The sequence below is a fragment of the Punica granatum genome, chromosome 2 (assembly GCF_007655135.1).
Source record: "Punica granatum isolate Tunisia-2019 chromosome 2, ASM765513v2, whole genome shotgun sequence".
Taxonomy (NCBI): Eukaryota; Viridiplantae; Streptophyta; class Magnoliopsida; order Myrtales; family Lythraceae; genus Punica; species Punica granatum.
The window spans coordinates 34,177,900-34,318,205 of record NC_045128.1 but is presented as its reverse complement, the minus strand read 5'-3'; the positions used below and the strand labels follow the sequence as shown (position 1 = coordinate 34,318,205).

The following is a 140,306-nucleotide window of genomic DNA, read 5'->3' as shown; positions in this document are numbered from 1 at the left end:
CGGTCCCAATTAGAAATCCTTCAAATGAGCACCCGCTTCGCCTCCCAAGGATCTCAGGCCTCTTCCATTAAATATTGGGTCCATTCCTAAGTCCCCTATTCCCTAAGCCAAAGCCACGAAGAGAATTAACAATGGCCGAATCCCGGAAATGGCGTTGGTGACTTTCGGAATGCATATACAAATGAAATTAGAAAGTTACTGAAATTGTCCACCGAAAAGGAAAGTTACTGAACTTATAATTGACAGATCTGTTATGGACAAATTTTCTTGTTTGAAAAAAAAAAAAAAAGACCAAGGATGAAGGGACCCTTTTTGTATGTCAGTGTGCTGAATGAATGCTTACATATAAAAATCCATGTCTATTTTAGATATCTGTGGTGACATCTCTGTGGGTTATACACACATATTGATCAAAATGAAGTCGATTAGGAATTGGAGACTCTCAGTCATGTGAATGTCGCCTAACGCCAATAGCCAAAAGCGACATCACCAGACAATATCCTGTCTCTCTGCACGAACTGATGAATAGAAAATTATACAGCTCCCTCTCGAACGGTTTTGCTTTTTACTTTTCTTTTTTCCCCTATGAGAACACGGATATATTTTCAAATTTAAGACATCAACTTGATTCTGATCATGATTCTCTGAATATTTCAAGGTCATCGGATTTGAGCTAGAGGGTGGGGGGCTAGCGTAGATATGACAGTCTCGAGGTACGAGCTAGGATCAGTTCGGGCATGCAGTATCATAAAATTTTATCCAATGAATAAAATTCAATAGATATGACATTTGAGTCATGCAACGTGACTCAAATGTGCTATGAGAGCATGACTTCCCCCTTCCCCCTCCCCCCCGCGTCCTTTTTTTTGGGTGAATTATGAGACCAAGACTTTGGAACGGCTATTTCAAATTTTCCATACGAAAAGCCTCTTTTGTTTCACAAAATTACTTTTCCTAGTATGTCCAAATTTTCTTTGAAGGAAAAAAAGAAAAGAAAAAGTCGCCCCCTGTTGTATGTACTATATTATTAACTCTGAAGCCCTTCGACTTAAAATCAAATTAGGTGACTTGTGAGCTTCATTAGCTCTGTCGAGGCCACTTGGCCATTCAAATCGGGCGTATACTGTTAATTAATTCGCTCCCCGTCCTGCTTAGCTTCAGCATGAATCACGTATAGATATACTATCAGGACATTTGATCCTTCTTAATTCCCTATGAACATTAATAGGTGCATGAACATATGCATAATGAGAGGCATGGCAACATTTGTAAATTAAAAATGGGAATAAACGTGCGCTCTGGGGATGCTAAAGTCATGAAAAATGGTCAGTATGGACATCGGACATACTCTCGTTGACGTTTATATATTATTATAATATAATAATTACCACTAATTAAGGGATTGGGGGTATAGTATAGTGCATATATATCTGGGCTCATAGTTTGCTATAAGAAGTTTTCGATTGGAGTCCATCACGAATACGGACAAACACAGAATAAGAGAAAAACAAACTATATATAATTGCTGAGATCAACTTTGAACATTGCTATTACGTTCACACGGGATTAATTCAACCCTCCACTAGCCGACTTGAATGAGCCAATGAGTCATGACGGACAATATGTGAAGTAATTAATAGCTAATAATCACAAATCAAATCCAAAACATATTGATTGATAGGTGAGGATGTGCGCAATGACGCTACACCATCTTTTTTATATGTGAAGAAATTAAGGTTGCTCAATGTTGTGTCAATTCCCCTATTTTTCTCTCTTTTTTTGGTGAATACCATTGTGTCACTTTCTCATATTGATTTAGCACGTCCATATTTTTCGTTCATTTCTGCCATGCCAACATCTAAGCAACCACCCGCTTTGTACATCTACAATAATCGCGTATGTTAATTAAGTTTTGTACGGATTAAAGCCAGATGCAGATATTTCTTTAGCTATATCCTTCGCTAATTCTTTTAACTTGCTCTAGTTTGTTTGAACGTGTAGTCATTCACACATGAGATAAATTAGACCAGTAGTGGTTGTATAATTTAATAAGCTAATGTAGTGAAGAGAGTTAAGGGGAAGCTATGTGTTGGGTATCCCTCTAATTTGAAGGAAGTTGGACTCAAATCATGTTAGGCTTTTATCGGGCTTTAATAGGCCCGAGGACCCACTTTAGTTAGGGTTAATTTTCAGCTAAATTAGCTGGATAAGAGACAGCAGAACTGAGCAGCAAATCAGCACAGAATAACAGAGAAGAACATAGCAGAATTCGGATCAATAGGGGCAGCGCGCAGCTGGAGATCAAACCACGATCGGGATGTCAAACGAACTCCGATTGGGATGAAATTTTGACAGCAGCTTCACAACACGTGGAGCTAATTTCTGAACGGTCAGAATTTCTATTCAAGCTCTGTAGGTTCTGTTTCAGCTGACTTTGTGAACCACCCGGTGTGGGTGACGAATTTAGTGTTTGGGTGATCCAAGAGAGTGTTTCTCTTGAGTTTGGTGATCCAAGGGTTTACCCTTGATGAAAGACATTGTATAACCTTCATTCATAGTGGATCGTTGATTCGGAGTTGGTCCCGTGGTTTTTCCCCACATCGGGGTTTTCCATGTAAAATTGTTGGTGTTCTTTTACTTTACTGCTTGTTGGTTGATTTGATTAGTTCCTATCTCGATTACACTAGTAGGGGAGGAAGATTAATCGCTGTGTTATTATTTGGTTGAGTACATCCCTTCCCAACAAGTGGTATCAGAGACTCGGGTTAGAGAAGTTTGAGTTTTTTCGGTGTTTTCTAGATGGAAGAGTCTACAGGATCTATGTTTAAGTTGAATGCAACCAACTACTCTATATGGAAGTCTCGGATGGAGGATCTTCTATTTTGCAGGGATTTGTACGATCCCATTGAAAGGGATTCCGCGAAACCCAAAGATAAGGATGACAAGGCTTGGGAACGCACAAATCGGAAGACTATTAGTTTGATTCGGCAGTGGATAGACAATAGTATTTATCATCATGTTGCTCAAGAGACAAATGCGAAAGCTTTGTGGGATAAATTGACAAATCTCTACGCGAGGAAGACTCCGCAAAATAAGACCTTTCTCGTGAAGAAGTTGGTTCATCTTCGTTACCAGGATAGAGGTGATATGGCTGTGCACATGAGTTATTTTTAGGATATTGTTAACCAGTTGATGAACAAGGAGATAATACTACCCGATGAGCTGCATGCTTGTCTACTTTTAGGTACTCTACTGGATAATTGGGATACACTTGTGGTTGCATTGAGCAATTCTGCTCCAAATGGGAAACTATCGTTGGCCACGGTGACAGATAGTTTATTTAATGAGGAGACTAGAAAGAAAAGTTATGGGATTTCCATTCGGTCTGAAGCTTTGGTTATTGAACAACAGGGGAGAAGTCAAAACAAAAATTCCTCTTCCAAGCATGGTAACTCACGTGACAAATTGAGGGGTAGATCAAAGTCAAAGACGAGGAAAGTGGTCACTTGCCATCACTGTGGAAAAGAGGGACATTACAAAAGGGAGTGTAGAGCTCTGAAGAAAAATCAAAATGGCAACGGTGAAAGCAAGAAGGAAGAAGGCACTACAGCAGTGGCATATGATGAAGAGACCTACATCATTTGTGATGAAGCCTATGTGAATTTCACATGTCAGGACTCTACCTGGGTTGCAGATATAGGTGCCTCGTTTCATGTCACTCCTCATCGGGATTTCTTCTCATTTTACACTACCGGGGACTATGGTTATGTGAGAATGGGGAATGGACAGTCATGCAAGATTGTCGGTACTGGAGATGTCTGTCTAGAGACCGAGCTTGGCTGCAAGTTGCTTCTGAAGAAGGTGAGGCATGTTCCAGAAATTCACCTTAACCTAATCTCGACGGGTCAGCTTGATGATGAAGGCTACAGTAACGAATTTAGCAATGGGAGATGAAAGCTCTCCAAGGGTTCGTTGATTGTGGCATAGGGTCAAAAGACCGACACTCTCTACAGGCTGCGTGCCAAGCACAATTCCGGTCAGGTTAATGTTGCTGAGGATTATCCTATCAAGCTATGACATAGGAGACTTGGGCATATCAGCAAGAAAGGTATTCAAATTCTTGTTAGAAAGCAGTCTTTGCCCGTTAAAGGTATGCACTTGAGTACTTGTCATCACTGTTTAGCTGGTAAATAGAGGAAAGTTTCTTTTGTTAGAAGTCGTCCCTCTAGATGCGATCATATACTTGATCTTGTGCATACTGATGTTTGTTTCATGTCGGATAGATCTCTTGGTGGTGATCTCTATTTTGTGACCTTATAGATGATCACACCAGGAAGGTTTGGGCTTACCCTATGAGAACTAAAGATCAGGTGACTGAGATTTTTAAGAACTTCCATGTAGCAGTGGAAAGAGAAACGGGCATGAAGCTTAAATGTGTCAGAGCTGATAATAGTGGTGAGTATAGGGGTCCTTTCGAGAACTATTGCAGGACTCACGGTATCAAACTTGAGAAGACGGTACTGAAGACACCACAGCAGAACGGGCTTGCAAAGAGGATGAACCGCACAATTGTTGAGGAGTTCGTTGTATGCTTTCTTAGGCGAAACTGTCTAAGTCTTTCTGGGGCGAAGCAATGAGGACAGCGGTTGATCTTATTAATCTTACACCGTCAGTTGCACTTGATGGAGATGTACCCCAGCAGGTGTGGACCAGCAAGAAAGTATCGTACAAGCATCTCAGAATCTTTGGGTGCAGGGCATTTGTTCACATTCCTCGAGATGAAAGATCAAAATTCAATGCCAAAGCAAAACAGTGCATCTTCTTGGGTTATGCCCATGAAGAGTTCGGGTACAGGTTTTGGGACCCTGATAACAAGAAAATCATCAGGAGCAGGGATGTTGTGTTCTTTGAGGACCAGACAATCGAAGATTTGCAGAAGTTAGAGAAGGCCAGAGTAAGCAGTCCCCATGAGATCTCTATTCCTGTACTGGTTGATGTAGAGCATCCAGTGGAAGAGGTACCTGGTGAGTATAAAGAAACCACGACTGGGGGTGAGATTCCTCAAGTAGATGATGATGTAACTACAGATGATACAGGCTCGCAATTACAATTAGAGCCTGCAAATCTACCTAGACGATTTGACAGAGTAAGACGATCTTCTACAAGATATCTGCCTCATGAGTATGTGCTACTGACTGACGGGGGAGAACCTGAGTACTATGATGAAGCTATGGCACATGAGCACAAGGAGTACTGGTTGAAGGCGATGAATGAGGAGATGAACTCCTTGTCTGAAAATCACACGTATGACCTAATCAAGCTACCGCAAGGTAAGAGAGCATTGAAGAACAAATGGGTCTACAAGTTGAAGACAGAGAACTCACGACCTCGATACAAAGCTCGACTGGTAGTGAAAGGTTTTAACCAGAAGAAAGGAGTTGACTCCGAGGAGATCTTCTTGCCCATTGTCAAGATGTCATCTATCCGAGTTGTTCTCACATTAGTAGCTAGTCTGAATTTGGAGATCGAGCAGCTCGATGTAAAAACAGTTTTCCTGCATGGTGACTTGGAGGAAGAAATATATATGGAACAGCCTGAAGGATTCCGAGTTAAAGGTAAGGAGCATTTGGTGTGTAGGCTGAGAAAGAGCTTGTATGGGCTTAAGTAAGCACCTCGGCAATGGTACAAAAAGTTTGACTCTTTCATGTTGAGCTATGTCTACACACGAACAACTTCAGATCATTGTGTGTTAGTGAAACAATTCTCGGATGGTAATTTTATCATTTTACTGTTATATGTAGATGATATGTTACTTGTTGGTCATGATATGAGCAAGATTGCAGAGTTGAAGAAAGAGCTCAGTAAGTCCTTTGCCATGAAGGATTTGGGACCAGCAAAGCAGATCCTTGGAATGCATATTTCTCGTGACAAATCAAGTGAAAAAATTTGGCTTTCTCAAGAGAAGTACATCGAGAAGATTTTGGATCGGTTCAACATGGGTAATGCTAAACCAGTTTCATCACCATTTGCTTTTCAATTCAAACTTAGCTCGAAGCAATGTCCTACAAGTGAGAAGGAGAAAAAAGAGATGAAGAAAGTTCCTTACTTATCAGCTGTAGGAAGTTTGATGTATGCCATGGTCTGTACAAGACCAGATATCGCTCATTCTGTTGGTGTGGTTAGTCGTTTTCTCTCCAATCCGGGGAAAGAACATTGGAATGCAGTTAAGTGGATCCCGAGGTATCTCAGAGGAACATCCAAGGTGTGTTTACACTTTGGCACTAGTAAGCCGAAGTTAGTGGGCTACACGGATACGGATATGGCAGGAGATATCGATTCCCGGAAATTCACTTCGGGATACTTGATGAGTTTTGCAGGGAGAGCTATCTCATGGCAATCAAGGCTTCAAAAGTGCATCGCTTTGTCTACAACGGAAGCCGAATACATTGCGGTGACCGAAGGTTGCAAGGAGATGTTGTGGTTGCAAAAGTTTTTGCAAGAGTTGAGCTTAAGGCAAGAAAGGTATGTTCTACATTGTGATAGTCAAAACGCCATTCATCTTTGCAAGAATCCCACTTTCCATTCGAGGTCGAAGCATATCGATATTAAGTTTCATTGGATTAGAGATGTGTTGGAGTCCAAGCTGATGAAGCTAGACAAAGTGCACACCGATGAGAATGGAGCTGATATGATGACAAAACCTCTTGCTAGGGAGAAACTTCATGTTTGCCGAAGTATAGCCGGTATGCTTGAAGCCTCCAAATAGTCGGGAGGGGGAGTTTATTGGGTATCCCTCCAATTTGGAGGAAGTTGGGCTCAAATCATGTTAGGCTTTTATCGAGCTTTAATAGGCTCAAGGACCCACTTTAGTTAGGGTTAATTTTCAGCTAAATTAGCTGGGTAAGAGGCAGCAGAATTGAGCAGCAAATCAGCACAGAATAATAGAGAAGAACAGAGCAGAATTCGGATCAATAGGGGCAGCACGCAGCTGGAGATCAAACCTTGATCGGGATGTCAAACGAACTCCGATTGGGACGAAATTTTGACAGCAGCTTAAAAACACGTGGGGCTAAGTTCTGAACGGTCAGAATTTCTATTCGAGCTCTGTAGGTGCTGTTTCAGCTGACTTTGTAAACCACCCGGTGTGGGTGACGAATTTAGTATTTGGGTTAACCAAGAGAGTGTTTCTCTTGAGTTTAGTGATCCAAGGATTTACCCTTGATGAAAGACATTGTATAACCTTCATTCATAGTGGATCGTTGATTCGGAATTGATCCCGTGATTTTTCCCCACATCGGGATTTTTCACGTAAAATTCTTGGTGTTCTTTTACTTTACTGCTTGTTGGTTGATTTGATTAGTTCCTATCTTGATTACACTAGTAGGAGAGGAAGATTAATCGCTGCGTTATTGTTTGGTTAAGTACATCCCTTCCCAACACTATGTGCGTACTCCCGAGAAGCCGGAGAAAACTTGGAATTTGAAGCTACGATAGATATAGGATGCTGCATAGTTGGTTCTCATCCTTCAAAGACTGAGTCTAATAGCAGATTCGTTATTAAAAAAAGAAAAAGAAAAAAAAAGAGGACATTATTTATATATAAAATATAAAGAAAAAATAACCTAAAATTATTGAATGCACCGGGAAGGTTAGGACTGCTTCCCGAGGGGATATCTGAGTTTGAAACAAGTCAAAGGCAAAAGGGGAAAAAAGAAGGGTACAGTCTTCGGGTTGTCTTAAGATATTCATGAAAATATTTGAACCTCTGTTTATAGTAGAATGGAATATACGCTCGTGCTCAACTATTAAAAAATAATAGTTAGACAAGTAGCTGGCATTGCAATAATTAACTAATCTAACCAACAACTAATTTCACGGAAAAATTCTGATAAAGAGGACAAAAACGCTTGGAAATGATGCTGAGATTCGACGAAGAATATGATAAGAAATTTCACGGAATCAGCAAAATAATTGTCGTCGATTTTATTACACTGAGTAGGCGAGTGCCATGGCTTTAGGAGGAGACCAGTCCCATCTCAGGAACTTTGAATCTCCTATCAAAAGAAAGAAAACATAACATCCAATGGTTGGGTTCGATGGTTTCATCATCACAATTACCAGACTGAACATCCCAAAAAAATATTTCATGAGTGTTATTCATACATTGTGAATGAGCAATATTTAATCCATAATAATTATAAAATGAGAATATGTGAGATCGTTAGTTGAACGAATATATCAATCCCTATATGGGTAAGGCATTTTTTGGTAGGAAGTGGCCGCAACAAACAATGATGACGGTGATGATGAAATAAGCAAGGTCAAGCTAGTGTGTTTGGTTTTAGAGTTAAGTAGAGTTAAATTTTGATTTTGATCGAGTTGTAATGATTATATTGTTAAATTATGAGAAAAGGTATGAAAAAGTAATGAATAGTTGAGAAAAATAATGATTGTGTTGTTGAATTGTCAAAAAAGTAATGGATAGTTGAGAGAATTTAATATTAAAAATTGAATTGAATGGTTAAAAAATTGAAAAAAAAATAATAATTGTGTTGTTGATTTTTATTGTGTAGTAAGTAAAGTTAAAATTAAAATTTTAAAAATATTATGGGACAATCAATCATATATGGATTAAGGAAGCCGATGTAAGCTAATTCCAGCTTATCTATAGCACTTTCCTGGTGGATTGTGTCCTATGAGAGCGGTCATGTCGGCCAAAACTGTTGGATATCGGAAAGGTAATTATCTACCACTACAAATCCCTTTTTTATTCAATAAACAACGCCATATATAGATTTTTTTTTTTGGTCGACAAGCCATATATAGATTGACAGTGAAGGATCTCGCACCAAGGGTTTCGCTTCTACATAGATGACAAAGAAAACTCTTACTCGGGGATGAATCTTGTGAACAGGCATCATATCGATCTAATATTTGTAAAAACATCGGCTTTGCCTCCCCACCTGACCCTTCGCGGTCAAATCTTGGGTCCATTCCCGAGTCTCTAATCCAAGGCCATGTCAGGAATCACTGATGGTCCGAGCTCAGACTTGTGGAATATTTGCATATGAATGAAAGTGGATCTTATCTGAACTTCACTAAACAAATTTACTTTTAGACAAATTTCTTGTTGAAAAAGGAAACAGACCAAACGATGAAGGGGCCTATTTTGTATGTCAGTGTGATACATGGGTATGGATATAAAACTCCATATATCTATTTTATATATCTCGGTCATTGAAGTCAGGAATCGGGAGACCATGTCACCTAACGCCCACAGGCCCCTGCGACATCATCAGACAGTTTTCGATCTCTATGTGCGGACTGCTAAATATAAAAATTATCCGATCCTAGGGAGAATTTTCACCTTCTATCAATTTCCGTGGACACGTGAAAAATGATAATAGATCTCGTCGTTAAAAAAGAAGAATTCTGGCGCTCGGAAACATATAAGAACTCTTGAATGGAAATGGAAAAGAAATGTAACTCCAGTTCCTCCAAAAATGGTAAGATCTTGATAATAAGTCTTTTAATGGCGGTTTCATGATTCATCTATTAATTTATGGTGAAAGACTATTTCGAATGGTCCTTTGTACATTTCGAAACGTCAGATCTGCACCGCGAGACCAGAGATCAGGTAATCCTATGGTCCAAGAGGTATAATGGATTGTCCTGAGCGGGCCCAAAATTTTTTCTTTGGTGAATAAACAAGCAATAATATGCTACAGAGAAGCTCTCTCCCTTGATTGTCTTTCCACTATATAAAGGCCGATGACGCCTTTGAAGTTTTCATTTCTTCCTCTTCATCCTCTACAAACCCTTTCTGTTCTCTGTCTCTGTCTGTGTCAGAGTCAGAGTCAGTGTCAGCGTCAGTGTCTGTTTTTTTTTTTCCCCTTTCTAAGACAACATTTTTATTTTCTCTCCATCATAGTAGAATACAGTGAGCAAGGTCGAGGTTTGCTAGCAATGGAGGAAGAGAGAGCCCAGACAAATGGTTTAGCTGATCATGAGGATCAACAGCCTGTCTATAGAGGTCTTAAAGTCATGCCCTTCATAATCGGTAAGGCCGGCCTTTCTCGAGCTGCTTCCTCATTTCCCAATAGCCCATCTATATGCTTATTTTGCTGTGAAACATTGTTTAGCATTAGTGATAGTCTAGATAGAGGTCCGGTTGACGCGTGAAGGATACCATATATTTCCTGCAGGAAATGAAACATTTGAGAAGCTGGGAACAATTGGCACACTATCTAACCTCACGGTCTACCTCACCGAGGTGTTTAACATGAAGAATGTGAGTGCGGCCACTCTCATCAACGTCTTCAATGGAACCTCAAATATGGCACCGCTGGTCGGAGCATACCTTTCTGATACTTACTTCGGCCGCTTCAAGACTCTCGGTTTTGCTTCCGTTTCCTCTCTCCTGGTGATATCCCATTCCATCACTTATGCACAAGAATATGTTTAATTTTGAACTGCAGTCAGCATCAATTTTTGTTCTGAGAGTATTTGGTGATTGTCGGTCGAAATAATATGACCATGTAATTGGCGTTACAGGGCCTTATATCAATAACCCTCACGGCAACATTCTCAGCTCTGCACCCTCCCCAGTGCTCAGCCCAATCCACTGCCTGCGTTGGCCCGACATCCGGCCAATTAGCCTTCCTCTTTGTCGGATTAGGCCTCCTGGTCATTGGAGCCGGTGGGATCCGCCCGTGCAACTTCGCCTTTGGTGCTGATCAGTTTGATCCCTCCACTGAATCGGGCCAACGGGGAGTTGACAGCTTCTTCAACTGGTACTACTTCACCCTCACGTTTGCTTTGATGGTATCAGCCACACTGATCGTGTACGTGCAATCCAACGTGAGCTGGTCAATTGGGTTCGCTATTCCCACAGGTCTCATGCTCTTGTCCTGCGTGCTTCTGTTTTTGGGCTCCGGTCTATACGTCAAGGTGAGGCCCGATGGGAGCCCCCTCACAAGTCTCGCCCAAGTGCTGGTTGCTGCTGTCAGGAAGCGGCAGCTGACAGTCCCGGACCAGTCCACGGTTAGCCTTTTCAATCACGTGTCGAAAAAGTCCACCAACTCAAAGCTCCCTTATACTGATCAATTCAGGTAAAACACAAGTTTTTGTTTTGACACAATCAATTTATCTACATCATTCATCATATTCAAGTAATTATCTGGTGAACTGTCCTATCTCTCCAGGTTCCTCGACAAATCTGCAGTCCTTATGCCGGTGGACCGAATCAATATCGATGGCTCTGCCTCGAATTCCTGGAGACTCTGCAGTGTACAGCAAGTGGAGGAAATGAAATGTGTTCTGAGAGTGATCCCAATTTGGGCCTCTGCAATTATCTACCACCTGGCGAATGCCCAGAACCATACTTACGGCATATTCCAGGCTCTCCAGTTGGACCGCCGCCTCTCCCGGAGCACCGACTTCAAAATCCCGGCGGCGTCCTATACCGTGTTCACGAGCCTGAGCCTCACATTGTGGGTTCCCGTCTATGACAGGATCCTAGTCCCAGGCCTAAGGAGGGTCACCGGCAAGGTACTACAGAAATGCACAATCCGAAGATATGCATAGATTCGATCCACAGTATGTCTTTCTGAGACCCCTTATGTCATGTTTTGCCATCAGGAGGGCGGGATCACGGTGCTCCAGAGAATAGGAGTCGGACTAGTCCTCTCATTCCTGTCAATGATCGTCGCCGGACTCGTTGAGGAGAGACGGAGGAGCGATGCCCTGACGAAACCGAGTCTAGGAGTCGCCTCAAAAGGTGGGGCAATATCTTCCATGTCGGGTTTCTGGCTGGTTCCGCAGCTCGCCATAGGGGGGCTCTCCGAGGCATTCATTTTAATCGGGTTGGTGGAGTTCTACTACAAGCAGTTCCCTGAAAACATGAGGAGCATCGCGGGGGCTTTCTCCTCCACGGCGAATGCACTGTCGAGCTACTTGAGCGGGTTCCTCGTGTCGACAGTCCACCACATCACCTTGAGGTCATCCTCGGGGGATTGGTTGCCCGAGGATCTGAACAAGGGGAAATTGGATTACTTCTACTACCTGATTGCTGCATTAGGGGCCCTGAACTTCGGCTATTTCTTAGTTTGTGCTAGTTGGTACAGGTACAAAGGAGATTCCAGCGGGGGAATTGTTGAGTTGGCCTTGGAAGAAGCCGGTGGTGGACCTGAAAAACAATCCGTCTGAGTCGGTGGCATTCTGCTTGTAGTGAGAGGTCGAATTTTCGCGTCCCTTTCCTTTTCACGCCCCTTAATCGGGATTCTTACCTTTCAGGCCTTGATTAGGAGAGAAAAACTCTGGGTCAGACAAAATGTTTCTCAATCCCTCTTTCGAAAGGGATCAAACAAACTTACTCGGTCGTCTATTGCACGAATGGTACCTTTAATGGGTTTGGTCGGAAGAAGTGTAAGCCGAACAGTTCAGAATACCTGGAACTCTCTATTAACTTGGCCAAGCCCATCCGATTTATCGACTTGATTCGCTGTATGGACTCTCTTGAGCAGTTGCGCCCATGTTTCACCTGCTGACCTTACTTGGGACCGCACCTCACCTACTGCCAGCCCAAGTCCCGTCCACATTATGGTAGCTTGGATTAGATGTCAGCAACATCCTGGGGTATCGGCCCGATCGATGAACCCCCCCTTCCCCCCCAACCGGGTCTCAACCTGGTCATAGTATCCTCGCTAAAGACCGATTTTAGTGAATAGTTATGGCAACCTAATTAGGGCCTAGCTGAGTGCTAGCCATTTAGTTGATGCTGATATGGGCGAACCCAACGAGCTTGTCAAGCTACAAATTCGGAAACATACATTACACCATTAAATACGAAAAATATATCTTTTTTTAGCACATAATCAAATTTAATGCCTGGGCTGGGCCCCGTATCCTTAAAAAAAAATCAATCAATATATATATATACATAATAAACAAACTATTTTTCCCGCAATCACATTTCAAAGATGAAACGTTGAGAGGTCATATCATCGCTTACAAGCTCTCTCGCGAAAGCACATCATTACGTTAATTATTTTAATGTTATATGCTGAAATATATGTGAAATGTTTGATATACAATTAAATCTATATATCAAGAGGTGAAGATAGCATTAGGGGTGTGCACAGATACCGGGTATACTCAGAATTAGTCGGAAGCTACTCGTTATGGTAGGGTCCGGGTAGCTTGTATTGAAAATTAGGTAGGGTTCAAGTATTAAAATAAGGAACCAGTTCTCGTTTCTGCTCCGGCATACAGGGTACCTAAAACCGGAACCGGATAATAGTTACTAATTAAGAAAAAAAGTTACTGAAAGTCTAAAAGACTAAAACTAAATATAAACCTAACTAGAGCCTCTCAATTCCCCTTTCTCGATTTCTCTGAGCTGAGCTTCAATCTAACCCTAGCGTCTCCAATCTCCATCTTCTCTCTCTCTCTCGCTCTCTGTTTTTGGCCTTCTGGCTTCTGTTATTTGCTCCATTCCCTGCTCCAAGCTAGAGCCTCCCCTCCGTCTCTGCCGAGGTAAAGATTCATTTTTTTTTGTTGATTTTTGTTTTTCGGCGTCTGGTTCTTCAATCTAATGATCGCTCCCAGCTGGTCTGGTAGCAATGAGACACTTCATCACTCTCCTTCAGGTATTCTAAAAGTTGTATTAGTTTGGCATCAATTAGAAGTAGTAAACAAGTTCATGCTTTCTGTGCTAAGAGTGGGTATTTATCAGATAGTGTTATGGTCACATCTCTCACTGAGATGTATATGAAATGTGACGAAATCAATAATGGCTTAGGATTATTTAACAGCTTACTAGTGAGGGACACTGTGTGCTGGACTGGGATTATTGTTAATTGTGGCTAAATGAAAAAGCCCACGAAGCTCTGAGGTCATTACATGAAATGATGAGAATTGGACTGGAGCCAAATGAAGTCACCTTATTGGGTGTTTTAGCTGCCTGCATACATTATGGTCTGGTTGAACAGGCGAGGAATGTATTCAATTTCATGGAGACAAAAAAAAAATTACAGGTTTCAACATGGTATTTGGAACCTGTGATATAACACAGGTTCTTAGTAGGTTCCGGTTTCAAAATTCAACAGGGTACGGTCCGATTTCAAAATCTTGAAACATATTCCTTACAAGGTAAGATCCGGATATCTTGAAAAATACAAGGTATCTAGATCTGATTACCCCTAGATGGCATAGAATCTTACATTATAAGAATGTATATAGGTTTTGATATAATAAAATATATGATGTAATTTTTATATTAGCAGATATATAGATACATGTGTGCACATGTATCATGCATTAAGCCAATGTAAAAATAGAGTTTTCCCATAGTAGATAATATTTAGATATTTATTATTATATATAGTTGATGTATATGCATATTTTCTTTATTATATTAATTAATATATTCAATGAATTCAAAGTATATACATATTTCCCTATTTTTCTTGCGCACATGCACACACACATATATATAATATGACAAATTTATTTCAAGAAGATATGATATATTTTTTAGTCATAATGGAGGCATATGAGTTTAGTATAATGAAATAAAAATTATATTTATTTAACATAAAGGAACATGGATAGTCTAACAACGAAAATCAAACTTGCAACTTGATTGACATGCGATGGTATACACTATTACGCTGCACTCTCTTTCTCAAAGATATGATATATTTAATATTCTGTAAAAAGAATAAATATAAAATAATATTTTCTACTTTGATGTTTGATTGGTTTTTTATTCTATTTTTGTATCTTCACATATTTATTTAGAAAATCATATTTTAATTGGAAATTGATAGATATCATGCAACATTTAAATACATAAAATCTTTAGTATCTTAATTGCCATATAAAATTCTTATATAAGTACATGTCGTCAAACTTTACATCATCAACTTTAATTTATTTTATTCATATTCTGACACAGTAAACTTTTTCCTCTTCACTCATATATTTGTTTATATTTCCCCCTTTTTTCTTGAATTTTAGTTCGATTTATTATTCATAATAGTAAGAGATTATTCTATTTTACTTATAAATATTTATTTTTTTATTGTTGGATGCAATTAATTATTTTGTTTGAATAATTTATATGTATTGCATATGAATTATTTATTTCAATATAACATAACATGTATAAATATTTGAGGAGATTAATCACAACTAAAAATTATTTGATTTCTTTAGGTGTGTACCTGATCAATCCAGTTCGAGCCAGATGACTCAATAAGATGATAAAACTCTCACAGTATGGATTTTCTCAATTTACAAGACTCGAATCCGAGACCTTAATTAAAAGGAACAAGCATTGAACCGTCTGAACCAATTCATATTAATAAAAATGGTTTAATTTCTGTCTATGCAATGTGCGGGTCTTCAATATTCATAATAATGAATGATAACAGTGATACATAATAAAAAAAAGTTAGGTTGATTAAAAAAAAAAACTAACACGTAAAAAAGTAATATATTCTATCCTGGATTGAAAAAGATTACCAATTAGATATACCATTTCAGTCGAGTCGGCCAGTTCACAGAGAGAGAGAGAGAGAGAGCAAGCGAAGGAGGGAAAAAAGACAATGGGATCTATCCTCTCCAGCTTCCTAGGGGGATCCAGCGGCGAGGGATCGTCGGAGAGCGCTCGCGTCCAGGCGTTCCACTCCTCGGCCGAGTGGCAGAGTCACCTCAATTCCCTCAAGGAGAGCCCCAAATTGGTACAAAATGGAAATACTCCGTTCAGCTCAATACAATTCAATCTTCTTCCAATCCTCAGAAATTCTGTCGTCTGTATTGAAAATGTCTTTTTTTTTTTGGCTTCTGGGATTGTTGAATTGATGGAAGATGGTGATTGATTTCGCGGCGAGTTGGTGCGGCCCCTGCAAGTTGATGGAGCCCCTCGTTCACAAATTGGCCGACGAGTACGCCGACGTCTCCTTCGCCAAGATCGACGTCGACGAGTTACGTGTACGTTTTCAATAACTCTCCTCTTGCGTTGAATTTGACTGTTTGTGATCTTGCGTTGACCTGTTTTCTGCGCCGGTCTTCTGGTAAGACCCGCGTTGAAAGAGTTTCTCGATCTTCCCTTTGGTTTTTCGGTCATCGGAAGTCGATGAAAATCAATCGCTAGTAAAAGTTTTGCGTCTTTAATGGTTTTTACAAGAAGAAATCTTGGAATGCCAGAAGTCAAAATCAATCCACCGACAAATGTTTTCTTTGTTGCTGACGGTGCGTTTGGTTTCAGTGTTAAAAGTAACTTTGATTTTGATCGTGGAAAATGATAAATGTTGTGTAGTGTGTTGATTTTGATCGGGTCATAGAATCTCTTCAAATTTTTATTTCTAATTGCTAAGATTTTCAAAAGCAACGATTCTTCTCGAACTATGTTTAGCGTAAGAAAAAAGCATACCGAATCTTCAGAAACCGACCAGAGAGGCTGTCAAACAAGTTGTATAACTTCTAATCTGGGTGTCTTTTCGGGTTCTTTTCCGGCAGGATGCGGCACAGGAGTTTAAGGTGCAGGCGATGCCGACCTTCGTGCTGATGAAAGGAGGGAAGGAAGTGGACAGGGTGATCGGAGCTAAGAAAGATGAGCTCGAAAAGAAGATCGTCGAGTATCGCGCCACTTCTTGAACAAAGACAACGATGCAATCCCCTTGTGTGCATTCGGGAAGTCCCTGTATAACTTCTTCTCGATCGTGTTTTCTTCTTGGTCTTGAACCCTTTGGGGTGTGTTTCAGTTTGTATCGGTCTTCTTTGAATGGTTATATGATAAGACTTGCGTTTCTTGGTATCATACTCCCTAGAAGTCCTGGTCGCTCAACAAAAGACCAGCTCCTCGACGGGGTCACGAATATGAGAGCCTGACTGATTGTACTCACTAGCAGGTATATCGCAGAGGCAAGCTCTCTGACGTCATCCATGTCCTTATTCTGAAGGCTCGAAACCCCAAATGTACGCTACAGAACACAATGAATTAATCGACAACCAAGCAACACATGAAAAGTTGAACTCAGTGACCATCGACAACTAGCCAATGCCAGCTTGCTCAATCAACTCATGAACTTTTCCAATCGTATGGTATACCCAGCTGGTAAGAGTCAACTATTTGGAGAGTTTTTCATCTTCTTACGGGAAAGAAGTTGGTCTTGTATGCTGCCCGGAAGAAAATCACTGTCACCATTGCTAAGTAACCCCCTAGAATTATCCCAGTCGTGAAGATCTCTGCAAGCTTCCAGCTTTCGGGATGTGGAGATGGTTTTACTGTGTCCTTGGATATCGCATTGATGGTACCTAGGGAATTTACATCCCAAAGATTGCATAAACATGAAGTTGTTTAAACCCATAAAGAAAATAAGAATTTGTAGACTATGACAATGGAAGCGGGAAAGGCTTATCTATGGGTCAGAACTGGTGAAAGAAAGCAAAAGTTATCGATTTAAAATACGGATCTCTGAGCAAGGGAACAAACCATCGTTAAGGATAGCAATTATCAGGACCATGAAGGGCGGGAAATCGAACTGCCATATGAGGGCCAGTAACTTTAACCCGAGCTTCAAAAAGGAGAAAAAGGGGGAACGATGAGAAAATTAGTAATATACAAAAGAAAATCAGAAAGGACCACCTATAATAGTAAGATCGATCAAGCTGATGACCCAGAACTTACCACGATACAAATCGTGATGGAAACAGCATAGATCTGCAAAGAAAAAAGACATTTCACAAACTCAATGAGCATCAATAGCTGCAGAGAATAAGCAAGCAATAATATGCTACAGAGAAGCTCTCTCCCTCGATTGTCTTTCCACTATATAAAAGCCGATGACGCCTTTGAAGTTTTCATTTCTTCCTCTTCATCCTCTACAAACCCTTTCTGTTCTCTGTCTGTGTCTGTGTCCATTGTTTAGCATTAGTGATAGTCTAGACAGAGCTCCGATTGACGCGTGAAGGATACCATATATTTCCTGCAGGAAATGAAACATTTGAGAAGCAGGGAACAATTGGCACACTATCTCACATCACGGTTTACCTCACCGAGGTGTTTAACATGAAGAATGTGAGTGCGGCCACTCTCATCAATGTCTTCAATGGAACCTCTAACAAAGCGCCGCTGGTCGGAGCATACATTTCCGATACTTACTTCGGCCACTTCAAGACTCTCGGTTTTGCTTCTGTTTCCTCTCTCCTGGTAATATCCCATTCCATCACTTATGCACAAGAATATGTTTAATGTTGAAATGCAGTCAACATCAATTTTTGTTCAGAGAGTATTTGGTGATTGTTGGTCGAAATAATATGACCAAGTAATTGGTGTTACAGGGCGTTATATCGATAACCCTCATGGCAACATTCTCAGCTCTGCACCCTCCCCAGTGCTCAGCCCAATCCACTGCCTGCGTTGGCCCGGCATCCGGCCAATTAGCCTTCCTCCTTGTTGGATTAGGCCTCCTGGTCATTGGAGCAGGTGGGATCTGCCCCTGCAACTTCGCCTTTGGCACTGACCAGTTTGATCCCTCCTCTGAATCGGGCCGACGGGGAGTTGACAGCTTCTTCAACTGGTACTAATTCACCCTCACGTTTGCTTTGATGGTATCAGCCACCATGATCGTGTACGTGCAATCCAACGGGAGCTGGCCAATCGGGTTCGCTATTCCCACAGGTCTCATGCTGCTGTCCTGCGCGCTTCTGTTCTTGGGTTCCGGTCTATACGTCAAGGTGAGGCCCGATGGGAGCCCGCTCACAAGCCTCACCCAACTGCTCGTCGCTGCTATCAGGAAGCGGTGGCTGACAGTCCTGGACCAGCCCGCGGTTAGCCTTTTCAATCACGTGTCGAAAAAGTCCACCAACTCAAAGCTCCCTTACTGATCAATTCAGGTAAAACACAAGTTTTGACAATCAATTTATCTACATCATTCATCATATTCAAGTAATTATCTGGTGAACTGTCCTATCTCTCCAGGTTCCTCGACAAATCTGCGGTCATTATGCCGGTGGACCGAATCAATATCGATGGCTCTGCCTCGAATTCCAGGAGACTCTGCAATGTACAGCAAGTGGAGGAAATGAAATGTGTTCTGAGAGTGATCCCAATTTGGGCCTCTGCAATCATCTACCACCTGGCGAATGCCCAGAACCATACTTACGACATATTCCAGGCTCTCCAGTTGGACCGCCGCCTGTCCCGGAGCACCGACTTCAAAATCCCCGCGGCTTCCTATACTGTGTTCACGAGCCTGAGCCTCACACTGTGGGTTCCTGTCTATGACAGGATCCTAGTCCCAGCCCTAAAGGGTCACCGGCAAGGTACTACAGAAATGCACAATCCGAAGATATGCATAGATTCGATCCACAGTATGCCTTTCTGAGATCCCTTATGTCATGTTTTGTCATCAGGAGGGCGGGATCACGGTGCTCCAGAGAATAGGAGTCGGACTAGTCCTCTCATTCCTGTCAATGATCGTCGCAGGACTCGTTGAGGAGAGAAGGAGGAGCGATGCCCTGACGAAACCGAGTCTAGGAGTCGCCTCAAAAGGTGAGGCAATATCTTCCATGTCGGGTTTCTGGCTGGTTCCACAGCTCGCCATAGGGGGGCTCTCCGAGGCATTCACTTTAATCGGGTTGGTGGAGTTCTACTACAAGCAGTTCCCCGAAAACATGAGGAGCATTGCCGGGGCTTTCTCCACAACGGCGACGGCATTGTCGAGCTACTTGAGCGGGTTCCTGGTGTCGACAGTCCACCACATCACCTTGAGGTCATCCTCGGGGGATTGGTTGCCCGAGGATCTGAACAAGGGGAAATTGGATTACTTCTACTTCCTGATTGCTGCCTTAGGGGCCCTGAACTTCGGCTACTTCTAAGTTTGTGCTAGTTGGTACAGGTACAAAGGGGATTCCGGTGGGGGAATTGTTGAGTTGGCCTTGGAAGAAGCCGGTGGCGGACCGGAAAAGCTATCTGTCTAAGTTGCTCGCATTCTGCTTGTAGTGAGAGGTCGAATTTTCGCGTCCCTTACCTTTCACGCCCCTTAATCGAGATTCTTACTTTCAGGCCTTGATTAGGCGGGAACAGCTCTGCTTCAGACAAAATGTTTCTCGACCCCTCTTTCGAAAGGGATCAAACAAACTTACTTGGCTCAAGTAACAAGTTAATCATACTCGTGCACATTTCATCGCTAAAAGTTCGGTCCGAATGTTAACGTGTCTTGGTCGTCTATTGCACCAACGGTACGTTTAATGGGTTTGGTCGAAGGAAGTGTAAGTTCAGAATACCTGGAACTCTCTATTAACTTGGGCCAAGCCCATCCGATTTATCGACTTGATTCGTTGTATGGACTCTCTTGCGCGGTTGCGCCCATGTTTCACCTGCTGACCTTCCCTTGGGACCTCAGCTCACCCACCGCCTGCCCAAGTCCCGGCCACATTATGGTAGCTTGGATTAGATGTCAGCAACATTGTGGGGTATCGGCACGATCGATGAACACCCCCCCAAACCGGGTCTCAACCTGGTGATAGTATCCTCGCTAGAGACAGACTAGAGTGAATAGTTATGGCAACCTAATTAGGGCCTAGCTGAGTGCTAGCCATTTAGTTGATGCTGATATGGGCGAACCCTACGAGCTTGTCAAGCTACGACTTCGGAAACATACATTACACCATTAAATACGAAAAATATATCTTTTCTTAGCAAATAATCAAATTTAATGCCTGGGCTGGACCCGTATCCTTCAAAGAATAAAAAATCAATCAATATATATACACATAATAAACAAACTATTTATCTGTTTTTCGCGCAACCACATTTCAAAGATGAAACGTGAAGAGGTCATATCATCGCTTACAAGTTTTCTTGCACAAGCTCTCTTGCGAAGACACGTCATTACTTTAATTATTTCAATGTTATTTGATGAAATATATGTGAAATATTTGATATAAAATTGAAATATATGTGTGCACCTGTATCATGCATTATGTCAATGTAAAAATATAGTTTTCTCATAATAGATAATATATATATATATATATTTATGATTATATATAGTAGATGTATATTTATATTTTCTTTATTATATTAATTAATATATTCAACAATTTCATTTTGATATGAAAGTATATACAAATTTCCCTATTTTTCTTACACACACACATATATAATATGGCATCTGTTTCAGAAAGATATGATATATTTTTTAGTCATAATGAATGCACATGAGTTTAGTATAATGAAATAAGAATTATAATAGTGTGTTTGGTTTTAGAGTTAAATTGAGTTAAGTTTTGATTTTAATTGGTTTGTAATGATTGTGATGTTGAATTATGAGAAAAAGTGTAAAAAAGTAATGAATAGTTGAAAAAAGTATCGATTGTATTGTTGAATTTTAAAAAAAGTAATGAATAGTTGAGAGAATTTATTATTAAAAATTGAATTGAATGGTAAAAAAAATTGAAGAAAAATGAAAAAGTAATAATTGTATTATTGACTTTTGTTGTATAGTGAGTAGAGTTAAAGTTATAGTTAAAATCTTAAAATCGGATTGCGAAATCAAACCGTCTGAATATTTAATATAAAAAGATGTGGATAGTCCAACGATGAAAATCAAACTTGCAACTTGGTTGACAGGTGAGGGTATACGTCACTACGTTACATTCCATTTCTCTAAGATATGATATATTTAATATTATGTAAAACATAGATAAAAATAATATTTCTACTTTGATATTTGATTGGTTTTTTTATTCTACTTTTATATCTTCATGTATTTATTTTGAAAATCATATTTTAATTGAAAATTGAAAGAGATCAATACATAAAATCGTTAGTATCTTAATTGGCATATAAAATTCTTATATAAGTACATATCGTCAAACTTTACATCATCAACTTTTTATTTTATTTTATTCGTACTCCGATGGGTAAATTTTTTTCCCTCTTCACTCATATATTTGTCTATATTTCCCCCATTTCTTCTTGGATTTTAGTTCAATTTATTATTCACAATAGTTAGAGATTATTATATTTTACTTATAAATATATATATTTTATTGTTAGGTGCAATTAATTATTTTGCCAGAATAATTTATATGTATTGGATATGAATTATTTATTGCAATATAACATAACATGTATAAATATTTGAGAAGATTAATCACAACTAAAAATTATTTGATTAACTTTAAGTGTGTACCCTGTTATGTGAAAGCCCAAAGGGTTCTGATTAATCCGAGTCGGCTCATTAATGGAATAAAACTCTCCCATCATAGATTTTCTCAATTCACAATACTCGAACCTAAAACCTTAATTAAGAGGAATAAATGTTGAATCATTTGAACCAATTAATGTGGTAAAAATTATTTGATTGTTGTCAATGGGCGGGTCTTCAATATTCATAATAATGATAATAGTGATACATAATCAATACCAAAAAAAAGTCAAGTTGATTTTCTTAAAAAAAAAAACTAACACGTAAAAAGTAATATATCCTATCCTTGATTGAAGAAGAAGATTACCAATTAGTTATACCCTTCCCAGTCGAGTCGGCCAGTTCACAGAGGACGGGGAGAGAGGGAGAGAGAGAGAGAGAGCGAGCGAGCGAGCGAGCGAGGGAGGGAAAAAAGACAATGGGATCTTTCTTCTCCAGCCTCCTAGGGGGATCCGGCGGCGAGGGATCGCCGGAGAGCAGTCACGTCCAGGCGTTCCACTCCTCGGCCCGGTGGCAGCTTCATCTCAATTCCCTCAAGGAGAGCCCCAAATTGGTACAAAATGGAAATACTCCGTCCAGCTCTACAAGTCAATCTTCTTGCAATCCTCAGAAATTTTGTCGTCTGTGTTGAAAAAGTCTAATTCTTTTGTTTTGGCTTCTGGGATTGTTGAATTGATGGAAGATGGTGATTGATTTTGCGGCGACATGGTGCGGCCCCTGCAGGACCATAGAGCCCCACATTCACGGCCTGGCTGATAAGTACGCCGACGTCTCCTTCGCCAAGATCGACGTCGATGAGTTACCTGTACGTTCTTCAATTATTCTCCTCTTGCGTTGAATTTGACTGTTTGTGATCTTGCGTTGACCTCTTTTCTGCGCCGGTCTTCTGGTAAGATCCGCTTTGAAAGAGTTTCTTGATCTTCCCCTTTGGTTTTTCGGTCATCGGAAGTCGATGAAAATCAATCACTAGTAAAAGTTTTACGTCTTTAATGGTTTTTACAAGAAGAAATCTTGGAATGCCAGAAGTTGAAATCAATCCACCGACAAATGTTTTCTTTGTTGCTGAGAATCTCTACGAAGTTTCTATTCTAATTGCTAAAAGAAAACATTAAAGACGTAATCCAAGATTACGTATGAAAAGAGCATAGCGAATCTCCGGAAACCGACCACAGAGGCTGTTAAACAAGTTGTATAACTTCTAATCTGGGTGTCTTTTCGGGTTCTTTTCTGGGTAGGATGTGGCACAGGAGTTTAAGGTGCAGGCGATGCCAACCTTCGTGCTGATGAAGGGAGGGAAGGAAGTGGACAGGGTGATCGGAGCCAAGAAAGACGAGCTCGAAAAGAAGATCGTCAAGTATCGCGCCACTTCTTGAACAAAGACAACGATGCAATCCCCTTGTGTGCATTTGGGAAGTCCCTGTATAACTTCTTCTCGGTCGTCTTTTCTTCTTGGCCTTGAACCCTTTGGGGTGTGTGTCAGTTTGTATCGGTCTTCTTTGAATGGTTATATAATAAGACTTGGGTTTCTTGGTATCACACTCTCTCAATTGTAGAAGTTTCACTGTCAGTTTGTTTTCTGGAATGAATGCCTCTTGGGTTTTTGCTGCTTAGTTTCTTCTATGATTGAAAAAGATCATTTTGGGCTTGTAAATAACAGAACTTCAGGCATCAGTTGTCATAAGATGTTAAGGGACAAGTATCAGTGAGAAGTACATCATCTCATCTTTTATATCAGTAACGTATTTATGTGTATATATGTTATTATTATACTAACGAGACTACTCAGCTCTCACTCACAACCATGCCTAATATATACAAAAACCCATACACGTATTATAAAGCTAAGACATCCCATTTTTCGCTACTGTCCAGTAAAGGCCTCTCTACACAGTGTAAGCTTGCTGAATCGTGTCAATGTCGAGCCCCTTCAGTTTAACCACCGATTCCACATGCCCCTTAAGCGTATAAAGCTCCCTCAGCCTGCAAGAAAATATGATGATGTAGTAGCAGAACCCAGAAGTTATTAACACCAGAACCAAATTCAGAAGCCTTAAATTTAAAGACATGATCTACTTTGCTCCTCAGTTATCACGTATCTTCGTTTCACTGGTTAATATTTTCACCATCCCATCACCGTATACCGAAAATAAGAGTCCATTATAAAGCTTGACTGTGTACCTAGCAATCTCGGCTCGCCTTTTTGCTTCTTCTGCCATCTGACTAAGTTCTGTAATATTGCTCCGGTCACTGAACATCTTGGTCTCAGGTTGGTGCAGTCCGTGGAGGGTCCTCTGCGCATGGGCCCATTTTAGCTCGCGTTCTTCTTTTCCGAAATCCTTCTTCCTCGTAAAGGCAATCTGGAAAATAATAATCCAAATATAGAACATCAAATCGAGATTGAACACAGCCTGCAAGATTTCTATGCCTGACCAAGCTAAGTACTTCATTCGTACCCGTTGCTCGATCACGAGATCCCAAGCTTTCCCGCTCAAAGCATATCTGATGAAGAATTTTATGAAATCAAGTGGGAAATAAAAGATGATGTTGTAAAGCCAGACCACACCAGCCCAACCCCATCCGATTCCTTCAATTGCAGCGAAACTCCAACTTGCATAAACAGCAATCAGTGTAGCAACCTGTTCCATCAATAAAATGCCGAACTCAGGAATATTGGCTATTATCAGAAGACAGCATATATATATATATATATAAAACAGGAGGTTGAATTGGCTTGTAGTAAAGTACCAACTGTGCGACGACAAAGGCTGTCACGAGCAAAAGTCCTGGTCGCTCAACGAAAGACCAGCTCCTCGACCGGGTCACGAATATAAGAGCCTGACTGATTGTACTCACTTGCAGGTATATCGCAGAGGCAAGCTTTCTGACGTCATCCATGTCCTTATTCTGAAGGCTCGAAACCCCAAATGTACGCTACAGAAACAATGAATTGATCAACAACCAAGCAACACATAAAAAATTGAACTCATTGACCATCGACAACGAGCCAATGCCAGCCTGCTCAATCAACTCATGAACTTTTCCAACCATATAGTATACCCAGCTGGTAAGAGTAAACTATTTGGAGAGTTTTCATCTTCTTACAGGAAAGAAGTTGGTCTTGTATGCTGCCCAGAAGAAAATCACTGTCATCATTGCTAAGTAACCCCCTAGAATTACCCCAGTCGTGAAGATCTCGGCAAGCTTCCAGCTGTCGGGCTGCGGAGATGCTTTTACTCTGTCCTTAGATATCGTCATGATGGTACCTAGGGAATTTACATCCCAAAGATTGCATAAATATGAAGTTGTTTAAACCCATAAAGAAAATAAGAATTTGTAGACTATGACAATGGAAGGGAAAAGGCTTATCTATGGGTCAGAACTGGTGAAAGAAAGCAAAATTTATCGATTTAAAATATGGATCTCTGAGCAAGGGAACAGACCATCGTTAAGGATAGCAATTATCAGGACCATGAAGGGCGGGAAATCGAACTGCCATATGAGGGCCAGTAACATGAATCCAAGCTTCAAAAAGGAGAAAAAGGGGGCAGGGTGAGGTAAATGAGTAATATACAATAGAAAATCAGAAAGGACCACCTATAATAGTAAGATCGATCAAGCTGATGACCCAGAACTTACCACGATACGAATCGTGATGGAAACAGCATAGATCTGCAAAGAAAAAAGACATTTCACAAACTAAATGAGCATCAATAGCTGCAGAGAATATACTTGACAATGTCCGATACATCGGAAGAGAGTTTGCACGTGGGTTAAAGATTCAGAGCTTGACCGTGTAATTCTTCATCCTCTGGAAAATTGCTCGAGAAGTCAGCACTGCGCTGATAATGACGCTAAGACCAGGCTCAGTCAAAACAATGTCAGAGGCACTTCGAGCAGCATCAGTTGCATCAGCAACTGCTATACCGATATCCGCCTTCTTAAGGGCAGGGGCATCATTGACTCCATCCCCAGTCATTCCACATATGTGTTCCCTAGCTTGCAAGCGTTTCACGATCTCGAACTTGTGCTCTGATTGAGTCGGGAGAAAATGGAACTTAGTATATAAGAGAGATAAATTGCATCAAAAGGAAAACATGGCAAAGAAAAGAGCTTATGGCAGGAGAAGCAATTTCATGAGACTGTGCTCTGCTCCTAATCCCATCTTCCATTGTATCAAACACCCTATCGTGAATGGCATATGAATATACCAGGAAAAACGCCAGCAAAACCATCTGCCTTCTCGATCAGCTCATCCACAGGCAAAGAAGCAATGGATTCATCCTTGTTCTGCCCTAATAAAGCAGATGAAGGATACATGTTGGTCCCCATTCCTAAGCGACGCCCAGTTTCCTTTGCAATTGCCAATTGATCCCCTGCATAAAGAACAAGGGGGCCACTGAATAGAAAGTTCCAACCATTTCAGAAATGTAAGAATCACTGAAGGAAACAGATACAGCCCAATAAACAAATAGAAACCGCCAATGAAACACAACCCAGATGCAGAGACTTCAAGGGGCGGTTGGTTCTCATAGGAATTATAGTTTTTTAAAAAGAATAAAAACCTTTCCATCAGTGAAAGTACTTGAAAGGAGATCTACCAGTGATCATTTTAACATTGACACCAAGATTTAATGCTCTTCTGATCGTATCTGCACTGTCGTGTCTTGGTGGGTCAAAAAGGGGCATAAGACCAATAAATTGCCATGGACCTCCAGCACTCTCTTTCTTTCCCTCAGGAACTTCCTGTGCGTATAATAGAGATATTAAATCACAATATAAGAGAGAGAGAGAAAGAGAGAGAGAGAGAGAGAGAGAGGGACCATATTTACACCATTACATCATTCTACCTGATAAGCTACTGCAAGAGATCGAAGTCCTCGCTCTGCAAACTTGTCAATCATAGCATGAACTCTCCGCTCAATCTCGGATTTATTATGAACAAGGTTGAGAATCTACAATACGAAAAGAAAGGTTCATTTAGTTAAATGGAAATGCAAATTGATGCTAGTACGAGGCTCAAAGAAATGAAATTATATCCAGGAAAGTAAAGAAAATTCAGTTGTAAACTGATACAGAACCTGTTCTGGCGCACCTTTGCTGACACGATGCATTCGACCTTCACTATCTATATAGGTCAGAGCTGTTCGCTTGTCAGTTGGGTTAAAAGGCAGGAAATGGACCTCTTGAATACCAGCACGTGCCTTTTTAAGAAGAAAATAAGTTACATGGATTGAAATTTCCTAAATGGCAAGGACATAATACTTGGACCTCGCCTCAATCTCAAATAAAACAAGCCAAATACCTCCTTTGGATCGGCCAACATCCCAACAATAGCAGCATCTATAGCGTCTTGATTTTCCATTCGTGAGGCTCGAGCTGCCATCAGAACTACTAAATCTGCATCCACTCCTTTAGCAAATACCTACAAATAACAGTAGATTAATAAATTAATTAGAACAAGCAGCAAAAATTTAAATATATGGAATAAATAAACCAGCAATCTCTCCGGCAATTTAAACATACCTCAATAAGGTTCTTGTCAACGGTCAGCTTGTTAAGAGTCAGAGTCCCCGTCTTATCACTGCACAGGACGTCCATGCCAGCCATTTCTTCTATGGCTGTCATCCTTTTCGTAATAGCCCCCTGCATTAGTAAAAAAAATCAAGACTAAGAAGTGGATCGCACAAAAAATAGATATACTATCGTGCCATCTGCTATCACATTTGCGCTCTGGAGTCAGCTAGCAGTGTCTGACACATATTAGAGCATCTTTCCCTCCAGCAAAGTAATATACAGCAATACCCTGTCACTGCATACCTGCTCGGAGAGGCGGTGCGAACCAATCGCCATTGTCACAGAGAGTACAGTAGGCATTGCAATAGGAATTCCACCAATCAAGAGTACAAGAAGGTTATCGATTCCTGGGCGGTATGCCCTGTGTTGAATTGGATACATCACAATGATCTCTATTATCATCCCCGTAGCAATGGAACAGATACAGAAGTTCCCAATAGCAGTCAGCACCTGTAATGTGATGAAACAATGAATAATTAGATCGAAATAGAACCTTAAGTTGAAGTAGGTCCATGAACAACTCTCTACCTCGTAGATCATAAAACTTGAAGCTATACAAGGAAAACAGAACAAGTAAATAGAAAAATAAGAACTGTTGGGAGTTGCTATGGTGATTTGGAGAGTTTGAGGTTGTTCCATTTCGGCTATTTCGATGTTATCGGGCTTGTTATATTTCATCTTATGCAAGGGAGTTTGGGGCCTGTAATCAGGCTTTCCAGAGATCAATGATGCCTACTCATCCGACCAAGAAATAGAAGAGGCACAGATTGTCTTTTGCAAAATGAATATGGCATCTTCTAGGACAAAGCAGAGTCACCAGAGAAAGAAAACTCGACAGGATGGAATTGAGCTTGACATTAATCTATTCAGGGAATATAATCCATAATAAGTGAACCATGCTATACACCCTATCCTTCTAATAACTAACCAAATGATGTCTCAAGAGAGCCTCGCACTCTTTATTTCCCCCCTTCTCCCCTTGGCTCTATGAACATATTGTACCTACAATTATATTCTGATAGTTCTTTTGAAATAAATCGCACCAATTATACCTTTTGAAAATGGCCCACTTGATTGGTGCTATCAACAAGGTGAGCAGCCTTTCCAAAGAAGGTATGAACCCCAGTGGCAATAACAACAGCTTCAATCTCTCCCTGTTTGCACGTGGAACCTGAATAAACACTATCACCAGGACCCTTTGTGACAGGAAGCGACTCTCCTGTAAGCGCAGACTGCAGAAGAGGGCAAATAGTCAATACTTATAGTGGATAATTAAACTCAAACACTAAAAACTAGAGAAAATTGAACTCAGTCACCACACACCTGATCTATCTTTAATGGGTCACCTTCGAGGAGACGGGCATCTGCAGGAACAATATCCCCGAGCTTAATGCTGATTATATCACCCGGGACAAGAATCGAAGATTCCTCCTCCACCCACTTCCCATCTCTAAGTACCTGGGAGTAACAAGGCATAACTCTACTTATTAAGGAAGACTAGTTTGAATAGAGGAGACAATATAGCTATCAATTTCAGGTAATACTTAGTTTACAAAAGGAGATAGGCTCCAGCATTACTCCATGATTGTTATTGATACCTTAGCTTTGGGAGCAAGGCGGGCCATAAGAGCAGCAGCAGCATTTCCAGCATTATTCTCCTCTATGAAACTTATAGTAGAGTTGATAAGGAGCAGAGTAATGATCCCCACAAAATCCTGCCAGTCTGGTGGTTTATTCTGCAAACCAAAGAGACAAATGAGATCAAGGATGGAATTCGCCCAAAGGAAAGAATTAGTTTCTTAAAATGAGCAAAGGTCACGCTTCTTTCTTCTGCGAATGTGTGATTAAGTATCAAAAGAAGAAGCATATTGGTCGTTATGTCTTAGACTAATATAATATATAGTAACTAGCCAACTTAAAGAGAGCTAACACTGACAACTAACGTTTATTTTATTATTATCACCATATTAAAGAGAAGGAAAAACACAGCCTGAACTTACTCCACCATTAGCGAGCGCAATTGCCATAATAGCAGCAGCTTCCATGACCCATGACAATGGATTCCACATGAACCCCAAAAACTTCAAAAATTTGCTTTCCTGCAAGACCCACCAACAAGTGAAGACCCAATAATTGGTAAAATAGAAATAATTAGCAGGGCGATAATCAACAATTAGAAATGAATCAATCTCTCGCTCTGAATCTCAGAACAGAGCCAACTCCTGCCCGATTTAAGAAACACTGCCCGGAATTAGCAAGGATTACTGGTAAAAAACAAGAACAAGTTCTCTTATTTCCTTAATTCTAAGATCGAATTCTTGATAACTAGCTGATCTATAACTTTAGCAGCATTTCTCATGCTACTGGTGTTTGCTTACAAATATCCGAGGGACAGTAAAGATGAATTATAAGAGTAACTATACTAAGCAACTCTGCATCAAACATGAAGAAGAACCCAGAAACAGAAATTAGAAGTATTCAAATAAACAAATTTCTTTAAAAAAAAAAAAAAAAAAGAAGAAGAAAGAAAGAAAAGGGGTACCTCCTTCTCTTCGAGCTTGTTGTGACCAAAAATGCCCAACCTCTCATTAGCAGCCTCCGTTGTTAGTCCATTTGCGTTGCACCTCAGCGTCTGGAAAACCTCTTCAATCGGCACGTTCTCCTGCATACAAAACCAACCATTCCCAGTTCAACTTCTTCTTCTTTCTTTTATTTCTTTCAAAGCTTCATAATCAATTAATCAAACAGCTGAAACCCATAAAGATCTTTCTGTGTATTCAGTACCAAATCGACCGCTTCCTTCACAACCGCCTCAAGGGTCCCAGCTTTATCGTCCATCTTCCCGGACCGTCCCTAGAAGAATCCAATGTTTTCAGCACAGACCCACATAAAGAAGCACAAAGAACATCCCAGGGTGCAGTGAAGAGACGAAAAGGCCAAAGGAAGGAAAGAAGGGAGGAAGAGAGGAAATGAAACGGAGACAGAGAGGAGATTTTATCTTCACCAAGAAGAACTAAACTAGTGATGATGACTGCTTGGGGGCGAAGTTTCTCCGTGGGGTTATGGGGTTCCTTCCTTCGGTTCTTCTTCGCTCTGAAGGAAGTTGGCAAAGAGGGCTCGTGGGAAGGGAGGGAGAGTTGCAGGGGTGGAGGAAGATGATCATATGTAATTGGCGGGTACCGGGACGCACAGTCCCTCTCTTCCTTTATTATGTTCCCCCTTTCCTCTCCCCTCTCTTCGGGACTGTCATTTATTCCCCTTTTTCTTTTTTTCTCCTGCTAGATAATTTTATTATTACAGGATATTTTGAAAATTATATAACATATACCGTATTAATTTCATCGAACTACACGATATTTTAAATTTTTTTTCATGATATGACACGACATCAATTTTCTATCTATTCCCTGATAGAGAGATGATGTGGCTAACTTTTATGGCCCGCCTTGTATAGCTATACTTTTGTGAGCCTTAAAACTTCTCACAATATAGCATAAAACTTTAAAATTTTTCATAATTTGTCACGCATAATATAAATTTCTCCAAATTTCACATTTTAAATCATGGGAAGAAGACAATGGGATCCATAAAAAGTCTAGCCGTGCAAGGATAGGTCCACAACATCGGTCACGTTAGCTTTTCGTTAAGGAATTGACGAAAAATTGACATCGTACTATACTCTGAAAAAATTTTAAAATTTCGTGCAATCTGATAAAATTAATACGATATGTAATATGTAATGAAAATTTTCAAAATATCATATCATGTTGGTAAAATTTATCATTATTATTATTATTGAAATTTTTTAAGGAGAGTAGCATGACGGCATATACTTGAAAAGACCTTTTTGCAGGTGCCTTGATATTTAAAAAACAATAAGTTGAAGTGCCTCGAAAGACCCTTTTATGTAGAATTTTATTGTCTATACGGAACTCATTGATCGCATAATAAGGTGAGCAGAAGGAAGTTAACCATGGCACACAAGGACAATCAAACACTACCCAAGTTTCTATATTTATATATATCTTTATAAAGATATATATATATGATATAAAATGGAGATGTGATAGGTTCGATCATGTACCCTAAAAACGCTTAAATTGTTTAATGAAATTTGTCAAATTTTATTTAATATCTAATCACATAAATATTAGTATAAAAATAAATATATATTAAGATATCTTTATATTTAATATAAATTTATATTACATATAAACATATCTCAATATATACTTATTTTAATACTAATGACATCAGTCATATATATCCAATGTAATATATTTTTATTGATTGTAAATTACGATTTATATTAATAATTATATATTTCTTCATAGAAATAACTAATAACTGCAAATTTTTACTTCCTTTATTTTTTGAAATAAATATATATGATATATAATATAATTGACAAAAAAAAGACATCAAATTTTAACTCGTATTACGCACGAGTTCCACGACTAGTTAACAATGTAATAGATAGATAGATAGGTCGAATATTTTTCGGAAAATTTTTGTTAGAAATTTTGGGAAATATATGTGTGCGTGTGACACGCACGTACAATTATCAAGAATAAGGAGGAGATACCTACGTTTCAGTTTCAGATGGGTGGATTCGTCCGAAGGGAAGGGTGCATGGCCACCAACTTTTGCATAATTTAAGAATGTATTCGGACAAACTGCATGCCCTTCGGATTTTTATTTATATATATATATATATATATATATACATATATATTTGCATGTTAATTCCTCCTCTGCTGGAAGTTCTTTTATCAGCTAATGTTTATGTTCGGACATCATTATACTCTGAATTATATATATATATATATATATATATATACACAACTAATAAAATAAGTAATAAATAAATACTAGAATTTATTTGTTTGTATGGGAAAGCAAAAGGATTAAACAAAAGGTTACATAAAGGATCATAATATAAATTTATGATAGATCAAACTCTTACTTTGTAGTGTAGATATTTGAAATGAACTGAAAATACTTTATAATCAAAATTAAATTGATTAAAATGTATTAATCTTAATCAATTAGCTGAGAGTGTTCGCTAAGTGGAAGAGTAGTGAAAGAGGGGGAGAGAGAACTGAAGAAGCTGCTTTAGATCTTTCCAGAGCTTCGCGTCCTCTGGCCTTTTCAGTGTATCTCCTTTTCTCCTATTTATTTTAGTCTATCTATTTATTTATATTTGCTATCTTTTAGCACAATTTATTTATTTATATAAATTATTCTGTCTTTTCAGCTGGGTAGGCAGGTGCATGCCTTGCCATAACAGGCAAAGTTACGTACATCGAGTTTAGAAAATCCATTGAATTAAGGGTCACAAATATTTAAATGTGAAAGGAAAAGTGTTTGCATAACCTATAAAAGTGTAAAATTTCTTAAATACATGATTTTTTTTAAGTATAGTAAAAAAATTATATGTTTGTAAGTTGTATCAATAGAGATAAAAGAAAATTAATATATACCTTTTTTTAGTCACAAATTGTAAGCTCGCGGTGATTTAGACGGTTCTTTCATTCTCATTTTCTTTTTCCTAATTAACACGCAGTACATCCATTGAAAAAAATTATGGAGCTCTTTCTATTGAACATCTTGAGAGTACATATAGCACAAAATAAACCCGACAATGCCCAATCCATCAAATAGTTTCTGCTAATTTTTCCATTTTCCATTTTCCCTTTTCCCTACTTATTTATTTATTTATTTACATTTTGGGGGATATAGTCCCAAAAGACATAATACAGCGGATGAACAATTGAAACAATGCAAGGAACGAATATAATAGTGGAGGTCCCCCACATTATAAGTGCATAGCATATATACATAAATACTTTACATATATATTATCTGTATAATATTGTTATATGAAAAATCGAAAGGACAGGCTGTACGGCCCCGTCAAAAGTTCCAAAACGTGTAAAGGTCACATAATTGGGATCGTGCCATCTTAATAAATGCAAGAAAAAAGAAAATTTGTTGGGAATTGGGAGCCGAGAGATTTGTCGACCAATACAAGAGGAAAAATAAATAATATTCTGAGATAATTCCAAGATCACGAACCTATCAAAAAATTTTCAAGATCACGTTTTTAATTTTTAGCTCGATCCGTAATTTCAAAATAAATAGTGGATAAAAAATATACTCCATGTCTAACTCGAAATATCGAATGTCATAGACTCATACTTCTCATTATTCTTTAATAATCGAATAAGAATTTATGGCATCTCGATACTTGTAGGCAAATCGAGAAATTGCACATAATTAGAACGTCTGAGTGCTTTCAGTGATGGCTCAGATATCTCATTGGCCTTTTGATGCGGCAGACGAGCTGAAAAATTGATACCCGAGGAAAAATAGGTTTTGATGACCTTATCTCATTAGAAACGGCATTCGGAGCAAAACTCAGAGCTTATGGCTATGAAATTTCGATATTTTAAGCGAATTTCATCGTTTAGGGCCTCAAACATGTAATTTTATGTTAATTAGGGTGTTTTCACAATTTTAGAAAAGTTTATTTCTTTTTGTGCGATTTAAGTTTTTTTAAACCCTATTTAAAATTTATAAGCTCTAGGACTAAAAGAGTTGTTTTTTTTATTATCAATAAAAATTGGAGCTTTTGTGCTATTTGCTCAATTCTCGGATTTGTTCGAGTTGGATGTCAATTACTTAGGTATTCGAAGAATCAATAGGGATTGAAGGTCGTAGTTTCGATATTCGTGAGCGAATCAACGGGTCTGCGACAGATTACTCGCGTGTACGCTGCGTTACCTTTACTCAATGAGTCCATTAGGAGAATGCGCTTGTACGAATGAAAACATAAATATGCATTATGATGATTTGCGTTAAGTGCAAATCATTTTTGCTGAATAGGTTAAGTGCAAATCGAGTAGGTGTAGGATTGCTTATTGGGTCAAAGCATGGTTAATCAACCAAGCAATACTCTTAGCTAGCTAGCTCTAGCTAGGGCTTGTCGTGAAGAAAGAAAATTCTCCTTTATAAGAAACCCTTTCGCTTCAAATTAATTGAACAATTAAACGAGAAATTTATAATTCTTCTTTTCTTGACGTCAAATAATTCAAGTAAAAATAAAAAAAATTTACAATTCCATCGGACGAATGTAATTTTTCTCATATTTTTCTGCTCCAAATGCATCTATTCAAACTTTATTAATAAAATAAAATAAAATACAAATAAATGTTTTACTCAAAATAAAAAGATAATATAGTAATTTCTTATTGAAATTCAGTTAAGGGTAGATTCAAGTCTAAATGTGTGAAGTATTAATTCTTCTCTAAACAGTTAAACTCTCCCCCAGACATCCCTTAAAAATAAAAGAATGAAAAGGATAATACTGGCAATGTAGGTTTTCTTTTTTCTGAAAATCTTTTGGATTTGCAATATATTTATGGTTCTAATAATTAAATGAAGAAATTCTCTGCAATTTCCCTTTCCCATAAATAAATAAAACAAAATAAAGGCTTTCTTTTGGATGGAGCTCAATTGCGTGCCTTCCTTTGATTCTCTGAGAAGTTGACACGTATTAATTTCCAGTCAACGTACAGCATAAATACTGCAATATAATAGACTATAGGTCCATCGAACATAAGTTAATTCAAGTAGATCGATACTTATTCACTTAAAATAAGATTTCGAGTTTGAATCTTATAAATAAAAAAACTTTAATCCCTTAATAATAACCTCTTTACTTCACACCATCAGAAAATAAAAATAAAAATAAATAACAAAAATTGCAAGGGCTTGACACTTGTACGACTTGAGAAAGAGTTCCAGATATATAAGATAAGATAAGATTCCCACTGATGAGACAATAATTGTTCTATAAGAAACATTAGAAACAAGATATTAAGAAACATTAGAAACGAGATATTATTTGGGGTAGGCGCAGGGCGGGATGGTTTGATTTTAGATGTTCACTGGTTCCAAATTTTCGAGAATCAAGTATTCCTAACAAAATTTGATCTCGGAATCATTTTACAATCATAAATCCATCCCAAAAAATAACATTTTTTTGGTTCGGTTAATCGAACCGTTCCAAATTAAGAAAATTAGCATTAAAGTCTAAATTTATAAAGTCTAGTCATTCTACAAGAGTGCAATCATGAATCAACACTAAATAAATTGTAATAAAATAAAAACAAGCATGTTTATAGACTAATCAATTTTTTACAAAGTCCTAATTACACTAATATATCAAAATTCCCAACATTACTCAATATCTCTCAATCTTTTATATAATGACTAGATAATTTTTGGAGATTTCTTTTCCAACTTTTTTCTTAAGAAAAAAAGTGAATATTTAAACTCAAATCTATAAATAAATATAACAAAATGTATAATTTATATATTTTATATACATTCGAGACAACACAGTTAATCACAGTTTTTAAAATTAGAAACTGTAACCGTTTTGAAACCAAATGATTTGAGAATTTATGAACCAAATTTTTTTCCAAAACCGAATAACTCAGTTATTTTTTGGCTCTAAACATGACGGTTATCGAAACGATTCGGTTATCGGTTATTTTTGCATCGCCCTAGATATTATCATAATTTTGCTTGGAAAATAAAAGGTACAGAAATTTTGGAGGACGATTTTTTCTGCTGCCTACTCTTAAAATCTAATTTGTGGACATTATCAACTTCTTCTATTTCTGTGGATGAAAGCAATCCTAAGTTCCTAACCAATTGTCCCCCCGCAGGCAAATATTTCCCGAGAGATTTCCGTCCAAAATATGATAAACACTCTTAAATTAATCTAACATTTTAACATAATCCTCAAAGCATATGCAATACTGCAAACAAACCTTTTCCAATTTTATCGACTGCGTGTCTATGTTAATGATTTAATAAATAACAACATCGTATTTAGTAATATTAATATTTTGGAACAGATGACTGCGATTATCTCATAATTTTTCATGATAAGTTCAAAAACACTGAGCATACGCATGTCTTCCATTTAATTAATTAATCTCGCATAATGGGTGTATGAAATTATTTATATTCCCGTGTGAAGAAAAGTGTTAGTGAATAAATAAAAAGGGTCGCGTCGTATGGTGTTTGATTAGATTAATTATAGTGTTCGAGAATTCTCTTCACTTACATTCAACTTACCTACTTCCCCTCCGACCGATGGTCCCAGCCTCTCCCCCCAAAGCCATGCAGGAATTCCTTTTATATTTCTCTTGCCTATGCTTTTTCTATTGTACTTTCCTTTTTCCCCCTCCTGTCCTCAAATTATTGAACGTGACTAATTTACGTTAAACACATAAACTTACTCGAGCACAAAGGACGTATAACGAATTTCGATCCACCGCACACTGCTGGTAAAGTTTACTATGTTAGAGTAGTTTGCCTGATATATCACTTGCTCATAGTTATTATCATCGCAAATTCTTTGTGTTTACTATTCAGCTTGTTCTTCCGCAGACGTGCACACGCAGCATATCAATTGATCACGTTGGACTGAGCCCTCCTTTTTTTTTCTAATGGATTTATTAATTCGATTTAATTTAATTATGTATAATTTACTATGTTATCCTTGAATTGAATATTAGTAGATAATGAGAAAATCCATTACCGAGAAAAAAAAAAATATTATAAGAAAATCACTCGCCAACAGAAATTATGACACTTATCAGTTGACTCGTAGGCAATCTCAAATTCAATTTTGAGGACCACTGTCAGCATCTTGCCTTTTTCCTGATCCACCAGCAAAATGCTCAACAGTACAAAATTAATGACACAAAAACGACGGTGCAGAGACTTGAGATTGTTGGGCATCTAATTAAAAAAATTTGATGTTGAAACAATTGTTTTCAGGAAAAACAGTAACACAATCCTTTCAACATCACACACACATATATATGTATATGTAGTATTTATAACGTACGCATGACACATAAAAGACTGAAAATTTTATGATACATAAACTTAAAATGCACGTCTATTACATATATATATATATATTTACTGAAAATTTTCAAATAATTTATTAATGATTTAACTAAATTATGTATAAAATAAGTAAATTATTTAAAGTGATATGATTTACTTAAAATATATACAAGTAACTTATTGGCAAGTACCAGACATACATATTCAATTTTATGTATTGTAGATCAGTTCCAAAAAAGATACCATGCCAAAATCAAATTAAACTCACAGATGTAAAATTGGGAGAGCCATGTATTATTCGGTCTTCTTCTTTCTTCTTTCGGTGTGTTACATAATATCCGAAAGTTCAATAAAACCCGACTAATTCAGTTTGAGCTGAATCAACTCACCACTCTTAGCGTGAATTTTCTCCATTCACAAGACTCGATCGAAAACCTTCCTTAAATGGAACAAGCGTCCGACCACTTGAATCAACCCACTTTAAATATTTATTTTTTTGGGGTTCTTTTTTTTTGCCAATGTTTTGTCAAAAGATAACACTGTAAAGGCAGTGTTGATGTTGATTACTATGGTTTGAGAAACCCTATTAGGAGATTCTCCTACCCAAAATACTAATTGCGTTGCATGGCGTTCTACCATATGGCTCCTCCTCGCGTCTTCATAATGCTTAAAAACGTTGTAGTTCTAGTTTATGAATTCGATGGAATTGGTACACTATCTGAAAAAGAGAATAACTCAACCATATTATTCCATGATACGATGGTCCTCCACACAGAGCTTATAATAATGTTGGACTAGCCTTTTATTCTTCCCCCACCAACCCCAAAAAAAAAAAAAAGAGTCTCAATCGGGAATAAAGAAGTCTATGGGAGAAGATCAAAATCTAGTACGGATTATTATCTTTTAATTTAAAGTTATTCCGACTGTTTTCGACTCAAACAGGATTTGACATACAACAAAGCTAATGCCTCCATGAAAGTTACTTTGATTTTCCTAGCTCTTCGGTAAGATTTGTACTCGAGATCTTAGAAAAGGTGTGTACCGAACTCTTACTGCAGGAAGTGCGGACTGCTTTTGCTAAAGAAAAGTGTGTTTCGCTCTGCCTTATTTTTGTGGTAGTCCAGCGTTTTATCACGGAACCGAAGATCAGACGTCTCATATAAAGTAATTTTATAATTTCCACTAAAAACTGTCTAAAAATATATGGAATAAGCCAAGGCGCTATTGAAAAGAATCGGGAGGATGGATTGTCACTGTTAGCTTCAGGAAAACGAAACTCTTTGGAGAAAGAATCTATCATTATCATCATCGTCATCATCATCGACACTAAAAATCAAGCACCTCTTCCAATCGATTTAGCTCGAATATTGTCGTCCTGGTGAAGGGTTAACCATGACATTGATTCTCTGATATGGGCGTTTACAATTCTCTACCAGCTCACTCGCGACGTGTGTGGAGGATGATATTATAGTTTTGTCAATGCCCCGGAAAGACCCAATTGCTTTGTTTGGTCAAAAGAGGAGTAGGCGCAATTCTAACTTAAATGTTTGCTGTTATAAAATTCGAAATGTCTTCTCAGCTCACTTTCTTTTTCTTGAACTGTCCATATCCTATATATTTTAATTAATGAGATTTAGGATTAAATTATATTTTTTTCAGTAAACTAATTTTTCCCACCTACTCTCGCTCGTCCTGTTGTTTCTCTTCGCTCCCCTCCTCCCCAATTTTTGAACGTCTTCCTAATTTTACATGGAAACTTTTTTATCTTTTAATGTTCCTTTTTTTATTTGGGTAGAACTATTTTATGTAAATTTATAATGAGCTATGTTAATTTTTTTTATTATTACAATAGTTATTATTTTTTCAGTAAAGTGATTTTACCACAACTTCAAAGTAATTCAAGAAATATATGGAGTCCTCGGGTACTTTAATATTTCTATCTTTCTTATACACTGATCAGCACATAGCAAGGTACATTATCTCCAGTATTATATATAAACTTGACTCCCATGTGATAAACAAGGGTAAAATAGTAATGTATTACTAATTCATATGCCAGCACACTATAATAAAATCAAATGATAATAACACTTATTATTATTAATAGCAAGATAAAAATATAAATATAAAAGAAAATTTTCAAAGAAGTATAAAAAAAATGATGATTTTGAATTTTATGATGTGAAATTTATTTTTGTATGAATTATACTGATAATTGAAACGTTGCATATCAATTTATTACATGAATTTCTTCTAGGAAGAACCCTTGATAAATATTCTTCTATTATATATTTGAATTTACTGCATTAAAAATTTACAGTATAAAAATAATTTTTTTTGCATGTCAATATAAACTTTAAAATCATACTAATTATTTATTTCCATACTATGTTTTTTATAATAAAAATATTCTTTTATAAAATCCAGGCAATGCATGGACTAAAAGCTAGGATATATATATATATACACACTTATAAAGTTTGACAGCTTCCTACATTATGGAGGAGAGTGAGATAAGAATTTTGTATTCTCGCGACTGTTATTCATTCTATATTATTCTAATGGATTTTTAAATTTTATTTATGCATTTTACTATATTTTCGATAATTTAAAAATTTAAAAAGAATAAACTTCCAACCTACATCTATTTTGTTTATTAGACAATATATAAGAAAAAGAAACAAACTTCCTCTTTCAAGCTTGATCATCCTCGTAACTTCCAACTTCCGATATTATTTTGCATCAATAAATTATTAAAAAATCAATAAATTAGCGCTAGTGTTTTTATCCTATTTTTACTAAAAATAAAAATAAAAAATTAGGAAAAAAATTAAATGGAGAAAAGCCAATTCATATGTTATCGCTATCCAAAACCGCCCGTATAAGTTTCGTATATTTGAAAAAAGAAGTATTATGTGTGTACCTTTTGTTCTATGTAATTATTAATTATATCATATTATTCTTATAGCTTATAGAAGAATGGGATGATTTTCAAGTTAAATTAATGATCAATAGTAGGAAACTTATTATTATGACCCGTCAAATTAAAAGTGAAGGCGTAATATTTTTTAACAAAATTATTTGAACTCAACTATATAGATAAATCAAATTCAAATATATTACTCACCGACATCAAAATTATTGTATGTAAGTATTTTATAAATATGAGAGATTATATATTATATTCAAGTCCAAAAATAATTTCATATATATTTTTATATAGAACGATTTCATATTGATGTAGTCGAATGGATTGGAACGGTAATTGGAATTGACAGAATTCTGCAGATTCAAATCAAAATTCATCAGGGTCTACTGCTGCAAACATTCGATTACTTATGTCAGCTCCGAAATGAATACAGAGAAAAAAAATGGAGTTTCTTGATCCGATTAAGGCAGCCATGGAAATCACAAGGAGACACTCGGCCTATGAGAGGGACTGGGAGACGCGGCACTTAGAGCTCTCACAATCAGCAAAATCTGGAGGGACTCAAATTCAACTCCGATGCTCTGCATTCAAGGATGGGAAAGCATGGTTAGGGATCGTATGCACCAACTCTTTTGGCTCAATGATCTCCGCATGGTCCTTCGACTCTGCAATCACAGCATCTCCGATGCAAGGGGAACTGGACGGTTTCATCAAAGCAGCGGAAATCACACGGGACATGAACATCCAGCAGTTTCATTCTCAAGCGATGCCAAGGACTTGATCAGTATCATCCAATCGAAGACCTTCGATAATCAACCCGAACTTGCTGAGTCGTCGTCTCTACTTTTGAGCACTCTCTCCTCTTTCGACTCTTGGAACCTGGGGTACACTCCAAGAGACTCAAAACTGTCTTGATCATAATGTAGCTAAATGGGCAAGCTTTTTTCTATGCATCGTGGCCCAATTAGCATCTCCAATCTACCCTCTCGAATTCTGTGGCGGGACATGGAGACGCTATTTGGCCCGCTTGTTCTACCCTTTGAGTTTACATATGAATGAATTACCTTTCCAAGTATATATATATATATATATATATATATATTTGGAACGATTGATAAGTCGGCCACTGGTGCACGCCCGTGTGTAGCATCGGGTATTCATGCGAGTATAAAGATGAAAGACAGAATTCCACGACGTCCTCCTCCTTTTTTTTTTTAATTTATTATTATTGTTTTTTTAGAGGCCCACATGGAGGGTGACCTTTGTCAATGTCCCGAATCTTCATTTCCTGGGAGACTCCAGAGCCACGTGTAAAGACTCCACTCCACCGCACGCCTTTCTTCCACTCCAGCTATCTCGAAGAAGAGTGGGGAGAGGAAATCATATCCCAATCCATAAGGAAGTAGATGATAAAAAGTGTGACGCACTACCGTCATGTGTGCCCCGAGGGTGGCATACAGACTGAACCTCTTATAATTGACAAACAACTTTGATCTCAAACGACCACTCGCTCACGTTAACTCGGCGATGTTGCTTTCCCTAGTAGGATGGAAGCCCGATAGAAGCCCGGCCACATTTAACAAGCAGCCCCTCCCCCATTAACGGGAGGTAGGTATATGGTTCGTGATCACTGGTACGAATACGACGTCAAATTTTATTTTAAAAATTATAAGAATAGATATATATAGTTTTTTTCTTATAATTAGAATAGATAGGTTTTTTTTTTTATAAATAAAATAGGCACATTTAATTTTTTTAAAAATAATCTAGTTAAAAATATATATGGTAGTTAAATTAATATTACAGCGATAATTACTAAAAGATAAATTACACTTAACATATATAAAAAATAATCTATTTAGTTAATTATAAATTAATTTCAAGAAATAAAGCACATTCCATCTAATAGTAAATACAAAAGTAAAGGATAGTACTTGTATAAGCATATGCATATACACATACATATAGTCATATATTTATATCCATATTGAGTGGTACATTGAGGGAAAGTAATATGTCTAATTAGGGCAGGGAAAGATGAAAAACTTTTTAGGCGGACAAATGGGCTCGACGAACTTAATATTATTGTACTTGTGATCAATAGTGTATTTATCTTATTTTTAGCAGTTAGGCCATTGAATTATATTAAAAAAGATTTTCATACTTTAGAATTATCGAATAATTTTTTTTCTTTTTCAAAAATAATTTTAATAATTAATTAATATATACTAATAATATGAAATAATTGGAAACGATTTATTGAACTTGATCAAACTTAGTAATTTGCTAAATTCATTTAAGGGAACGGTAAGGACCCTAACTGTGAATTAAGTTTGTTAATTAAGTTTAGATAGTGCCTCCACGTTGTTTGCCTTTTTTTTATATTATAATATAATTACTTTTTAACTTGGAAATAGTAAAAAAAAAAAATTGGAAAATTACTTCTCTGACACTGAGCTTATCATATACTTCAAAGCACAGTACCCTAATTTTTTACTTTTTTGAGTTATAGCCTAAACAAACGAAAAAGTTACTTTTTTCCTCTTTCTGAATTCCATTGCTACATTAAAGTTCAAATCCTCGGTTACCAGTTTTCTGAGTTAGGAAGCGAACCTATGGAATTTGTTTAAGATGTACACACCAAAAAATTTATTCAAGATGTTAAAATTTTAGGAGGTGACTGTCCCCTCAGCTCAGATTGATCCATTCTTGTACGCACGCATGTATATTTAAAGATTCTGAAATTGTGATTTTTATAGAAAAGTTTGGGTATCACATTCTGGTGAGACTGGACTGCTACACGACGGCTTTGGAATGAGTCACTTGGAATCCATAAAAGCTTTGGGAGAACCATTTGAAATGGTGGTGGGTTTTTAATGGTGAAAGTGAGAGTTAGGTTGAGAAGGGCCAAGAGAAGTGGGTGACGGATACAAGGACTTAAACTCTGTGGATGTAGTATCATTCCTACTTACATCAAAAACATCTCAAACGAATTTGAACAGAAGAGAAAAAGCTATTGGGCTCTACGCGGGTCTCTACTTCTTACCTCCATTGGCATAGCCGTGCTTATTGAAAGGCCATAGATTTACCAGTCGCTCAAGAACAGCAGCGCTCTTGGAGAAGTAACCCGAGAATCCCTGAGGGGTTGACGGTGGAGGGAAATCCTCTACTGGCATCACGAATGGGCGTATCATCTTCTCCATCTTCTCCAGCATCAGATATGATCCTACTTCTTGCAGCCTTTCTGGACCCATTATCGGAAGCGTGTGCTCCTGGTGTAACGAAGCAGCCTCACTGTCGTTCATCTGCAGAAAAGCAAGAACCAACAAACAATATCATGTTTTAGCTCCAAAAGAAAATAGAGAAAGGAGAAAAAAAAAAAGAAAGGAGAAAAGATTCCACTTTCTCAAATCACGCGTGTGCTCCTTGGTTCCATCACTCTAGTGGAGATAAATCAGCACCACGGCTAAAGATCATCTCTGTCCGGAACCTTTTCGGATCCTCCAAAGCCACCTGCAGAATTTGGCAATATTCACAATGCAATCCCAACTCACCGTATAGTTTGCTACCAAGAACACTCTATATACATATATATTATGTCCAACAATGCTTTGCTAGTTTGCTTTAGGAGACATACTGTCAAGGAAACAGATGAATAAGACCCACAAACCTCTGTGTTCTCAAACATTCTCAAGACAATGTAACTCATGTAGTCCAGCTCCTTTGTCTTGTACAATCGCCCCAGACCACTGTGGCGGACAAGGCTGTCCTCCCCCAGCAGGGAGTCGTCCAGGTTGCAGTATCGGAGAACATTCATCAAGGAATGGATATGAGATTCCTGTCATCCATGACAACGTTGAGACAGAACCGACAAATTGCGAGCTTGTCAATGAAACTTCATATGCCATAAACTATGAGCATGAGACAAAAAAATTGCACGCGAAACATTTGCGGTTCTTCCACCATGCTAAGAACGTTTCTTGGTCAGAATTCAAGCAAACATATAAAACCATTTCTTTCTGAGCAACTCGTGAAAACCACCACCGCGAAAGAATTGGAAGAATTCTGTAAGCTTGTGATTCCATATATAAGGAACAATGGAATACACATGATCAACTATATGCAAATGGAATCTTGCACTGTGATGATTGTGAAGAAAATACAAGTTGATTTAACAGCATATTTCAATTATCTAGCAATTGTACTCTAATAGAGAGCAGCAAATCTAAGTTGCCTGTGCCAAATGCCCGATGTGAGCTGTAATTATTGAGGTATCTGACTGAACTCACTGATGTGAAGTAAAGCCGAGTGCGGACATGGCGGTCTGGAGTCCTGACATTTGCATACCTAGTAGAAGCAACGGGACAATGTTTAGATGACCTTATTTGGCACATCGGAAAGATTCAGATAACAGGCTTTATAATTACTTTGGATCCAAACGATATTTGGTTTCTTTATCTTCCTCATCATCCTGATCCAGCACCTTCTCGCCATTAGTGCTACATCTCCGGAACTCTTCATAACATATGTGATGTTTTAAAGGACCATCTGCTTCATCCTTTTCTGCATCACTCTGTTTTGACTGTTGTTCTTGCTCGCTCTTAAGACCTGCAACATAAATTGCCTCTTCAAGAGTATTTCGTAGATCAATTAAAATCTTCCCCATCAATTGCCGAGCAATCTGCAATTAGAACAATGAAATATGGGCAATTGTCAATAAAAGACAAGGTGGAGAACATTCACAATCTAAAATAATACTTGCTGTCCTGGTATGCACAATGTGGAATTGCCGCGTCAACATAGAAGAACGGTAAAACTAGATAATCACAAACTTCACTAATAAATAATAAAGCCTGATTCTAATTCATCCTCCTGTAAGACCATTGCACTAAAAAAATACTCCAGTTTAATTTCCATACTCAGATGAAGCACCAGGTTCGCTGTTGTAGGGGTGTCTAATTATAACCAATATCCTTTTTTCCCTAGGCTAGAGAGAGAATCTTAAATGATTCTCTGCACAGTGGTGTGGTAAGGGAAACAAGATCCCTAGTGTTAGGCAATATCACCAAACATCCATCTGCTAAATGGGCCTTTCCCATTTGCTGCAACATTGGCATTTCAACGGCATGTGCAGACAAATGATCACTGAGGAAAGGGCTGTTTGGTTACAGAAGCAAAAAACATAGTATTCATAATCTTAATAATATTCGACCGACTTTCATTTTTGATGCCGTATTACTGGGATTATATTATTTGCCACTCCGTAAGTATGCAGCATGGTAACAAATTATAATCCATTAACACAAATGGAAATAAAGACGCATGAAAATAGACTTCACCTTAGAGCCAATTTTCAACTTCTTTTTTGGGTTGATACCATATGCATTGGGTATTACACCATCTGCAAGTAGCTGCAATAAGAGAATGTAGATGACTTACCCATTACAAAGTAGCTCAAGCTATACAATTTACAGCTTAAAATGTCATGGCATGGTGTCACTTTTTCAATAATCTGTCTAGGAAGTAAAGAGAATAAGTCCTGAAATCCAACGGCAGTTAATTCCCTTGTCTGAGAGGAGAAATTTCCTTATTGAAGGATATATAAGTCACAGGATAACAAAGACATGAACAGGGAATTTATACATAAAGAGGTAAGTTATGTTATTTCTCACATGAATAGCAGCGATTAGTCAAAAACAACTGATGAACAATGCTTATATGCAAATAAATATTCTTTCCTGCAATTATTGTTTTAGTAGATTGAGTTTATCCCTGAGCAATTTTGAAGAGCTCATCCAATCCATCAAGATTAAGGTGTGCATTATGTAAAATCATACCTGTCGAGCAACGAAGGAAGTAAACCTACAAATGATACTGAGAATAGAAATAAATTCTTATATCCCATGTGTGTGTGATATTGGTCTCTGTAATCTGACTGAATCTACTAACAATGACATAAAACTTAGCAGGAATAAAAACAACATGATCCCTTTGTTCTGTAAGGGTTCAATTATTTTAATCAAGATTCAAGATACTTCAGGTCATATTAACCGAGCTTGTTAAGGCCTTGAGAAAATCTAATAAAGTATGCCGAAGAAGATAAGTTAACAGCATGTTGAATGGAGTTTCAAGCTGGGGATCATACAACTACTAGCCTTTAAATATCAGATATTTAGAGTTCTATATTTCACAAAGTTTCCAGAGAAATTCTGCCATTTATTATTATAGAATAATATCGGTTCATCGGCCCTTTCTTCTTTCTTTTTGACATTACTTCATACAACATGAGACGAACCAGTCTAAATAAAGCAGCCACCAGAACAAAAAAGGGCTTTCTTGAATAAAAGTAAGCAAAATCAATAAACCTTCAACTCGAGTTGAAATCAAGAGAGCGATTAACCAGTGGCATAATTCCCATTACTAGCACAAGTATGAGTTGTTAAACCAAAAGCCAAATGCAGGAAGCAACTAATATATGGGATAGAGTGACATACCTGCATGAGTCGTAAACATCGGGTATTTGTGTTATATCAAACCGCCTACAAGTGTTTGGACTGGATTACGATAGCGATATAATGTCCATGTACTATACATGTATGATCATAGTTATCTCCACTCATCATGAAAACTGATGTCAAGAGCCCATCTGGTTTCAAACTCCAAGCACATACAAAAAAGAGAAGAAAACCACATAAGCAAAGATATAAAAGGCTAACTAAAGTTCTACATGACATAATTATGGGGTTCACAATTCCTTCCACCCCACAAGACACGGAGTTCGGGGAGAATCATCAAAAAGAAGAAAAGGAATTGATGCGTGATGGCTGGGAAAGACTTATTGGAGAAGGTGCATACCGACTTAATGCTAGTGATTGACTTAATATAAAGAAGATTTTATATTAAGAAGTCTTTCCTTCTTGGATGCTAGTGATTGACTTTATGTTGTAACATTAGAACGTTACTTCTAAGAAAGCTCCACCTGAAGTGGTAATCAAACTTGTCAAATAGTGAGCGACTCAAATTTGTGATGCCACAGTAGTCGTTTATGAGTAAGCGCATATATATACTTCCCGATGCGGTTGGTTCATAACATTATCCCAATGGCTTCATCCAGTACTGCCTCCATGATTTTCTTGTCATTCGCGCTCTCTGTCTTTTCGACATTTGAGCGCGCTTCATGTGCTGCCGCTTTCACAAATGCCACTTGCATCGATAGGGAGAGGGAAGCTCTTCTCAAATTTAAACAAGGCCTCATCGACAACTCCAGTCTCCTGTCATCATGGGTTGGAGATGACTGCTGCTCGTGGAAGGGAGTCAGATGCAGCGAACGGAAGGGCCACATCCTGAAGCTCGACCTTCGAAGTCCATGTGTTGTGTCCACCTACGCTATTGCTGAATCGCTCGACCCAGTATTGGGGCACGGGAACTGCACTTTGATAGGTCACATACATCCTTCTCTAATCGAGCTGCAGCATTTGAATTACCTCGACCTGAGCTGGAACGACTTTTCATACACAAAAATTCCGGAGTTCCTAGGATCACTCTCTAATTTGGTGTATCTTAACCTCTCCAATGCATGGCTTGCTGGGGACATTCCCCTTCACCTCGGGAACCTCTCCCATCGGCAGTATCTTGATCTCAATCTCAATAATTATGACGTTGGTCTGTTATGGGTAGAGAGCCTTGAATGGTTATCAGGTCTTCCTACCTTGAAACACCTCGACTTGTCTGGCATCTCCGCTAGGAATGCCCAAGGCTGGTTGCCGTCAATGTCCATGCTTTCTTCTCTTCAATTCTTGGGATTAGCATACTGTCAACTCCCAAAGGTCGACCCAGCAGCCTTGCAAGTGAATTTCAGTACTTCGCTGGAGTTTCTTGATCTGAGTGATAATAATTTAGGCTCCGTCATTCCTAATTGGTTGCTCAATTTAAGCTCCATCACACACCTCGATCTCTCCTATAGTTTTGAAGGAGCCATCTCCTTTCCCACTGAGATCATCAATAATAACAAACAGCTCGCCTTCCTTGATCTGGGGCATAATTCCATGAGAGGTGAGCTGCCAAAGAATCTCAGCAATCTCTGCCACCGGGTTGCGTTGAGATTGAGATTTAATGACTTGACTGGAGATATTTCTGCTGCATTAGGCAATCCTTTCAGCTGCCTCCAGAATACGTTGAGATATCTAGATCTCATGGAGAATAAAATCAGTCGTTTGGGGGATGAAATTGGGTACTTCAAGAACCTAGAGTATATTGACCTTTGGGGAAACTCAATCGAGGGTCCAATTCCATAGTCTCTGCCTCAACTATCCTCTTTGAAGCACTTGAATCTCAGGGGCAACAAATTGACGGGCAGAATCCCAGAAAGCATCGGGCAGCTGTCGAACCTAGAGTATTTTGACCTTTGGGAAAACTCAATCGAGGGTCCAATTCTAGAGTCTCTGCCTTAACTATCCTCTTTGAAGCACTTGAATCTCAGGGACAACAAATTGATGGGTAGAATCCCAAAAAGCATCGGGCAGCTGTCGAACCTAGAGCATTTTGACCTTCAGGGAAACTCAATTGGGGGTCCAATTCCAGAGTCTCTGCCTAAGCTATCCTCTTTGTAGCACTTGCATCTCAGGGACAACAAATTGACGGGCAGAATCCCAGAAAACATCGGGCAGCTGTCGAACCTAGAGTATATCAAGCTTGATGGAAACTCAATCGAGAGTCCAATTCCAGAGTCTCTGTCTCAGCTATCCTCTTTGCAGTTATTGGGTCTCAGGGACAATAAATTGACGGGTAGAATCCCAGAAAGCATTGGACAGATGTCGAATCTAATTTATCTTAACTTGTCCAACAATCTCTTGAAAGGTGTGGTGACCTAACTTCACTTGGCTTATCTCACAAGCTTATTTCAGTTGGACATTTCGTCAAATGAGTTAGCAGTCAAGATTAATCCAAAAGTGGTTGCTCCATTTCAACCTGCATTCATTGACATGTCAAACTGCAAAGTTGGGCCTCAATTTCCCACATGGCTTCGAGTGCAGAGGAACATCGATCACCTGGATTTGTCCAATGCAAGCATATCAGGTATCATCCCTGATTGGTTTTACAACATCTCTTTTAACATCATGAACCTATATCTGTCTAGCAATGAGTTGAGTGGGGAAATTTCTCTGTGCAATATGAAGTCCTTACAAGAATTTGACCTCTCAAATAACAAACTGTCTGGCATGCTCCCAGAGTGTTGGAAAAGGTTACGTCAACTGCAAGCAATAAACTTGGGGAACAACCAGTTCAGTGGCCTGGTTCCAACATTCTTATGCTCTATGAAATATACGTCCTTTCTGGGGCTACACGGCAATGCCTTCAGTGGGAGTATCCCCAAATGCTTAAGCACTATGACTTATCTTAATGTGCTTGATCTGAGTCGAATAAATTGGCTGGTCGAATCCCCTCCTGGATTGGTCGCATGGTTAGGCTCGAGGTGTTGAATCTTCAGTTTAATTCCTTCTATGGAGAGATTCCTATGAGCATATGCAAACTCAGCTACCTTCAAGTTTTAAACCTTGCACACAACAACCTCTCTGGAAGCATCCCCCTTTGCTTTGACAACTTAACCACCATGTCCGACCCAAAGTACCTTCATGATACAAACACCTTTTATGGGTTTGGAGTTGAGGTCCGTATGAAGAGCATAACCCAAGTATACACGAAAGCACTCCCGTATCTTTTCTCCATTGACCTTTCAAATAACAGATTAAATGGAGATATTCCAGCTGAGTTGACATGGCTCTGCAACCTTGAAAATCTGAACCTGTCACAGAATGATCTCTGGGGAGGAATCCGTCCAGAGATTGCCGATCTGAAGAAGCTGGAGTCCCTTGACTTGTCCATCAACCAACTCTCAGGCCCCATACCTCGGACCTTATCCGAATTAGACTTCACAAACAGCATGGTGATGTTTCGGCAGGTAAAGGCGAGTCCTATGCCCGTTGGTTATATGCAGGCATCGCACCGGGCTTTGCCACGGGATTCCTGGGAGTTTTTTTCTCATTATACTTCAATCATTCTTGGAGGCGGTCCTTCTTTCTTTGGTCGGACAAAATTATCACCCAATTGCTGGTGATGGTAGAGATTGAGCTGCAAAATGTTACCCGAAAATGCAAAATGAATCCAATCAGGTGAGTCTTTGCCTCTTCATCACTCCCTCCAGCCCTATTCCCAAATCCTTAGCAGTTTTGATCTTATACCGGCCTTTTGGGGCACGTTGCAGGTGACAACTGACAAGGTCCAACAATGAGAAGCACTTGCAACGATAGCTATTACAAAGGTACATTCGGGTACTGCTTCTTTTTTTAAATCCTTTTCCATTTTCTGGTTATAAACTTTTCTCATTGGGGGTTTTCCCTACTGCAATAAACCTTTAAAATGTCACAATCATGGCTTCTTAGTTTAGCTCAACTATAAAGTTTGAAGCTTGAAATCTTCTTAGATCGGGAAAAATCACAGTGAAAGCCCCAGTGGTCTAAAACCAAACTATTTTTGCATTCCATGTGTAGTTTCAGACTTGCACTGATATTTACTTTACGAGTTATTGCAGATGCCTGACCATGTAATGAAAGCATCCGTAGTTAAATCTTCGTGATGTAGATCTGGTAATGTGCATTGAAATTGGAATTTATTCATTTTAAAAGCTTGGTTTGTCAAGTATCTCAATGTCTCGATTGATCCTAGGGGCCTTTGGAAATAAATATGACTGTAACCATAGGCGTTTTCTCTTCATTACATGGGTGCATTGAGAGCTTAAGATATTTCCAGTCGCCGGTAATGTACTCACTATTAAATCTCATATTTGATATTCAGAAATAAAAGAAGTCCATAGTGAGGAGACGGTTCATCTATAAAGACTCTGCAAGTGCACTGCGAGCAAGTGAGAGCTTCTATCATGTCTTTCGTCGGCATATAAGTCTTTTTTTTTTGTTTGGTATTTTTGTTGATCAGTTATCGTGTTGCTGCAATTGTGATCTTTCGTAGTCAGTTAAGCCAAGAAGTTTGTACGAGTAGTATACCTACAGTTTGTTGCTAGGCATCGCCTAAGCTCTAAGCAAAGCAATTTCTTGGTAGTCCTCTTGTTCTCTGCTTCTCTATATTTCTCAGTTGCAGAAAGTGCCTATCTTATCAACCCTGGGTCTGGCCGACCACGCCATGAATTTATTTGTCAGTGCCTGAGACATTGAGTGGTCAACAGATCCCCGGATGAGTGTGTTTTCCGAAGATAAACTGGAGGTACCAGCTTCTCAGGCATTTACCGCATTGGATTCCTCCACTTGTCTTTCGATCAGCCAACACATACGCTAACCATCATAATACAGTACAATCCAACGAATGGAGAAGTACAAGTAATGACCCTTTCCATAGGCATCATATTTTCTTTGTTCGAAAATATGACAGCAACTGTTGCGTATAAGTTTCCAATTTCCTGGTCAAATCTACATTATGAAAAAGGAAAATATACGTATGGCAGTGAAGATGATCACACAGCAAATGCAGATAATTTTCTCCTGGATCTTCAACATTAAGATACATTTACCTATCCACACTAGTCCTCAAAGTATCTTCTTCCTCCAAGCTCTACATCTTCGTCCATTAGGGGCTATGAAGTCATCCCACTATGAAAATAGTCAGATAATTAGAAAACATACCGAAACACAACTTCGTTATTTTATTTTTAAAGATAACATAAAAGTGAGAATTATGGTAGAGTGACATAACACCCTCACCGCAAAAAATAAAAAAAGGGTAATAGAAGATGCGGTAATGACAAAGGTTACCCAAGAAAGAGCAATACAAAAGAACTCGTGGAAAGATTGACTGATGCTGCTTATGGACTTAACACTAAGATACAATGGACTGGTTCTGCTACTGACGTGGAAGGAACTAGACATCCCTCTTACCCAGTAACATATCTACACTTAATTAAACTCGCAATACTAAATAAAACACCAGCAAAACATGTAATATACGGTACAAAACTTCTTGAAAATAGTTTTGACATGAGACGTAGTCAGCTAGAAATTTGACCATGAGGAGATCAGAGGGCCTCAATGCTGAGCCTCTTCACCAACGTTGACCGAGCAGCATCACTATCACTTTTATCCAAAGATGGCTCAGTTGTACTGACATCTTCCCCGATCTGATCTGGCGGCATAGGCTCGGGATTTAGATCTGTATCAGCACCATCAGGCACTGAGATGCTGCCAGTCGCATTGCCTCAGGGAGAGAATCCTTCACTGCTATTGGCAGAACTACATTTGAGTGCCTAACAGAGGAGTAGGCAGACAATCATAGCTGGCGATCAAACTGATAATTTCTTGGAGCGTAAGGTGAGAAAGCGAGACTTTCTCTTGTGTTCAACTGGTGGGTGAGGTCGGGTCCATTCATTCTGTAGACTGCATGCTCGGTATTTTAACCGGCAGTCGAGTTGTTTCTCTTGTCAGGATTTATGCTAATCATTTAAGCATCTCAACTTTCAAGCACGGTGGTCGAACCATCCTGCTCATAGTACGAGAGTGAAGAAGTTCTGCTTCGCCTTTTCCTGAAGAATCTATCATTAGTTGTTTCATTTATTTTATGTTCTGTGATGTGATGTGGTAGGGCTGTCTTTAATAATTGTCGGAATATCTACACCATGATTTTATATTTGCTCCGCGAGGTGCTAAGTGGTAAGGAACATTCATGGAACTTCATTTGACTAGTCGTTTCTCGATCAAAATGAGGAACGTTTCTGGACGTGCTTAACCCGACATACAGACTGCTGAAAATGGAAAATCGAGGAAGTGACTACGAGAAAAGAGAATGGAAATGAAATCAATCTTGCTATATATCTCATGATATGAACAAAAGTCAGCATGCACGTGTCTAGATTTTTTCTGATCTTCCATAACCAATTTTCATCTAAAAATGATAAAAAAAAATCGAACATGGGCAAAAACATAAAAATAAATTAAGAGGGCAGTAAAAAATAAAAAAAAAGGGTAACAGAAGGCAGTGACCGAATCTACCCTCGCCCCTTCGTCAGGGGAAACAGGGGAGGCAGAGCAGAGCCGCTGCCGGCCCTGCTGACCGGCGTGCAGATCGGGACGTTCACCATAGGCCGGATCCTAATGCTCGCCAGTCTCGTCCTCTCGAGCCCCTTCTTTATCCTTTTCACTTGGCTCTTTATATCATTGTCATTGTTGTTAGTAGTCCTCGCTGTGGCATCGCTGCCGTCCTTTGTCGTCCTTTTCTTCTTCTTCTTGTCCATTGCAAAGGCATCGGCAATCGAGCTCATGTCTTTAAACGATAACAACTCACTCATGTTAAGTTGGTGATGCTGCTTTCCCTCGTAGGATGGAAACCCGATAGGAGCCCAGCCACATTTAACAAGCAGTCCAGCCCATTAGCGAGAGGTAGGTATTTGGTTTGTGATCACTGGAGCCGCACATCCTTCGGGGATAAACAAATCTGCAGTCGCCAACCGAGTTATATTGTCCCAAAGAACTATGAAGTTTTATAATCCAGTTGATCTGTGAGATCGAGTTTCCACATGTTACCAGAGTAGCCGATACCACAAAAAGTGGGCTTTTACCTCAATACATGCAATGTCCAGAGTATAGCTCTGCCCGGTGATTTACAGGGAAAGCATGATTTTGCTCGTAAAGCAGTTCTCGAGTCAGATTTTTGAAACCGCCCACAAGGGAAACAATAAGAAATCGAATTCGTATGTCGTTAGCGAGTGATGCCAAAATTGATTCTGAAAGGACTTGCTCTGTGGACGTAGTACCGAGAATTATATTATTTGCCACTCCGTAAGTATGTCGCATGGTAGCGAATTATAATCCATTAACACAAATGGATATAAACACACATGAAAATAGTCTTAACCTTAGAGCCAATTTTCAACTTCTGATTTGGGTTGATGCCATATCCATTACAAAGTAGCTCAAGCTATACAATTTACAGCTTAAAATGTCATGGCATGGTGTTACTCTTTCAATAATCTGTCTAGGAAGTAAAAAGAATAAGTCCCGTGGCATAATTCAAGAGAGTGATTGACCAGTGGCATAATTCCCATTACTAGCACAAGCATGAGCTGTCTAACCAAAAGCCAAATGCAGGAAACAACTAACATATGGGATAGAATGACATACTCGCATGAGCCATAAACATCCGATATTTGTGTTATGTCAAACTGCTTGCAAGTGTTCAGATGTCAACCAAATCACTAGATTATGATAGCGATATAATGTCCATGTACTACACATGTATGATCATAGTTATCTCCGCTCATCATGAAACTGATGTCAAGAGACCATCTGGTTTCAAACTCCAAGCGCATACACAAAAGATAAGAAAACCACATAAGTAAAAATATAAAAGGCTAACTAAAAAAGTTCTACATGACATAATTATGGTGTTCACAATTCCTTCCAACCCACCAGACACGGAGTTTAGGGAGAATCATCAAAAAGAAGAAAAGGGATCGAGTTTGGGGAGAATCATGAAAAAGAAGAAAAGGGATCGAATGGGAAGACATTCTCTGCCACACAACATAAAGAAGAATGGATGGACCGCGTTATAGATTTCAAAACTATGTGTTGTGTAAGTTTTCTCTTGCTCGTACAGCCTGGGTTTTCTTTTTCTTTTCCTTTTAGATGATTGATGGCAATAAAAGAAGTGGTCGGTATTAATATATCTTGATTCAAATGGTTCATCACTTACTCTCAGATCTTAGATTTGATTTTTGTAAGTAAAAAAAAAAATTATGCTTAAAAAATATTAATGCTTAATGAGCCGGTCAGGTTCAAATTGAATTTTGGCACTCGCCCATTGAATTTTTGGGACATGAAGACGCACATCGAAATGAAGAAGCCGCTAGTTTGGTGGAAAAAAGCCGAACGATAGGATTACTAACCCAGTGGCGAATATTATCGGCCTTCAGCCCAATGGGGAAAGCCCAGTAGGCATTCATCTCAAACCCCGCAGTCGGAAACCTCGTCCCTATCGTCGAGTTCGCCGTCCGCCTTACCAGCCGAGACCCCCGACTGTCTGCCGCCATACTCATCATCACCCTGCCCCAGCGTCCCATAGTCTCTGCCTATGTGCAATCATGCGCCGCCACAGCTATCCCCGGCGTCCGCTTCGTCCACCTCCCCGCAGTGGACCCGCCGACGCCGGACCAGTTCCTGTCATCCATCGGCTACATCTCCGTCTACATACAGAGACGGAGATGGGCACACGTGGCTCATCCACCATGCTCGCAGGTATATGTCCTGTCCTATAGAATCTCTTTTATCCTCTCCTTTTAGGGGCAGCTTATGAAATTATAGGACTCTTATGTGGTCGGGGGAGGGACTGAATCCGAGGATATCCGAAATTTTGTTGGATTGCTAATGTTTTAATTATGATATTTGGTGCAGATACAGAGAACTGGAGGGTATTGTCATAAATACGTTCCAAGAACTTGAACCCTTTGCGCTCAGCTCATTGTCGAGGAGTCTATCTCCGCCGGTATATGCAATCGGGCCAGTTCTCGACCTCAATGGACCAATCCAGTGGCACCCGAACCGGGCCCAACAAGTGGCGATAATGCAGTGGCTTGACCAGCAGCCGCGGTCGAGGGTTGTGTTCCTGTGCTTCGGGAGCATGGGGAGCCTCAGTGTGCCGCAGGTGAGAGAGATTGCAGCCGGACTGGAACAGTCGGGGCAGCGGTTCTTATGGTCCTTGCGAGAACCACCAAAAGGCAAAATCCACCTTCCAACTGATTACTCGAACTTCAATGATGTATTATCTAAGGACTTCCTGGAGCGGACAGCTGAGATTGGTCTAGTGTGTGGATGGGTCCCGCAGGTGACAGTATTGGCACATCCGGCAATAGGAGGGTTCGTCTCCCATTGCGGCTGGAACTCGATTCTCGAGAACCTGTGGCACGGGGTCCCAATCGCCACGTGGCCAGTCTATGCGGAGCAGCAAATGAATGCGTTTGAGATGGTGAGGGAACTAGGATTAGCAGTAGAGATCAGGTTGGATTACAGGGAGGGCAGCGATCTGGTGCGAGCCGAGGAGGTAGAGAGAGGGGTTCGGGCTCTGATGGAAGGTGATGGTGATGTGAGAAGAAAGGTCAAGGAGATGAGCAAAATGAGCCAGACTACTGTGATGGAGGGTGGATCATCCGATGGATCATTAGGTCGTTTGATTGAGCATGTCATCTCTTCCACTTGAAACAATGAAAGAGTTTCTTTCCATCTTATTTAATTATTCGTGAGACTATTGAAAATCGGCATAGATGTTATTTTATCGCATAATGAATCGAGCATACAGAGGAGGTGGACCTCTATCCTTCCGTTGAAATCTTTCCTCGATCACTAGGATATATAACTCTGATGAATTATTGTTGGACAGATTCTCTCGATATCCCTTACCACTGTCATCATGGGTTGGAGATGACTGCTGTTCGTGGAAGGGAGTCAGATGCAGCGAATGCGTGGGCCACCTCCTGAAGCTCGACCTTCGAAGTCCATGATCTGCATCCTGATTCCAGCATCCTTATGCTACATAAAAGAATTGTCCTTTCTAGGGCTACACGGCAATGCCTTCGGTGGGAGTGTCCCCAAATGCGTAAGCACTATGACTTATCTTGATGTGCTTGATCTGAATCTAAATAAATTGGCTGGTCGAATCCCCCCCTGGATTGGTTGAATCTTCAGTTTAATTCCTTCTATGGGGAGATTCCTATGAGCATATGCAAACTCGAATACCTTCGAGTTTTAAACCTTGCCCACAACAACCTCTCTGGAAGCATCCCTTTTGCTTTGACAACTTAACCACCATGTCTGACCCAAAGTACCCTGTCGAGACAAACAAATCATATTGGTCCACCTGTCGGAGTCGGAGGGCCAGACGAGGTCCAATTATCTAGCGATTGTACTCTAATAGAGAGCAGCAAATCTAAGTTGCCTGTGACAAACGCCTGATGTGAGCTGTAATTATTGAGGTATCCGATTGAACTCACTGATGTGAAGGTAAAGCCGAGTGCGGACATGACGGTCTGGAGTCCTGACATTTGCATACCTAGTAGAAGAGACGGGGCAATGGTTAGATGACCTTATTTGGCATATCGGAAGATTCAGATAATAGGCTTTATAATTACTTTGGATCCAAACGATATTTGGTTTCTCTATCATCCTCATCATTAGTGCCTTCTCGCCATTAGTGCTACTTCTCCGGAACTCTTCGTAACGTGTGTGATGTTTTAAAGGATTATCTGATTCATCCTTTTCGGCATCACTCAGTTTTGACTGTTGTTCTTGCTTGCTCTTAATAGCTGCAACATATGAGATTTGATCGACAATGAGATTTAGTTTTCTCAGATGAAATGTTAAAGCTAGAAAGCCGGATACATTCTCCTGTTACGTCATAGTGAAAGCTAGAGACATTCTCTGCCACACAATATAAAGAAGACTAGACCTTATAAAGTCTTTCTTTCTTGGATGCTAGCGATTGACTTGTGATGCTGCCACACAATTGATTTTAGGACGTGAACAAGTTTACAGTTAGTCAGTCCTCCAAAGTTTTCTTTCTGTCAATTCGAACGTTATGCAGTTCTTCTTCAAGTTTAGGACAAATTAAACACCCCCAACGATAAGGTTGATCTATGGGGTTCACAATCCCTTCCACCACCCACAAGACACGGAGTTTGGGGAGAATCATCAAAAAGAAGAGAAGGGATCGATGTGAAAGACATTCTCTGCCACACAACATAAAGAAGACTAGACCTTGAGAAGTCTTTCCTTCTTGGATGCTAGTGATCGACTTAATGCAGTAACGTTAGAAGGTTACTTCTATGAAGGTTCACCTGTAGTGGTAATCCAACTTGTCAAATAGTGAGCGACTCAAACTTGTGATGCCACTGTTTCATACAAAACTGCAAGTTCACCTCAAGGATGAGAATTCCAACCGACGAGACAGTAACAAAAGATTCCCCTTTTATGTGGAAAGAGCCCGTATCCATAATTATGATTTTACGTATGAACAATTCTTCAATATCTCGTTCATTCGCAACAAAAAAATTTTCTTTGTGCAGCGGTAAAAAAAAAATGCTTTTTTGGAGAGAGATACTATTTCACCAATCGAGTCACAGGTATCTAACATACGGAGTTGGAATAATCATCAAAAGAAGACTAACTATAACAATGCCACTTTTGATGCTCCAAATTTTGTCCTCTCAATTTTGTCTCAGTGCAGTGCTTCCGGAAGTTTAAGACGGACAGACTTCCAATTAACCCACAGACACGGAGTTGGAAGAAAAGAGTCATCGAAAGAAGACTAACTCAGATGCATTCTCTGCCACACAAATTTAAAGGAGACATTATTAGACCCCTGAGAAGAAGTCTGTCCTTCTTGGCTGCTAGTGATGATTGACTTCATGCCGTGAACTTGAAGTCGGGGATGGTACGTACTGTAACAATGGCACTTTTGCCTACGAAAAAGTCTTACAGATATTTTAAGTCGTCATGTGACAATTTCATACGAAGTTAATTATCAAACAAACTGTCATCTTTGATTTTCATCGCATATCCCAATGGCGGCTTCATCCAGTACTGCCTCCATTATTTTCGTGTCATTCGTGCTTTTGGTGTTTGCGACATTCGAGAGCGCTTCAAGTGCTGCTACTTTCACAAATGCCACTTGCATCGAGAGGGAGAGGGAAGCTCTTCTCGAATTTAAGCGAGGCCTCGTCGACAACTCCAGTCTCCTGTCATCATGGGTTGGAGATGACTGCTGTTCGTGGAAGGGAGTCAGATGCAGTGAACGGACGGGCCACATCCTGAAGCTCGACCTTCGAAGTCCATGTGTTGTGTCCACCTACGATATTTATGAACTGCTCGACCCAGATTTGGAGCACGGGAACTGCACTTTGACCGGTCACATACATCCTTCTCTAATCGAGCTGCAGCATTTGAATTACCTCGACCTGAGCTGGAACAACTTTGCACACACAAAAATTCCAGAGTTCCTAGGCTCACTCTCTAATTTGGTGTATCTTAACCTCTCCAATGCATGCTTCGCTTGGGACATTCCCCTTCACCTCGGGAACCTCTCCAATCTGCAGTATCTTGATCTCAATCTCAATACTCATGACGTTGGTCTGTTATGGGTAGAGAGCCTTGAATGGTTATCAGGTCTTCCTTCCTTGAAACACCTCGACTTGTCTCGCGTCTCCGTTAGGAATGCCCAAGCCTTGCAAGTGAATTTCAGTACTTCGCTGGAGTTTCTTGATCTGAGTCGTAATAATTTAGGCTCCGTCATTCCTAATTGGTTGCTCAATTTAAGCTCCATCACACACCTCGATCTCTCCTATAGTTTTGCTGAAGGAGCCGTCTCCTTTCCCACTGAGATCATCAATAATAACAAACAGCTCGCCTTCCTTAGTCTCGGAGTTAATTCCATGAGAGGTGAGCTGCCGAAGAATCTCAGCAATCTCTGCCACCTGTTTGCGTTGCTATTGGAAGGTAACGACTTCACTGGAGATATTTCTGCTGCATTAGGCAATCCTTTCAGCTGCCTCCAGAATACGTTGAGATATTTAGATCTCGCGGAGAATAAAATCAGTCGTTTGGGGGATGAAATTGGGCACTTCAAGAATCTAAAGTTTATTGACGTCGGGAACAACAAATTGACGGGTGGCATCCCAGAAAGCATCGGGCAGCTGTCGAATCTAGAGTATATTAACCTTTCGGAAAACTCAATTGAGGGTCCAATTCCATTGTCTCTGCCTCAGCTATCCTCTTTGAAGCAATTGATTATCGAGGAAAACAAATTGATGGGTGGCATCCCAGAAAGCATCGGGCAGCTGTCAAACCTAGATTATATTGACCTTTCGGGAAACTCAATCGAGGGTCCAATTCCAGAGTCTTTGCTTCAGCTATCCTCTTTGCGGCTCTTGAGTCTCGGGAGCAACAAATTGACAGGTAGAATCCCAGAAAGCATCGGGCAGCTGTCGAATCTAGTTGACTTAGACTTGTCCAACAATCTCTTGAAAGGAGTGGTGGCCGAACTTCACTTGGCGAATCTCACGAGCTTGATTAATTTGGACATTTCGTCAAATGAGTTGGCCGTCAAGATTAACCCAAAAATGATTGCTCCATTTCAACTTAATTCCATTGACATGTCAAACTGCAAAGTTGGGCCTCAATTTCCCACATGGCTTCGAGCACAGAGGAACATCTTTGAACTGGGTTTGTCCAATGCAAGCATATCAGGTATCATCCCTGATTGGTTTTACAACATCTCTTTTAACATCGTGAGCCTGATTCTGTCTAGCAATGAGTTGAGTGGAGAAATTTCTTTGTGCAATATGAAGTCCTTAGAACAGCTTGACCTCTCAAATAACAAACTGTCTGGGAGTGTCCCGGAGTGTTGGAAAAGGTTACGTCAACTGCGAGCAATAAACTTGGGGAACACCCAGTTCAGTGGCCTGGTTCCAACATTCTTATGCTCTATGAAATATGTATCCTTTCTGGGGCTACACGGCAATGCCTTCAGTGGGAGTATCCCCAAATGCTTAAGCACTATGACTTATCTTAATGTGCTTGATCTGAGTCGAAATAAATTGGCTGGTCGAATCCCCTCCTGGATTGGTCGCATGGTTGAGCTCAAGGTGTTGAATCTTCAGTTTAATTCCTTCTATGGGGAGATTCCCATGAGCATATGCAAACTCGGATACCTTCAAGTTTTAAACCTTGCGCACAACAACCTCTCTGGAAGCATCCCCCTTTGCTTTGACAACTTAACCACCATGTCCGACCCAAAGTACCAGGGTGGGACAAACAACTTTTATGAGTTTGGAGTTGAGGTCCAAATGAAGAGCATAACCCAAGTATACACCAGCGCACTCCAGTATCTTTTCTCCATTGACCTTTCAAACAACATATTAAATGGAGATATTCCGGCTGAGTTGACACGGCTCTGCAACCTTGAAAATCTGAACCTGTCACAGAATGATCTCTGGGGAAGAATCCCTCCAGAGATTGCTGATCTGAAGAAGTTGGAGTCCCTTGATTTGTCCATCAACCAACTCTCAGGCCCCATACCACGGAGCTTATCTGAATTAAACTTCCTGAGTTACTTGAACCTTTCGTTTAATCAATTGTCTGGTCCCATTCCCTCTAGTGCCCAGCTAAGTACATTTACAAATGAATCATATCTCGGTAATGATGCACTCTGCGGACCTCCACTTTCAAAGAATTGCTCGGGAGATCATGGCCAATCTAACGATATTCACAAACAGCATGGTGATGTTTCGGAAGGTAAAGACGAGTCCTATGCCCTTTGGTTATATGCAGGCATCGCATCGGGCTTTGCCACGGGATTCTTGGGATTTTGTTGCTCATTATACTTCAAGCATTCTTGGAGGCGATCCTTCTTTCTTTGGTCGGACAAAATTATCACCCAATTGCTGGTGATGGTAGAGATTAAGCTGCAAAACATTATCCGAAAAATGCAAAATGAATCCAATCTGGTAATGACCTTTTCCATAGGTATCATAGTTTCTTTGTTCGAAAATATAACGGTAACTGCTGCGTATAAGCTTCCAATTTCCTGGCCAAATCTGTATTATGAAAAAGGAAAATATACGTATGGCAGTGAAGATGATCACACAGCAAACGCAGATAATTTTCTCCTGGATCTTCAACATTAAGATACATTTAACTTGTCCACACCAGTCCTCAAAGTATCTTCTTCTTCCAAGCTCTATATAGGGTACGAAGTCATCCCACTATGAAAATAGATAATTAGAAAACATATCGAAGCACAACTTCATCTAAAAATGATTTTAAAAAAATCCAACATGGACAGAAACATCAAAAATTAAAAGGGAACTTAAAAAGAAAAAAAAATTAACAGGAGGCAGTGACCGAATCTATATTCGCCCCTTCTTCAGGGGAAACAGGGGAGGCAGAGCAGAGCAGAGCCGAGCTGCTGCCGCCCCTGCTGACAGGCGTGCAGATCGGGACGTTCACCATAGGCTGGTTCCTAATGCTCGCCGGTCTCGTCCTCTCGAGCCCCTTCTTTATCCTTTTCACTTGGCTCTTAATATCATTGTCATTGTTGTTAGTAGTCCTCGCTGTGGCATCACCGTCCTTTGCCGTCTTCTTCTCGTCCATTGCAGCGGTATCAGCCGTCGAGCTCACGTGCTTAAACGACAACTCACTCACTCGTATTAACTCGGCGATGTTGCTTTCCCTAGTAGGACGGAAGCCCGATAGGAGCCCCGCCACATTTAACAAGCAGTCCATCCCATTAACGACGGGTAGGTAGTTGGTTCGTGATCACTGGAGCCAGCCGCACATCCTTAGCGGATAACAGTCACCAACAGAGTTATATTATCTGAAAGAACTTGGAAGTAATATAGTCAAGTTGATCTGTGACATCGAGTTTTCACATGTTTCCAGAGTAACCCATACCCCAAAAGTTGGTCTTTTACCTCAATACATGCAATGTCCACAGTGTACCTCTGCCCGGTGCTTTACAGGGAAAGCATGATTTTGCTCGCAAACAGTTCTCGAGTCAGATTTTTGAAACTGCCCACAGAGGAAACAATAAGAAATCGACTTCGTATGTCGTTAGCGAGTGATGCCAAAATTTCTTCTGAAAGGACTCAACTCTGTGGATGTAGTATTATTCCTACTTACATCAAAAAAACTCTCAAATGAATTTGAACAGGAGAAAAAGCTATTGGGCTCTACGCGGGTCTCTACTTCTTACCTCCATTGGCATAGCCGTGCTTATTGAAAGGCCATAGATTTACCAGTCGCTCTAGAACAGTGGCGCTCTTGGAGAAGTAACCCGAGAATCCCTGAGGGGTTGACGGTGGAGGGAAATCCTCCGCCGGCATCGAGAATGGGCGTATCATCTTCTCCATCTTCTCCAGCGTCAGATATGATCCTACTTCTTGCAGCCTTTCTGGACCCATTATCGGAAGCGTGTGCTCCTGGTGTAACGAAGTAGCCTCGCTGTCGTTCATCTGTGGAAAAGCAAGAACCAACAAACAATATCATGTTTTAGCTCCAAAAGATAAAAAAGAGAAAAAAAAAAAGAAGAAGAAAAGATCGCACTTTCTCAAATCACGCCTGAGTTCCTTAGTTCCATCACCTCTAGTGGAGATAAATCAGCACCACGGCTAAAAGTCATCTCCACCCGGAACCTTTTCGGATCCTCCAAAGCCACCTGCAGAATTTGGCAATATTCACAATGCAATCCCAACTCACCGTATAGTTTGCTACCAAGAACACTATATATATATATATATATATATATTATGTCCAACAATGCTTTGCTAGTTTGCTTTAGGACACATACGTCAAGGAAACAGATGAATAAGACCCACAAACCTCTGTGTTCTCAAACATTCTCAAGACAATGTAACTCATGTAGTCCAGCTCCTTTGTCTTGTACAATTGCTCCAGACCACTGTCGCAAACAAGGTTGTCCTCCCCCTGAAGGGAGTCGTCCAGGTTGCAGTACCGGAGAACATTCATCAGGGAATGGATATGAGATTCCTGTCATCCATGACAACGTTGAGACAGAACCGACAAATTGTGAGCTTGTCACATGCAACAATGAATATAAATTATTTGAGATAAGACTATTTAAACTTCATATGCCATATACTATGAGCATGAGACAAAAAATTGCACGATGAAACATTTGTGGTTCTTCCACCATACTAAGAACTTTTCTTGCTCAGAATTCAAGTAAACAAATAAAACCATTTCTTTCTGAGCAGCTCATGAAAACCTCCACCACGAAAGAATTGGAAGAATTCTGTAAGCATGTGATTCCATATATAAGGTACAATGAAATATACATGATCAACTATATGCAAATGGGATCTTGCACTATGATGATTATGAAGAAAATCCAAGTTGATTTAACAGCATATTTCAATTATCTAGCAATTGTACTCTACTAGAGAGCAGCAAATCTAAGTAGCCTGTGCCAAATGCCTGGTGTGAGCTGTAATTATTGAGGTAGCCGATTGAACTCACTGATGTGAAGTAAAGCCGAGTGCGGACATGACAGTCTGGTGTCCTGACATTTGCATACCTAGTAGAAGCAACGGGGCAATGGTTAGATGACCTTATTTGGTATATCGGAAAGATTCAGATAACAGGCTTTATAATTACTTTGGATCCAAACGATATTTGGTTTCTCTATCATCCTCATCATCCTGATCCAGTGCCTTCTCACCATTAGAGCTACATCTCCGGAACTCTTCATAACATGTGTGATGTTTTAAAGGATCATCTGATTCATCCTTTTCTGCATCGCTCAGTTTTGACTGTTGTTCTTGCTTGCTCTTAAGACCTGCAACATAGATTGCCTCTTCACGATTATTTCGAAGATCAATTAAAATCTTCCCCAACAATCGCCGAGCAATCTGCAATTAGAACAATGAAATACGGGCAGTTTTCAATAAAAAGCAAGGTGGAGAACATTCAGAATCTAAAATAATACTTGCTGTCCTGGTATGCACAGTGTGGAATGGCTGTGTCAACATAAGAGAACGATAACACTAGATATTCACAAACTTCACTAATAAAAGCTTAGATTCTAATTCATCCTCCTGTAAGACCATTGCACTACAAAAATACTCCAGTTTAATTTCCATACTCAGATGACGCACCAGGTTCGCTGTTGTAGGGTGTCTAATTATAACCAATATCCTCATTTCTCTAGGTTAGAGAGAGAAACTTCAATGATTCTCCTCACAGTGATGTGGTAAGGGAAACAAGAAGATCCCTAGTGTTAGGCAATATCACCAAACATCCATCTGTTAAATATGGGGGTGTTCTTACACATGCTGGCCATGTTCATATATTGAATATGGCTGTTGCAGAGTCCAACGTTAACCAGTTCAACATCACTGTTATACTATACCTCTCTACTGGATCTTCAAGAATAACCTTGTCTCCAAATATCACTACCTACAAAGCAAGGAATGAAGATCCATAAGATGAAAAGGCAATATCAATCGTCGAAACCTCAAAGAGACAATCTTTATGCGGAACTTTATGATCAAGGAAAGCAAAAGACCAAAGACTACTCTTTGTCCAGAATAAGAATGGAATCCAAACAGCATATTCCCTCAGAATACTTTTAATAGCACTTTGCTAGGATTGATGCTCAGATGCCGCTCCTTAAGCGAACTACATGCATAAGTACGTAACTCTAAACTCGATATTCTGGCTATCGAGCACACTGGATCTTCTCATACGCTTTTGCAACAGAATCAGCCGCATTTACGAAGTGATCCCATCAAACAGGAAGAATCAAGTACGGAGGCTAATCATCTGATCAAGCAACTCAGCCATCCACATCACAGAGACAAAACCCGACCCGACCCGACCCGACCCGATCGAACGAGTCAAGATATTCACCTCAAATTCACCGAATGCCTGCAGCCTGTCAAGTATCTGTCCCATCGGAGCAGAAAAAGCCTGCAAAAATCACGCGAACAAGCTGTTGATTAACGCGAACAAATCTCCGTAATGAACATGAGCTCTATTTCGGCACAATATTAGCTGAGTGAAGCGATAAGAAACGAAACCTCGGAGCCACATTTCACCTTCTTTTCCATTACACATACACCAATTGTTATCTTCCTCTCCATTTCCCTCACTGTCAGGTCGAGACCTCGACGCTCGCAGCAGGAAAACCGTATAGAAGCCCACGGGAATGTCAAATCCGCGCGGCACGGGAAGCAGCACAGGATCAAAACCGCCGGGTCACAGCTGGCGAGCGGACACGGAGCATCAAATCGCCGCGAGAAGCGAGAGTCACGTGGAGGACGCGGTTCACCAAAGCAACGACGCGGGTCGCCGACTCGAAAAAACAGCAGCACAACCGAATTGCCGAGAGAGAGAGAGAGAGAGAGAGAGAGAGAGAGAGAGATATCAGCTCGAGCTCGGGCGAAGAGGACGACCGGAGCAAATGAAGAGAGATTCGCTGAACGAATGAAGGGGAGTTGATAAAGTCCCGGATATATTATTAGTATCATGAGATTCCGGAATATACAAATTGTATTTTTTTGTGCTGGACCAGGTGCCTGTGAGCCCAGATCGGTATAGCGGGTCCCTAATTTCGACGAGGATCATTTATTTAAAACTTTTTAGGCAAGTTGTAATTTGGTAGATTCATCTTTTAAATTAAGGATAGTCGTGATCTCACTAAAAAACAATCAATAATATTCATATTAATGTTAATAATATAGGTATTAGTAATGCTCGTTTGAGCATAACATAAAATTTTACATTGATAATGGATCTATTTATGATGAAAGTGTGTTGTTTTTCAACAAGTACCATATTCCTTTACGGTAGAATATTAAGTTTCGTACTTGGAAAAGTATTTTTTTTAACAATCCCGTTGTTAAACTTTAAATTCTTTTAAGAATCATAAAAAAAAATCAAAATATTACTCTATTTTAAAAAAAATTATCGAACCTGATTTTACTATTCTTATTCACAAAAAGTATAAATTTAATATTACTTTCATGTAAATAAAGTACTTTAGTAGCTAAAAAAAAGTCTTTAGTGGGGAATACGCGTCGATTTAATATTTTTCTAATCATATGTAATTTAAACATTATCCAAAACTAAATTATATAATAATAAATAAACTACATCTTTTAAAAAGTTAATTCATTTTAATTAAATAATAAAATATACTAATTACATATGTCTGGTTTATTTTAATTATATGATTAGTCCACGGTGTTGCTCCCAATTATCCATTCTTGAAGCAAGTTTAGGAATATACGTCAAAGTAATATATTCCATCCTGAATTGTTTAATAAATGAACTAGCTCATTGGTCCGACCATAGAAAACAATCGATCCAACTCATAGCCGAAACTAGTACGATTTTTCAGATTCCAACACAGATAGAAGTGACCCACAACCATTGTCAGCACAATTAATGCATTAGACTTGATGAATTAAATAATTGAGGGAAATTTTCGCAAAATGATACCCTAGTAATTCTTTTTCGTTCTTGTAATCTATCTATGTCATTCTAGTGCAGAACTCAATTGAATTCTTTCCCCGAAGACGATTGGGGATCTCTCTCCTAGTTGAGAGCTTCTCTCTCCAAATCTTCCCTTTATTGGAAGTTTGTTCTTCTTCTCTCCCTCCTCTTCCCCTTCTCTGCTACATCCCTCGTTCCAGCAAGACCGCCTGATCAGTGAATCATCAACAACTCCCAACTACACAAGATCTCCAAATGGCAACTACACTAAATTCTTCCAACTACCTCGCCCGTCATCAATCTCTTATGCTTTCAGCTCGATCATTTCCCCCACGAAAACAGCTCTCAATCAACTCAGCAATTACTGCTACCAGCTGCATCAACCATCTTCATCACCGACTTCCAGCTGAAAATGACAGTCTCAACCGCATCACATTCATTCCATTCCCCAACATTCCTTACCTACATTTACTATCGATATTCATCTTCCTCTCCATCTCAGAAGAACCCCCACCAAAATCGCTCCGAAACCACTTATAGCACCAACCCACCCCCTCCCCAAAATCCTACCTGCAAACACAAACCACCCTTCCATCTCCAATGGATCCCACTGATCTCGACAGCTCTCTTGCTGAAATGTTCAACACAAGCATGACCTAGAGTCACAATCAAGCTGCCTTGGAACTTCCAATAAATGAAGAAGTACCGCAAGACACTATCCCTTTGACTCTCCTCATCAAGCCCTTCGGCTTCAAGCCTCCACCTCCAAAGGCCATCATTCCCCGTCTTCTGCAAGCCTAGAACACAAAGAAAGGGGTTACTATTGCTCTGAAAAAACATGCAGAAGATCTCTTGATCTGCCTTTTCAAGGATAAAAGGGATATGATATATGTTGAGCGAGAGCATGCTTGGTCAGTACAAGGTGCTCATCTGATGATCTCTCGCTGGGATAAAGGCCTTTCATTGGAAGAAATCAAATTTGACAGCGTTTCTTTCTGGATTCAAATCAGAGGAATTCCGCCGGAACTTCTCTCCACAGGCAACATCACCAATCTTGCATCGAGAGCAGGCAGAGTAGTTAATATTGTCTGGAAAGACTCTTCATCCCTACCTAAGTGGTACATTACCCCGAGAGCCCTGGTGAGAGTCCCGGTCACAAAACCCCTATGTCTTGGAAGCTTCATCAACAGGAAATCAGGACCTGCAACTTGGGTCTTCTTCAAGTACGAATTCCTAAAAACCTTCTGCTATGATTGTGGAATCCTAGGACATGATCAAACTCACTGCCCTTTCGAAGCCCCTGCCTCCCCCCCAATCTCTATGGTCCTTGGCTCCGATTTGACCATCAATCTGACCTTCCCCTACCACAACTCACTACCTCATTGTCCCCTCCGAATCGGCCATCCTCTCCTCAATCACCTGAACAATCTCCCCAATTTCGCTCACTACCAACACCCATTGACATCCCGCAGCAATGTGAAGTCGACCCAGCCCTTCCACCCCATCGCAGAAGCGCAAAATCCAAGAACAAACAGTATCCGATCACCCCTACCCACCCCGATAGCTTACCCTCTCTGTCAAACGAAGTGGACAACACAGAAGCTAGGCGGCAGACCCCTGCAAAAGGTCACCTCATTCCGACCGTTGAAAGGCAAATAGGAAGTGATGAAGATGACTTCCTGCACCGGTCCCATCTGGAAACTCCCCACCTCACCAGGCCATCTAGTGGAGGGAAGATCTTCACCGACACCCTCTACTCGGGTTATATTAAGGAGCAATTCCAAGTAGAGGCCCAATTCCACCAGAGGCCCATCCCCGCCAGAAGCCCTATGAGACCCAATCCAATTGAAGGCCGAAGCCCAAACCTGAAGGGAGGCCCGACACCATATCCAAGCACTGGAAAATTGCGCCCTTCAGCAATTAAAATCAATTCTGGAAAGAGCATATCCATCGAAGAAAATTCCACGACCAATATCCGGCAGAGGAAAAGGAAAACTAATATCTCCATGGATGAATTCTTACACCTCTGAGCACCTTATGCCAAAATCCTCAACAAAATGGCACAGACCATTGGCGAAGTTATGCAGGAAGACTGGAACGCATACAATAGTCAACTGTGGGAACCTGCAATTAGTTCCATGGAATTCCAATTCAGTCCAATGCCTGAGCTTGACTGTGTGGTGACAAAAATGGAGCAAGAATCAACCCCCGAAGAATTCCAAATGGCCGACGAGGTGGGCCTTATCAAGCCCCCAAAGAAGCCATGAGTCTACTTGCATGGGACTGTCGGGGTATAAGAGGAGAACCGACAGTTCGAGCCCTCCGTCTCTTCGCTCGGAAGCACCGACCGAGCATAATTTTCTTATCAGAGACTAAATGCAGCGCCAGTCAATGTAGCAAAATAGCAAAACGTTGCAACTTAGATGACATCTTCACGATTGACTCTACCAATACAGCGGGGGGCCTTTGCCTCCTCTGGAATTCTGAATTAAAGGTAACTGTCGAAAAATCATCTCCTTATTATATTCATGCTGTTATTGAACACCATATTTTGCCTGCCCCTTGGATTCTTACTGCTATATATGGGCCCTCGTACACACATGCAAAAAATATATTTTGGTCCGAATTATCTAATATTGCCATTAGTATTGATAAACCTTGGTTGATTGTGGGAGATTTCAATGAAATTTGTGCTACTTCTGATAAACAAAGTGGTCGTAATTTTGCTTCTTCCTCTAGATCATATTTGGATACTTTTCTCTGTTACTCTGGATGCGTTGATCTTGGTTTTACGGGTAATCCTTTTACATGGAGAAATAAGAGACCAGGCCTTGCCTCTATTAAACAACATCTTGATAGGGCTATTGGAAATGACGAATGGAGAACTATCTTTCCTAAAGCAGGGGTTCTCTACCTTCCACAAATTCGTTCAGATCATAACCCCATTTTAGTTAAACTGTGAATGAACTCATTGAGCAAACCAAAACCATTTCGTTTTGAGGTAGCATGGACTCGTGATCATACTAGTAAGGCCATAGTAAAAAATGCCTGGAATAGAAGCTTTAACGGAAGTAGAGCATTCCAACTTTCTTCCAAAATTAGGGCTGTTAAGAAGGATCTCAGAAAATGGAACAGAGAGATATTTGGATTTTGTGATACTAACATCGCAGGGATCATGGAGAAACTTGGAGAAATCCAAGGAAAATCCCCTACTCTTGAATCCAAAAGGAAGAAGAATTGCTCAGAGCAGAGCTTGAGGAAAACCTTTTGCGAAAAGATCTTATCTGGAAGCAGAAATCAAGGGAACTATGGCTGAAAGAAGGCGATAGGAACTCTAAGTTCTTCCATCTCTCTACGATCATTCGTCAACGAGCAAATCACATTTCAGCCATTAAGGATGAAAATGAAGATTGGTGCCAAGATCATGATGGAATTGGCTAATACTTCCTTAGGAACTTCCAAGAGCTCTTCAATTCCTCACACCCAGATCTCCCAGAAGACATGGAAGGCCTTATTGACCATATCATCACTGAACCAGAAAATGATAGGTTAATCCTAATCCCAGATGATCAGGAAATCCTGGAGGCACTCAACTCAATCCCAAATCTCAAAGCTCCTGGTCCCGACGGAATGCCATCTCTGTTCTATAAACATTATGGAGATACGGTGAAGTCTTTACTCATATCAGCGGTAAAAAACTTCTTTATCTTAGGCTTCATCCTAAAGGAATGGAACAACACCTTCATCAACCTCATTCCAAAATGTCAAGGAGCATCCACCTTCAAGGACTTCAGGCCCATCAGCCTTTGCAATGTTTGCTACAAAGTGATCGCTAAAATCATCGCAAATAGGATCAAACCGCTTCTTGGCAAAATCATATCCCCGAATCAAACCGCTTTCATTGAAGAAAGATGGATTAACGAGAATGGTCTCCTAGCCCAAGAGTCCTCCACACAATGAGGAAAACCAAAGCAAGAAGAGGATGGGTTGGGATGAAAATTGATTTCATAAAGGCTTTCGACAAACTGGAATGGTGCTTTATCACTAAGATACTGGAAAAGCTAGGCTTCCACCCAATCTTTATATCTTGGATTTCTCAGTGCATCTCCACTACCACCTTCTCCATCCTGCTCAATGGTTCATCGCATGGTCATTTTTCACCCTCCGGAGGTATTCGTCAGGGATACCCCCTCTCGCTATATCTTTTTGTCATTTCAATGGGAATCCTATCAAGACTCCTCTATCGGGCCGAATCTAACGGAGACATCAAGGGGATCCAAATAAGTAGAGGCGGACCACAAATCTCTCATCTAATGTTCGCAGATGATCTCCTCATTCTCTCAAGAGCTTCAGAAGCGAATAGCAAAAATATAAAGGCTATCCTTGACAAGTTCTGTTCATGGTCGGGCCAGATAGTCAACAACGCAAAATCTGGACTGTTCTTTTCCAAGAATACTTCACCAGATTAGAGGAGAATTGTCAAATCCACTCTCAGCATGAAAAAACTTAAAGACAGCGCCAACTATCTAGGTAATCCGCTCTTCTTAAAAAGGAAAAGAAAAGAATCTTTCCAATTCCTCATCGATAAGATCAAGAGCAAACTGTTAGCATGGAAGGCAAAAGCACTATCCTGGGCGGGAAGAGCCACCCTTACCAACTCGGTTGTTAATAGCATTCCAATTTACACTATGTCACTATTTCGGCTCCCAAAATCCACCTTAAACTCAATTGACAAAATCACAAAAAGATTTTGGTGGGGCACTGATAAAGACGAAGGTAGTTACTTTGCCCCGAATAGTTAGAATACCATCTGCCAACCGAGGTCAAAAGGAGGCTTGGGATTCAGAAGAGCGGAAGATTCAAACAAAGCGATGCTCTCCAAAACAGCCTGGGCGTTAATAAGAAATAACAATAGCCTTGCTGGTATGGCTGTTAAGGCAAAATATGGCAATTTTCTCAACTCGTCCAATCGCACTTCTTCCTCTCCAATTTGGAAAGGCCTGCAATGGTGCAAGGAGACCATCCAGACAAATACATGCTTCTCGATTGGTAACGGCTCCTCTATTTCTACATGGTATGACCCATGGATCCTAGGTACGCAAAATCATAAACCTTGCCCGAGAACAGGTATAATCCCAAATCCTACGCTAAAGGTAAGTGATCTGATGCTTCTCCACCCAAAGAGATGGAACACTTCTCTACTCACAACTCTCTTTGAGCAAGGAATCGTGTAGAAAATTCTCAAAATCCACCTGGCCAGGAAGAACACGAGGACTCTGTTGAATGGACCCCAAGCACATCAAGGAAGCACTCTGTTAAATCCTTCTACCTTATTGATCAACATCATAGATTCCAAGATCATAACGGAATAATGTGGCGTGCTATTTGGAATCTAAAAATCCATGAACGTTTCAAACTCCATCTTTAGAGAATAGCTTGTGAATGTCTCCCCTAGTTCAGCGAAGAATGCTCATCATGCCCTCTTTGCCAAACTAGCTCCGATAAACCAAGACATCTCTTCGGCGATTGCCTCTTTTATCGTGTTGCTTGGAGGGAATCACCCTGGAATATTCAATCAAACTGCATTCCAGCTTCCACTATGAAGGATCTAATAAACTTTGTTGCTTGTCCTCCACATTCCTTGCTAATGAATGTAAATGATAGGGCTAGCTTTTCCTTGGGGTTGACAAGTGCAAAATTGAGGTTGCCGGGCGCGCCTGGTCTTGGCTGGACGCGCTGGAGAACGTATTTAGCGGAAGCTTTAATCAGTAGCAGCAAGATCGTCCCGCTCTGATACCATAAAGAATATAGAGAATTTGCTAGAATGTCACACACACCAAATGGTGTGAATGTATTCTTATTTATAGTAGATGGAATGCAACAATTGTTGAAATATATCAAAGATTACACAATATCATAAATATCAAATATTCTTTGATATCCCTAATTGATTTCCTCTATATCATATCCCTCGATTCTCTCCCTAATAGACACCATGACCTCCATTATATATGAGGTGAACGGGCGTGCCGAGGACTCGGTTTACGGGTGCTATGGGACTTTAATAAAACTCCAGCAGCAGGTGGCCAGGGCTGAGCAAGAGCTGAAGGCGATCAACTCCTGGATCGCTTCCTTTAGGAGATCGTCTGAGCAACCGGACGATCATGATCATCGATATCACCCTCTATCCTTGCCTTCGAATTTTTGGGTGTACACTCATGGTCGTGACATTGTGAATCAAGCAGATGCCGCAGCCTCTCTGGAGATCATGAAATCATCGATGGTGAATCAACAGTCACGCAGTCAAGATCGAGAATCTTCAATGGTCAATGAACAGCCGTACCGTCGCAATCTTGAGGCTTCGATGGTCAATGAACGGACCCACCGTTCCAATCTTGATCCGGTGATCGATGAACGGCCATGATACTCCGAAAGCAATCTTGGCAATCAAAGTCCTCTCGTCCAGAGTGACCAAAGGTACGCGGTCGCCCAACAACTTCCAAGAGCGTTAGAGAAAAAAATTGCGAACCATGAAGATGAACCATCGCGTCCATTAATGGAAACTACGTACTCTGATATTAGTGGAAACTAAGCACCATGATGATGAACCATTGCGCCCATGGAAAAGACGTACGATTTCATGGTCACACGAATTACACCGTGTTCAGAGGCAGTAACAAGGATTGGCTACAAAGTGCAAACTTTCACCCAAGTTATCGATCAAGCTTTCAAGGGATAGAGTAGATGGATAGATTCATGTCATTTTCTGCAATTTCATCATAATTGACAGTCCCTGGATACTATACATACTGCGCATCAGCTGCATAGAAGTATAAACCAGCAGATGTCTTTCGACAGAAAATTAATAAGTACACGCAGATCGGTGTGGAATTTGGTTCATCAAATGAACGCATTTATCCGTTCATTCTTTAGTTCTTCCCGGATAGGGTTTTCCATTAGAAATTTTACTGCATTTCTCATGTTATGGTTTGCCAGTATCATGGTGCAACTGCAGATCGATCGGAATAGAAGATTCGAGTAAAGAATTGATCAGGAATGTCTAGTTAGTTAGTTATTCTGCAATATTCTTGTCAATAATGCTCGGTTGTCTGTGTAATTTCATCTTCACTTGTCTCGTGGATAGCCTTTTTTTCTACCTCGATCGATATTCTCATGCAATTGCCTTATGTCGCTTGCCATACGTCTCAAAATGATATATGTCGTCACATTTTACTATATTCCAGCTATATGAAATAAAACCTTTCATCTACTGATATAAAGTTGTCGATCAATTAATTTAATTCAGTGTAGTAATTGGTATCAATGTCTCTCCCACGTATGATCTGCTGTAATAGCGACCTTCTACCATCGATATTGTGCCATCAACGGCCCTTCGATGTTTATTTTTCTTTCTGTTTCAGTTTGGGGTCAAATTAGTGTCTCCAAATACTTTAATTCATATCAAAGGAAATATATATATATATATATATAGCAATCTTATTCCAGTAAATTTTTCTTTTTATCCGCATTGCTGCCAAACCACACATCAATTGCATCCTTTACGTAGTGTGAACCCAACTTGTGCTATATGTCCAAAAATGTTTGATATACTTGCATGGAGTGGTGGGTTGGGCTTAAGTCCAAAAGTATTTGATTCATAGCACCTGGACCGCCTACTCCAATCCATCGAAACTTTGGGTGAAAATCCAAAGTTGGACTGGTTAAAGTCACCGATCCGATACTTGTTTCCGTTGAACAAGATTTGTGATTTGAGCCATATAAATAGAGAAAATTCATGATTTTGAAGAGTTTTACCTCTCATTGAGCCGATCCAGCTTGAACCCTTAATTAGTCGGGACCCATTGAATTTTCGGATACTTGGTGACGCACGTCGAAAAAAATCTACAGATGAAGGTTGAATGGAAAAGAGAGTAAAATGAGAAAAAAAAAATGTAAAAACCATTAGAATAATTAAGGTTGTTTTATATTATCTCACATTGAAAATCGATAGATATTTAGCTGTACCCGTACCTCATGGCCCCATGGTAGGTTTTCAGCTCGCGTTCGTAGAATTCTATCCCACCAGGCTTAAAGTTGAGACTGCAAATTAAAAAGAGATAAAGGAAAAATATGCTCATAAAGAGAGAAACGGTTAAACGAAAGCTGATTAAATTCTCACCATAGCGCGAGGAATAGTATTTGCAGGACGACCGTTGGCTCTTGTAGGCACATGACAACGGGCGTCGAGGTTTGCAAGGGAATCATGTCACAGGAGGATGGCGCACACCATGGCTCTGTCACCACCGACCCCCGGCATATATATATCCGAGTTGACAATACTGCGGTGCACGCGTGCCATCTCTCCTGCGACATGACTCTCTCAACCCCTACGCAATTTGATGATACACGATCGGCCTCTTCTCTTTCGCATATATTCTAATATATTGTTATACAAATATATTGCTATACATCTTATGGTGCCTCTCCCCCTCTATACTTATATAGTGAAACTATAATCAGGTGTGAGGCCATTGTAAGTAGCTATCTGCCCTCTCACAATGTGTGAACGTGGGATATTTCGAGTAAATTGCTCTGAAACTGATCCATCACTTCCGGTAGAATTCTTTCGGTGATAACAAGTAAATGGGAAATTTACATGTTGAACGAGGTTAGATATCTACATATATGTCTATAATATGATCATATACATATTCATCCTTGGCTTCCACGAAGCCTGGCTGTAGACCACGCTTGCCCACTTCTTAACTGTTTCTGTTTATGACATTTTGGGTCAAAAGTTGATAGAACAAGATATTATTAGTCATCATGGTAATGATATATAGATTGTTGTTTTTCCTTTTCCTAGAAGGTCAAGAGGGCTCGAATTGATGAAATGATGATTTTTGGACCACCGACCAGCGTTTTACGAGGTCGATGATCACGGCTGATGACTTCATTTTTTTTTTTGGTGTTTATCTTGATTTTTGAAATTAAAAAGGTCCTCGATCAATCTAATTCAAGCTACATTGGTTCACTAGGGGTAAAACTTTTTTAGGTTTGATTTTCTCCATTTATAAAACTGAAATCTAAAATCTTATTTAAGGAGAACAAGCGTCGAACCACTTCTACCAATTCATATTTTGGCTGATGATTGCATTAATAATGATTAATATTGCTCTGTTTGGGGGATTAGTGTCATTGTTGCAATATTGTGCACCGTAGATTAGTAATCATTAGAATTAACAACTCTCGTCAATCAACGTAAATTGCACATCCACGAAATGAAGAGGAAGAAAGAACCATCATACGTAATAATTTCTTGCGCCGAAGGTTAAGTATTTAATTGGGATTGAATTAATTTGAAGGTTCCCGGCGATTTTCAGGATGACTTTCTCATCATAATATTCCCCGGACATTTTAATTTTCATATTAGTTAATGCCAATTTTTAATCATGAAGTGCCATCTTTGGTAAATTGCACTTTACTTGAGATTCGAATTGCACTGAACTGTATATCCTGTGATACCATAGTCAATTTAGTAAATAGTCGGATTTAGACTTAATTAATAGATTGTGGATATCTCGTGATTTCACCGTATAACAAAATAAGTATTTCGGTATTGGGAGAATCTTTTAATCTGGTCTTTTCAAGGCGGAATAATTCTTTGAAATATTGACCTGTTATGTTATGGTGAAGACCCCAGCTCCATCCCAGGAGAGACCTAAGAAGTCGACTAATTAGTCTTCCGCTTAATTACCGAGGTCCTTCTCAGAATCTTCTTCCTGTTGAAAGCAATTTATTATTTACATTTGAATAATGTGTAAGAGCTTATAAAATTATATATATATGAGCTTAAACTGGATGGATCAAGGCAATCATTTTGCTTAGCAAGCAAAATGAAATATAAAAGAACCAAACAAAAAAGAAAATCATGAAATTAGACCTTAATGTACAACTTGACCATGATCAACTGATTCTTGGTCTCGTACCCACAGACTTATAATCTACCAAAAGATCCATCAGAACATATTAATATTCATCATTTCATTAAATTTATTTAGAAGACCTTTTTTTTTTTGGAATTATCATATAAAAAAACTATAACACATAATTAAAAATTGTGATTCAATTAATTAATGACTAATAAGTTGTTGCCTATGCCCATGATGTCTCATACCCACGGACCTAATCTAGCTCTTGGATCTTCATCTTGGTAGATATTATATAAATAAAAAGTTGGTTTTTATTTAATCGATTAGCTCGCCAGCTAGCTGTCATCTCTATATTTGTCTCTATATTTGCAACACGGCTTTAATGATTTTCATATAGAGTTGATGAGCCATCGTATTCTTGTTCTGTATCTGTCTGTCTCGAGATCGATGTCTGTAATTTCTATATCTTTCGCGCGAGACAATTTGATAGGTCGATTTTATGATATAGATATATATTGTATCTCTTGTGAAGCTTGGTATTGGGAGTCCCTTCTTGCAAGGCAAAGAGGATACCTTGGATTGTCAATTCATTGCTTATGTTTGATGCAAAAAGAATAATAATTTCTGAGGATAAATGAGATCATGAATGAAACATTACTTAACAAGTCTTATGTTTTATTACTTAAAATCATCAAAATAACCAATGTGGGTTGGTTCAAGCGGTTTGACGTTTGTTCCGCTTAAGTAAGGTCTCGAGTTTGAGTCTTTGTGAATGCAGAAAATCCACGCTAGGAGAGTTTTACTTTTTAGTGGGCTGACCCAGCTCAACTGGATTAGTTGGGACTCAATTGGGTTTTTGGATTCACACAAAAATAAATCTTAAAAATAAGGTTTCCTTGTCTCTCAAAGTAGATTTTTTTTGTATTAGCGTCGCTTGCTTCAAGCAGTTCGGCACTTGTTCCTCTTAAGTAATATCTCAAGTTCGAGTATTATAAACGAAAAAAATTCATATTTAGAGAGTTTTATCCCTTAGTAGACCAACATGGCTTGATTGGATTAGTCATGACTCAATTGAGACTCCGGATACTAGGGTGTACATCGAAAAAAGTACAATATTTTTGATGTGGACCAATCAGTATCCGAAATTCAATAGATTCCGACTAATCCAAATTGGAAAGGAGAATATTAATGTGAAAAAACCAACCCACTTGGTGTCTGAAGGGAGAATATTGACCTTGTCGAGCACGAGGGCACAGAATGAGACTTCTTCATTCAACATAGAATTAGTTCCAGCTCATAACTAATGAGAGGTTCGACGTCTCTACATATAGACATGTTCACAGAAGGAGCAATGAAGCACCATGGACATGGAGGATCGAAGAGCTTCAGATCAGAACTAATATCGATAAAGGGGCTGAGGGCCTCTCGTCGCAGGAGAGATGGCACCTGCACCATTATGGCTGCTCCGCCCGGTGAAATTCGTGGCCGGAGGAAAAGCCTCCCCCACAGGTGCCATCCCTCTGCGGGGAGACACCCTTTCAACTCCGTCTGATATCACTCGATTCTAAAGCCAAAGCTGAATATAATCATTAATCACGATATTCCTCTATTAGATTCAATGATTCTATATCGAATATATCCACCTTCCTTCCTTCTTTATACAAAGTTCCATGCGAAGGATTCACGTCCATCAAGCTTTTGTAGCTAACTCTCCATCCTCTCTTTTTGTTTGTATGCAGTATTCGACAATGTTGATCGAAAATGACTCTGTTTGGGATGCGGTGACACATCAAATTTCGACTCCTGAAGGCCCCCTTCTTTAACGTATGTGACCAGCCATGGACCTGAAGCAGCTCCATAAACAATCAGTATATCGAAGACCTGTGCTCACCAGTCCAAGAAAGAAGATAAAACCTCTTGCCGGAACCATCTTCACGAGGAATCAAGGATGACTGCATCCGGTAACAAAGATTTTATAGCTAGCTGATGCAACTCAAAGACGTGTACCTATATAAATATTTATCTCTTGATACCTCTTTCCGGATCAGAAATTTTATGATCAGTAACGCGTCCTCGATATCTCAAGCTAGGTTAATTTGCCATCGCCGTTCATATTGTTCATGTCAAAATGATCTAAACCAATGAAGCAGTTGCTGTATGAGATAATTGAATTTTTTTCATGGGTTTTTCTTGGTCAACTCTAACCCTAATTTTTAGTGCGTTCTCTCATCATAGAGTGATGTCTGCCAACTGAGGTCAGATGCAAGACATTGAATAATTGAACATTCTTACTTTTAAACCAAAAGGCTCCTTTTCTCCACAGCCGCGATTTGCGTTGACAAGATGGGAATAATTATCCGAAAAGGCAAAGATAACTATTGCCAGTGCCAGTTAATGGGATTAAATATAGAAGAAAAAGCAGTTTGTCCCTCACCTTTAAGGGGCGAGTTAGAAGCTCATTGAAAAATAAGCAAATTACCCAGTTGGCGAAATTCTGGTCATTTTTCTGGCCAATTGGGGTCATGTGCCCCTCACATGCCTCCTTGAAAGGGCAAAGCAGTCTTCCCACATTCATCTTCTTCCTCTCACAGAAAAAGAAAAAAAAATTAAACTAAGGGAAACGTTGGCTCCTAATTGAGCTCACGACAGACCAATGTTCCCCCATCTCTCTCTCGACGGTGACGGCAAGGCTCAATCTCAAATTGAGCTCACGACTAAACCCTTGTGGGGCTTGAGAGTCCACGACTGTGCGGTCTAAGCAAAGCTGGTGCAAGGCCGTCCTCGTTGGCACCGGCGTCACCGTCCTCACCCTCCAACTCAGTAAACCGCGGACCCCTTCCTCCTCCTCTCTGCCCTCCACTGACTCCAGGCCTCCCACCCCATCCTCCGTTCGAAGCTCCCGGACCCCTCTCTCCTCCTCTCCGCCCTCCACCGACAGTAGACCTCCCACCACATCCTCCGTTCAAAGCACCACTTCGACGGACCCCTCCCTCCTCCAGACAAGGACACTGCCGGACAAGAACGGGGAGTCTTCCCTGCAGCTCTCCCATCGTTGTGCTTCCTGATGTCTTCGTCAAGCGGAAGTATACTCTGTGAGACATTATTGACTGAATTATGGCTTGATTGCTTGCACTTCCCCTGAATGAAGAGATTGATTACGAGTGAGGGTATTGTTATGATGAAATTTGGGGCCAAAAGCCCTAACCATAAATTTCGTTAGAATCTGAACACTGAATATGAGAAAGGAGACGAGTAAAGAATTAACTCTAACTCTGTACAATTCTTTCCCAATCAACGCTATCCCGACAAATAAACTACAAAGTCACCATTCGTCCCCTAATTTATTTATTTTTTTCTTTTTTTCTGTGGAAGGACGAAGATGATATTGGAAGACCATTTTGCCCATTCAAAGAGGCATGTGAGGGGCACATGACCTGAATTGGCTGGAAAAATGACCAGAATTTCACTGAGTGGACACTCTGCATATTTTTTAATGAGCTTGGGGGTAAAGCGTAAAAATTTAAAGATCAAGGAGTAGAGCTAACTTGCCCCTTAAGGTCAGGGGACAAACTGTTTTTTTCTCTTAAATATAATTGTCAGCTATCCTTACCAGGAAAAATATACATTATCAACATTTTCATTTTGTCAATGATATATAGTCCCTTTTTTATTCGGTGAATTAGGAGACGAAACCCGAGTTTATTGCGAAAATAAATTAAACATTATAAAGGCGCAACTCGATCCAAATTGAACTTCAATATGAGATTAATTTACTATTCACATATACGTTCCCTACGAGCATTTCATGATGTAATTTAGTCAGGTCAAGATTAGAGACGTATCCATCAAAACCTAAAGAAATCTCCTGTACAACTCTCACCAGTGACATGTAACTGGGAGACATGAGAAAAAAAAATTGTGATGAGATATGCTGTTATTTGGCTAACATGCACATTCTTATTACTATTTTTGCGGAATTTCTTTTGGCCTTATTAGTGATTTTGTGATTTGTGATGTATACTATTGGTTCATATACTTGTATATGTTCTGTAAAAGATACGGGCAAGATACTAAGGAAGTAGCATCTCTGCCCCTATCGCGATTGATCAACTCTTTCTTTGAAAGAGATTAATTTTTTAAAATGAAACCGTTGCCCGTGAGCCACGGACGTCTAATAAGATCGAAGACAATACTTAAGAAGATAATTGATGATAACATATAGCGATGAAAACGCTGAAAAGTCACGCATGACGTTGGAATATGAATATATATATATATATATATATATATATATATATACATATTTAATGTGACAGGCGGAGACAGGTATAGTCAGTGGAATTACTAGGTGGCCATCAAGCCAAGTTACGGGAGTAGAAGAAATTATATATTATGAATGTGACTGATTCAATGAAATGCATATACCTCATCTATTTATAAACTCAAAGAAATAAAAAAATAAAAAAATAAAAAGTTTAAAAATACGTATATGATCTTCTAAAAGTCAAGACGTCAACTAATCTAAATGATTTATGAGACATTATTCTCAAATATTCGATTGCTTAAGTTGTTGATAATACTTGTCATACACAACGCAACTTCACTGTACTGAAATTGATTTATTGGTCTACCTGGCTAAAATTTGTATGCCAATACCTAAACTTGAAAAATGGAATCCTTCGATTGTAATTTACTTTTTTTTTTCTCAACAATCAATGAATATTCATTAATGACAAACACGAGTACAAAATAAAATTAAATAACCAAGAAAAAGATTAAAGCATGTACAACAGATTCGCCAAGATTACTATAAGTGAAGATATAATGTAATAAAAACATATCAAATAAGTACAAATACAAGTAAGTACAAATACAATTGCAAAAACATTATAACTTACAAACCGGTTGATAGATGAAGGTATTATTTGAATAAGTTTTATAGAATTTTCCAATATCCGATGTTGAATATCAGAAAGTGCGATCTTTTCCAAGTAGGCATTCTAAGTACGAAAAATTACCTTATTCATGGAACCTACCCCTTCTAGAGAAATGACACTACAACCTTTGACTTTCAATTTTCGGTTAGAATGGATCAAAAAAATGTAATACAATAAAAGAGAAATATTAAAAATGGACACAGTTAAGTCCATAATATATTGAACGTGCGACTTAGCCACATCCTAATTCAATTTTCGCCACATCTTTCAATTTTCACCACATTAATGATTATGTCGAGGTAACCAAATGATCGAATATCATTGGAGGACCCCTGTTTGACCATAGAAAACATGCTTTTTTGATTAATTTGGATTCAATCGCTGGAGCTGACAGTCTTTCGTTCACACAGAACTCAATCAATTTCACACATCAATTATAACAAGCTGACCAAGATATGCATGCATTGACTTGCTTTCCATTATCCATAGCTGCTGGGGCATGCCACCTGTCGGGGACAATCTCACACGACCACCAGCAAACCGAGATATATCATATATCGAATACTAAAACAATGCATTCGACGTCCAAAGTTGAGCTCCTATGTTTTCATAGCTATAATACGTTATGCTCATAGAGATTGAAAAATTGTCATGAGACTGCAACCCGAGCGGCCCCATATATGTGCGGTGGTCCCTCACGGCCCCGATTGTGCAACACATGATTTTTTATTTTGTGGGGTTCAACCGGAGATGCTGTTATTGATAACGAATAAACCCAAATACAAAGCCGAAGAGGACCCAATCCAACATCAGCAGAAGGCTCAAGGCCGAAAATCACAAAGGAGCAAACAAGCCCCAAAATAAAAGTACCAACAGCACTTTAACAAACTAAAAACAAATCTCAGAACACCATTGACACCCCAAGCAGGCAGTTGAGCCTTCTATGTTTCAGTCCTCACTCTCCTCTGCAGATTATGAACGCCCATGATCCTCCCTCGGACTGTACTATTGATAAATGCCTATCCCTTGTCAGCAGTAGGCTCTTCACCATGGGCATGGAGTTTTTCATTTCTTGTCCTCCATATAAAGTAAACGTGCAAATGCCACGCAATTTGGAGCAGAATTTCTAATTCTCACAGATATATACATATATGTATATATTAGCTGAATAACGATCTTGCTAATATATAAAAGAGTAAACTGAAAATTTTCTCCTCAACATATTGATGTTACATCAAATCAAACCTCAAAAATATTTTTACATCTGAACCTTGACATATTAAGTGTACATCAGATGATCACTTCCGTCTGTCTATTATCCAATAGTGGACGGAAACATCTAACGTGGCATTATTTCTTACTTTTTTTTACATCAATTTTGACCTTGACCTATTAAATATACATCATATTGCCCCTTATGTCAGAAGGCTCCGTCGAGTTTTTAATGGCAAGCAGACAGACAGAAGGGACAATATAATGTACATTTAATAGATTAAGGTCAAAATTGATGTAAAAATTTTCTTGAAGTCAGATTTAATGTAATATCGATCTATTGATGGACAAATTATTAGTTTACTCTATATAAATTTACTTCCAAATTAATCATATGTATGACATGGTGGTTTCATCGCCCGACTAGTCAATTTTTGGATTTCGGACACATCCTACTGGCCAATTTCATGACAAGGGCCGATGCTGCAGGCCCAGTCATCTCAATAACCTTTTAGAACATTTGGGCAGTTAGCAGGTGGCTCTGGTGGGCTCTCCTCGAATGGTCCCCGACTCCCTGTCATTGATCCTTGATTGCTTCTTTAGCCGGGTAGTCATTCTTAAGCATTGCTCCCTCTTTGGCCTGTTCTAGAGCGCGAATCAGGCTCTTCAAGTGGTTCTCGATGTTACAGGGCTTGGTTTTCGGTATCAAATGCTCCGCTACATCGGCTGGAGTCATGTTTGTTTCCGCCAACAATGCCTCGATAGTCCTGAACAGACAGTGTGATTTGATCCCCAAGTAGTTCTTCACGAGCACATTGAATGCTTTGAACCCACAATAAGACAACTCAATGTGTTTATCCATTCGGCCTTTTCGGATAAGAGCCGGGTCGAGCTTCTCCACATGATTCGTCGTGATTCGTGAAGACTATCAGTCTCTCCCTGCGACAGGCTGACCAAAGGCCATCGATAAAATTCAGGAGGCCTGATAGTGTAACCTTGCTAGGCTTCGCCTCCCGGTTGTCCATTGCTAGCTTCTTCATCGGGTTCTTCTCATCCTCGTCCTCTTCCTTCGGCTTCTCCTTCCTCTGACCTGTCAGGTCGAGTGAGCAATCAATGTCCTTGATCATGATTATGGACTTGCTCGACGTCTCGATCAGGAGCTTCCTCAGCTCCGTGTTGTCCTTCACCGCCGCAAGTTCCAAAAGAAAAAAAGAGAAAAAACATTGCACTTTCTCAAATCACGTGTGAGTTCCTTAGTTCCATCACCTCTAGTGGAGATAGATCAGCACCACGGCTAAAGGTCATCTCCATCTGGAACCTTTTCGGATCCTCCAAAGCCACCTGCAGAATTTAGCAATATTCACAATGCAATCCCAACTCACCGTATAGTTTGCTACCAAGAACAATATATATATATATATATATATATATATTGTCCAACAATGCTTTGCTAGTTTGCTTTAGGACACATACTGTCAAGGAAACAGATGAATAAGATCCACAAACCTCTGTGTTCTCAAACATTTTCAAGACAATGTAACTCATGTAGTCCAGCTGTCTGGAAAATATACGTATGGCAGTGAAGATTATCATGCAGCAAATGCAGATAAGTTTCTCCTGGATCTTCAACATTAAGATACATTTACCTGTCCACACCAGTCCTCAAAGTATCTTCTTCCTCCAAGCTCTATATCTTTGTCCATTAGGGGGTGTGAAGTCATCCCATTATGAAAATAGATAATTAGAAAACATACCGAAACACAACTTCGTTATTTTATTTTTAAAGATAACATAAAAGTGAGAATTACGATAGAGTGACATAACACCCTCACCGCAAAAAAAAAAAAAAAAAGGAAAGAAAGAAAAAGAAGAAGAAGATGCGGTAATGACAAAGGTTACCCAAGAAAGAGCAATGCAAGAGAGCTCGTGCAAAGATTGACTGATGCTGCTTATGGACTTAACACTAAGATACAATGGACTGGTTCTGCTACTGACGTGAAAGGAGCGAGACGTCCCTCTTACCCAGTAACATATGTACACTTAATTAAACTCACAATACTAAATAAAGCACTAGCAAAACATGTAATATACGGTACATAACTTCAACGCTTGAAAATAGTTTTGACATGAGACGTAGTCAGCCAGAAATTTGACCATGAGGAGATCAGAGGGCCACAATGCTGAGCCTCTTCACCAACGTTGACCGAGCAGCATCACTAGCACTTTTATCCAAAGATGGCTCAGTTGTACTGACATCTTCCCCGATCTGATCTGGCGGCATAGGCTCGGGATTTGGATCTGTATCAGCAACATCAGGCACCGAGATGCTGCCACTCGCATTGCCTCAGGGAGAGGATCCTTCACTGCCATTGGCAGAACTAGATTTGAGTGCCTAACAAAGGAGTAGGCAGACAATCACAGCTGGCGATTGAACCGATAATTTCTTGGAGCGTAAGGTGAGAAAGCGAGACTTTCCCTCGTGATCAGCTGGCGAGTGAGGTCGGGTCCATTCATTCTGTAGACTGCACGCTCAGTATTTTAACTGGTAGTCGGGTTGTTTCTCTTGTCAGGATTTATGCTAATCATTTCATCATCTCAACTTTCAAGCACGGTGGTCCAACCATCCTGTTCATAGCACGGGAGCGAAGACATTCTCCTTTACCTTTTCCTGAAGAATCTATTATAAATTCAAGCAAGTCAAAGTTCCAATATCCGTAATCTCACACATGAGTCATCCATAACCGTTCTGATTTTTATCATATGTCCGTAAATATATTACTAGATTATTACACAACACGGTCATTTATAATGTCTTGCAAACACTGTTCCAGACAACAACAATTATTGTGTTAGTCTTATAAAAAGATGGCATAAAATAATATAAAGGTTTTAAACTTAGCTGTTACATTTATTTTATGTTCTGTGAGAGCCCTGTGATGTGGTAGGGTTGTCTTCAATAATTTTTGGAATATCTACACCATGATTTTATATTTGCTCGGCGAGGTGCTAAGTGGTAAGGAACATTCATGGAACCTCATTTGACTCGTCATTTCTCGATTGAAATGAGGAGTGTTTCTGGACGTGCTTAACACGACTTATAGACTGCTGAAAATGGAAAATCGAGGAAGTGATTACGAGAAGAGAGAATGGAAATGAAATCAATCTTGTTATAGATCTCATTAAATGAACAAAAGTCAGCATGTACATGTCTAGATTTTTTCTGATCTTCCGTAACCAACTTTCATCTAAAAATGATATAAAAAAAATTCCAACATGGACAAAAACATCAAAAATTAAAAGGGAACTAAAGAAAATAAAAATTAACAGGAGGCAGTGACCGAATCTACACTCGCCCCTTCTTCAGGGGAAACAGGGGACGTTCACCATAGGCTGGATCCTAATGCTCGCCGGTCTCGTCCTCTCGAGCTCCTTCTTTATCCTTTTCACTTGGCGCTTAATATCATTGTCATTGTTGTTACTAGTCCTTGCTGTGGCATTGCCGTCCTTGGTCGTCTTCTTCTCATCCATTGCAGCGGCATCGGCCATCAAGCTCACGTGCTTAAATGACAACTCGCTCGCTCATGTTAACTCGGCGATGTGGCTTTCCCTAGTAGGACGAAAGCCCGATAGGAGCCCCGCCACATTTAACAAGCAGCTCATCCCATTAACAACGGGTAGGTATTTGGTTCGTGATCACTGGAGCCAGCCGCACATCCTTCGCGGATAACAGTCACCAACAGAGTTATATTGTCCGAAAGAACTTGGAAGTAATATAGTCAAGTTGATCTGTGAGATCAAGTTTCCACATGTTTCCAGAGTAACCCATACCACAAAAGTTGAACTTTTACCTCAGTACATGCAATGTCCACAGTGTACCTCTGTCCGGTGATTCACAGGGAAAGCAAGATTTTGCTCGTAAAGCAGTTCTCGATTCAGATTTTTGAAACCGCCCACAAAGGAAACAATAAGAAATCGAATTCGTATGTCGTTCCCGAGTGATGCCAAAATTTCTTCTGAAAGGACTTAACTCTGTGGACGTAGTATTATTCCTACTTACATCAAAAAATCTCAAATGAATTTGAACAGGAGAAAAAGCTATTGGGCTCTATGTGGGTCTCTACTTCTTACCTCCATTGGCATAGCCGTGCTTATTGAAAGGCCAAAGATTTACCAATCGCTCAAGAACAGCAGCGCTCTTGGAGAAGTAACCCGAGAATCCCTGAGGGGTTGACGGTGGAGGGAAATCCTCTGCTGGCATTGCGAATGGGCGTATCATCTTCTCTATCTTCTCCAGCGTCAGATATGATCCTACTTCTTGCAGCCTTTCTGGACCCATTATCGGAAGCGTGTGCTCCTGGTGTAACGAAGCAGCCTCACTGTCGTTCATCTGCGGAAAAGCAAGAACCAACAAACAATATCATGTTTTCGCTCCAAAAGAAAAAAAAAAAGAGAAAGTGGGGGGGGGGGGGGGGGCGGGGGGGAATTGCACTTTCTCAAATCACGCGTGAGTTCCTTAGTTCCATCACCTCTAGTGGGGATAAATCAGCACCACGGCTAAAGGTCATCTCCATCCGGAACCTTTTTGGATCCTCCAAAGCCACCTGCAGAATTTGGCAATATTCACAATGCAATCCCAACTCACCGTATAGTTTGCTACCAAGAACACTATATATATATTATGTCCAACAATGCTTTGCTCGTTTGCTTTAGGACGCATACTGCCAAGGAAACAGATGAATAAGACCCACAAACCTCTGTGTTCTCAAACATTCTCAAGACAATGTAACTCATGTAGTCCAGCTCCTTTGTCTTGTACAATCGCTCCAGACCACTATGGCAGACAAGGCTGTCCTCCCCCTGAAGGGAGTCGTCCAGGTTGCAGTATTGGAGAACATTCATCAGGGAATGGATATGAGATTCCTGTCATCCATGACAACGTTGAGACAGAACCGACAAATTGCGAGCTTGTCACATGCAACAATGAATATACATTATTTGAGATAAGACTAATGAAACTTCGTATGCCATATACTATGAGCATGAGACAAAATTACACGATGTAACATTTGTGGTTCTTCCACCATACTAAGAACTTCTCTTGTTCAGAATTCAAGCAAACAAATAAAACCATTTCTTTCTGAGCAACTCGTGAAAACCTCCACCGAGAAAGAATTGGAAGAATTCTGTAAGCGTGTGATTCAATATATAAGGTACAATGAAATATACATGACCAACTATATGAAATGGGATCTTGCACTATGATGATTATGAAGAAAATCCCAAGTTGATTTAACAGCATATTTCAATTATCTAGCAATTGTACTCTAATAGAGAGCAGCAAATCTAAGTAGCCTGTGCCAAATGCCAGATGTGAGCTGTAATTATTGAGGTAGCCGATTGAACTCACTGATGTGAAGTAAAGCCGAGTGCGGACATGACGGTCTGGAGTCCTGACATTTGCATACCTAGTAGAAGCAACAGGGTAATGGTTAGATGACCTTATTTGGCATATCGGAAAGATTCAGATGACAGGCTTTATAATTACTTTGGATCCAAACGATATTTGGTTTCTCTATCATCCTCATCATCCTGATCCAGCGCCTTCTCACCATTAGAGCTACATCTACGGAACTCTTCATAACAGGTGTGATGTTTTAAAGGATCATCTGATTCATCCTTTTCTGCATCACTCAGTTTTGACTGTTGTTCTTGCTTGCTCTTAAGACCTGCAACATAGATTGCCTCTTCACGAGTATTTCGAAGATCAATTAAAATCTTCCCCAACAATCGCCGAGCAATCTGCAATTAGAACAATGAAATACGGGCAATTGTCAATAAAAGGCAAGGTGAGAACATTCAGAATCTAAAACAATACTTGCTGTCCTGATATGCACAATGTGGAATTTCCATGTCAACACAGAAGGACGATAAAACTAGATATTCACAAACTTCACTAATAAAAGCTTATATTCTAATTCATCCTCCTGTAAGACCATTGCACTACAAAAATACTCCAGTTTACTTTCCATACTCAGATGAAGCACTCGGTTCGCTGTTGTAGGGGTGTCTAATTATAACCAATACCCTTGTTTCTCTAGGCTAGAGAGAGAATCTTAAATGATTCTCCTCACAGTGATGTGGTAAGGGAAACAAGAAGATCCCTAGTGTTAGGCAATATCACCAAACATCCATCTGCTAAATGGAAATAAAGACACATGAAAATAGTCTTAACCTTAGAGCCAATTTTCAACTTCTGCTTTGGGTTGATACCATATTCATTGGGTATTACACCATCTGCAAGTAGCTGCAATAAGAGAATGTAGATGGCATACCCATTACAAAGTAGCTCAAGCTATACAATTTACAGCTTAAAATGTCATGGCATGGTGTCACTTTTTCAATAATCTGTCTAGGAAGTAAAGAGAATAAGTCCTGAAATCCAACGGCAGTTAATTCCCTTGCCTGAGAGGAGCAATTTCCATATTGAAGGATATACAAGTCACAGAAGAACAAAGATATGAACAGGGAATTTATACATAAAGAAGCAAGTTATGTTATTTCTCACATGAATAGCAGCAATTAGTCAGAAACAGCTGATGAACCAATGCTTATATGCAAATAGATATAGATATTCTTTCCTGCAATTATTGTTTTAGTAGATCGAGTTTATACCTGAGCGACTTTGAAGAGCTCATCCAATCCATCAAGATTAAGGTGTGCATTATGCAAAAGATCATACCTGTCGAGCGACAAAGGAAGTAAACCTACAAATGATACTGAGAGTAGAAATAAATTCTTGTATCCCATGTGTGTGTGATATTGGTCTCTGTAATCTGACTGAATCTGCTAACAATGATATAAAACTTAGCAGGAACAAAAACAACATGATCCCTTTGTTTTGTAGGAGTTCAATTATTTTAATCAAGATTCAAGATACTACAGGTCATATCAACCAAGCTTGTTAAGGCCTTGAGAAAATCTAATAAAGTAAGCTGAAGAAGATAAGTTAACAACATCTTGAATGGAGTTTCAAGCTGGAAATCATACAACCGCTAGCCTTTAAATATAAGATATTTAGAGTTCTATATTTCACAAAGTTTAGAGTTCTATATTTCACAAAGTTTTCAGAGAAATTCTGCCATTTATTATTAATGAATAATGTCGGTTCATCGGGCCCTTTCTTCTTTCTTTTTGACATTATTTCATACAACATGAGATGAACTAGTCTAAATAAAGTAGCCACCAGAAAAAAGGGCTTTCCTGAATAGAAGTATGCAAAACCAATAAACCTTCAACTCGAGTTGAAATCACGAGAGTGAATAACCAGTGGCATAATTCCCATTACTAGCACAAGTATGAGCTGTCTAACCAAAAGCCAAATGCAGGAAGCAACTAATATATGGGATAGAATGACATACTTGCATGAGTCATAAACATCCGGTATTTGTGTTATATCAAACCGCCTGCAAGTGTTCAGATGTCAACCAAATCATTGGATTATGATAGCGATATAATGTCCATGTGCTACACATGTATGGTCATAGTTATAAGAGCCCATCTAGTTTCAAACTCCAAGCGCATACACAAGATAAGAAAACGACATAAGCAAAGATATAAACGGCTAACTAAAGTTCAACGTGACATAATCAGGGAAAAAAATATTGTTGTAATAATACTTAGAAACTAAAAAATGTTAGTCATTAAGAAGAGATTACTCACTCTTTGCGTTCATTGTATAAATCCCTTTCAAGTTTTCTCCAACGTGCAAACATCAATAGAAATCCCTCACTGCCACACGGTAATCCAGCAGCAATGCGATCAACATCGATGTTGGTCTTACCAAGAGCTTTTGCTTGATCATAGGGAGGAATTACATCATAGACACTTGTCTCTGTGAGTTTCTCATCTTCCTCCATTGCTAGTAGTTTTACTTGTTCAGTCACCTTTTTGGTCAACTCAACCTGCCCGTGAGGCAAACAAAGTAAACGATGACTTGCAAACTAATGTTTTATGCAAAGCTTCAAAGACCGTTTATTAACTTCCATAAAGGGGGGCTAAAAAAAAAGAAAAAAGAAAAACCTTATCAGGAAATGCATTTTTGTTGATTGCACAAGAAAAGTTGGGTTTGATCAACAATGAGATTTAGTTCTCTCAGATGAAATGTTAAAGCTAGAAAAGCCGGATAAGTTATCCTGTGACATCATAGTGAAAGCTTCAATATGGCATCCGCCCCCTAAGAGTTAAAAGAAATGGAAAGGACTGAATTGAGCCAGTGCCATTAAGAGGTAAATGAGCCATGGTAAAGCAAACCATTTCCTGTAACCATTTACTTAAAGCTTCTTGCTACTCCCCCGAAGTAGTAGCCAATTGGTACAGCCATATATGAGACTTACTAATTTAGGTAGAAGATCTGATGCATTATCAGGAAGCCCAGCTCCATCAGCCATCCAGGGCCAATCTGAGGACCCAATGCAATGGCCTATCTTCGCACCCAAAGTTATGATCTCATTCAACATAGCCTGCTTAGTAAAGAAGATGCAAGACATATTCTTACATTATCATCCAAGCAAAGTATCCCAAAAATGGGCAAGGTGGCTCTTTGATTTCACGCTTCAAATCAAATGCAAGTGCAAAAGAATGAACAAGAGAAACTAGAGACCTTAGCTGCTTCTATCTCGATACTGGCGCTATCAAGTCCATCCAACATTGAGGAATCCTTACTAACAAGGGAAACCTTCAAAAAGATCACTCAGGAAGTCATACACAGATTCCACAGCAAACTCTCAAATTCTCTCATGAACAAATTACCAACCAGAATAGGGGTTAATTGCCCTTCCAAATCAAGGAGTCCCTTTGCAAATGCAGCGGCAGACATCTGCAGACGAAAATTGCTCTAAGGTTGTGGAACCAAAATCTTGAATTCAAAGAAGTTTCCATTCCATAGAACCACATCGGAGAGCTATATACAAGCCAAAACAATATTGTACTAGCAAAGCTATACCTGCACTCGACCCTCATCAGAGCTGTAAATTTTCAGATCATGACGATATGTACTATGTAGGCAGAGCAAACCGGTACCTTCTCCTGAGAAAATGGATAAAAGTTCATGAGGATTTGTGACTGCATAGTATTGGCTTCAAAAAGACAATGATCAAATGATGACCTGGATACATATTGTTCCGGAAATATCTACCAAGTTCTTCTGCCTGTACATGGTTCGAAAAGTTTTGGTTCAATATAGGTAATAAGTCTTATAAAGCACATATAGAATAAGTTCAATGGCAATGAGACCAATTTCAAGTACTTTCACCCAGAAGAAAAAAGGAAAACTTTCTCGAAGGCACTGAGCTGTGAGAGTCCTAATATTTAGACAGAAGAAAACAAACCTGTTTTCTGCCAGCATGTGTAAGAACACCCCCATATTTAAGAACCATGAGAGCTTCAACGGGCCGCTCTTCTTCCCCCTCACCATTGGCTTTTGCAACTTTGATCCATTTCAGAGGTTTCAATTGAACCTTCCTATAAATACCTGAAAAATGTCCGCCCTACATAGACAAGCATACAAAGCACAGGGGATGTTTCATCGAAATGAGTCAAAACCACTCAATTGAAGAAGTATGGCCAACGTAAGTTAAGCAAGCTGTAACTAGTCTAGTGACATAACAAATCATCAAAGTCAAAGCAGAAAAACTAATATGTCTGCCAGAGATCTTGTCTAGCTGATCAACATGAGCAAACAATCTCATCGCTTTGCTAAGAACAAGAATTAGAGGTCATTGTGCACGACATAACCACAACATAATTTTAATCACAAGTCTGATAGAAAGAAATATTTGAAACATGCTTGGACGTTTTTCATATGATAATCTATTCAACTACAAAAACAATGACCTAGCGCACAAAGAGCTAGAATAAGCACTTAAAACTTTATCTTAAAATTGAATTGGACAGAAAAAGTGGAAAAAGGCATCATCATCAACCAACAGATAGATCCAGCAAAGGGTTGCATGGTATCTCTAAAGTTACGGTAATGCATAATATGTATTTCTTCATAAAAGTTGAGAACAAGATATTGTGCAATACACCAGCTAACAACACAACCTTTTCTAATACTGCTTTGACTTGACTAAGCTTCTCAGCATGTTCTATGTCTTCTGCCTCACTATTGCTTTCACGATCAGATCTAAATAATGCAAATAACATAGTTAGTTCAAAATACAGATCACAGAATCATTGCTATGGCACAAGAACTAGTAAAGAATGAAATATGGCCAGCTGAAGTATAAACGAAGCAAAGAATCAATGTCCCATAAGAAAAAATTCAGGCAGTTAACTTCTTCAAATGAATTTGGGAAAAAAAAAACGTGATGAAAACATTAAAGCAAGACATCCATCTGGAAGCATATTGAAGAGACACTACATAATTCAGTATGGACACAGAGAGGTGAAATTTAGGGGTAAATACATGAGAACAAACAAGCAATCCATGATATATTGAAGTGCTTACAACTTAATGAAGTGGAAAAGTAAATGAAATAGAAAATCATTTCAAGCCAGGGAAATTAAAATTTCTGGCTTGCAATCACAGAAGAAAATAGTCAATCGTGCAGAACTATCACTATATATTGAAAAAAAAAAGAAAAAGAAATATCAGCGCAACAAAATAAGAACAATACAGCACTATCAGAGAGTGAATATAGAGATAGTGGAAACTGATAATAATGATTATTCACCGTCCAATAGTGAATTGCATTTGACATATTCATGATTGAATATGAGAGAGAGTCCAAGCTGAACAAGCTTCAGAGATGGAAACTTCGGATTATTGATACCTGGCTCGAGGCACTAGGATTCTTGTTGCATCCAGTAAATCTTGAAGCTGAACGGCACTTTTAAGCTTTGTCTATAACAAAGTCAACCAACAAAAAGTTTCCAATCAATCAACAGTTTAAAACAAAGATGACCATGACAAAGGAGTCATCTATGAAAATTGAGACCTCGGATCTAGGCCTCCCCCCGTTGTACTTCAACATCAAGTTCAGCAGCTTTTCTTCAGTGACTTTAAGCTTTACTTTCTGTTTAGGAGTTCTATCACCACTGTGCATATTAAACATTGACGTGAGTAGAAAAAATAGATCCCATCTTCAAAATGGTAGGCCTACTGGAATACGACTTACTGCCGAATAATAGCAATCACACAGCGTAGCTCTTCGGCTTGACCAAATGTCCCAATTATACCACTTCCCTGACGTGTCAGTCCCTCAGAAGGCTGAACTGGTTCATTGATCTTCCAAGGGAGTACTGGTGGAATTGTCGAAGAAAGATGGGGGGCTTTTGCCTCCAGAAACATCTTCCTTAAAACACAAGCAGCATCATCGTAATATCTGCTCTTTACAAAAAAGTGAAATCATTGCAATCCCCATTAGAATAGGAAGGAGCAGGCATACACCACAGGAAAGTTCTGATGGGATTGCTAAAGAGCATTATCAGTTCAGCAGAGTTTCACGTGAAGCCTATATTGGTACAAAACTGCCAATCTCAGTTGCAGGGAAAACTTGCAGCTGGAAAGAAAAGTTACAAACTCGGAGAACCAACAAACTTACTTGTAAGAGTTTTTTACGAAACTCCATCCATTCACATCGCAAACATATGAGCGTCCTTCAGAGCGCAAGAGATCAAACCCACAAACCTGGAAAGCAATTGATAGTTGATTCAATAATGATATTTTAACCAGGAAGCAAAAGACCTGTAGCCTTTGGCATCATTTAACATCAATTTTTCTCAGTGATGCGGTCATAAAATACAGTGGCACCTTTTGATCCACCAATTAACATAATCTGATCATAAGCCATATCGTACTAATCTAGACAGAAGAGAAGACTTCGTTTTTAAAAGACATTGACTGAGAGAATCTAGAAAAGAACAGCTTATTAACGTCTCTCTTTTGGAAAAATATATACAAGAACTCCTTTGTTAAGATTCATTTTGAAATCATGAAATTTACTTAAGAAGGTTCATAAAACCAGATGCAAGGATAAACTCTAATCTTAGCATTCTATAGAAAGGAAAAAGTACAAACACATCAAAAGCAACTATACTGGAACCACAATATTTGTTGCTCCAGATGATAAAAATCCTGACAGAATATGATAATAGAACAGAGTTGGATGCAAAGTTATGGCATTAATTGCAAGATATTGCACTCTCTCAATGTAAAATCCTCATAAGAATCCATATGCCGTACCGATTGCCTAAAAGCAATGCATACTTCTCTTGCCATTTGCTTCTCAGCAGGAGTCAGTAGCACAGGATACCTTACCTGTAACCAAATTGAATCTTTCATTACATTTTTTTTTTGAACGAGTAATCTTAAGCATGGGATTCCATAAAAGGAAAGTAAATGCAAGAGGGACTAGCACACCGCCTAGATGGATGGTCTAATGACAAAGATTTTGCATGTAATACTTACTTCCTTGCCATCAGGGTTTCTCATAACAACGCCGTCTACAACTGGTGACTTCCTTGCTTCAGCATGAGCATATTCAGGACCAACAGTATACACCTATAATGATTTAATCAAATGTCCAAGTGATTGCTCGAAATTCAAAAGCACATATTGGCAAACATGAGATCTACAAACAATTGAAAGACATAATGTGGTGCATAATATTGTGTCTAAATTAGACGACTTATGGGCTTCTCGAAATTTTTTAGGCCAGGGTCTAACTTCCAGAGGAGTCTTGCCATGAAGCAAGAGTATACGCAAAAAATTATGGTCAAAATGATTTTTCTCAGCACTTCATATGAACAATCAAATCACAGAAAATTTTATCAATTCAGCTGGACAACCTTCACGTCTGTTCCTCCAGTAGGCATGAATTCCTCGTATATGTATGAGCCTTCACGCCTAACAAGTCTAACCTCTGGATTGAAGTCACTTGAACGATTTCCAACCTAAATTAACATAAATGGATCTTTTATCATTCCCACAAAAATGATTTTCTATATACTCCCATAATATAAGGGGGATGAAAGTAAAATCTGACCTTCCTGAATAATTCCTTCATACCACCACCTGCTGAACTTGGATAATATATCATTATACTATGATTATCACCTACAAAAGCAATATGTGGAAGAGAATTGTTCGAATATTAAGTGTGCAGGTATCGATATACAAGGTGCTAAACTATAATTATTTAGAAGTCAACAAACATAATCCCACATACCAAATTGTTAGCAACTCAGTCCGAAGATAATTTACAAAGAAAAAGTTTTCACACAGCCAAGGACAGAGTATATTTACCACAGAGGAGTAATTTGTTATAATTCATGGGAAACTGTTTTTAGGCTTCCCAAAGTTCAGACGTAAGACAACATCATAAAACAGGTAAGCACAATTTAAGAACCCAAGACAGTAATAGGAATGCAATTATACAATAAAAAGAAATGCTCCACCTAGGACTAATAGGAATGACTGTCCAAAGTGATCACCTTCAACGTAGACTGGTAGTGGCATAATCTTAGGGTTGACTTACCATCAACAGGCTTCTCCACGAATGGCTTCCAAAACCGATTACCATGAACCTCAACGTAATCTTCTTCCTCAACAAAATAATCCAATTCTTGATTCAGTACTTCCCTGTTAACCAACGCATATCTTGGAACAGGAATTCCATATATTTCGAGACGCTAAAATCAACAAAGTCATTTGTTAGAGGGCATTGATAGGAAACGACAGCTTAATGGTGGCTGAATGATAAGCGCTTAAATTTCTGCACATTTGACCTAAATTGAATGTAAGCAAGCAAATGCCCCAAAGGTTGTGATGCCCAAACTTGGCAATGACCCACTGAATGTACTCCCATTAATATTTTCCTAACACATTCTGAATAGAAACAGCCATTTCAAGGTAGATATCTTAAAGTTTCTAGTTCTAAGAGACACCAGACACCATTGACTAAAAACGAACTGACCAGTCCAAAGGCTGATTAACAAATGATATAAGATTGCACTACTTACCAGATTGTGGCAGTTTTTACATGTTTTGATGGCATCTTATCATGCAAAAAATTCAGACAATTCATTAGATGTTAATGTCTCATATTAAGATTTTCAGTTCTATCATCAACAAGGACCACATTTTGATGATTGGTCAACATTAATTTTTCCAATATTTTGGCTTAAACCTAACAGCGTATCAGATGATGCTTCCATGATTCCTGATCGCTCTTCCTTATCTCACCATAAATTATTTGAATATATAGTGACAGTTATAAAACGTCAAATATTCTATGAACTTTTGGATGTCCAGTCTGGGCACTAAGGCCTTTCTTTTTAGAGAGGAACAAAATCAGCTGATACAACCTTTGACTATGCCAACTGTCAGATTTTTGGGAAATCCATTAACTGGAATTCCCATCTCCTATCTGTTTCCCCTCATCAGAAGCATTACAGGTATCTCCCAAGTTCCCACAGTCTAGACAACAGTAATTTTCATAAACTCATTCTTTTCGTATTTTAATAAGTGTTTCTTCAATGCATGTTGACTAATGCCTTAGGAAAATCATACATTAGTAAAAAGTGTTTGAACTTACCTCGTATACTTTCCTTCGATCATGAAGAAGGTGCTGTTGTTCCAATTCATTAATTAAGAAAGGCCTGAATGACAACAGTATTCAGTCAACAATGATCATATCAAAAGTTAATAATCTAAGAAGTTAAGCAGCATGTTGATCCTTGCACATAAGAAGGCAGAACCTGGGGTGATGCCATATAATTATTATGTTAAGGGACAATGGACATGAAAGTGACATGTTACTGGATACATCTATTTATTCAGTTGGGTTGAAATAAATACTTTTGAAACGCAACATCAGGAAAGAAATTAGAAATGACAAGAATTTGAACAATGTGTTAGCCAAGGGTTTATTACAGAGTGGTGTTTACTAGTTGTGTGGATTGGTAACCATTTGGTTCGAAAATTCCAGGAATGGGTTTCTGCTTTTTCCCCTCTTTTAAAAAGGAAAAGACTTACTTTCTCAAAGCTGCATATGCCTCTGCCTTTTCAAGGGGATACCCATTGGAATAGAATGCAATCAAGCAATCGCATGTTGGCCAGCTGGAACATGCAGGTCATGACGAGTTAGATGTATCAAAAACTTCATTCATGTATGAGCTTAAGAAAGGAGATACAATGGTATTCAAATTAACAGGGTATTTCCTTCTATTTCTTTTCTCCAGGCTCATCCGGAACATTTGAAAAGATGCTGCTTAGGCAGAAAATAAAAATAGCATACAGCGACATTTTGGGTTCAAAACAAATGAGTACGGTGGGATTGCCAGCCCAGCACACAACCGTCCCACCAAGGAAAAGGGCATCAACTTGGAAACAAAGGAGTTCACAAGGGGAACCAGCTGTAAGTGATTTAGTTATCAACAAAAAATGTAGAAACTTCAAGCAGATGCCATGTTCATATATTGAATTTGGCAGTTGCAGAGTCCAACGTTAACCAGTTCAACATCACTGTTATACTATACCTCTCTACTGGATCTTCAAGAATAACCTTGTCTCCAAATATCACTACCTACAACGTAAGGAATGAAGATCCATAAGATGAAAAGGCAATATCAATCGTCGAAACCTCAAAGAGACAATCTTTATGCGGAGCTGTCTGATCAAGGAAAGCAAAAGACCAAAGACTACTCTTTGTCCAGAATAAGAATGGAATCCAAACGGCATATTCCCTCATAATACTTTTAATAGCACTTTGCTAGGATTGATGCTCAGTTGCTGCTCCTTAAGCGAACTACGTGCATAAGTACGTAACTCTAAACTCGATATTCTAGCTGTCGAGCACACTGGATGATGTGCTTCAGATTGTAGCCCAATATGTATTCGAATTTTTAGGACCAGACACATTCTAGAAGACTCTGGCACCATAATTTAGCTTAATATAGTTTCTCTTAATTAGACATTATTTCCTCTATTAGCTTGAGTCAGTAGTCTTAAGTTTTCTATTTCAGATTATTACCTTACTCTATTTAGGAAAGTAATATAGAGGAGATTAGATATCAGTTTCCTATTTTAGAGTCAAGGAGATTGTTTTTCCTCTATATAATTATGCACCTATTGTAAGATAAGATGGCAGACAAATTTGATGGATATTTGAATGAAATTGCCTAGAGCGTTTTCTCTATTTTCTTATCTAAACAAGTCCTTGTTTAGTGGCGAAAACCTCGATTTTTATCGTTCATCCTTGAGTGTGGCGAAGCAACTCGACTTTTCTTACTCGTGGCGAGTCATCTTATCGAGTGAGTTCTGTTGGTTCTACCCTCCACCCTTCTTTCTTACCCAGTTCTAGTTCGTGAGCCTCATCATTTGGTATCAGAGCGAAGGTTTTGTTCTTGTTGGCCGATTGAAACACATGAGGGAGTGTACACACGAGTGTTTAGTGAGGAATCATTCTGGGAAACGCAATGGATGAGGAAAACGTCCATGAGGTTCTGAGGGGACTCACACTCAACCAAGTCCAGTTCCTTGGATTCCAGCAGGGGCAAGACGAACTTTCTGCACGGCTCGATAAACTGACCCAAGTTGTTGAGCAACTGGCCTTGGCGCGTGCTACTCTACCACGTGCACATCGAGTTCCCAGAAGGAATGTTCAAGTGGAAGATGAAGTTGACAGAGAGGATGAACTTCCTGAAGAAGAAGAGCAGCTGGTTCCACGACGGGAGCAAAGGAGCGTCCGTAACAACCTCAAGCTGAAGATTCAGCAATTCAAAGGCACGAGTTGGATAAATTTTTCAACTAAAATGGACCAAACTGAGACTCGAGTCCATATGCAACCCAAAAGCTTAAGCCAATGTGTTACTGGGTCTTTATCTTTTATAAACTTTTCCCATATTTTCCTTTCAACCGGTGTAGGACATTTTGTCTTCTAACGCTCCTCAATTTTTCTCCAACATCCCGCTCTCACGTTGTATCGTGTCGTCTTACATGAGCCACATGACTTTAATCAATCGACGGGACCACAAGACTTAATCACACCCGCTCTCACTTCGATGTCCCGACATCGGACACAATGGGTGCCTGCTCGAGGCGCACGTTACGCTTGCACTTGAGCTTACGGGTCACACGGACCCGCACATACATGCGCGTTATGCGGACCTCACGGCACGAAGCTGCCCTACACACCCAGGATTATAACCATGGGCTCTGATACTGGTTGGATAAATTTTTAAATAAAATGGGCCTAATTTGGACTCGAGCCCATATACAATCCAAAAGCTTAAGCCAGTGGATTGTTGGGCCTTTATCTTATATTAACTACCCAATTTCCCCTGAAGAGTGCCTCGAGTAGGTCCTACGCGTCGATAAGGTGTTTGAATACTGTGAGTACTCCGAAGCCCAGAAGTGTCAACTTGCTACCCTCGAGTTCACCGATTATGCGAATCTCTGGTGGGAAAACATAAAAGCACAACGAATGAGAGATGGCGAGAATGAGATTCGTAGTTGATGGGAATTGAAGTGACTTATGCATAGAAGATTTGTGCCTGAGTACTACAAGCAACAACTTTATCTTCAATTGCAAAGTATTAGGCAGTGTGGTATGTCCGTAGAAGATTATGTTAAGGAATTCAGGCTGCTGACCATGGGATGTGAGCTGCGTGAGTCTCAAGAGACCACCATTACGCGTTTGTTAGGAGGTCTGAACAAGGGGATTGCGGTTATGATCGAACATCAACCTTTTGTGTCCCTAGATGATGTGATAAAGCTGGCCATTAAGGTACAAAGGCAGCGGGAATATGGCCAACTAACTACGCCAAGAGTGTTCAACATGAAGCCGATGATTGCTGGATCCACACTCCAAGGGTCAGCCTTAATGTGGAACGAGCCATGAAAGGAAGTTGAGGGTTCGCTTAAGTCTCAAGCTGAGTCAGTCAAGGTGAAAGAGCAGGAGGTCGATCCACAACCCCCTGTTCAGTACCGAGACATTAAGTGCCTTGAATTTCATGGATTCAGACACTTTACCTCCGAATTCCCCAATTGGCGAGAGGTGACCATCCGTAACCCTCACGCTATCGAAAGTGAAGTTGAAAAGGCTGTTGAAGATGTTTGTGGAGTTACAAGTAAGGAGAAAGTAGAATATGTTGATGAGGGTGAGAAGCTCAAAGCTCAGCAAGTCGTGAGTTCAAAATCGAAGTTGGAAAGCGGAAGTGCTTGGAGAACATTCCGAAGGTATTGATTTCAAACTCTCCAAAGCAAGTCCTGAATGAACCCATTTTAAGCTGAGCCCAAAAGGAACTTCAGGAAGAATTTGCTATTGAAGATCTATCGATGGTGTTTCATCAAGTGAAACCTGAGCTACCTGAAGCGCACATGACTCTGCTAAAGAAGGGGCAATCCAGCCAGAGAGTTGATCGGCGAGGAAGAATAGAGAATCTGATCTATGAGGAATTACAAGAGAGAGTTCATACAGAAAAGTTGGTTATTAAGTGACAAGCTAAAAAGAACCGAAGCGCACACACGAAGACCAGAGAAGATCGACGAAGACTCGAGGACGCGTCTTTTTCCAACCGAGATGAGATGATGTGCTTCAGATTGCAGCCCAATATGTATTTAAATTTTCAGGACCAAACACACATTCTAGAAGACTCTGGCACCAGAATTTAGCTTAACTAGATATTAAATTTTCTATATTACTATAATATATTTTCTCTTAATTAGATATTATTTCCTATATTAGCTTAAGTCAGTAGTCTTAAGTTTCCTATTTCAGATTATTACCTTACTCTATTTAGGAAAGTAATATAGGGAAGATTATATATCAGTTTCCTATTTTAGAGTCAATAAGTGTCTTTCCTCTATATAAATATGCAACTATTGTAAGATAAGATGGCAGACGAATTTGATGAATATTTGAATAAAATTGCCTAGAGCGTTTCCTTTATTTTATTATCTAAACAAGTCCCTTGTTTATTGGCGAAAACCTCAATTCTTATCGTTCATCATTGAGCGTGGCGAATTAACCCGACTTTTCTTAGTCGTGGTGAGTCATTTTATCGAGTAAGTTCTGTTGATTTTACCCTCCACCCTTCCTTCTTATCCAGTTCTGATTCGTAAGCTTATCACTGGAGCTTCTCATACGCTTTTGCAACAGAATCAGCCGCATTTACGAAGTGCTCCCATCAAACAGGAAGAATCAAGTACGGAGGCTAATCATCTGATCAAGCAACTCAGCCATCCACATCACAGAGACACAACCCAACCCGACCGATCGAACGAGTCAAGATATTCACCTCAAATTCACCGAATGCCTGCAGCCTGTCAAGTATTTGTCCCATCGGAGCAGAAAAAGCCTGCAAAAATCACGCGAACAAGCCGTTGATTCACGCGAACAAATCTCCGTAATGAACATGAGCTCTATTTCGGCACAATATTAGCTGAGTGAAGCGATAAGAAACGAAACTTCGGAGCCACATTTCACCTTCTTTTCCAGTACACATACACCAATCGTTATCTTCCTCTCCATTTCCCTCACTGTCAGGTCGAGACCTCAACGCTCGCAGCAGGAAAACCGTATTGAAGCCCGCAGGAAATGTCAAATCCGCGCGGCACGGGAAGCAGCAGAGGATCAAAACCGCCGGGTCACAGCTGGCGAGCGGAGAGAGCAGATAGCTTCACGGAGCATCAAATCGCCGCGAGAAGCGAGAGTCACGTGGAGGACGCGGTTCACCAAAGCAACAACGCGGGTCGCCGACTCAAAAACGCAGCAGCACAACCGAATTGCCGGAGAGAGAACGAATCACAGCTCTCAGAGGTTCAAAGCACATTCCCCCATTTCCCATCAACCCCACCTTTTCTCCATCATCAGGTAGAACAAGCAGAAGCCCATATATAAGAGTCAACGCCCGCACCGTTTCTCGACAATTCACCACGGCCCGACATCTGTTCCATCGATCCTCAGCAGCCCCTCTCCCTCTCTCTCTAGGTGGAGTGGAAGTGGAGAGAAACGAAGGGACAGTCTGATAGTTCGGTTTCAGTCTGTCCTGTTGTACTGCAAAAGAAGCAGAACGGCTCTGTTTTGTACTTCATTGTAGTACATGTGGAAAAATTGAATTCGTACCGTTTATACTTTTTTTTTTTCATAATAAAATAAAATAGTTCATACAAAGTCAAATATACAACTTTTTTCAAAATCAAAATCTGATTTTAAAATATTACTTACAAATCAAACGCAGCATTAAAATCAGCAGCTGAATCGTGCGGGAATTATTCTTGCTCGAGGATTGGTGCGTTCTTGTTTGGATTGGATTTTCTCATAGAATTGCATGTTTGTCGGATTGATTTGAGAATGAAAGCCTTCTCATTTCTGGGTCTTTGTCCAGTTCTGAATCCCGGGTTTTTGTCCATTTCCCTTCTCAGGTTTCGCGGGTTGAGGGAGGAGAGAGAGAGAGATTGATCGGCTTCTCTCACTGTGATTCAAGGAAGATTGGGAATAATGGCAATGGCATTGAGCTGAGCTGAATGATCGAATACCAGGCGACACAACGGAATACCGACATGCATCTCTAGGAGATGCAAATGATAGGATGTGGGCAAAGCAGTCTCCCGGCAACAATTCGAGACTCATCGCTTAATTAATTCTGTAATTCTATGCCGAATGCTATTGGATATGTTTGATATTATACCCCTTGCTATCATATAATTTGTTGAAAAGAACAATTTGTAAACATGCCAATGGGTTGCTAATATAAGGAAGGAGGATAGTGCCAGAGCGACATTGTGTGTGGTGTGTGTATCGCGTTAGCATGGCGACATGCAGTGCTTTGGGGGCAAGAATTGAATCATATGACGACATATAGGAAACACATGGTGACATCCCTTCACATGGAAGGATGGGGAGAACAATTCAAGTTTTGGCATCTCTGCTTTTCTTTTGGGCCGACGTAGGATATTTTTAAGGATCAACATTGATCGTGATAGTTTACTTCTAAATAAGAGTTGGTCTTTCGACTGATATTGCCTGACAGAGTGAGGGGAGATTCATCGTTCATTTGATGCACGGGTTTAATCGGCTATTTGACATATCAGCTCGAGCTCGAGCGAAGAGGACGACCGGAGCAAATGGAGAGAGTGAGCCGCGGCTTGTATTTATACGCTGAACGAATGAAGGGGAGTTGATGAAGTCCCAGATATATAGAGTATCATAAGATTCCGGAATATACAAATTGTATTTTTTGTGCTAGACCAGGTGCATGTGAGTCCCAGATCGGTAAAGCGGGTCCCAGTAGATATCGCGCCCTCGTGGGTGCATGCACCGGGTTTATGATGGCATATGCACGAGGCCGTCGGGAGGTGCATACGCTCTGTGGGGCCCGCGGGTCGTGCTCCTCCTGCAGCGTAGTTGCCGTCTGTCATTTTCTTGGGTCTTGGAATATGGAAAAGTAACATTCAACCAAAAAAAAATGTGGAAAAGTACTATATTTTCATTTGGGGATAATATTCAATAAATGGGAGCTAAATTGGAGAAAATTCGCAGCCTTAGTAGCATATATTAAGCATCATGCTTCGTGCCTATAGTTGGCCCATCGCAGGTGAGCTTAAATTGCAATTAATCAAGTCAGAGATCTATTTTGGACGAATTTAATTATGATTTTCAAGCTTATTTAGTCAAAGTAAAAGGATATGCATATTAAACCCATCGATCTTTAGTGGTACCTACTTACACGACCGATTTTCATATTTGTATATGAAAGAAAGGACATATATCGGGAGGATAACGTTTATGCATCCGCTATTGAGGATCCAATGGCAATTTAATTAGATTATAGAATAGGTTGCATAATTACCATTTGATATTTACTTATTATCGTTGTTTTACAAAGAGAAATTTTATTAATGACTTCTTTTTGGTGGATAAACATGTTGAAGTCTAAATAAAACATAAATTAAGCAATACAACAATGAGATAAAGAAGTCTCAACAATTTATCCTAACAAAAAATAACTTAATGTGCTCGAAAAATTTATTAAAATCCAAAATTTTGATAAAATATATATCAAGGAAAATAATAAATATACATTATCTTACAAAAAGAGGTTAAGGATATTTTCTTTTTCTGAACATCTTGCAATTGAAATTTAAGGTTTCTTTTTAAAGTCAAATAATTTCGACGAGGATCATTTATTTAAAACATTTTAGGCAAGTTGTAATTCGGTAGATTCATCTAATCAATTGAGGAAGTCGTGATCTCACTAAAAATATTAATAGTATTCATATTAATGTTAATAATATAAGTATTAGTAATGATCGTTTGAGAATAATATAAAATTTTACATTTAGAATGCATCTGTTTATGATGAAAGTATTTTGTTTTTCAACAACTACCATATTCCTTTACAGTAGAATATTAAGTTTCGTACTTAAAAAAATTAATTTTTTAAATCACGATGTTAAACTTTAAATTCTTTTATCATAAAAAAATCAAACTATTTACGCTAATTTTGATTTAAAAATTTTATTGAACCTGATTTTACTATTCTTCTTCACAAAAAGTATAAATTTAATATTAATTTCATATAAACAAAGTACTTTAGTAGCTAAAAAAAGGTTTTTAGTGGGGAGTACACGTCAATTTAATATTTTCTATTCATATGTAATTTAAACATTATCCAAAACTAAGTTATATAATAATAACTACATCTTTAAAAGTTAATTTATTTTAATTAAATAATAAAATATACTAATTACATGTGTCTGGTTTATTTTAATTATACGATTAGTCCAGGGTGTATTTGGCTCCGAGTGTATCCATTCTTGAAGCAAGTAATATTCCATCCTGAATTGTTTAATAAATGAAATAGCTCATTGTTCCAACCATAAAAAAAATCGATCCAACTTAATAGCCGAAGCTAGTACGATTTTTCAGATTCCAACAGAGATAGAAGTGACCCAGAACCATTGTCAGTACAATTTATGCATTAGACTTGATGAATTAAATAATTGAGGGAAATTTTCGCAAAATGATACCCTACTAATTCTTTTCCTTTCTTGTAATCTATCTATGTCGTTTTAGTGCTATTGATTTAAAGACGATAATGAACCATGAAAGTGAAGGTGTAGATTTTTTCTTAGTCGAAACCATTACAAAAGAGATCATCTGCGTGAAAATCCACATCGATTCATGATGCCTCATTACATATGTAGCAATGACAATATATATGCAGATGGAAAACACAGCTCCAAAAAAAAAAGGGGGAGAGAGAGAAAAATACTTGCACTTGATCTAGTATTAATATTGAAGGTCAAGAACCTATTGAATTCCAAGATTTAGATTTCTCATATTGCAATTCTCACTTTTGTCGAGCAAGAAAGCATTTCTATCCTTTTAAAGGTGTACTGATATAAAGCAATGGAGAAGAATGCACAAATGAATAAACATGGAGAGAGTGACAATTGTTTTATAGCGGTAGATATTATAACAGTTAATTGACTGGGCTTATAACATTGAACAGCGAAGTCTAGGAGTGTAAACGAGCCGAGTTGAGCTCAATCTAGAAGGTTGAAGCTTAGCTCATTTATTTGCTCATCAATTTTGGCTTAGGCTTCGGGTTGGTCGAGCCTAGATATTCAAACTCGCGTTCAGCTCGTGAGTTCAGGCTTAGGCTTGGGCTTGATAAGGCTCAACCTAGTGAAATATAAAAGCTCTGACTCGTATAGGCTCGGATGAGCTCGAGTTCAATTAGGTTCGAAACAAAATCAATAATTATGAACTTGTAACTTGGACACCACACAATATCATAAAAAGTATGATCAAACTATACCGATAAGAACTTATCCGTGCGGACCTTATATTATGTGGGCTTTTAGCTATATATATGGAATAAAAAAGTCCGTACAAACTCGTGAATTTTTTGAGCCGAATATTATTGAACTCTACTCGGCTCACTTGGCAGGCGAGTTCGGGCTTGGCTATGCTCAGGCTTGACAAGATCGAGCTGAATTCGAACTTTCATCGAGTCATTCATGAATCGTCTCATTTCATTCACATCCCTCCAATGAACTATTTGGAAGTTAGTTTGGTCTACTTGTTTGCATTCGCTACGGAGACCAGATCTAGTATAGGGTGAGTTCGTAGGGCATCTCGATGGGAGGAGGATAGTGGATGCCCTTTCCTTGACTGGTTGATCTTCTAAACAGAGATCTACCGCAAGCCCGTGAAATACTGCAATTAGGAAAGTTTATACATTCACATAGTACATAAATTTCGCCTATTAATGAATCGGTTAAGGAACGAGACTGATCTCGCAGCTGCAACTAATTTAGGCTTTGTCACATGCAAATACCTTGAAACTAAGGCCCCACTTGGTTCATGTAAAATAAGGGGGAATCTCGGATTCAAGTTCATGTGATTACAAAAAATTCATGCTGGAAAAGTTTTATTCTTCGAGGAATAAGAAATAGGGAATCAAGATAAATTTTATTTTATTATGTTTCTAGAAAATTATGGATTGAAAATTCAACTAATTATTGAAAAGAAAATCTCGTCAACGGTTGATGAACAATAAATCAATAAAAATATTAAGATTTCCCAAATCAGCATACACAAGATCGTCATGTTATTAAATAAATTTGATAAATTTATTTTTTAGATCTTTTTCGGTGAAATAATTCTTTATATGATTTAGCCGTGTGGATACTTGTTAAATTTTTCGAATAATTATTGAGTCACATGCTTAGTTATTCATCTGAAATATGACAAATGATTATCAAATATTAAAAATTGAATCCAATTCCATAGACAATAAAACAAATAAAGAAAATAAAATTGAAATTCAATTCCTTATTAAACCAAATATAAAAAGGAAGAATCTTTCCATTTCCAATTCCGTCTCGTTCCAGCTCATTTGGATTCCGTTTCCGTTCTGTTTCTATATCTCGAACCAAACAGGTTCTAAGATCTTGATTTAGTGCAGTTTTACTTGTTCTTAATTAACCAAAACACTTAAAGATTCTATTTGTCATTAAGAAGGTTTTCCGAGCACCTTTATTTCTTTTTTCTTTTCTCTGCTGGACCTTTAAGGCCAAAATACTTACAGAAGGGAACGAAATTCCACCTATAAGAATTATATGTAATTGTAAAAAATGTCTCTACATTTCGATTCTTGTGAAAAAAGCCCATAGATTCAGACCTTACTAAAACGAGACTCTCACTTATTATTTACTTTTTGGCGCTGAACTCTCAAATTAAGATATTTGAATAATTGAGATGGGTCACCTCGATCATGCCGACCTCTGTATTGAAACTTATAGTTAAGCTCTACTGCTTCAAATTCCTCTTCCATAGAGATAAGATGAGGGCCCCATGTTTGTAATCTCGTTACAATCTAAGAATTTCACATGATTCAAATGGAAAGTCTTTACTGATTACAGTTATAAAGTTTTAATTCGAGAAAATAATTATAATGTTTAGCTTACAACCAAATGCTCTAAACTATGATGCAAAATCCTAATTTTTCTTGTAAACTTTGAACTTTACATCAAATAAACTCCCCTAAAAGAAATTTGATTGTTTTTTTTGGTAGGAAAAAGTCATTTGATTGCCCACAGTTGATTATGATTGTAATATGATAAACACTCTTAAATTAATCTAACATTTTAACATAATCCTCAATGAATATGCAATAATCCAAACAAACCTTTTCCAATTTTATCGACTGAGTGTCTATGTTAATGATTTAATAAATAACAACATCGTATTTAACAATATTAATATTTTGGAACAGATGACTGTGATTATCTCATAATTTTTCATGATATTGGAGCACAAGTTCAAAAACACTAAGCATATGCATACGGGTCGCGTCATATGTTGTTTGATTAGATTAATTATAGCGTTCGAGAATTCCCTTCACTTACATTCAACTTACCTACTTCCCCTCCAACCGATGGTCCCAGCCTCTTCCCCCAAAGCCATGCAGTTATTCCTTTTATATTTCTCTTGCTTATTCTTTTTCTATTGTACCCATTTTTTCCCCTCCCGTCCTCAAATTATTAAAAGAGACTAATTTACGTTAAACGCATAAACTTGCTCGAGCACAAAGTACGTATAACGAATTTTAATCCACCGCACACTGCAGGTAAAGTTTACTATATTAGTGTAGTTTGCCTGATATATCACTTGTTCATAGTTATTATCATTGCAATTTCTTTGTGTTGACTGTTCAGCTTGTTCTTCCGCAGACGTGTACATGCAGCATCTCAACTGGATCACATTGGACTGAGCCCTCTTTTTTTTTCAATGGATTTATTAATTAGATTTAATTCATTTATGTATTGTTTACTATGTTATCTTTGAATTGAATATTAGTAGATAATGAAAAAATCCATTGCCGAGAAAAAAAATATATTATAAGAAAATCACTCACCGACAGAAATTATGACACTTATCGGTTGACTAGTAGGCAATCTCAAATACAATTTTGAGGACCACTGTCAGCATCTTGTCTTTTTCCTGATCCACCAGCAAAATGCTCAACGCTACAAAATTAATGACAGAAAAAAACGACGGCGCAGAGATTTGAGATTGTTGTGCATCTAATTAAAAAAAATTGATTTTGAAACAATTGTTTTCAGGAAAAACACAATTATTTCAACATCACACACACACACACACACATATATATATAGTATTTATAATGTGCGCATGACACATAAAAGACTGAAAATTTTTTGATGCATAAACTTCAAATGCACGTCTAGTACATATATATATATATATTTACCGAAAATTTTCAAATAATTTATTATTGATTTAACTAAATTATGTATAAAATAAGTAAATTATTTAAGGTGATTTGATTTACTTAAAATATATACAAGTAACTCATTTGCAAGTACCAGACATACATGTTCAATTTTATGTATTGTAGATCAGCTCCAAAAAAGATACCATGCCAAAATCAAATTAAACTCATCTATATGAAATAGGGAGAGCCATGTATTATTCGGTCTTCTTCTTTTTTCTTTCTGGATATAACATAATATCTGAAAGTCCAATAGAACTCGACTAATTCAGTTTGACTTGAATCAACTCACTACTCTCATCATGAATTTTCTCCATTTACAATACTTGACCGAAGACCTTGATTAAAGGGAACAAACGCCGAACCATTAAAATCAATCCACACTAATTAATTTTTTTTTAGGGTTCTTTTTTTTCGGCCAATGTTTTTGCGAAAGATAACACTGAAAAGGCAGTGTTGATGTTGATTACTATGGTTTGAGAAACCCTATTAGGAAATTCTTCTACCCAAAATACTAATTGTGTTGTATGGTCTTCCATCATATTGTTCCTTCTCGCGTCTTCACAGTGCTTAAAAACTTCGTAGTTCTAGTTTATGAATTCGATGGATTTGTTACACTATCTGAAAACGAGAATAACTCAACCATATTATTCGATGACACGATGGTCCTTTACATAAAGCTTATAATAATGTTGGACTAGCCTTTTATTCCCCTAAAAAAAAAAGTCTCAATCGGGGAATAAAGAAGTTTATGGGAGAAGATCAAAATCTAGTACGGATTATTATCTTTTACTTTTAGTTATTCTGACTGCTTCGGACTCAAACAGGATTTGATGTACAACAAAGCTAATGCGTCCATGAAAGTTACTTTGATTTTCATAGTTCTTCGGTAAGATTTGTACTCGAGATCTTAGAAAAGGTGTGAACCGACCTCTTACTGCAGGTCGTGCGGACTGCTTTTGCCGAAGAAAAGTTTATTTCGCTCTGTCTTATTTTTGTGGTAGTCCAGCGTTTTATCACGGAACCGAAGATTGGACGTCTTATATAAAGAAATTTTATAATTTCCACTAAAAATTCTGAAGATATATGGAATAAGCCAAAGCGCTATTGAAAAGAATCGGGAGGATGGATTGTCACTGTTAGCTTCAGGAAGACGAACTCTTTTGAGAAAGAATCTATCATTATCATCATCGTCATCATCGACACTAAAAATCAAGCACCTCTTCCAATTGATTTAGCTCGAATATTATCGTCCTGGTGAAGGGTTAACCATGACATTGACTCTCTGAGATGGGCGTTTACGATTCGCTACCAGCTCGCTCGCGACCTGTGTGGAGGATGATATTATAGTTTTGTCAATGCCCCGGAGAGACCCAATTGCTTTGTTTGGTCAAAAGAGGAGTAAGCGCAATCCTAACTTAAATCTTTACTGTTATAAAATTCGAAAGATCTTTTCAGCTCACTTTCTTTTTCATGAACTGTCCATGGCCTATATATTTTAATTAATGAGATTTGGGATTAAATTATAATTTTTAGTAAATGAAATTTTCCCACCTACTCTCGCACGCCCTATTGTTTCTCTTCACTCCCCTCCTCTCCAATTTTTGAACGTCTTCTTAATTTTACATGGAAACTTTTTTATCTTTAATGTTCCTATTTTTTTTTGGGTAGAACTATTTTATGTAAATTTATAATGAGCTATCTTCATTTTTTTTATTACAACAGTTATTTTTTTTTCAGCAAAGTGATTTTACCACAACTTCAAAGTAATTCAAGAAATATATGGAGTCCTCGGGTACTTTAATTTTTTCTATCTTTCTTATACACTGATCAGCACATAGCAAAGTACATTACCTCTAGTATCATATATAAACTTGACACCCCTGTGATAAAGAAGGGTAAAATAGTAAATGTATTACTAATTCATATGTCAGCACACTATATTAAAATTGAATGATAATAACACTTATTATCATTAATAACAAGATAAAACTATATATATAAAAGAAAATTTTCAAAGAAGTATAAAAAATGATGATTTTGAATTTTATGATGTGAAATTTATTTTTGTATGAATTATACTGATAATTGAAACGTTGCATATCAATTTATTGCATGAATTTCTTCTAGAAGAACCCTTGATAAATATTCTTCTATTATATATTTGAATTTACTGCATTAAAAATTTACAGTATAAAAAATAATTTTTTTTGGCATGTCAATATAAACTTTAAAAATAGACTAATTATTTATTTCCATACTATGGTTTTTATAATAAAAATCTTCTTTTATAAAATCCTTGCAATGCATGGACTAAAAGCTAGGATATATATATACATACTTATAAAGTTCGACAGCTTCCTACATTATGGAGGAGAGTGAGATAAGAATTTTGTATTCTCGCGACTGTTATTCGTTCAATATTATTCTAATGGATTTTTAAATTTTATTTATGCATTTTACTTGATCTTCGATAATTTAAAAATTAAAAAAAGAATAAACTTCCAACCCACATCTATTTGTTTATTACACAATATATAAGAAAAAGAAACAAACTTCCTCTTTCAAGCTTGATCATCCTCGTAACTTCCTACTTCCGATATTATTTTGCATCAATAAATCAATAAATTATTAAAAAAATCAATAAAATAGCGCTAGTGTTTTTATCCAATTTTTACTAAAAATAAAAAAAGAAAAATTAGAAAAAATTTAAATGGAGAAAAGCCAATCCATATGTTATCGCTATCCAAAACCGCTAGTATAAGTTTCGTATTTTTGGAAAAAAAAAATTATGTGTGTACCTTTTGTTCTATGTAATTATTAATTATATCATATTATTCTTATAGCTTATAGAAGAATGGGATGATTTTCAAGCTAAATTAATGATCAATAGTAGGAAACTTATTATTATGACCCGTCAAATTAAGTGAAGGCGTAATATTTTTTAACAAAATTATTTGAACCCAAGTATATAGTTAAATCAAATTCAACCATACTACTCACCGACATCAAAATTATTGTATATAAGTATTTTATAAATAGGAGAGATTATATATTATATTCAAGTCCAAAAATAATTTCATATATATATATATATATATATAATGATTTCATATTAATGCTGTCTAATGGATTAGAACGCTACTTGGAATTGACAGAATTCTTCAGATTCATATCAAAATCCAACAGTCTTCTACTCCAAACAGTGGTCACATTCGATTACTTATGTCAGCTCCGAAATGAAAACAGAGAAAAAGAAATGGAGTTTCTTGATCCGATTAAGGCAGCCATGGAAATCACAAGGAGACAATCGGCCTATGAGAGGGCCTGGGAGACGCGGCACTTCGAGCTCTCACAATCAGCAAAATCTGGTTTCTCGGGACTCAAATTCAACTCCGATGCTCTGCATGCAAGGATGGGAAAGCATGGTTAGGGATCGTATGCACCAACTCTTTTGGCTCAATGATCTCCTCGTGGTCCTTCGACTCTGCAGCCACAGCATCTCTGATGCAAGGGGAACTGGACGGTTTCATCAAAGCGGCGGAAATCGCACGGGACATGAACATCCAGCAGTTTCATCTATCAAGTGATGCCAAGGACTTAATCGATATCATCTAATGGAAAACCTTTGATAATCAACCCCAACTTGCTGAGTCGTTGAATCTACTTGCGAGCATTCTCTCCTCTTTTGACTCTCGGAACATTGTGTGCACTCCAAGAGACTCAAACTGTCTTGGTCATAATGTAGCCAAATGGGCAAGCCTTTTTCTAGGCATAGTGGGCTAATTAGCATCTCCAATCTACCCTCTCGAATTCTGTGGCGGGAGATGGAGATGTGATTTGGCCCGCTTGTTCTACCCTTTGAGTTTACATATGAATGAATTACCTTTCCAAGAAAAAATTATATATATATATATATTTGGAACGATTGATAAGTCGGCCACTGGTGCACGCCCGTGTGGAGCATCGGGTATTCATGCTAAGTATATAGATGAAAGAGAGAATTCCACGACGTCTCCTCCTCCTTTTTTTTCAGGCCCACATGGAGGGTGACCTTTGTCAATGTTCCGAATCTTCATTTCCTGGGAGACTCCAGAACCACGTGTAGAGACTCCACTCCACCACCGCACACCTTTCTTCCACTCCGACTATCTCGAAGAAGAGTGGGGAGAGGAAATCATATCCCAATCCATAAGGAAGTAGATGATAAAATGTGACGCACTACCGTCATGTGTGCCCCGAGTGTGGCATCCGGACTGATTCTCTTATAATTGACAAGACAACTTAAATCTTAAACGACCACCCACTTGCTCATGTTAACTCGGCGATGTTGCTTTCCCTAGTAGGACGGAAGCCCGATAGGAGCCCAGCCACATTTAACAAGCAGCCCATCCCCCATTAACGAGAGGTAGGTATTTGGTTCATGATCACTGGAGCCAGCCGCACATCCTTCGCGGATAACAATAACAAATCGGCAGACGCCAACAGAGTTATATTGTCCGAAAGGACTTGGAAGTTGTATAGTCTAGTTGATCTGTGAGATCCAGTTTCCACATGTTTCCAGAGTAACCCATACCACAAAGAGTAGGCTTTTACCTTAACGCATGCAATGTCGACAGTGTAGCTCTGCCCTGTGATTTACAGGGAAAGCATGATTTTGCTCGTAAAGCAGCTCTCGAGTCAGATTTTTGAAACCGCCCACAAAGGAAACAATAAGAAATCGAATTCGTATGTCGTTAAGCGAGTGATGCCAAAATTTCTTCCGAAAGGGCTCAACTCTGTGGACGTAGATTTATTCCTACTTACATAAAAAAAATCTCAAATGAAATTGAACGAAGAGAAAAAGCTATTGGGCTCTATGTGGGTCTCTCCTTCTTGCCTCCATTGGCATGGCCGTGCTTATTGAAAGGCCAGAGATTTACCAATCGCTCAAGAACAGCAGCGCTCTTGGAGAAGTAACCTGAGAATCCCTGAGGGGTTGACTGTGGAGGGAAATCCTCTGCTGGCATCGCGAATGAGCGTATCAGCTTCTCCATCTTCTCCAGCGTCAGATATGATCCTACTTCTTGCAGCGTTTCTGGACCCATTATCTGAAGCGTGTGCTCCTGGTGTAACGAAGCAGCCTCACTGCCGTTCATCTGCGGAAAAGCAAGAACCAACAAACAATATCATGTTTTAGCTCCAAAAGAAAAAAGAGAAGGAAAAAAAGAAGAAAAGATTGCACTTTCTCAAATCACGCGTAAGTTCCTTAGTTCCATCACCTCTAGCGGAAATAAATCAGTACCACGGCTGAAGGTCATCTCCATCCGGAACCTTTTCGGATCCTCCAAAGCCACCTGCAGAATTTCGCAATATTCACAATATAATAAAAAATTAATTATCCGCAATAGTAACAGAATTGAACGAAAAATTCGAATAGCAAGATGGAATGCTATAAAATTAAATGAATTTTACTAGTATAAAAATTTAAAAATTCAAACTGATACAAAGACAAAATTGGAAGATCATAAGACACGAGAAAGCCGAGTCTTGTATTTCACACAAATCCCTTGAAACAAATTTGTCCCCTCAGGGCGTGCTCGAGGTCACGTGGGCGTCTGTTTCCCAAGATAAAACGGCATCGAGTGCAGCTAACAGCACGAGTTATTCGCACCCTAACGAACCAAAAAATGAAGTTGAATACTCTCACTTAACCATGCAATTATCTTCTCTTCCTGTCTTCTACTTCAAAAAATGAGGGGAGGTTTTTTCAAATTATAGACAATCAATCAATGAATACATGCTATTGATGATGGTTATAGAATTGATGGTGTCATTTCAATTCCTTGCACCCATTCAATTAATAACAATTGATGGTGTCCTTTCAATTTTAAGGATTGATGGTGTCCTTTCAATTTTCACCATTCAATATATTCATTTCATTAATGAGAAATAATTTCTCATTCACCAATGCCATTATTTTCCAATAATCCCCCACATGAATGAAAATTATTTTTATTTTAACTCACTGAGAGTATTCAATAGTTGAACCTTGTATAAAATAGGTAGGTGTCACCACCCTTGTGAAATGCATGTACTTTACTAGCTGTCCAGTAGATATGATATCCTTGAACTGTCTTGTTATTTTGTGTAAAGATGACACACACCTCACATAGGAATCAACTAACTTCCTTTCGGTTCTCATTGTTGTGTCCATTTTGACCATGGAACACCATCCTGGTTCTATGGGAGTTTCTAAAGAATTAAGTCCATAGAAATTTTCCTCTGAAGCGGCCCTACTTCTCTCTCACATAGGTGATTTCACATATCATTAAAGCAATTTAGATTGCTAGCCTTATTCGTTTATCATTGTTTCATCAAGGAATGGTTAGGGATTTTCTCCCCTACAATGATTTAATTCGGTTCTATAACTTTGTTGTGCCATTGAACCTAGATCTTGGGATCTCCAGTCAGCTATGTTGGGTGTCCACTATAAAACCTTTCCTCTAATGGACTTCAAACCCATTCCCTTTGACAACTTCTCAAACTACTCTTTACCTAATCCTTTGGTTTGCGGATCCGCTATATTATCCTTTGACCACACATAGTCAATATAGATAATTCCGGTTGAGATTAGTTGTCTAATGGTATTATGTCTACAACGTATATGTCTAGACTTACCATTATACATATTATTATGTGCCCTTCCAATTGCCGTTTGACTATCACAGTAGATATAAATTGGTGGCATGTGTTTTTTTCCATTTAGGAATGTCCTCTAAAAAATGGCGTAACCATTCAGCTTCTTCTCCACATTTATCCAGAGCAATAAACTCATATTCCATTGTGGACATAGCGATAACAATTTGTTTCGAGGACTTCCATGACACTACTGCACCTGCTAGTGTGAACACATATTCACTAGTCGATTTCTAATCTGTTATATCAGATATCCAGTTTGCATCACTGTACCCCTCTAGGACAGCTAAATATCTAGTATAGTGCAGCCCGTGATCTCGAGTGTATCTAAGATATCTGAGTACCCTGACAATTGCTTTCCAATGGTCCCCACTCAGATTACTTGTATATCTGCTGAGTCTACTAACAGAGTATGCAATATCCGGCCTAGTACAACTCATCAGATACATCAGACTTCCAATGACCCGCAAGTATTCTAACTGAGAAATACTCTCTCATCTATTCTTTGATAGATGAAGATTATTATCTATTGGAGTCTTTGAAATTCCAGAATCATTTTTACTAATTTTTTCGAGAATTTTATCTATTTATTGTGACTGACTCAAAATTAGTCCATATGATATTCTCATTATTTTAATTCCTAAAATCACATCAGCGAGTCCTATATCTTTCATGTCAAATCTCAAATTTAACATATTCTTTGTAGATTTGATCATTTTAACATCACTACCAATAATAAGTATGTCATCCACGTAGAAACATAAAATGACGTAACCATTTTCTGTCTCCTTAATGTATACACATTTATCACACTCATTGATATCCCTTTGGAAATCATTGCATTATCGAATTTTTCATGCCACTGCTTTGATGCTTGCTTCAACCCATATAATGATTTAACCAATTTACAGACTTTCCTTTCTTTTTCTGGAGCCACGAACCCCTCGGGTTGTTCCATATAGATTTCTTCATCTAAATCTCCATTTAGGAAAGCTGTTTTCATATCCATTTGATGAACTTCCAAATTACGCAGTGCCGCAATTGCAAGTATCATCCTAATGAAATTTATTCTCGTCGCGGGAGAATAAGTGTCAAAATAGTCCAAGCCTTCTTTTTGCCTGTATTCCTTAATTAGAAGCCTGGCCTTGTACTTATTAATGGATCCATCTGCTTTCATTTTCATCTTAAAGATCCATTTGGATCCTAAGGTTTACAACTAGTGAGGAGATCTACTAATTCCCAAGTGTGATTATGCAGAATTGAATCAATTTCATTTTTGATTGCCTCCTTCCTGAGAGGTCCTTCAGAAGAATTTACTGCTTCAACATAGCTTTGTTGTTCATTTTCTAACAAATATGTCAGAAAATCATTCCCGAATGTTTTTTCAATTCTAGCTCTTTTGTTGCGTCTAGGTTCAATCTCTTGATCTAAACCCTGGCTTTCATGATCTACATCATGAAGTCCATCATTCATAGTGTATAAGGTTCGTTTCGATGAACTCGATGCCTCATTCAGTTTACATGGAAATACATCTTCAAAAAACGTGCATTCCTTGATTCCATTATCATGTTCTTGTGTATACCGGGAATCTTAGATTCATGCACAAGAAATCGATAAGCATTACTGTTATGTGTATAGCCAATAAAGATACCGTCTTAGGACCGATCTTTACTTTTTTTGGTGTCGGAACGACTACTTTTGCCAAGCACCCTCACACTCGCAAGTGATCGTAAGTTGGTCTCCTATCTCTGAATAATTCATAAGGGGTCTTTTCCTCTTTCTTTCGAGCTACCTTATTTAATAGGTAATTGCTTGACAATACTACTTCACCCCACATATTTTGAGGTAATCCTAAACTTAATAACATCGCATTCATCATGTCTTTCAATGTGCGATTTTTGCGTTCAACAACACCATTCGATTGGGGTGAATAGGATGCAGTCACTTTGTTTATAATTTCGTGTTATGTACAGAATTCCCCGAAAGGCGTTACGTATTCGCTTCCTCTGTCACTCCTTAATCTCTTGTTCTTCTTGTTAAGTTGATTCTCAACTTCATTTTTATAGAGAACAAATTTCTCTATGGCCTCATCTTTGCTTTTCAACAAATATACATAACAGTATCTCGTACTATCATCAATAAAGGTAATAAATAATTATTAGCACTTCTTATTGTTGTGAACTTTAAATTGCATACATCACTATGAATTAGATCAAGTGGCTCGGTGTTCCTTTCAATCGTTTGAAAGGATTACTTTGTCAATTTTGCCTCAACACAAATTTCACATTTGCGCTGTGAATCAATTTGGAATGTAAGTATGTGATTCAAGTTAATTAATCTACACAAAGTATTATAATTAACATGACCTAGTCTTCATGCCACAAATCAGGAGACTCAATCAAATACGCAGAAGAACCATAATTCTTATTGGTTATGGTCATTGCATTAAGCTTAAAAAGCCCATCACATACATATCCCTTTCCTAAGTACATTCCAGACTTGGACAAAATAACTTTGTCCAACTCAAAAACCATCTTGAACCCATGTTTGTTCAGCAATGACCTAGAGACTAAATTCTTCCGAATCTCAAGTACGTACAATACGTTGTTCAAAGTCAGCTCATTTCCTGAAGTCATCTTTAAGACTACTTTGCCTTGACCTTCAACAGCAGAATGGGCAGAGTGTCCTATATAGATCATTTCCCCAGTAATCGGTTCGAGCATAGTGAACAAGTTTCTGTTTGAGCACACATGTCTGGTAGCATCGGTATCGAGCCACCATTCTTTCAGGTTGGACCCAATGAGGTTCACCTCTAAAACCACAGCAAATAGGTTGATGTCTGCTATATCTCGAGTCATCTCATTAACCATGTTTGCTTCATGGTCTTTTTTCCTCTTTGGGAGCCTGCAGTCAGCAGATCTGTGACCTTTCTTGTCACAATTGAAGCATTTCCCTTGAAACTTGGGCTTGGAGACTCCTCCATTCGTACCCAACTTCTTCTTGCCTTTTTTATTTTTGGAGCTTTGTCCTTGCTCCATGACATTTACCTTAGCAGTAGCAGGGAGGATGAGATCTTTTTCGAAGTTTTTATTGTCTTCTTCAATTCGAAGCTTGACAACAAGATCTTCCATTGTCATCTTTTTTCGCTTATGCTTAAGATAATTATTGAAATCTTTCCAACCAGGAGGCAGCTTCTCAATGACAATAGCCACTTGGAAGGATTCACTTAGAGCCATCCCCTTAGCCTGAATCTCATGCAAGAGCACTTGAAATTCTTGCACTTGACTCATTACGGTCCTTGAATCCACCATTTTAAAATCAAGGAACCGTCCAACGAGAAATTTCTTCACACCGGCATCCTCTGATTTATATTTACGGTCCAAGGATTACCATAGCTCCTTTGCTATCTTAAACCCTTGATAGATACTATACAAGAAATCATGAAGACTATTCATGATATAATTCTGGCAAAGATAGTCAAAGTGCTTCCAAGCGTCAACCGCACTGAGAGCTTGCACATCTGACTCCCCCACAGATAGGGTTGGAGCATTTTCAGTCAAGAACCTTGTAAGGTTCAGAGTTGTGAGGTAGAATAGCATCTTTTGCTGCCACCTCTTGAAGTTCAACCCCTTGAACTTCTCAGGCTTCTCGACATGGTTCACAGGAACCATCGAGGGAGCAGCCACGTTTTGGCTAACCAATTGGTTAGGCAACATAGGAGTAGGGCTGGAGCCAGTAGTCTGGCTTCTGTTGGTTGCATCCCTATCGTTCCTCGACGCCATTCGAATCGTTCAAAATAGAAAGCTTTGTTTCAAGATTATACGACAGAAGTAATTATCCGTAATAAGTAACAAAATTGAATGAAAAATTTGAATAACAAGATGGATAAATAGAATGCTATAAAATCAAATGAATTTCACTAGTCTAAGAATATGGAAATTCAAACCGATACAAAAACGAAACCGGAAGATCATAAAACACGAAAAAGCCGAGTCCTGTGTTTCACACAAATCCCTTGAAACAGATTTGTTCCCTCAGGGCGTGCTCGAGGTCACATGAGCGTCTGTTTCCTATAATAAAACGGCATCGAGTGCAGCTAGCAGCACGAGCTATCCGCACCCCAACGAACCAGAAAATGAAGTTGAATACTCTCACTTAGCTATGCAATTATCTTCTCTTCCTTTCTTTTGCTTCAAAAATGAGGGGAGGTTTTTTCAATTTATAGACAATCGATCAATAAATACATGTTATTGATGATGGTTATAAAATTGATGGTGTCCTTTCAATTCCTTGCACCCATTCAATTCATAACAATTGATGGTGTCCTTTCAAATTTCAGAAATCACCATTCAATACATTCATTTCATTAATGAGAAACAACTTTTCATTCACCAATGCCATTATTTTCCAACACACAATGCAATCCCAACTCACCATACAGTAGCTCAAGCGATACAACTTACAGCTTAAAATGTCATGGCATGGTGTCACTTTTTCAATAATCTATCTAGCAAGTAAAGAGAATAAGTCTTGAAATCCAACGGCAGTTAGTTCCCTTGCCTGAGTAGAGAAATTTCCATATTGAAGGATATATAAATCACAGGAGAACAAAGATATGAACTGGGAATTTATATATAAAGAAGTAAGTTATGTTATTTCTCATATGAATAGCAAAGTTAGTCAGAAACAACTGATGAAAAATGGTTATATACAAATAAATATTCTTTCCTACAGTTATTGTTTTAGTTGATTGATTTTATACCAGAGCGACTTTGAAGAGTTCATCCAATCCATCAAGATTAAGGTATGCATTATGCAAAAGACCATACCTATCGAGCAACAAAGGAAGTAAACCTACAAGTGATACTGAAAGTAGAAATGAATTCTTATAACCCATGTGTGTGTGATATTGATATCTGTAATTTGACTGAATCTGCTAACACTGATATAAAACTTAGCAGGAACAAAAACAACATGATCCCTTTGTTATGTAAGAGTTCAATTATTTTAATCAAGTTTCAAGATACTTCAGGTCATATTAACCGAGCTTGTGACGGCCCTGAGAAAATCTAATTAAGCTAAAGAAGATATGTTAACAGTATCTTGAATGAAGTTTCAAGTTGAGGATCATACAACCGCTAGCCTTTAAACATTAGATATTTAGAGTTCTATATTTCACAAAGTTTCCAGAAAAATTTTGCCATTTATTATTAATGAATAATATTGGTTCATCAGGCCCTTTCTTCTTTCTTTTTGACTTCACTTCATACAACATGAGACGAACTAATCTAAATAAAGCAAAAAAAAAGGGCTTTCTTGAATAGAAGTAGGCAAAACCAATAAACCTTCAACTTGAGTTGAAATCAAGAGAGCGATTGATAATTGAATGTAAGCAAGCAAATGCCTCAAAGGTTGTGATGCCCAAACTTGGCAATGACCCACTGAATGTACTCCCATTAATATTTTCCTAACACATTCTGAATAAAAACGAACTGACCAGTCCAAAGGCTGATTAACAAATGATATAAGATTGCACAACTTACCAGATTGTGGCAGTTTTTACATGTTTTTATGGCATCTTATCATGCAAAAAATTGAGACAATTCATTAGATGTTAATGTCTCATATTAAGATTTTCAGTTCTATCATCAATAAGGACCACATTTTGATGATTGGTCAACATTAATTTTTCCAATATTTTGGCTTAAACCTAACAGCGTATCAGATGATGCTTCCATGATTCCTGATCGCTCTTCCTTATCTCACCATAAATTATTTGAATATATAGTGACAGTTATAAAACGTCAAATATTCTATGAACTTTTTGGATGTCCAGTCTGGGCACTAAGGCCTTTCTTTTTAGAGAGGAACAAAATCAGCTGATACAACCTTAGACTATGACAACTGTCAGATTTTCGGGAAATCCATTAACTGGAATTCCCTTCTCCTATCTGTTTCCCCTCATCAGAAGCATTACAGGTATCTCCCAAGTTCCCACAGTCTAGACAACAGTAATTTTCATAAACTCATTCTTTTCGTATTTTAATAAGTGTTTCTTCAATGCATGTTGACTAATGCCTTAGGAAAATCATACATTAGTAAAAAGGGTTTGAACTTACCTCGTATACTTTCCTTCGATCATGAAGAAGGTGCTGTTGTTCCAATTCATTAATTAAGAAAGGCCTGAATGACAGGATTCAGTCAACAATGATCATATTAAAAGTAGTAACCTAAGAAGTTAAGCAGCATGTTGGTCCTTGCACATAAGAAGGCAGACCCTGGGGTGATGCCATATAATTATTAAGTTAAGGGACAATAAATATGAAAGCGACATGTTACTGGATACATCTATTTTTTCCAGTTGGGTTGAAATAAATACTTTTGAAACGGCAACTATTTGTGTGCATCGGTAACTATTTGGTTCGAAAATTACAGGGATGGGTTTCTGATTTTTCCCCTTCTTTTAAGAAGTAAAAGACTTACTTTCTCAAAGCTGCATATGCCTCTGCCTTTTCAAGGGGATACCCATTGGAATAGAATGCAATCAAGCAATCGCATGTTGGCCAGCTGGAACATGCAGGTCGTGACGAGTTAGATGTATCAAAAACTTCATTCATGTATGAGCTTAAGAAAGGAGATACAATGGTATTGTATTACATCTATCACTACTGTAATTATAATCTTATTGAATGGAGTTTTGCAGCAAGTATGATGAAGTCTTCAGCTTAGTGCAACCTAGGTCTGCATTTGACAACCTTACAGCATCCCTTCAAATTAACAGGGTATTTCCTTCTATTTCTTTTCTCCAGGCTCATCCGGAACATTTGAAAAGATGCTGCTTAGGCAGAAAATAAAAATACCATACAGCGACATTTTGGGTTCAAAACAAATGAGTACGGTGGGATTGCCAGCCCGGCACATAACCGTCCCACCAAGGAAAAGGGCATCAACTTGGAAAAAAAGGAGTTCACATGGGGAACCAGCTGTAAGTGATTTATCAACAAAAAATGTAGAAACTTCAAGCAGATGCCATGTTCATATATTGAATTTGGCAGCTGCAGAGTCCAACGTTAACCAGTTCAACATCACTGTTATACTATACCTCTCTACTGGATCTTCAAGAATAACCCTGTCTCCAAATATCACTACCTACAACGTAAGGAATGAAGATCCATAAGATGAAAAGGCAATATCAATCGTCGAACCTCAAAGAGACAATCTTTATGCGGAGCTTTCTGATCAAGGAAAGCAAAAGACCAAAGACTACTCTTTGTCCAGAATAAGAATGGAATCCAAACAGCATATTCCCTCAGAATACTTTTAATAGCACTTTGCTAGGATTGATGTTCAGTTGCTGCTCCTTAAGCGAACTACATGCATAAGTACGTAACTCTGAACTCGATATCCTGGCTTTCGAGCACGCTGGATGATGTGCTTCAGATTGTAGCCCAACATGTATTCGAATTTTCAGGATTAGACACACATTCTAGAAGACTTTGGCACCAAAATTTAGCTTAACTAGATATTAAATTTCCTATATTACTATAGTATAGTTTCTCTTAATTATATACTATTTACTATATTAGCTTGAGTCAGTAGTTTTAAGTCTAATATTTCAGATTATTACCTTACTTTATTTAGGAAAGTAATATAGAGGAAATTAGATATCAGTTTCCTATTTTAGAGTCAATGGGAGTGTCTTCCCTCTCTATAAATATGCACCTATTATAAGATAAGATGGCAGACGAATTTGATGAATATTTGAATGAAATTGCTTAGAGCGTTCCCTCTATTTTCTTATCTAAACAAGTCTATTGTTTAGTGGCGAAAACCTCGATTCTTATCGTTCATCCTTGAGTGTGGCAAATCAACCCAACTTTTTCTTACTCGTGACTAGTCATCTTATCGAGTGAGTTCTATTGGTTTTACCCTCCACCCTTCTTTCTTACCCAATTCTGGTTCGTGAGCCTCATCATTTGGTATCAGAGCGAAGGTTCTATTCTTGTTGGCCAATTGAAACACATGAGGGAGTGTACAGACGAGTGTTTAGTGAGGAATCATTCTTGGAAACGCAATGGATAAGGAAAACGTCCATGAGGTTTTGAGGGGACTCACACTCAACCAAGCCTAGTTCCTTGAATTCCACCAAGGGCAAGACGAACTTTCTACACGGCTCGTTAAACTGACCCAAGTTGTTGAGCGACTGGCCTTGGCGCGTGCTGCTCTACCACGTGCACATCGAGTTCCCAGAAGGAATGTTCAAGTGGAAGATGAAGTTGACCGGGAGGATGAACTTCCTGAAGAAGAAGAAGAGCAGCCGATTCCACGACGGGAGCGAAGGAGCGTCCGTAACAACCTCAAGCTGAAGATTCAGCAATTCAAAGGCATGAATTTCCCTGAATAATACCTCGAGTGGGTCTTGCGTGTCTAAAATGTGTTCGAATACTGTGAGTACTCCGAAGCCCAAAAGTGTCAGCTTGCTGCCCTCGAGTTCACCGATTATGCGAATCTCTTGTGGGAAAACATAAAAGCACAACGAAAGAGAGATGGCAAGAATGAGATTCGTAGTTGGTGGGAGATGAAGAGACTTATGCATAGAAGATTTATGCATGAGTACTACAAGCAACAGCTTTATCTTCAATTGCAAAGTATTAGGCAGTGTAGTATGTCCGTAGAAGATTATGTTAAGGAATTCAAGCTGCTGACCATGGGATGTGAGCTGCATGAGTCTCGAGAGACCACCATTGCGCATTTCTTAGGAGGTCTGAACAAGGGGATTACGGATATGATTGAACGACAGCCTTTTGTGTACTTAGAGGATGTGATAAAGCTAGCCATTAAGGTACGAAGGCAGCAGAAACATGGCCAACTAACTACGCTAAGAGGGTTCAACATGAAGCCGGTGATTGTTGGATTCACACCCCAAGGGTCAGCCTCAAGGTGGAACGAGCCACAAAAGGAAGTTGAGGGCTCGCTCAAGTCTCAAACTAAGTCGACCAAGGTGAAAGAGCAGGAGGTCGATCCACAATCCCCTGTTCAGTGCGGAGACATTAAGTGCCTTGAATTTCATGGATTCAGACACTTTACCTCCGAATTCCCCAATTGGCGAGAGGTGACCATCCAGAACCCTCACGCTATCGAAAGTGAAGTTGAAGAGGCCGTTGAAGATGTTTGTGGAGTTACGAGTAAGGAGAAAGTGGAATATGCTGATGAGGATGAGAAGCTCAAGGCTCAGCAAGTCGTGAGTTCGGAATCAAAGTTGGAAGAACAGCGGGAGTGCTTGGAGAACATTCCGAAGGTACTGATTTCAAACTCTCCAAAACAAGTCCTAAAGGAACTCATTTTAAGCTCAGCCCAAGAGGAACTTCAGGAAGAATTTGCTAATGAAGATCTATCGATGGTGTTTCATCAAGTGAAACCTGAGCTACTTGAAGCGCACATGACTCTGCTGAGGAAAGGGCAATCTAGCCAGAGAGTTGATTGGTGAGGAAGAACAGAGAATCTGATCTATGAGGAATTACAAAAGAGAGTTCGTACAGAAAAGTTGGTCATTAAGTGGCAAGCTAAAAAGAACCGAAGCGCACACATGAAGACCAGGAGAAGATCAACGAAGACTCGAGGACGCGTCTTTTTTCAACCGAGAGGGGATGATGTGGTTCAGATTGTAGCTCAACATGTATTCAAATTTTCAAGACCAGACACACATTTTAGAAGACTCTGGCACCAGAGTTTAGCTTAACTAGATATTAAATTTCCTATATTGCTATAATATAGTTTCTCTTAATTAGATATTATTTCATATATTAATTTGAGTCAGTAGTCTTAAGTTTTCTATTTCAGATTATTACTTTATTCTATTTAGGAAAGTAAAATATAGGAGATTATATATCAGTTTCATATTTTAGAGTCAGGGGTGTCTTCTCTCTATATAAATATGCACCTATTGTAAGATAAGATGGTAGCCGAATTTGATGAATATTTGAATGAAATTACCTAAAGTGTTTCCTCTATTTTCTTATCTAAACAAGTCCCTTATTTAGTGGCGAAAACCTCGATTCTTATCGTTCATCCTTGAGCGTGGCGAATCAATTCGACTTTTCTTACTTGTGGTGAGTCATCTTATCGAGTGAGTTATGTTGGTTCTACCCTCCACCTTTCCTTCTTACCCAGTTCTGGTTCGTGAGCCTATCACTAGAGCTTCTCATACGCTTTTGCAACAGAATAAGCCGCATTTACGAAGTGCTCCCATCAAACAGGAAGAATCAAGTACGGAGGCTAATCATCTGATCAAGCAACTCAGCCATCCACATCACAGGGACACAACCCAACCCGACCGATCGAACGAGTCAAGATATTCACCTCAAATTCTCCGAATGCTTGCAGCCTGTCAAGTATCTGTCCCATCGGAGCAGAAAAAGCCTGCAAAAATCACATGAACAAGCCATTGATTCACCCGAATAAATCTCCGTAATGAACATGAGCTCTATTTGGGCACAATATTAGCTGAGTGAAGCGATAAGAAACGAAATTTCGGAGCCACATTTCACCTTCTTTTCCAGTACACATACACCAATCGTTATCTTCCTCTCTATTTCCCTCACTGTCAGGGCAAGACCTCAACGCTCGCAGCAGGAAAACCGTATAGAAGCCCACTGGAATGTCAAATCCACGCGGCACGGGAAGCAGCAGAGGATCAAAACTGCCAGGTCACAGCTCGCGAGAGGAGATAGGAGATAGCTTCACGGAGCATCTTTTCTTGCCGGTATCTTTTATACCACTTTTTTTCATAATAAAACAAAATAATTCATACAAAGTGAAATGATAAATCCCGTACATAATCATTTATATAACTCTTTTTCAAAATCAAAATCTGATTTTAAAATGTTAATTACAAACAAAATGCAACATTAAAATCAGCAGCTGAATCATGCCGGGAATTGTTCTTGCTCGAGGATTGGTGCGTTCTTGTTTGGATTGGATTTTCTCATAGAATTGCATGTGTTGTCGGATTGATTTGAGAATGAAAGCCTTCTCATTTCTGGGTCTTTGTCCAGTTCTGAATCCCGGGTTTTTGTCCATTTCCCTTCTCAGGTTTCGCGGGTTGAGGGGGAGAGAGAGAGAGAGAGAGAGAGAGAGATTGATCGGCTTCTCTCACTGTGATTCAAGGAAGATTGGGAATAATGGCAATGGCATTGAGCTGAGCTGAATTCTTCGTCGTTCTTGATGTTCCTCGACTGATATTGCCTGACAGAGTGAGGGGAGATTCATCGTTCATTTGATGTACGGGTTTAATCGGCTATTTGACATATCGGCTCGAGCTCGAGCGAAGAGGACAACCGGAGCAAATGGAGAGAGTGAGCCGCGGCTTGTATTTATACGCTGAACGAATGAAGGGGAGTTGATAAAGTCCCAGATATATATAGTATCATAAGATTCCGGAATATACAAATTGTATTGAACCTGATTTTACTATTCTTATTCACAAAAAGTATAAATTTAATATTACTTTCATATAAATAAAATACTTTAGTAGCTAAAAAAAGGTTTTTAGTGGGGGAATACACGTCAATTTAATATTTTTCACGCAGATGATTATAAAGAGAGGAAAAGTTAAACAAAAGCTGATTAAATTCTCACCACAGCGCGAGGAATAGTATTTGCAGGACGACCGTTGGCTCTTGTAGGCACATGACAACGGACATCGAGGTTTGCAAGGGAATCGGGTCACCGGAGGATGGCGCGCACCATGGCTCTGTCACCACCGACCCCCGGCATATATATCCGAGTCGACAATACTGCGTTGCACGCGTGCCATCTCTCCTGCGACATGACTCTCTCAACCCCTATGCGATTTGATGTTACACGATCGGCCTCTCCTCTTTCGAATATATTCAAATATATTTTTATACTAATATATTGCTATACATCTTACGGTGCCTCTCCCCCTCTATACTTATATAGTGAAACTATAATCAGGTGTGAGACCATTGTAAGTAGCTATCTGCCCTCTCACAATGTGTGAACGTGGGATATTTCGAGTAAAGTGCTCTGAAACTGATCCATCCCTTCCGGTAGAATTCTTTCGGTGATAACAAGTAAATGGGAAATTTACATGTTGAACGAGGTTAGAAATCTACATATATGTTTATATTATGATCATATACATATTCATCCTTGGCTTCCACGAAGCCTGGCTGTAGACCTCGCTTGCCTGCCAACTTCTTAACTGTTTCTGTCTCTGACATTTTGGGTCAAAAGTTGATAGATCAAGATATTATTAGTCATCATCGTAATGATATATAGATCGTTATTTTTGCTTTTACTAGAAGGTCATGATGGCTCGAATTGATGATATGATGATTTTTGGACCACCGACCAGCGTTTTACGACTTCTTCTTTTTTTTCCCGGTGTTTATCCTGATTTCCAAAAACTTTAAGGTTCCGACCAATCTAATTCGAACTGATTCGGTTCATGAAGTGATAAAACTCTTTCAGATTTGATTTTCTTCATTCATAAAACTTAAACCTGAAATCTTATTTAAGGGAAATAAGCGTCGAACCGCTTGTACCAATCCATATTAATACGACTAATGATTGCACTCAATAATGATTAATATCGCTCTGTTTGTGGATTACTGTCATCGTTGCAATATTGTGCACCGTAGATTAGTAATCATTAGAATTAACAACTCTAGTCAACCAACGTAAATTACACATCCACGAAATGAAGAGGAAAACAGAACTATCACACGCAATAATTTCTTGCGCCGAAGGTTAAATATTTAATTAATTTGAAGGTTCCCGGCAATTTTCAGGATGACTTCCTCATCATAATATTCCCCGGACATTTTAATTTTCATATTATATAAGGCGAATTTTTAATAATAAAGTGTCGTCTTTGGTAAATTGCACTTTACGTGAGATTCAAATTGCACTGAACAGTATATCTTGTGATGCCATAGTCAATATAGTAAATAGTAAGACTTAGACTTAATTAATAGATCGTAGACATCTCATGATTTCACCGTATAACAAAATAAGTATTAGTACGTCGGTCTTGGGAGAACCTTTTAATCTTTTCTTTTCAAGGTGGAATAATTCTTAGAAATATTGACCTGTTATATTTTGTTGAAGACCCCAGCTCCATCCCAACCGCTTAATTACCTTGGTCCTTCTCAGAATCTTCGTTCTGTTGAAAGCAATTTATTATTTACATTTGAATAATGTGTAAGAGCTTATAAAATTATAGATATATGAGCTTAAACTGGATGGATCAAGGCAATCATTTTGCTTAGCAAGCAAGCAAAATGAAATATAAAATAACCAAACAAAAAAGAAAATCATGAAATTAGACTTTAATGAACAACTTGACCATGATCAACTGATTCTTGGTCTCGTACCCACGGCCTTATAATCTACCAAAAGATCCATCAGAACTTATTAATATTCATCATTTCATTAAATTTATACAGAAGACCCTTTTTTTTTGAATTATCATATAGAAAAACTATAACACATTATTAAAAATTGTGATTCAATTAATTAATGACTAAGAAGTTGTTGCCTATGCCCATGATGTCTCTTACCCAATGACCTAATATAGCTCTCGGATCTTCATCTTGGTAGATATTATATAAATAAAAAAGTTGGTTTTTATTTAATCGGTTAGCTCGCCAGCTAGCTCTCATCTCTATATTTGTCTCTATATTTGCAACACGGCTTTAATGATTTTCATATAGAATTGATAAGCCATCGTATTCTTGTCCTGTATCTGTCTGTCTCGAGATCGATGTCTGTAATTTCTATATCTTTAGCGCGAGACAATTTGATAGGTCGATTTTATGATATATATTGCATCTCTTGTGAAGCTTGGTATTGGGAGTTCCTTCTTGCAGGCAAAGAGGATACCTTAGATTGTTAATTCATTGCTTATGTTTGATGCAAAAAGAATATTAATTTCTGAGGATAAAAGAGATCATGAATGAAACATTAATTAACAAGTCTTATGTTTTATTACTTAAAATCATCAAAATAACCAACATGGGTTGGTTCAAGCGGTTTGGCATTTATTCCGTTTAAGTAAAGTCTTGAATTTAAGTCTTTGTGAATACAGAAAATTCATGCTGTGAGAATTTTATCTCTTAATGGACTGACCCGGCTCGACTGGATTAGTTGGGGCTCAATTGGATTTCCGGATACTATGATTCACATGGAAAAAAAATCACAAAAATAAGGTTTCCTTGTCTCTCAAAGTAGAATATTTTTTTTGTACTTGCAGGGCTTGGTTCAAGTAGTTCGATACTTGTTCTCCTAAAATAATGTCTCGAGTTCGAATATTATATATGGAGAAAATTCATGTTGAAAGAGTTTCACCCCTTAGTAGGTCGACATAGCTCAACTGGATTAGTTACGGCCCAATTTGGATTCCGGATACTAGGGTGTACAGTGAAAAAAATATATTTATTTTTTTTTTGTGTGAATCACTCAGTATTCGAAATTTTTATAGATTCCGACTAATCCAAGTTGAGAAGGAGAATATTAATGTGAACCAAAACCAACCCACTTGGTTTCTGAAGGGAGAATATTGACCTTGTCGAGCACGAGGGCACAGAATGAGACTTCTTCATTCAACATAGAATTAGTTCCAGCTCATAACTAATGAGAGGGCGACGTCTCTATATATACAGACATATTCACGGAATACAGACATATTCACGGAACGAGCAATGAAGCCCCATGGACAAGGAGTCGAAGAGCTTCAGATCAGAACTAATATCGATAAAGGGGCTGAGGGCCTCTCGTCGCAGGAGAGATGGCACCTGCACCATTATGGCTGCTCCGCCCGGTGAAATCCGTGGCCGGAGGAAAAGCCTCCCCACAGGTGCCATCCCTCTGCGGCGAGACACCCTTTCAACTCCCTCTGAGATCGCTCAATTCTAAAGCCAAAGCTGAATATAATCACGATATTCCTCTATTAGATTCAATGATGATATATCGAATATATCCACCTTCCTTCCTTCTTTTGTTAGCTAACTCTCCATCCTCTCTTTTCATTTGTATGCAGTATTCGACATTGTTGATCGAGGATGACTCTGTTTGGGATGCGGTGACACATCAAAGTTCGACTCCTTAAGGCCCCCTTCTGTAACGTATGTGACCTGCCATGGACCTGAAGCAGCTCCATAAACAATCAGTAAATAAAGACCTGTGCTCACCACTCCGAGAAAGAAGATAAAACCTCTTGCCGGAACCATCTGCGCGAGGAGCCAAGGATGACTGCATCCAGTAACAAAGATTTTATAGCTAGCTAGCTGATGCAACTCAAAGACGTGTACCTATATAAATATTTCTCTCTTGATACCTCTTTTCGGATCAGAAATTTTATGATCAGTAACGCGTCCTCGATATCTCGAGCTAGGTTAATTTGCCATCGCCGTTCATATTGTTCGTGTCAAATGATCTAAACCAATGAAGCAGTTGTTGTATGAGATAATTGAATTTTTTTCGTGGATGTTTCTTGGTCAACTCTAAGCTTAATTTTGAGTGCATTCTTTCATCGGAGAGTGATGTCTGCCAACTGAGGCTAAATGTTTAAGACATTGATTAATTGAACATTCTTAAATTTAAATCAACAAGGCTCATTTTCTCCACAGCTGTGATTTGCGTTGACAAAATGGGCATAATTATCACAAAAATTGACGGATCATAAATAGGATAGGCTCAATGTGTTTATCCATTCGGCCTTTTCGGATAAGAGCTGAGTCGAGCTTATCCATGTGATCCGTCGTGAAGACTATCAGTCTCTCCCCGCGACAGGCTGACCAAAGGCCATCGATAAAATTCAGGAGGCCTGATAGTGTAACATTGCTGGGCTTTGTCTCCCGGTCGTCCACTGCTAGCTTCTTCATCGGGTTCTTCTCATCCTCGTTCTCTTCCTTCGACTTCTCCTTCGTCTGACCTGTCAGGTCGAGTGAGCAATCAATGTCCTCGATCACGATTATGGACTTGCTGGACGTCTCGATCAGGAGCTTCCTCAGCTCCGTGTTGTCCTTCACCGCCATAAGTTCCAAATCATACGGATCATAGCCTAAAAGGTTCGCCATGGCAGCAATCATCAAGGACTTGCCTGTCCCGGCCGGGCCATAGAGGAGGTATCCGCGCTTCCAGGCTCGACTGGTCCTTGCATAGAAGTCCTCCACCTGGCTGAATTCAATCAGGTCGTCCATGATTTCCTTCTTTCTCTCGGGCTCCATCACGAGGGTCTGGAATGTTGCTGGGTGTTCAAAGACCACATGACTCCAGAAGGAGCCATTGTTGGTGTATAGCCTCCGCTGCTGGTTTCGGACCTTCATCGCCTTCCCTTCTTTCAAGACATGGTTCAGGTAGGGCTCCAGGATGACATCTCTATGTTTGTTGTGGAATGTGAGCTTCTAGTACCTGTTAGACGGATTGATAGAGCTAAAAACAGATTAACTTGAATGCCGCAAAGTTCGTAATAGTGATTTGGACTGCAATTATTCGAAACAGAGAGTTATGATGCTTTTTTTCGGTTACAAAGGAGGCTCAATGCTTAAAACAATGAAAGAGAAACCCTAAATGACTAATAAAGGAACACGGATAATTTCACTAGATATCGATATCGAACGTGCGCCACTACGCTACACTCTCATTTGATAGAGTTATGATGCTTTCCTCAGGTGAAATCTAAGTTGGATGTGTGCAAACAAAGTAACGAAATAAGCGGGAGTTTATTAATTCAATTTCCGGTTAACCATGACTCATTTCCGGAATCCTAACTCATATTGAGCATAGCAGTAGCAGTGTTTGTATATCGAACAAGATAATATATATTACCGTTTCTCGTCTGTGGAGGAGAAGAAAGAAAATGCCTCTGTCCTGGACACAGTCTTCCCGAAAGCCCACCATAGCCTGAGCCCTCCGAACTCATCAGCAACCTCTTCGTAGTTGTCCATGCTCAGGACAAGGGACTGGTTGTTCCTCCCTATATCAGCCTTGAGCCGCTTCGCCTGGGTGGAGGACGTGATGCTGAGGTAGTTCTCGATGGCCGAGTAGGCCTCGCTCCTCATGAACCTCTCTCCCGTGTGCTCGTTGAACGTGACCTGGACGTACAGGTAGAAGAAATTGAACGCCCGCTGGAAGTACTTATCGATTTGCCCGCGGATGTGGTGTGTCGGGAAGTACTGCTGGAAAACTGCCCAGAGGAACATCGTGCTCGCGAGCATTGATCCCAGGTTGGCAAACATGTTTTTAGGATCCATGTTTCGGTCATGTCACTTGGCTCCTAATCGATCCTTCGATCGCCTTTTACACTTTCCAGAGAAGGGCAATGCTCTGCCTCTACGAAAATATCCTTCCTCCTTCGTCCTCTGTTTCTCCTACGTGAGCTTATGGTTCTGTCTCTCTAAGGTTTTGTGGAGTCGGCGTGGAGGATAAAATGACGATAGCTAGCCTTCCTAGCTAAGTAAATTAGGGCTTCTGGCATGTGGTTGTCTTCTTCTCCACTGAAAGGATTCGGCAAATCACAATCGACATCGTTGCATCTCTATCAGCATGTTAGGCCAGCAGTGACGTCACAGTTTTAGCATGCCCAGAGTCCCAGACTTCTTCCTGGAGCTTTTAATTTGGACAACTCGGAATCATATGGAGAATTTAAATCCGAGAAGATAATCATCCCTCCGCATTCAAAGATGATGCCGGCTCCTTCCCAGTGACCAAATTCCAACGATATTCTGATATGATTGCCGGAATGCCATCAGATTTCGCTCTGAAGATCGGACGAGTCAATGCAACGGATCTTAACTTGTTCATAGACCGACCATTACCAACGACGATTGGATGTACAATGATGTTAGGGATAGTGACTTCCCAGCTACCGACCTAATACATAAACAAAGAATTTCAATTTGTCCCTTCTTGTTTTCTTGGGAAAAGAACGTCAGATGCAATTGGAGGTATATGTACCATACAGTTAAAATCTTAATCATTGAAATTTTTGAATTTTTATTTTTAAAATATCAGGATTAAATCTCAGCCTTTGAATACATGTATTTATTATAACATTCAATGTGTCAAAAAATTTTCCCAGAGTAAGAGACTACCCATATGAAACAATGAAATTTGCTCCATGCAAAGTCCATCATACAAAAAGTTCATGGAATTGAAACTTTCTATGACATGTCAAAGGAAGAGAATGAAATTTGCTCCATACAAAGTTCATCATAGGAATAAAACAAGCAACAATCAAAACCACTATCACAAATTTTCTCCATTAATGTCCTTCTTCCCCAATCTAACGCAATTATTCATACCAACTATTACTTTTGTTTAGTTTGTGACACCATTCTCTTTCACATTTACTTTGTCTTCTTCCAATTTCCCATTTGCTCCCACCCCATTTTCCTTGGCTCCCTCGATCGATTTTGCAGCATCTTTAGCCTTGGCCTTCTTCTTCGCTTCCTCCTCCTCCTCGGCCTTTTTCTTCGCTTCCTCTTCCTCCTCGGCCTTCTTTCTCGCTGCTCCCCCCTTTGCCTCCTCGAGAGCTTTGATCAAGCTCCTCAAGCAAGTATCCGGAGTTTCCATGCCTGACTTGGGCATCAAGTTCTCCGCCACATCAGCTGGTGTCATGTTTGTTTCCTTCAGCATCGCCTCGATCATCCCAAATAGAGGATGAGACTCGACATCCAGATAGTTGTTCACGAGCACCTTGAAAGCTTCGAAGCAGCAGTAGGACATCTCGATGTGCTTGTCCATCCTACCTCTCCTGATAAGTGCCGGGTCAAGCTTATCGACGAAATTAGTTGTGAAGATAATGATCCTTTCTCCGCCACAGGCCGACCAGATCCCATCGATGAAGTTCAAAAGACCCGATAGAGTGACCTTGCTCTCTTTGGTTTCCTCTTCCTTCTTCATCTTTTTAGCAGGATCACCCTTACCTTCCTCATCCTCGTCATCGTCTTTCTTCTTTGCCTTCTTCCTCTGTCCTGTGAGGTCGAGTGAGCAGTCAATATCCTCGATCACAATTATGGACTTGCTCGAAGTATCAATCAGCAGCCTCCTCAACTCCGAGTTGTCCTTGACCGTTGTCAGCTCCAAATCGTACACATCGTAACTCATGAAATTCGCCATGGCAGCGATCATCGTGGACTTGCCCGTCCCAGGCGGGCCATAGAGGAGGTACCCTCGTTTCCAGGCCTTCCCAATCTTCTTGTAGTACTCCTTCCCTTCACCGAACTTCTTGAGGTCGCCCATGATCTCCTGCTTCTTCTTCGGCTCCATTGCCAGGGTATCGAAAGTCGCAGGGTGCTCAAAAACCACAGGGCTCCACTTGGTCGACTTATACCTATACCTGCAAGTAATCAATCAATTCTTTTAATTAAAGCCTTATAATTTAGCTTTTAGACCAGACTATTACCATGATAGGTGAAAATTTTAATATTACCAGTTGTCGCTTGGGTTATTGGTGAAGAGCTTCCTCTGCCGATTCTTCAGTGCGATTGCCTTCCCCTCGTTCACAACATGCTTGATATACGTATCTGTGATCAAGTCCCGGTGACGTTTATGGAAGGTGAGACTGTAGAACCTCCTCTCTTCCGTGGCAGGATAGAACGACAGGGACATGCCCCGGGGAACTATCTTGTTGGAGGACCACCAGAGCTTGGCGCCCTGGAACTCGTCCGTGACCTCCTCGTTGTCTGCCATAGTTAGGATCAAGGATTGGCTGTCTTTGAGGGTATCAGCCTTTAGCTTCTTAGCTCTCGTGGTCGCCTTCTCGGTTAGGTAGTTCTGGATGGCGGTGTAGACGTCACTCTTCTTGAACCACTCGCCCGTGTACTCAGTGAAAGTGATCTCGATGTAGGGATACAACAATCTAACGAGCTTGCTGGTGTATTTCTCGAGTAGGTCACGAAGATGAGGCGGGATATGGTCTCGGAAGAGGGTCATGATTATCATCAGACCCCCGACAGCTGAGCTCAGTTGTATGAAAAGGCCTTGCATGATCGTATTTTCTCCCTGCGGTCTTAATATATCTTCGAGATTATTAACTTCGAAGCTTTGAGTATTTGTCCTCCAGTTGCCTGCTCCATATATAGGGAGGGGGAGACCGGCAAGCAATCAGAGAGCCGATCTAATTAAGTCTACAACTTGCTCATCAAGTCATTGAATTTAATTCTATACTCAATATTATATTTGCGTGTGAACTCACGCGTATTTCTTTTTAGTATATCACATGGTAAGTGTTATCATATACAAAAAATACATATTTTTATCATCAACAGTAATTTTTTTGGTCATATTACTAAAACCAAGAAAAATTGGGAAACCCTATCAGTTTGTCACATTACCACGTGATGTACCAATTATATACAATACTTTCTCCCGCTCTTGGCACGAAAATACCGAGGGGCTTCCAATTTGTGTTAAGTATATATGGAAAGTTCTATGGTGCAATCAGTTGCACCCTGCAATCAAAATAAATTACTATTGAGATAGATGGCATAATGTACTGACGCATACTTTCGCCTGATAATTAAAAGTATTTAAAATCATAAGGTTCATGCATATAAATCTTAAAGTAGCGATTGAACCCATCTCTAACCAAAAAGCTTGAGCTGGTAGGTTGTGAAACCCAATATCTTATAAGACACTCAACTACTAGAAGTCGGCCAGAGATTTGGTGTGGCGTGAGCCCACACGGGTGCACGAAAGTATAATCAGTTCTAATACTTTTCTATAAGCCATTAGACCCATCTTCAACCCTATAGTTTGAACTGATAGGTTGTGAAATCCAATGTCTTATAAATCCATACTTTTATATTTTATTTTTCTGTGTGGAATTAACTCTCAACAAGTGTAATCTATAACCTCCCTTTGTTTGGACCGAAAGAAATGAAAAGGAAGGTATTATGGAATGATTTTCTTCCTATTGTATTTATGTACATATCCATTTATACTATACTTATGATAGCCTATTTTTAGTCATAGATCTTATTTTCCTTTTATTGATCAAGACTGAATTATATACATACCGGATGAAATGAATAACAGTGACAAGCTTTTCTGTCCAATCTAGAATCTTGACATGGTATCAGAGCATCGATCTTGAGGGAATTCATCAAATTTTCATCGTCGGCCTACTCGTTGGTTGAGTTCTTCCTTGTCAGTCTCAGAACTGAGTGTCACCCTTGAGTCGTAGAGATGTCGAAGAATGCAGACGGCGGAATTTCTGGTGCAAGCAATGCCACTAGCATATGTCCTCTCTCCCTCAGATGGCCCCAAGACCCAGCTTATCTCCTGCAAACTCAACGGCAGGAATTACAACACCTGGTCACAGGCGAGGCAAACCGCATTACGAGCAAAGAACAAACTTGGGTTTATCGAAGGTAGAGTTCAGCAACCAGCAGAGGGAGAATCTTATTACGATCTATGGGTAACCTGCAACTCAATGCTCATTTCCTGGATTTTCAACCACTTAGACGAAGACTTACAGAGTTTTGTAGCTAGGGCCAAAAACGCCAAAATTCTCTGGGATGATCTCAGGGAACGATTTTCACAAAGTAATGAAACGAAAATCCACCAACTCAAATCTGACATTTGCTTGCTCAGACAGGACAGGAAATCCGTTTCAGAATATTACTCAAAATTGAAGAGTCTCTGGGATGAACTAGATATGTACCTTGTTACCGGCTTGTACTTGTGACGCCGGCGTTCGAATTGCTGCCCATAAGGAGAAGGAGAAGGTTCATCAATTTCTAATCAAGCTCAATCCCGAGTTCTCAACCATTCGATCGCAAATTCTAAGTATGGAACCCTTGTTGAACGCCAGTCGGGCTCATTCGATGGCCGCGCACGATGAAGCGCAACGCTTGATTGCTCAAGAAAGGGATTCCAGCTCCGAAGTAGTGGGCTTTGCAGCCAAAATCGTGATCGACTCTAGGAGCAGTAACCCTAATTTTGGTCCCAACCGAGGTGATTTCAAGCCTCGCGGTCGACTGTTCTGTGATTTTTGTAGGCGAAATGGACATCATCGTGCCACTTGCTACCAGCTTCATGGATATCTACACTCCGATCAGTCGAATCAATGGAGTTTGAAGGGGAATCCGTCGGGCCAGTCGCGATACAGGGGGAAAAACCGGGGTGCCTTCGTCCTCTGTTCCTGCGCAGAAAGGCAATGGTGTTTTCGGTTTCGAATCCTTCAATCTGGGGCAATCGGGCAATTTCAACATGGGTTGGTCATCTCAGGCACGTCCAGCCCAAATGACTCGTGGGCAATGGCAGCCCAATTCTGCGACCTAGCATTTTAATTCGTCCAGTCCAGCGGGCCATGTAGCAGCTCAAGCCCAGGCCCATGGCGACCAGTCCACAGAGCTCAGCAGATTGGCCCATCTCTCTGAAGTTTAGTTACAGCACCTCGTGTCGATGGTCTCACGTGATGATGGTGAGGTTAATCGACTAAGTGGTGAGAATTGTCCCTATCACTTCAAAAATTGATTGGATAATTAATTCGGGAGCTTCACGACATATGACTGGCCGTTTGGATAATCTTTTTGATATTACTCCCATTAATGATGGTCCGATTATTCATGTTCCGAATGGTACAACGAAAGCCACCTTTGTTGGGAAAATCTCATTTGGAGCTAATATGGTCCTTCATAACATTCTCTACGTGCCGGATTTTAATTGCAATTTATTGTCTGTGACTCAATTATTTCTGGAACTTAATTGTAGTGTACACTACATCTCCAGACTATGTTTGATTCAGGACCGCACCTCGGGGAGTACGATTGGAGTAGGTGAACTTCGCGGGGGTCCTAGCTTCTACGACGAGTGTCTCCATCATTTCAGAAAACACGGGCAATGAAAGCGAATACTGAAGGCATTTGGCACAAGCGGTTGGGACATCCATCTTATCGGGTTCAGTTTGAGAATAACGCTATTTTTATGCATTTTTCAGATAATAATGAGCCTTGTGACGTATGTTGTCGAGCAAAATAAATGCG

At 39.2% G+C, this 140,306-nt stretch overlaps 13 protein-coding genes, 7 long non-coding RNA genes and 3 pseudogenes across 31 annotated transcripts; 9 read left to right on the top strand and 14 right to left on the bottom strand.

Moving 5' to 3' along the window:
- The first annotated feature begins 9,756 nt into the window (after positions 1–9,756).
- On the top strand, positions 9,757–12,867 carry LOC116196670 (protein NRT1/ PTR FAMILY 2.9-like). The gene is made up of 5 exons (XM_031526527.1): positions 9,757–10,060; positions 10,206–10,423; positions 10,555–11,111; positions 11,205–11,550; positions 11,641–12,867. The coding sequence occupies exons 1-5, from the start codon at positions 9,772–9,774 to the stop codon at positions 12,205–12,207; spliced, it is 1,977 nt and encodes a 658-aa protein (XP_031382387.1). The 5' UTR covers positions 9,757–9,771; the 3' UTR covers positions 12,208–12,867.
- A 2,661-nt stretch (positions 12,868–15,528) lies between these two features.
- On the top strand, positions 15,529–16,822 carry LOC116196667 (thioredoxin H2-like). The gene is made up of 3 exons (XM_031526525.1): positions 15,529–15,746; positions 15,874–15,996; positions 16,525–16,822. Exons 1-3 carry the CDS (start codon positions 15,612–15,614, stop codon positions 16,660–16,662), a joined length of 396 nt encoding a protein of 131 aa, XP_031382385.1. The 5' UTR covers positions 15,529–15,611; the 3' UTR covers positions 16,663–16,822.
- Positions 16,731–17,991, bottom strand: LOC116196668 (plasma membrane ATPase 2-like). The gene is made up of 3 exons (XM_031526526.1): positions 17,696–17,991; positions 17,501–17,582; positions 16,731–17,322 (listed from the first exon to the last, which is right to left on the bottom strand). The coding sequence occupies exons 1-3, from the start codon at positions 17,765–17,767 to the stop codon at positions 17,150–17,152; spliced, it is 327 nt and encodes a 108-aa protein (XP_031382386.1). The 5' UTR covers positions 17,768–17,991; the 3' UTR covers positions 16,731–17,149.
- LOC116196666 lies at positions 16,973–20,232 on the top strand (annotated as a pseudogene).
- A 2,300-nt stretch (positions 20,233–22,532) lies between these two features.
- Positions 22,533–23,932, top strand: LOC116196665 (thioredoxin H2). 2 transcript variants are annotated; one of them, XM_031526523.1, is made up of 3 exons: positions 22,533–22,776; positions 22,906–23,028; positions 23,459–23,932. In XM_031526523.1, exons 1-3 carry the CDS (start codon positions 22,642–22,644, stop codon positions 23,594–23,596), a joined length of 396 nt encoding a protein of 131 aa, XP_031382383.1. In that variant the 5' UTR covers positions 22,533–22,641; the 3' UTR covers positions 23,597–23,932. The 2 variants fall into 2 exon arrangements, with proteins under 2 accessions (XP_031382383.1, XP_031382384.1); XM_031526524.1 differs by having other exon boundaries at positions 22,536–22,776; positions 23,471–23,932.
- Positions 23,923–31,016, bottom strand: LOC116196664 (ATPase 4, plasma membrane-type-like). 2 transcript variants are annotated; one of them, XM_031526521.1, is made up of 22 exons: positions 30,817–31,016; positions 30,582–30,650; positions 30,340–30,459; positions 29,798–29,896; positions 29,396–29,533; positions 29,121–29,255; positions 28,850–29,029; positions 28,041–28,247; positions 27,747–27,866; positions 27,526–27,645; positions 27,302–27,424; positions 27,071–27,175; positions 26,822–26,966; positions 26,432–26,596; positions 26,014–26,252; positions 25,860–25,892; positions 25,664–25,745; positions 25,326–25,486; positions 24,969–25,154; positions 24,677–24,859; positions 24,402–24,580; positions 23,923–24,203 (listed from the first exon to the last, which is right to left on the bottom strand). In XM_031526521.1, the coding sequence occupies exons 1-22, from the start codon at positions 30,958–30,960 to the stop codon at positions 24,107–24,109; spliced, it is 3,030 nt and encodes a 1,009-aa protein (XP_031382381.1). In that variant the 5' UTR covers positions 30,961–31,016; the 3' UTR covers positions 23,923–24,106. The 2 variants fall into 2 exon arrangements, with proteins under 2 accessions (XP_031382381.1, XP_031382382.1); XM_031526522.1 differs by having other exon boundaries at positions 24,107–24,203; positions 30,802–30,959.
- A 12,071-nt stretch (positions 31,017–43,087) lies between these two features.
- On the bottom strand, positions 43,088–45,418 carry LOC116195156 (inositol hexakisphosphate and diphosphoinositol-pentakisphosphate kinase VIP1-like). 2 transcript variants are annotated; one of them, XM_031524138.1, is made up of 5 exons: positions 45,090–45,418; positions 44,952–45,009; positions 44,333–44,500; positions 44,065–44,175; positions 43,094–43,967 (listed from the first exon to the last, which is right to left on the bottom strand). In XM_031524138.1, exons 1-4 carry the CDS (start codon positions 45,326–45,328, stop codon positions 44,098–44,100), a joined length of 543 nt encoding a protein of 180 aa, XP_031379998.1. In that variant the 5' UTR covers positions 45,329–45,418; the 3' UTR covers positions 43,094–43,967; positions 44,065–44,097. The 2 variants fall into 2 exon arrangements, 1 of the variants encoding a protein (XP_031379998.1); XR_004154590.1 differs by having other exon boundaries at positions 43,088–43,967; positions 44,065–44,500.
- Positions 45,419–47,677: 2,259 nt separating this feature from the next.
- Positions 47,678–50,980, top strand: LOC116197231 (receptor-like protein EIX2). The gene is made up of 2 exons (XM_031527305.1): positions 47,678–50,831; positions 50,924–50,980. Exon 1 carries the CDS (start codon positions 47,736–47,738, stop codon positions 48,954–48,956), a length of 1,221 nt encoding a protein of 406 aa, XP_031383165.1. The 5' UTR covers positions 47,678–47,735; the 3' UTR covers positions 48,957–50,831; positions 50,924–50,980.
- A 2,526-nt stretch (positions 50,981–53,506) lies between these two features.
- On the bottom strand, positions 53,507–55,742 carry LOC116195859. The gene is made up of 2 exons (XR_004154711.1): positions 55,604–55,742; positions 53,507–54,153 (listed from the first exon to the last, which is right to left on the bottom strand). It is a non-coding gene; the product is annotated as an uncharacterized LOC116195859 (long non-coding RNA).
- On the top strand, positions 55,325–58,944 carry LOC116195852 (UDP-glycosyltransferase 43-like). Of its 2 annotated transcripts, XR_004154706.1 has the most exons (4): positions 55,325–55,952; positions 56,109–56,875; positions 57,091–57,306; positions 58,928–58,944. XR_004154706.1 is itself a non-coding variant. In XM_031525240.1 (3 exons), exons 1-3 carry the CDS (start codon positions 55,789–55,791, stop codon positions 57,186–57,188), a joined length of 1,029 nt encoding a protein of 342 aa, XP_031381100.1. In that variant the 5' UTR covers positions 55,541–55,788; the 3' UTR covers positions 57,189–57,407. The 2 variants fall into 2 exon arrangements, 1 of the variants encoding a protein (XP_031381100.1); XM_031525240.1 differs by lacking the exon at positions 58,928–58,944 and having other exon boundaries at positions 55,541–55,952; positions 57,091–57,407.
- Positions 58,945–59,269: 325 nt separating this feature from the next.
- LOC116193903 (receptor-like protein EIX2) lies at positions 59,270–62,389 on the top strand. Its single transcript, XM_031522645.1, has one exon. It carries the CDS (start codon positions 59,270–59,272, stop codon positions 62,387–62,389), a length of 3,120 nt encoding a protein of 1,039 aa, XP_031378505.1.
- LOC116195853 (inositol hexakisphosphate and diphosphoinositol-pentakisphosphate kinase VIP2-like) lies at positions 62,341–66,839 on the bottom strand. Of its 4 annotated transcripts, XR_004154707.1 has the most exons (10): positions 66,320–66,813; positions 66,132–66,191; positions 65,550–65,678; positions 64,878–65,058; positions 64,740–64,797; positions 64,083–64,250; positions 63,844–63,918; positions 63,457–63,715; positions 63,176–63,272; positions 62,341–63,078 (listed from the first exon to the last, which is right to left on the bottom strand). XR_004154707.1 is itself a non-coding variant. In XM_031525242.1 (9 exons), the coding sequence occupies exons 3-9, from the start codon at positions 65,566–65,568 to the stop codon at positions 63,259–63,261; spliced, it is 774 nt and encodes a 257-aa protein (XP_031381102.1). In that variant the 5' UTR covers positions 65,569–65,678; positions 66,132–66,191; positions 66,302–66,813; the 3' UTR covers positions 62,341–63,258. The 4 variants fall into 4 exon arrangements, 3 of the variants coding, with proteins under 3 accessions (XP_031381102.1, XP_031381101.1, XP_031381103.1); XM_031525242.1 differs by having other exon boundaries at positions 62,341–63,272; positions 66,302–66,813; XM_031525241.1 differs by having other exon boundaries at positions 62,341–63,272.
- A 6,673-nt stretch (positions 66,840–73,512) lies between these two features.
- Positions 73,513–76,150, bottom strand: LOC116195862. The gene is made up of 4 exons (XR_004154713.1): positions 75,898–76,150; positions 75,750–75,818; positions 74,062–75,620; positions 73,513–73,977 (listed from the first exon to the last, which is right to left on the bottom strand). It is a non-coding gene; the product is annotated as an uncharacterized LOC116195862 (long non-coding RNA).
- A 3,907-nt stretch (positions 76,151–80,057) lies between these two features.
- Positions 80,058–81,060, bottom strand: LOC116195864. Its single transcript, XR_004154715.1, has 2 exons — positions 80,916–81,060; positions 80,058–80,788 (listed from the first exon to the last, which is right to left on the bottom strand). It is a non-coding gene; the product is annotated as an uncharacterized LOC116195864 (long non-coding RNA).
- On the top strand, positions 80,144–81,299 carry LOC116195860. Its single transcript, XR_004154712.1, has 2 exons — positions 80,144–80,742; positions 81,023–81,299. It is a non-coding gene; the product is annotated as an uncharacterized LOC116195860 (long non-coding RNA).
- A 2,853-nt stretch (positions 81,300–84,152) lies between these two features.
- On the bottom strand, positions 84,153–84,947 carry LOC116195855 (annotated as a pseudogene).
- A 70-nt stretch (positions 84,948–85,017) lies between these two features.
- Positions 85,018–104,231, bottom strand: LOC116195849 (inositol hexakisphosphate and diphosphoinositol-pentakisphosphate kinase VIP2-like). Of its 5 annotated transcripts, XM_031525233.1 has the most exons (31): positions 104,031–104,231; positions 103,290–103,859; positions 103,102–103,161; positions 99,340–99,386; positions 98,837–98,920; positions 98,397–98,460; positions 97,338–97,491; positions 96,846–96,916; positions 96,649–96,753; positions 96,269–96,361; positions 96,044–96,118; positions 95,403–95,488; positions 94,977–95,183; positions 94,797–94,896; positions 94,632–94,702; positions 93,901–93,982; positions 93,186–93,344; positions 92,963–93,005; positions 92,801–92,883; positions 92,612–92,674; positions 92,459–92,533; positions 92,193–92,318; positions 91,519–91,760; positions 91,218–91,262; positions 90,472–90,538; positions 90,032–90,103; positions 89,345–89,598; positions 89,207–89,264; positions 88,552–88,719; positions 88,326–88,400; positions 87,607–88,186 (listed from the first exon to the last, which is right to left on the bottom strand). In XM_031525233.1, the coding sequence occupies exons 2-31, from the start codon at positions 103,332–103,334 to the stop codon at positions 87,917–87,919; spliced, it is 3,144 nt and encodes a 1,047-aa protein (XP_031381093.1). In that variant the 5' UTR covers positions 103,335–103,859; positions 104,031–104,231; the 3' UTR covers positions 87,607–87,916. The 5 variants fall into 5 exon arrangements, with proteins under 5 accessions (XP_031381095.1, XP_031381093.1, XP_031381097.1 ...); XM_031525235.1 differs by lacking the exons at positions 87,607–88,186; positions 88,326–88,400 and adding an exon at positions 85,018–85,140; XM_031525237.1 differs by lacking the exons at positions 99,340–99,386; positions 103,290–103,859; positions 104,031–104,231 and having other exon boundaries at positions 103,102–103,147.
- LOC116195863 lies at positions 103,856–104,585 on the top strand. Its single transcript, XR_004154714.1, has 2 exons — positions 103,856–104,094; positions 104,228–104,585. It is a non-coding gene; the product is annotated as an uncharacterized LOC116195863 (long non-coding RNA).
- Positions 104,586–115,316: 10,731 nt separating this feature from the next.
- On the bottom strand, positions 115,317–116,032 carry LOC116195856 (inositol hexakisphosphate and diphosphoinositol-pentakisphosphate kinase VIP2-like). The gene is made up of 2 exons (XM_031525244.1): positions 115,872–116,032; positions 115,317–115,748 (listed from the first exon to the last, which is right to left on the bottom strand). The coding sequence occupies exons 1-2, from the start codon at positions 115,914–115,916 to the stop codon at positions 115,467–115,469; spliced, it is 327 nt and encodes a 108-aa protein (XP_031381104.1). The 5' UTR covers positions 115,917–116,032; the 3' UTR covers positions 115,317–115,466.
- A 7,200-nt stretch (positions 116,033–123,232) lies between these two features.
- On the bottom strand, positions 123,233–124,439 carry LOC116195857. The gene is made up of 3 exons (XR_004154709.1): positions 124,391–124,439; positions 123,772–123,855; positions 123,233–123,471 (listed from the first exon to the last, which is right to left on the bottom strand). It is a non-coding gene; the product is annotated as an uncharacterized LOC116195857 (long non-coding RNA).
- Positions 124,440–127,363: 2,924 nt separating this feature from the next.
- On the bottom strand, positions 127,364–129,202 carry LOC116195858. Its single transcript, XR_004154710.1, has 3 exons — positions 128,926–129,202; positions 127,836–128,667; positions 127,364–127,707 (listed from the first exon to the last, which is right to left on the bottom strand). It is a non-coding gene; the product is annotated as an uncharacterized LOC116195858 (long non-coding RNA).
- Positions 129,203–132,939: 3,737 nt separating this feature from the next.
- Positions 132,940–134,704, bottom strand: LOC116195851 (annotated as a pseudogene).
- Positions 134,705–135,448: 744 nt separating this feature from the next.
- On the bottom strand, positions 135,449–137,399 carry LOC116195850 (AAA-ATPase ASD, mitochondrial-like). The gene is made up of 2 exons (XM_031525239.1): positions 136,748–137,399; positions 135,449–136,654 (listed from the first exon to the last, which is right to left on the bottom strand). Exons 1-2 carry the CDS (start codon positions 137,302–137,304, stop codon positions 135,634–135,636), a joined length of 1,578 nt encoding a protein of 525 aa, XP_031381099.1. The 5' UTR covers positions 137,305–137,399; the 3' UTR covers positions 135,449–135,633.
- Between the last annotated feature and the right edge of the window lie 2,907 nt (positions 137,400–140,306).

Coding starts and splice junctions, on each gene's coding strand:
- LOC116196670 (XM_031526527.1), top strand. CDS start 9,772: ATGACGCCTTTGAAGTTTTCATTTCTTCCTCTTCATCCTCTACAAACC. Junction 10,061..10,205: donor AGTCATGCCCTTCATAATCG/GTAAGGCCGGCC, acceptor TATTTCCTGCAG/GAAATGAAACATTTGAGAAG. Junction 11,551..11,640: donor TAAGGAGGGTCACCGGCAAG/GTACTACAGAAA, acceptor TTTTGCCATCAG/GAGGGCGGGATCACGGTGCT.
- LOC116196667 (XM_031526525.1), top strand. CDS start 15,612: ATGGGATCTATCCTCTCCAGCTTCCTAGGGGGATCCAGCGGCGAGGGA. Junction 15,747..15,873: donor TCAAGGAGAGCCCCAAATTG/GTACAAAATGGA, acceptor AATTGATGGAAG/ATGGTGATTGATTTCGCGGC. Junction 15,997..16,524: donor TCGACGTCGACGAGTTACGT/GTACGTTTTCAA, acceptor CTTTTCCGGCAG/GATGCGGCACAGGAGTTTAA.
- LOC116196668 (XM_031526526.1), bottom strand. CDS start 17,767: ATGCTCATTGAGTTTGTGAAATGTCTTTTTTCTTTGCAGATCTATGCT. Junction 17,583..17,695: donor CCATCACGATTTGTATCGTG/GTAAGTTCTGGG, acceptor TCCTTTTTGAAG/CTCGGGTTAAAGTTACTGGC. Junction 17,323..17,500: donor AATTGCTATCCTTAACGATG/GTTTGTTCCCTT, acceptor TAAATTCCCTAG/GTACCATCAATGCGATATCC.
- LOC116196665 (XM_031526523.1), top strand. CDS start 22,642: ATGGGATCTTTCTTCTCCAGCCTCCTAGGGGGATCCGGCGGCGAGGGA. Junction 22,777..22,905: donor TCAAGGAGAGCCCCAAATTG/GTACAAAATGGA, acceptor AATTGATGGAAG/ATGGTGATTGATTTTGCGGC. Junction 23,029..23,458: donor TCGACGTCGATGAGTTACCT/GTACGTTCTTCA, acceptor TTTTCTGGGTAG/GATGTGGCACAGGAGTTTAA.
- LOC116196664 (XM_031526521.1), bottom strand. CDS start 30,960: ATGATCATCTTCCTCCACCCCTGCAACTCTCCCTCCCTTCCCACGAGC. Junction 28,248..28,849: donor AAGTGGGCCATTTTCAAAAG/GTATAATTGGTG, acceptor ATCACATTACAG/GTGCTGACTGCTATTGGGAA. Junction 25,155..25,325: donor ACAAGACCAACTTCTTTCCT/GTAAGAAGATGA, acceptor TTGTTTCTGTAG/CGTACATTTGGGGTTTCGAG.
- LOC116195156 (XM_031524138.1), bottom strand. CDS start 45,328: ATGGGGAAGATTTTAATTGATCTACGAAATACTCTTGAAGAGGCAATT. Junction 44,501..44,951: donor CTCGGCTTTACTTCACATCA/GTGAGTTCAGTC, acceptor CATGGATGACAG/GAATCTCATATCCATTCCTT. Junction 44,176..44,332: donor GAATGTTTGAGAACACAGAG/GTTTGTGGGTCT, acceptor CAAATTCTGCAG/GTGGCTTTGGAGGATCCGAA.
- LOC116197231 (XM_031527305.1), top strand. CDS start 47,736: ATGCGGTTGGTTCATAACATTATCCCAATGGCTTCATCCAGTACTGCC.
- LOC116195852 (XM_031525240.1), top strand. CDS start 55,789: ATGTGCAATCATGCGCCGCCACAGCTATCCCCGGCGTCCGCTTCGTCC. Junction 55,953..56,108: donor CTCATCCACCATGCTCGCAG/GTATATGTCCTG, acceptor TATTTGGTGCAG/ATACAGAGAACTGGAGGGTA. Junction 56,876..57,090: donor ATCATCCGATGGATCATTAG/GTCGTTTGATTG, acceptor ATTGTTGGACAG/ATTCTCTCGATATCCCTTAC.
- LOC116193903 (XM_031522645.1), top strand. CDS start 59,270: ATGGCGGCTTCATCCAGTACTGCCTCCATTATTTTCGTGTCATTCGTG.
- LOC116195853 (XM_031525242.1), bottom strand. Junction 64,798..64,877: donor AAATATCGTTTGGATCCAAA/GTAATTATAAAG, acceptor TGCTTCTACTAG/GTATGCAAATGTCAGGACAC. Junction 63,919..64,082: donor GAATGTTTGAGAACACAGAG/GTTTGTGGGTCT, acceptor CAAATTCTGCAG/GTGGCTTTGGAGGATCCGAA.
- LOC116195849 (XM_031525233.1), bottom strand. CDS start 103,334: ATGGAGAGGAAGATAACGATTGGTGTATGTGTACTGGAAAAGAAG. Junction 98,921..99,339: donor CTTGAAGATCCAGTAGAGAG/GTATAGTATAAC, acceptor TGCATGTTCCAG/CTGGCCAACATGCGATTGCT. Junction 92,884..92,962: donor CCGGAACAATATGTATCCAG/GTCATCATTTGA, acceptor CCATTTTCTCAG/GAGAAGGTACCGGTTTGCTC.
- LOC116195856 (XM_031525244.1), bottom strand. CDS start 115,916: ATGGAGATGACCTTCAGCCGTGGTACTGATTTATTTCCGCTAGAG. Junction 115,749..115,871: donor CTGATTTATTTCCGCTAGAG/GTGATGGAACTA, acceptor GCTTTTCCGCAG/ATGAACGGCAGTGAGGCTGC.
- LOC116195850 (XM_031525239.1), bottom strand. CDS start 137,304: ATGCAAGGCCTTTTCATACAACTGAGCTCAGCTGTCGGGGGTCTGATG. Junction 136,655..136,747: donor AATAACCCAAGCGACAACTG/GTAATATTAAAA, acceptor GATTACTTGCAG/GTATAGGTATAAGTCGACCA.